The sequence below is a fragment of the Symphalangus syndactylus genome, chromosome 15 (genome assembly GCF_028878055.3).
Source record: "Symphalangus syndactylus isolate Jambi chromosome 15, NHGRI_mSymSyn1-v2.1_pri, whole genome shotgun sequence".
Lineage (NCBI taxonomy): Eukaryota > Metazoa > Chordata > Mammalia > Primates > Hylobatidae > Symphalangus > Symphalangus syndactylus.
In genome coordinates, this window is record NC_072437.2 from 40,846,868 (window position 1) to 40,991,046 (window position 144,179).

Consider the following 144,179-nt stretch of genomic DNA (forward strand, 5'->3'; position numbering starts at 1 on the left):
CTGTGGCCTTATAGTATAGTTTGAAATCAGGTTGTGTGATGCCCCCAGATTTGTTCTTTTTGCTTAGTCTTGCTTTGGTTATGTGGGCTCTTTTTTGGTTTCATATGAATTTTAGAATTGCTTTTTCTAATTCTGTGAAGAATGATGGTGGTATTTTGATGGAAATTGCATGGAATTTGTTGATCACTTTTAGCAGTATGGTTGATTCTACCCATCCATGAGCATGGGATGTGTTTCCATTTGTTCGTGTTGTCTATTATCTCTTTCAACAATGTTTTGTAGTTTCCTTGTAGAGGTCTTTCAACTCCTTAGTTAGGTATATTCCTAAGTATTTTATTTTATTTGCAATTATTGTATTGATTTGAGTCTGCTTGGTTGCTGTTGGTGTATAGAAGAGCTACTGATTTGTGTACATTAATCTTGTATCTAGAGACTTTGCTGAATTATTTTATCAGTTTTAGGAGCTTTCTGGAGCAGTCTTTAGGGTTTTCAAAGTAAATGATCATATCATCAGCATACAGTGACAGTTTGACTTCCTCTTTACCAATTTGGATGCCCTTTCTTTCTCTTGTCTGATTGCTCTGGCTAGGAATTCCAGTACTATCTTCAAGAGGAGTGATGAGCATGGGCATCTTTGTCTTGTTCCAGTTCTCAGAGGTAATGCTTTCAACTCTTCCCCATTCAGTATTACGTTGGCTGTGGGTTTGTCATAGTTGGCTTTTATTACATTGAAGTATGTCCCTTGCATGCCGCTTTTGCTGAGAGTTTTAATCTTAAAGCAATGCTGGATTTTGTTAAATGCTTTTTCTGAATCTATTGAGATGATCATGTGATTGTTGTTTTTAATTCTGTTTATATGGTGTATCACATTTATTGACTTGCATATGTTAAACCATCTCTGCATCCCTGGTATGAAACCTACTTGATCATGGTGGATTATCTTTCTGATATGTTGTTGGATTCAATTAACTAGCATGTTGTTAAGAATTTTAGCATCTATGTTCATCAAGAATATTGGTCTGTAGTTTTCTTTTTAGGTTATATCCCTTCCTGGTTTTGGTGCTGACTTCATAAAATGAATTAAGGAGGGTTGCCTCTTTCTCTATCTTGCGGAATAGTGTCAATAGGATTGGTACCAATTCTTCTTTGAATGTCTGGTAGATTTCTGCTGTGAATCCATCTGGTGCTGGACCTTTTTTGTTGGTAATTTTTTAATTACCATTTCAATCTCGCTTCTTGTTATTGGTCTCCTCAGGGTATCTAATTCCTGATTTAAGCTAGGAGGGTTGTCTTTTTCCAGGAATTTATCTATCTCTTCTAGGTTTTCTAGTTTATATGCGTGAAGGTGTTCAAAGTAGCCCTGAATGATCTTTCATATTTCAGTGGTATCAGTTGTAATATCTCCTTTTTCTTAGTGAGGTTATCTGGATTTTCTCTCTTTTTTTGATTAATCTTGCCAATGGTCAATCAATTTTATTTATCTTTCAAAGAACCAGCTTTTTGTCTCATTTATCTTTTGTATCATTTCAATTTCACTTAGTTCTGCTCTGATCTTTGTTATTTCCTTTCTTCTGCTGAGTTTGGGTTTGGTTTGTTCTTGTTTCTCTAGTTCCTTGAAGTATGACGTTAGAATGTAAGGTGTCATTGCATTCATCATGCTATTTGTTACCTGTGTACTTTTGTTTTTTTGTTTTTTGTTTTTGCTTTTTAACTTGTATTTTTGTCTTATAGGTTCTGTGTGATTTATGCTTTAAAGAGGTTCTTTTTTGATGTGTTTCCAGGATTTATTTCAAGATTTAAAGCTCCTTTTAGCCGTTTTTTTAGTGCTGACTTGGTAGTAGCAAACTCTCTCAGTATTTGTCTGAAAAAGGCTGTATCTTTCCTTCATATGTGATGCTTAGTTTCATTTGATACAAAATTCTTGGCTGATAATTGTTTTGTTTAAGGACACTGAAGACAGGGCCTCAATCCCTTCTAGCTTATATGGTTTCTGCTGAGAAATCTGCTGTTAATGTGATAGGTTTTCCTTTATAGGTTACCTGGTGCTTCTGTCTCACAGCTCTTAAGATTTTTTCCTTCGTCTTAACTTAACATGAAAATGTGCCTAGGCGATGATGTTTTTGCAATGAATTCCCCAGGAGTTCTTTGTGCTTCTTTGATTTAGATGTCTAGGTCTTTAGCAAGGCCAGGGAAGTTTTCCTCTATTTTTCTTCCAAATATGTTTGCCAAACTTTTAGATTTCTTTTCTTCCTCTTTCTGCCGATTATTCTTAGGTTTGGTTGTTTAACATAATCTCAGACTTCTTGGAGGCTTTGTTCATATATTTTTATTCTTTCTTGTCTTTGTTGGATTGGGTTAATTCAAAGACCTTGTCTTTGAGCTCTGAATTTCTTTTTTCTACTAGTCCAATTCTATTGCTGAGACTTTCCAGAGCATTTTGCATTTCTGTAAGTGCATCCAATGTTTCCTGAATTTTTGATTGTTTTTCCTTTAAGCTATCTATTTTCTTGAATATTCTTCCCTTCACTTACTTATCGTTTTTTGGATTTCCTTGCATTGAGATTCACCTTTCTCTGGTGCCTCCCTGATTAGCTTAATAACAACCTCCTGAATTCTTTTCCAGGTAAATCAGAGATTTCTTCTTGGTTTGGATCTATTGCTGGTGAACTAGGGTGATTTTTTGGGGGGTGTTGAAGAGCTTCGTTTTGTCATCTTACCAGGGATGGTTTTCTGGTTCATTCTCATTTGGGTAGGCCCTGTCAGAGGGAAGGTCTAGTGCTGAAGGCTGTTGTTCAGATTCTTTTGTCCCACGAGGTGTTCCCTTGATGTAGTACTTTCCCCCTTTTCCTACAGATGTGGCTTCCTGTGTGCTGAACTGCAGTGACTGTTATCTCTCTTCTGGGTCTAGCCACCCAACAAGTATTCCCAGCTTTGGACTGATACTGGGGATTGTCTACACAGAGTCCTGGGATGTAAATTGTCTATGGGTCTCTCAGCCGTGGATGTCAGCGCCTGTTCTGGTGGAGGTGGAGGGGGGGTGCAATGGACTCCACCAGGGTGCTTAGCTTTGGCGGTTTAATGCTTTATTTTTGTGCTGGTTGGCCTTCTGCCAGGAGGTGGTACCTTTCAGAGAGCATCAGCTATAGTAGTATGGAGAGGGACTGGTGGTGGGCAGAGCCCTAGAACTCTCAAGATTATATGCCCTTTGAATTCTGCTACCAGGGTGAGTAGGGAAGGACCATCCGGTTGGGGGCAGGGGTAGGCGTATCTGAGCTCACTCTCTCCTTGGGCGTGTCTTGCTGCTGCTGCTGTGGGGGATGGAGTGGGATTCCCAGGTCACTGGACTTGTGTACCCAGGAGGATTATGGCTGCCTCTGCTGAGTCATGTAGGTTGTCAGGGAAATGTGGGAAAACCAGCAGTCACAAGCCTCACCCAGTTTCCACCAAAGGCCAGTCTCACTCCCACTGTGGCCCCCTCAACAGCCCTGAGTCTGTTTCCTGGAGGTGGGCAAGCCAGGCTTGAAAACTTACCCCCAGCTACCTGCCTTCCAGCTGTGAAAGAAAAGGGCTTGGTTCTTCCCCAGACTGTGGAGTCTGCACACTGGATTTGTGCCCTCCCCAAGTTCTGGGCAGGGGGCTTCTCATCCTGTTCAAATTGTTACACAGTTAAGCTAGAGATGTCCTTCTTCCTGTGGAGTTTTACCCCCTGCTCCTCTGGCCACCCTCCCAATCAATTCCTCTAGTGCCTGGCAGGAATGGGCTGCTTGGGGACCCAGCGAGCTCCTGGGGCCTTTCTGCTGCTTCTTCTACCCCTGTATTTCACTCGGTCTCTAAATTGACTCAGCTCCAGGTAAGGTCGCGGCTCCAGGTAAGGTTGGAAACTTCTCCTGCAAATAGAACTTCAGTTTCTCCAGTTGGGGATGTACTGGGGGAGAAGGCTCTCCCCTTCCCTTCTGCAGTTGGGGCACTCACAGTATTTAGGGTGTCTCCCAGGTCCTGCAGTAGCAGTCTGCTTCCTTCAGAAGGTCTGCAGCTCCTCTTAGGATTGCTGGTTGTTCCTGTATTTCTTTCTTTAGTAAATTTTCTGTATTGTTTCTCAAAGATTCCTGGTTTCCCAAATGTGAAGTTTAAAATGGATAGGTATTGTGACTTCTTGGTGTGACAATATTTCCTCCTCTGATATTTCAATGATCTAGTCATAGGGTATTGTGGTTCCTTTAGCAAGATAATAATATGTTTGGTAACTGTGAAGGCCAGCTGGGTAAATAAAGAACACTGGCACAAATTATGAGAAATCTGAATGCAAAACCACTTAAACTTCATTGGCCATGGTGCCCAAAAAAATGGTATTAAGATGATGAATTAAAAGTGATATTTTATGTGAAAAACATTTTTTCTCAGTTGGAAGACTGGAACAAAATGTTTATCCTTGTATGCTATAGTATGAAGCATGGGGTTTGAGAACAACAATTTAATCAATTTGGCTCAATTTCACTAAAATCCTCATATCCTGACCCTAATTATAAATTGACTGCAAATGTTCCCCACACTAGTCTGCACATTAGAATAATGATGATCGTAATGATTCATCTAACTTTTTGAAGCCTTGATAACAATCTTTATCTAGAAAGATTCTGTCAATGTTTAGTTTTCCTTGAACCTTGGAAAACAGACAGTGGTTGTTTTCAAGAGTTTCCCTATTCAAGAAGGTTAAACATCATTTTGTCAAAACCTATCTCTCCCATTCTATAACCTGAAGACAAATGCATAAGTACTAAGCTATTACATATAATGTATGGATTGTTTTTGTTTTAACATATACAGCACAGAGAAAATTCAAAAGCTTTCCACATCATTTATATAAATGACCAATCATCCCATTCAAAATTATATTAAACCAATTTTGTACATATACTTCAGGCAATCAGGGTAGTTACACAGAATTAAAAAGAAACCTCTAGGATTCATGTTAATGAAATATAATGAACATCTGCACTTGGGTATTTTGTTTGATAGTCACTATTAATGCACCATCATGTCCAGATGGTTGGCATCTCTAACCATGTAACTTACGACCAGTTCTTGATGATTTATTTGCCCTGCTTTATTGCACGATGATATATATGACCTTGAGTTTCACTCCCTGAAATGTGCCCCCTGTACTTCATATCCCCCACTTCACCTATTTCCATTTCAACATCTAGCACATTTCCCTGAGGCAATATGAAACTTAGCCATGATTCGTTGCTAAAACTAATATGTGGTGGCAGCAAAAAGTCATTAGCTGGTACAAATTTGGCTGGAGATCAGCAGTGTTGGTTATAATCCACACCTTGGTTATAACTTGGATTCTGTTAAGAATTAGAAGAGCCCAAAGTCAGCTGGAGTGGCTTGTCCCATAAACAAAAATCAGGGAGATTTGATTGGTGCCAAGTACCTTCCCATTCTAACCCTGCACCTATTTAGAAAGTGAATTGTTCAATCTTGTATTGCCCACGGCTACAGGTAGCAGGTCAAATTTAATAAGGCGCCCACTTCCAATTGGTAATGCCCTCTTTATGAAGCAAAATAGTGCCATGGAAAGAACACTAGGCAGGAGGTAATAAAATCTAGGAGCACTTCCAGGCATTTCAAGCCCACAATCGTTTACTGGGTGCAGACCACATGAAGATAAACTTGTGTAGAAAGGCAGGCTATACTAAGATATCACCTTTGACCTGAAGATGCCTACAACTTATTACTAAAAACTAATGTAGTTTTAGTTAACCTCTCAGTGCCTCAGTTTCCAACTTGAAATGGAACTAATTATATCCGCTCAATATATTTCACATACATACTGTGACATTCATCAAGCTAATCAATGAGGGGAAAAAATCTGGTCTAGAGACATTACATCCCACAACAATAAAATCCCAGATGATGCCAATATGTATTTCAGTCCACGTATTCTTTTGATCCTCAAATTTCAGAAAAATCACAACTAAAATAGTGAGCCATTGACTGATGCTTACTACACTTTTTTACAAATAATTTCTGTCACTTACATTTGTGTGCAATAAATTTATTTTTATAAAAACTCATTAGACAACTATTATGCAAAAGTCTAGTAAGCAGAAGTGAGAGGATAATATGAAAGACACAATGAAGAATACTGTAAAGCCAAGCTCACTTTGGAATAGGTAGATTATTTAGGAAATAAATATTATAAAATTAAAAAGGGGGGCAATTAGAGAGGAAATGAGATAAGTGAAGAAAGGAATTTATTAAAAGTAACTCTTGGGGATTAAAGTACTTTAAGAACTTTATTATAATACCTATTTTTTTTCCCTGAAGCACAGAGCATTAAGCCATTGTCACTGATGTAAGCCTGTATAAGATTAGCCAAACAGCCTCGTACAGAGGCTAACAGGAAGTGGACAGCAAACAGATTTGGCAGTGGAGAGAGATTTGGGGAGGTGGCATCTGAATGGGAAAAATCTTAGTGGAGTCACTCAATAAAGGAGCTATACCACCAAAGAGCACCGTGAGAAAACTGAGACCTGGGCTGTAAAATGCCAGATTTAAAGAGAAATTATGAAGAAATGGATGAGGAAACCTATCAAGATACTACCTCACAAAATTCCTTCAATGTTTAGCTTGAAAAAAGTAGTTCTGCTCTTTAAAGTCTCCTATGCAGGACTGCAAAACTTTCTGTAAGATTTCTTGAGAAAGTGACATTCTTATGCAGCAGTTTATTTTGCACAAAGACATACTCATTTGTTTATTTAGTCATTGATTTGGCACCTTTTATTGAGTGCCTAAGACAAAGGGCTTTTGTCATGTTCTGAAGATAAAACAATAAGTAAATAGTGAGTGAGTTCTCATGAGATCCGGTGGTTTTATCAGGGGCGATTCCCCTCCTTTGCTCTGCATTTCTCTTTGCTGCTGCCATGTGAAGAAGGATGTGTTTGCTTCCCCTTTTGCCATGATTTTAAGTTTCTTGAGGCCTCACTAGCCCTGTGAAAGTGTAAGCCAATTAAACTTCTTTCCTTTATAAATTACCCAGTCTCGAGTATGTGTTTATTAGCAGCATGAGAATGGACTAACACAGTCATAAAACTTAGTCTTGGGCCAAAGCCAGAGTATTCAAAATATTGGCTAATGAGTTTGAACATGACAACCCTTAGAGATGAGCTTAAAGCCAGAAGATGAAGCACGTAATAATAAACCGAGATGCCAAAATTGGAAGTGGGGCAAACACAGATGGAATGAGGAGGTAAAAAGTCAGAGCCTGAGCAGTGCAGGAAAAAGTAATGTCTGTGGGCAATGTAGCTTGGTTCAGAACACATTTTGCAAACCCAGCTATTTAGCTGCTACATTCGTTTTGCCTGTGGTTAGGTGAGTTCCAGCTAGGTCCAGACAGGACATTCACAAGGGCATGCATGGATATAGGATGGATGATTCTCTCTAGCAATCTCTGGAGATTAGCTAGAGAATAGCTAACAGCCCTGGAGCAAGAACAATGAAATCAGATAGATGGAATAACTCAAGGTTTGATATCAGCTGGAAAAGAATGTTGGAAAATCAACTAACACAATGATTCAAGCAGATAGAAAAAGTAGTATTGGTAGAAGTCCACTGATAAACCAGAGAATAGGGGACTGGATAGCTTATGGAAGAGCTAAGTGGAAGAGAAGGAGTGGAAAAGATGGTTATATCTACTGAAAAGGCAATCTCATATCTAAATATAGTTGTTCAAATCAATTCCGGAAATGGCTGACTGACATGTGACCCACAATTGAAGGCTCTGTTATATGAGTAGCTAAAATGATGAAGAGGATGGAAAAAGAGAGAATATGATGCTAGTTCTTATGTTTTCCAGTTCATTAAAAAGGAAAAGAATGTCAGGCTATAAGGAAGATGAAATTATGTGTATTTTCAATGAGTATCAGGAAGAGTAGATATAAAGTAGAGAGTGAAAGAGTTTCATAAATAAAACAGAGACTTTTCCCATTTAGGTGCTTTTACATGAATGACTGCCTTTCATCATCAGCCCTTCAGGTACTACAAACCTGAGATAACAAATCAGAAATTAACTTCTTTTCATAGTACTGCACTGTTTGCAATACACTTTGCTTTTTACTGTGTCGCTTTCTAAGGGCAACCCTGTGAGAGAAAAATAATGACACATCTCCCATCCGCATTTTACAGAAGCAGAAACTAGCACTAAGCAGATCCCTCGAGCAGATGTATTTCTGCCTCTAAAGCCCGAGCTTCTTTCCATATGCCACACGGTGTGAATAAGACAAGCTTCACATCTCATCTCAAGACTGGGAAAAACAGAGTCTCTGCAAGGCAGAAATATCAGCTGCTAATGTCAGACCTATTATGAATAAGTGGTTAGAATAATGCTTTGGTTTCTTGGTGTCCTACGTGAAGAAACCTATGCTCTTGAATAAGTTATGAAACCATATTGCTATTATGAGAAATGTTGTCTTTTATCACTCAGTAATTTGTATAAACATAAATCTATATACTTGGCAGAATTCATAATGACTCCATATACCCACAACTAAGGCTCAATCGCTATTTATTACTTGTGAGAGATTCCTTGCTGGTTTTCTATTACATCATTTAAAATATTAATCTCAAATTATTACCCATATGATCATGAATCAAGTCCTGTGTGCTTACATACTACAACTGAAGACACTGATCCAACAGTATCATTATATGGAATTTAAAGTATCACAACTCCCTAAGGAAATTGGCTGAAACCAGTTGGATACACTCTGAATTACTTGTTTAGTTAATTATCAATGGCTCCAAGTGGGCCACTGTAAAAAGCTTTCTCGGTAAATTGCTTTCAAAGCCTCCATAGGCGTATGCTTCTTTTACACTCCACACAAGGTTCTCTTTGTTTATTTGCCTGTGTGTTACATGTATCTTTGCAGTTTTCACTAATGGTTTGTATGCAGCCCTGGTTCATTGTCAGGCTACCCTGACAACTTAAATAGTCTTCCAGTCCTCTTAGATGGGGGTTGAATTTGAACTTAATATCTTTACCATCATAATAATAAATATGCCCATCAGATCACTCTAGATAAGGAAGTTAAACATGTAAGTCTCCAAGTCCTTATTACCCAACATCTTTCATAAAGCTTCCGGGTCCCAGACTCACAATTACCACATCATATGGCTGCTGCTTCCCTTCTTATCTTATTATCTTCTCTTAATATTCTAGCAATTAAGATCATATCCAGTGTGTCTGGAGGAAGGGTGACCTGGATGAGACTTCCTAAGATGTTGTCTGATGCAGGCATTGAAGCTGTGATGAGAAGACTGATGAACACATAGTATTTGGAGAAAGATACTGTCTTTACTCCAGGGAGAAGAGGAGATTGTATCAATTTTTCTTTCATTTTTTATTTTGACATATGCAAGGTGATATGTACTGTGTAAGCTCATTTAAGTTACAAACATGATTCTCAGAATCCACTTTTTAGCATAATTCCAAATTCCTGTGGGCTACAAGAGATACTTTAGATGACATTTGAAACGTGGAAGAGAAGCAGCAACAGTCATATCCTTTTATACTGGGAAGGTCAATGCAATTACAACGCAAGACATCGGGTGCCATTGCAAATCAGACACATTGTTTCTGATGGGCTGGCTCACCTTGCCTACGTAGAGTGGGGCCAGCTGACAGTCACTCCAGCAACAGCTGGATCTCCTCCTTCAGCTTCTCCAAATCCTGGACCAGTGTGTGCAGCATCTGCAGCAGCAGTAGGACTTGCTGGTCCAACTCCTGTTGGGTCTTTTCCTTTATCTTCTGTGACTCTTGGGCCAGTGCTGTGTTTAGCTTCATAGGAAGGGGCACCAGTTTCACATCTAGCCAGAAATAGCACTGACGTTGGGAGTTGGAGCTGACAAGAGACCTACATGTGCTCCAGCTCACTCTTATGTGTTCCAATGTGTCCTGTTCCTTCCCCACTTCACCATCTTTCCTTCCCAATGGCCTGCCTTCCTGACTTTAGTCTCAGTGTCTAATGTAGAAAAAAGCAGGTTTATATAGTTTAACCAACTCCTACAAATGTGTAAGTTGGAATCCCTATAGTGAATCTCCCAGTCATTATCATTCCTAGGAGCTTTGTCTCTCTGATTCAAACTTGTCTAGTAAAATATGTATATCTATTATACTCAGAGGCATACTAATTAATAAATTTTTTCCAACAACTTATTTCATGTAATCCATTGAAATTTGGAGTGATAAAGGAGAAAAGTCTACATTTAATGCTTTAGGTTAATATTTTGTCAACTTCTATGTTTTTCAAATGATTTTATTTTAAATAGTGTTCTATGGGTAAAATGTAAATAATATTAAATTATTACAAACTTAAGATTCCCTCCACTAGATTATTCTGAAAGCTGCATTCATGGTGAAATTAATTCAGTCATAAGAGAACAATGTTCTTAATTAGGACATGGATGAGTTTTGTAATCCTAACCATTGGAACCATTTTATAATTTTGACATCATGAAGAATTAATTCTTCTCACACTTGGGAAAATAAGAGAATTCATGAAAATTATTTCAAGACACGGATATTGTCTTCACAGTGAAGACATTTAACTATAGGTATGTGCAATCAGAAAATGAGATACTAAAATTACTTATGAATATGAATGTATTCCCCTAATATATTTCTCCATACAAGCTATTGATCTAATTTATATCACATCTAATTCTCTTTCATTTTTTTCTACCTCACAGAGAAAAGAATGTGCTGATGTAAATTCATAGAGGGGTACGATCCTAACTGCTAGAATACATACAAGTATAAAACGCAGAGCTAAAAGTTTAATGTGCTCCATAGTTCTCTAGTTTTGTTTCTCTAGTTTTGTGTATTACATATATGTGTTGAAGCCATGATAGCTCCATGCCACTTGGCAATTTAAGTGTGGATGAAGTACAATTGCTGAAGCTGAAGAAGATACAAGGATGAGAAAGACCAAGCTCCTGCCTGCAATTCAGTAAAATATATAAGAAGGATGTCAGCCTGTGCCAAGGCTTCAGAAGAGAGAATTTACTCTAAAGAAGGCAATGGAAGGGGTAGGTGATGTTGCTGTTTTGTGCCTGTAAAAGAACAAAAGGAGCAGAAAAGAAATGATGTTGAAGTGAAGAGTCCACAAGATAGACAAAAGGTTCTATGGTAACATTACCACCTCTGGAGTCCACAAAAGCTGTGTGCATTTCCCATAAAACCCCCAACTAAAGCTGATATGTAATCTTTAATAAAGCCCCCGTTTGTGGCAAATATTGTTTGCTAGTGGATTCTACAGGACAAATTTTGAAAAACTATTTCCCATTGGATTACATAAAGCCTATGTAACTCACTGGGTGCTGGGTGCAGGGGCTCACACCTGTAATCCCAGCACTTTGGGAGTCGGGGGCGGGGGCGGGGGCGGGGGGATGCGGTGGAGACTGCTTGAGGCCGGTTAGCCAGGAGTGGTGGCACATGCCTGTAATCCCAGCTACTTGGGAGGCTGAGGCACGAGAATTGCTTGAACCTGTGAGGTGGAGGTTGCAGTGAGCTGTGACTGTGCCACTATGCTCCAGTCTGGGCAACAGAGTGAGACTGTCTCAAAAGAGAAAAGAAAAGAAAAAAAGGCTATGTAACTCTATGCCAAGTAAGTGTAATTTTTTAAGATAAAGAGGATTCTATGTAATGTCTGGTTAAAAAATTAGATTCATAGATGGGTTAGCATAAATACCCCAGTGATCACAATATGAGACAGACTATAAACCTTTGTACAAAGATGAAATTATTTCAATAGAGAGGTGAAGAAAAAACATTTGCAAAGACCTGGTTATTTATGAGTCTTGAAAGGTGAAGGAGATTTCAAATGTAAAAATGGAATTACAGATATTGGCAACAGAAGGAGAAAGGTACCAAACTAGGAAAACTCAGGGTCTGTTAAAGGAATAGATGGAAGCATCTAAAGTATAATATTCACATATGAGGGAAAAATAAGAGCTTGGGAAGTAGGTTGTAGCATATTTTGGACTAGAGAGCCCTAAATGCCAAGCAGATTTTTTTTTGCCTTACTTAATTGGAATAACAACCCCAAGAAGGTGTCTTCATAAGACAGTGCTATGGAGATAACTGTTAATTCAGAAGGTTAATCCAGCAGTAGGTTGTAGGTTGAACCAAGGACAATAAAGCTGAGAGTTGTAGACACCAGTTCAAAATGAATATGGCAGACTATAAATAATAAGGGCCTAGAAATTCAGCTTAGGAATTAAGTCCAACTATTTTATTACAAAAAAAAAATGGAGTGGAAAGAGAAATAATAAATGCAGCTGTAGACACATGTTCATTCATTTTCATGAAATAGATAAGGGCATTTTTTTGAGAAAAATGGACAGATGGTTAGATTATAATTTTAAGAAAGTAGAAAAGGGTAATGCCTCAATTATTTATGGTAGTATTATCCATCACTCTCATAATTCCACTAACTGTCCAGTCCGTGCCACTTGATACAACTTGTTTTGTCCAAATCATTCTGTTGGAACTGCCCAACTATTGTCCTAAACAGCCTGCTTGGCCACAGTTGATTAGCCCAGAACTGAGCACTGGACTCAAGTGTAACCAATGAGAGTGTTCACTAGAACTTCTGGACCTGTGCTGTAAAAGTCAGTCTCTCTCTAGTAACCCAGATTTCAGGATGGGAACCCAAATGCCAGGTCTTACTGTCCTTCCATTGTGTTTCCCATGTGCTCCTTCCCATATGGAAAACAGAGCAAACGTGATCTGCACAGAAAAAACTAAAGTTTGAAATAGATTCCTAAAGAAAATAATACAAAATGGAGGAAGGTGGAATTTAGTCTCCTGGTTCCAGTTGTTACTGAGGATCAGTCCTCTTCCCATCCTTCAATTCATGAGACATCCCAGAAAAATTTTAATATATTCCCTTTATATATTTTTGCTTAAGTGGATTCAAGTTGCTTTTCTGACACTTGCAATAAAAAGGTTATAATTAATAAAAACTGTGTGTCTCTGTGGAGAATTAACAACAGCACTCACTAGGGAGGTACCCAAGCATTCCCCAAAACCATTATGGCATCCAAGTGAAGTTTGGGGAAATAAATGGTAAAACTGCTCATCTGCCAGGTGTATGAATTTCTGAAAAAGCCTTTAGTAGCACAGAGATGGGTGAAGAGAAGGTTGGCTATTGAACTGATTAAAAATTATGGTTTTAATTGTAAAGAAATACAAACTATGGGCAATAGAATGTGAATGTTTGCAAAACTGACCAAAGTGTTCTTGAAGCTCAGGGTGAAGTGAGTCTTGAAGGCAATCATGTAATCCATTTGCAATATCTGCACTGACCAGAGGAATCAGAGGCACAACATAATTTCTATGTTCCCTTCCTCCTCTTTAGGATCTAAAGTTACACTCCATCATTCCTTTTGGAAAATTAGATTAATGTAACCGCCCAAATCAAGATGATGGTACATGAACTGATATAAAATCACCAAACAAAATGAAAAGACGTTTTGTTTGTTTTAATAGAAAACCAGATGCCCAGGAGACCAAATATAGTAGTATATATCACAAGGATAAGAAAGAAGAAGAAATCGACACACAGAAGAAATAAAAATTATGATCTCATGGTAGTAAAAATACTAAAATTAGGCTAAAAAAGACTTGTGTGCATATCATTGTAAAATAACATGGTGACTAAACCTCACCATTTTCGACTTTCCATTCATATACTTGCTGTTCTTGGAGTAAGATTTTGAAGTGGGATATTATCACTGTTGGTGCCCCACTCAAACCCCTCACACTTACTTTAATGCCTGTTCTCTGGATTTCCAACTGGCTACATCTGCATTTTGTTGCCTATCTGTTTTTCTCTGGCTACCAAAGCCACTGAATCCTAGAAATGTCTAAGAATTACCACCCCTTGAGAACATCCCTCAACAAATGACTAAAGGGAGTTTGCTGTGTGAATGTCCCAGCTTGCTCTCCCCACCTTGGGGGTATTTTTGAAGCACACTCAGATTTCCTCTGCGAGAACAAAATCTAGCTATTCTCAGTAGCAACCTGCTTACTAATGAATTTGTTATTGGCTGCCTTTCCTTTTCTACTACACTTTCCCATTCCCTACTGGCATTTTCTGAAATTAACTGTCAAATAAGTAACTTGAACTTGAATATTTGTCTCAGGGTTTGATTTTGAGGAAACACAAACCACCAAAAAGATTTGGAGGATAGTTAGGAGAATAGTGTTACATTATCATTCTGGGACCTCTTTTCTGAGAGTTCAAGATTTAGAGAGTTTTATTTCCTGGGCGAAGAGAAATGGCAGTTCTTTAATTTTGTGTAGTACAGAGGTGTGCAAGAGCTTTGAGATATCAATTAAGGATTTATAAAATTAAACAGAATGTGAAAAGGGCTAAAAGTTGATATTTTATTAAGAAATAATTTTTTTAAATCTATAAATACAGGTTTCTGATAATTGAAGTGAGACTACCTATATGTTAAATTAAAGGCTACTGTGGTATGTTAAGGCTAAAATATTGTATAACCACTACCAACAGTAAAATATTATATCTTTGGATTCTATTATTTGTAACAAGTCAAGACATAGCTGAGAAAATATACTAGAGTAATATAAGTTGCTGTAATAATTGCTACTATTGAAAGGTTTATCATAATTAGAATTTAATTTTACTCTTTTAATTTTGCTCTCCAATGCAGATGGTCCAAGTGCAGTTCAGCAGGAGAATCTCCCCCACATAATCAATCAGGAACCCAGCTTCTAAGCCTTCTAAGGTCCTCCCAGGGGTTTTCTCTAATCAACCATCCAGAAGAGGAAAAAGGCAAAAGAAGTGCCTCATGGAAGGGCCTTATGGGCAAGCCTGGAAGAGGAGCTCATTTTTCTCTCCTTTAATTGATTACAATATGGCTGTACTTAACTACAGGTGGGGCTGGGAAAGATTCCCATAGGATACTAGACAGGTATTTTTTTCAGTGACACCTCTCCACTTGAAAGACAGAATACTGATTTTTGGGAAATAAATAGCCATCACTTCCACAACAAATATTTCTGTGCCTTTTGCAAAATGAATATACCAAGCAAGTTAATAATATTAAGAAATTATAATTGAATGTTAAGTAAATTAAATCATATTCAAGAATTGGAGAAAGATGTATGCACATAGCAATTCATATACTTATTAAGAAATCATTGGCTGGGCGCAGTGGCTTATGCCTGTAATCCCAGCACTTCAGGAGGCTGAGGCAGGTGGATCACCTGAGGTCAGTAGTTAGAGACTAACCTGGCCAACATGGTGAAACCCCATCTCTACTAAAAATAAAAAAATTAGCCAGGCTTGGTGGCAGGTGCCTGTAATCCCAGCTACTCAGGAGGCTGAAGCAGGAGAATCACTTGAACCCAGGAGACAGAGGTTTCAGTGAGCCAAGATTGTGCCATCGCACTCCAGCCTGGGCAACAAGAGTGAAACTCCATCTAAAAAAAAAAAAAATTTTACCTATTTATTAAAATTTCTTTGTAACTTCTGCCAAAAGCGTATTTAAGAATTCAATTTTCTGTCCAGGCACAGTGGCTCATGCCTGTAATCCCGGCACTTTGGGAGGCTGAGGAGGGCAAATCATGACATTAGGAGATCAAGACCATCCTGGCTAACATGGTGAAACCCCATCTCTACTAAAAATACAACAACAACAACAAAAATTTAGCTGGGCATGGTGGCGGGCACCTGTAGTCCCAGCTACTTGGGAGGCTGAGGCAGCAGAATGTGTGAACCCAGGAGGCGGAGCTTGCAGTGAGCTGACATTGTGCTACTGCACTCCAGTCTCGGGACAGAGCGAGACTCTGTCTCAAAAAAAAAAAAAAAGTTCAATTTTCTGAAATAAAATTGAAATAAAAACTCTTATGCTTCAATCCTTTAAAAAAAAATATATAATTAAGATATATCAATTGTTCATATTAATTATCCCCCATGCCACTTAACTAAACTCAAATATTTTATGTACAATGACATCTGAATAATAACTGTTACCTCACCACTGTCACACATTTTAATATTCTTCAAGGGCAATATTAAAACCATTTCACAGATACTTTTTTCTACATAAAACTGTATCTATTTTCTCTGGCTTGAGTAGATAAATGCAAGGAGGCAGGGATCATAGAAATTTTAAAGATCAAAATTTAGATTCAAGATAGGACATAGTCATTCTAATGGGCAATGGAAGAAACGGTTTACAAAATCAAGATTTGTGCTATGAAGTTCACTGATCTTTCCAATACAAATTTCCTCTTTATTGATTTAGCAACAATCATTGGCATTAACATAATATCTTTATTACAAATATTCACATGCAGTGTGTAAAAACAGAAAATTAAATATAAAATATATGAATATTTCCACGTCTCTAAATAAAATCCAACATCTCTAATTTCAACTACTTTGGATAACATACCAACTTTATAAAGTCAGATTGGTTGCATGCATAAGTGATGTTAGAACATTATGGTGTACAAATATTTAAAGACAAGAAAACAGGTGCACCATTATATTCCTGACTGATATTATGAGGTTTTGTAACGGATATGTTGACTAGCAGCAGTCAGGTGATGGTTGTTTTCATGATCACTAAATATCATTGAGCGAATATTTAACAGATTATGTTTCATGATCACTAAATATTCATTGAGCGAATATTTAACAGATTATGTTCCAGTTGCTCTGCCAAGTGCTTCATTTAGTATCTCTTACCATTATTATTCCCAATTTACAGATGAGGAAGCTGAGACCTAAAGAAGTTTAGCATCTTACCACTAGGGAGCAGAAGAGCTGAGATACAAACACAGATCTGCCTGACTACAGATTCTACACTTTTGACAGCTACTCTGTATGACCTTCATCAAAGGAGAATTGCATCACTTGAAGTTCATCACTGCATCCTGCTCTGTGATAAGCACAGGTTTAAAAACAAAGAGCCAAAAATGAAAATGAGCACTGACTAACTAGTATAAGAATAGAAGACAGAAGATAATAAAAGGACAGAAGATAATAAAAGATAATAAAAATAACTGCTTTCAAATCAATAATCCCATTTGATTTTAACATGACACCTCTTTGAGAGGGATAACATTTTCCTATTTATGTGAGACAACTGAGACTTAAAAGTGTCCAGCAAATATCACACAAGTAAGGGGCAGAGCCAAGACTCACACCCAGGCCTCTTGAATTTATATCACTATTCCTTGTGCTGCACTATGGGAGCCTTTTGGATCACAAGTTCTTCTCATTACGTATTTTTGTTTTGTTTCTCAGTACCTAAATTTTACTAGCTCTCAACTATTGCAATATCTTAAATATTATTTGTTCATTTCCTTCTGAAGTGAGATAACCAATCAGATTTAGTGTTACTCTCCCAGCAAAGAATGAAGATGCTAGTCAAAATTCAAGTTTGTGTCTCGGGAGTGATGACTTTTATCAATATGATTTTTTAAGGCAGACAGGGGGAATGAGAGTTGGGAGAGGGAGAAAGAAGGTAAATGCAGCCATGGAAGTTCATCTCTCCACTCTGATTTATGCTAGAAATTGTCATCCTGTTTTCAAAGACAGTAATAAAAATATGAAAAATGAAACTTTGGACAGGAAATAGATACAATGACTGCAAAAACTGTTAACAAGGTGAGGGTTAGGCAACTAGGTCTAACAGTGATTCTACACACATGCTCTCCTAGAAGAACATGCACTCAAAGTGTGATTGGGGTAGACTGCAGGGAGACCAAATAATGCTGTGGTCTGAGGAACAAGTAGGGATGTTGTGCAGATTGTCCAAAAGTGGCAAGAAACATGTGAAGAAAAATATTTGGAATGAGAGAAGAGGGGGAGAAGAATCTGTAACTATAAGGAGAATTTTCAGAAGATGTAGAGCCCCAAGTGACTGAAAATAGTAGAAATGTAAAAAAGCATCTTTAACTAACTAGAAGAGAGCTTAAAAGGTGAGAGTAAGGGAACTGCTAAGTAAAAACTTAAATAGACTCCATTTTTAAAAGAATGATGAAAAATCACAACATAGGAAATAATATATAAAAGTGAATGAGATAAAACGGTGGTTTTAGAAAGTTTTGTGGTGATTCTAATTTTCCAATTTGAAATTAGGCATTTAAGAACAATTCTATATATAAATATTGTTTAAAAGATATAAAACTATATAATACAACCACATATTTATCTCCTCAGCTACATTGTTTAATATGATAATCAAATGTAAAGCTAATAATGGACTCACTCTACCACAAATTAGAGAAAAATTAGATAACGAAAGTGATCCTATAAAAGACTACATTTTTAAGGTTGTATGTAACATTTTCTAGCAACGTGCAAACATAAAACTTGTAAAAATGTATTTTTGGTCATACTTGCTTTGTTCTTTTTCCAGACAACTGGGCAACAGAAATGTCATTTGATCCATGCTTAGGTTCTTGAGAGAACAAGAAACATAATGGGCTCCAAAACACCTTAAATTGCTGGCATCATGAACGCTTCCTGCCTAATTCTGTTGGACAACAGAGACAAAGTAAGCCCTGTAATTACATCCCAGCCTGATCTATGCTTACAGTCATGTAATTAATACTTCCTCTGTAAAGCAATGGAATAATTTAAAGAGCAGATATTTTTCAACCATGGTCTGAAAAAAAGTCCCTGAAAGGGGAATACATGTACATTTTAGCTACATGCAGATACTTCTGGGATTCCATTTGCTAAGAGAAACTGTAACCAGATTCTCAGAGCTTTCATTGTAGTGAGAGATGAAAATGATACTTCCTTCCTGCTAAAGACTATAGTGGGTGGCAAAAGAAATGGTGACAAGAGCCTATATTTATTCCATGAGGATTTATGAAAATGGTAAACATAATCTCACTTCCTGGCTACCTGAGCCACTCAAGTATGGTGCCAACCACATTTACAGAGCCTCGACCAGGAAATCAGCGCAGAAATCTGGCACCAAAGGTTAGACTTTAACTTACACGATAGAAATAAAACACTGTACTGTAGCAAATCTATACTGACTTCCCAATTCCATTCATAGTTTCTAATGTCTACTTGTATAGAGGCATTTACTATAGTAAAATGGATCCTACAGAACTCAGAGACACATATCAAATTGTTTTGCAACATGAAGGTAGGGAACAGAGTCACAGTAAGAATAGAAACTAACAATATAGATTGTATTGCCGAGAAGCTACATTTTCAACAATTGTTTCAATTTAAAATACCTCACCATTATTTTCCTTTAAAGAATTTCCATACATGCCTAGTGAAATGCTGTATTTTCAGTCTCTCTCCATTCCCAGCCAAATTCCAAGCAAATGTCAATTTTGTCTATTCCTTTCCATTGTTTCTATTTAATATTTAGAATACACAAAGAGTAATTCTAGGATACACACAGGGCCAGTGAGATAGCTATTCCCTCTTCCTGAAACACTCCCTCCACTTACTTTTCACAACTTGATCCTTGACATATTCAACGTGAAGTTATCTCTGATCACTCTTCTATTTCTTACCATTACTCTGTTAATATCCCATGCGACACCTAACAGTGTTGAACATTTTGTTTATCGATTTATCTGCATTTGACATATGAAGGGTGCTATAAAATTGTGAAAATAAAGTGACAGTGAAAGAGGTAAGAGATTATCATAGTTGTCTTAGTCTGCTTGAACTAATAATTTTTTGTTTCCTCACAGGTCTGGAGGCTGCAAAGTCCAAGGCCTAGGTGCTGACCAGTTCAGTTTTGGGTGAGGGCTCTCTGCCTGGCTTTCATACTGCCTGCTGTCTTCTCACTATGTCCTCACATGGCAGCTTTCTCTTTACTTCTTATGAAACCACTAATCCCATCCTGAAGGTCTTATTCTCACCACCTAATACAACCTTATTACCTCCCCTAGACCCCCATCATCAAATACCATCATATTGGGGGTTAGGGCTTCAACATATGAATTTTGGGGGGACAGAAACATTCAGTTGATAACAACAGTATTCCAAATTTGGTTCCCTTCAACACAGTAGAAACAACAGTAAAAATAAAATTGCTTGATTATTTGATTGAATTACTTTATGACTTTCATAGGGGGAATCTATTTTGTTCTAGCATAAGGATACAGTTCTCAACTACTAGTAAATAACATTCATTTCCAGAAAAACTTGACTTATGCATCTTCACTCTAGTGACTTGACTGGTTCCACTTTATATTCATAAACTCAGTTGGTTTGCTTATAAATTATGGAAACACTGAATTCCAATCTCAGAATGATGCCAACAAAAACATGAACTGTTTAAGATAATATATGATTCTGCATGAATATTTAAAGGCAATAAGCCAGATTTATATTCCGTGAAACACAAAATAAAAATCTTAACAAAAGAACTCAATGATTAATAGGATACATCAAAACACACCATCTTTTTGGCACAATGATTCTGAGCTGACGTATAAATAGTCTCCTGTTCTGCAGGCAAGCCCACAGAAGAGGGAGTCCCTCTCTGTTGGAGATCACTCCATTTTTCCATTAGAAAAGAGTAAATAGGGGGTTTTAATAGACTTTTGGCTTATGAACTATGAAACTCAATATATGTTCCAATTTGCAAAAACTGGAAACACAAAATAGGCCAATGGCCCAAGTCCAAGTGGACTCAGTTTTCCAGAGTCAAAAACTAAAAAGCACAAAAAAACAGTAAGAAAACTCTCATTAAAATTACCAAAAGCAAGAGATATTAGAATTGAATGTTTTACTCATTGAATTCATCATTTTTCACTTCCTTTAATTGTCAATCTCACCTCAAAGACTGAATCCACTTTAAAATGATCAAAAATGATTTGTTGGAAATGTATAAGACTGAATAGTGATCTTGCCCACATGCATATTGTAAAAACATTCATTGCAATCAGCCTCATAAGAGCAATGTTAACAGACCAATAAACACAGAAGTCAATAGCTACATTTTTCATGCATTTGACATTTTCTAGGTGGATACAAGCTATGTGCAAAATATTGTGCTTACAAACTATGTTCAAATACTATTTACAAAACCAGTAACTATGAGTTAAAGTGGGAATGTTGGGTTAAATGTTTACCTAAATATATTATTTGAGGACTCAAAAGTTAAGTTATTCAACTTCAAGCAAAGACCGTCTTCTCAAATACAGAAAGCAAATTCTCTCTAGTTAGAGAAAGGGACATGTGAAAGTTTCACTGAGATCACAGCAGAAGACAGAAGCAAGCACTGTAAATGCACAGACAGAGGAAAGTTCTTAACACAGCATGCCCCGTGTCCTGCCTTCAGGACCTCTGCTGCCAACCGTATGCAGAGGTGGGTTTGCATCACAGGGCAGTACCAGTGTGGTGAAGATTCTCTACCCATGCACTATGTAAATCATCTTGTTCTGAATCTCTCATATGAATCAGTCAAATCACAGGGCTACTACATGAAGTCTACTTATACTATCTCCTATAGTATTTAATATATTTTCTTCTTTAAATTTCATTGGCACTATTCTTTTGTTTCCCTTTCTAGTTCTTTATTTTTTATTTTATTTTATTTTTTCTGAGATGGAGTCTCGCTCTGTCGCCCAGGCTGGAGTGCTGGAGTGCAGTGGCGCCATCTCGGCTCACTGCAACCTTAGCCTCCAGGGTTCACGCCATTCTCCTGCCTCAGCCTCCCGAGTAGCTGGGACTACAAGCGCCCGCCACCACGCCTGGCTAATTTTTTGTCTTTTTTTTTAGTAGAGATGGGGTTTCACCATGTTAGCCAGAATGGTCTCAATCTCCTGACCTCATGATCTGCCTGCCTCGGCCTCCCAAAGTGCTGGGATTACAAGTGTGAGCCACCACGCCTGGCCCACCTGTCTAGTTCTTGAATTACCACTTTTCCATCTCCCCTATAGCATATTCTTGTAGTTCACTCTTTAAATAAGAAGTCCTGCACCTCTAAGAATTCTATTATCTATGCCAGATCTCCAGGCTCAATCTCTGTCCCAAGTTCCAGATCCAAATATCTAACTCTTTACTATACAACACCTTTGGATGTCCTACAGGTACCAAAAATTAAATAGGACAAAAACCAAAGTCATCACCCACACCTTCAGAACCTGCTATCTCCTTGATGTCCCCTGCTTTGTTTATAATGCACCAACCGCTCAGAGTTGCTAATCTAAAGTCCGAGGGAGGATCTGAGCTTCTTCCTTTCCTCTGTCTTCCAAAGAGAAGTCAAATGATTATAACGCTTCCTTCATCACGCAGCAGCCTTGGCTAAAACTTTCACTCTTGGCTGGGCGCAGTGGCTCACACCTGTAATCTCAGCACTTTGGGAGGCCAAGATGGGTGGATCACGAAGTCAGGAGATCGAGACCATCCCGGCTAACACGGTGAAACCCTGTCTCTACTAAAAATACAAAAAAATTAGCCAGGCGTTGTGGTGGGCGCCTGTAGTCCCAGCTACTCGGGAGGCTGAGGCAAGAGAATGGCGTGAACCCGGGAGGCGGAGCGTGCAGTGAACCGAGATCACGCCACTGCACTCCAGCCTGGGTGATAGAGCAAGATGCCATCTCAAAAAAAAAAAAACTTTCACTGTTTTGTTTCTTTTTTATTTATTGAAATAATTTTTGCCATCAGTTATTTGTCAGATATTTGCTAACTGAACAGTTACAAACTCTTTAAAAACTGTCTATATTGGGAAAAACAGACAGGCAAATGTGAAACACTATAACCTTACTTTCAAGTGGTTTCTCTCTCAAACTTTCCCTAGCCTTCTATTCTATCCTTGACATTGTCAACATTCTTACCATGACCCTCCCCAATCTATTGAAAACTCTCAAATTATTCCTTATAATCTGTAAACCAGCTATAGATTCCGGAAAGGAATGTTAACAAATTTAAATAAAATACATTTAAATTTCTAAAAATGAATTTACATTTTTTTAAACAGACAAGTGAATTGCAAATTTCAATTTGAGACTCAAGCCCTGAAAAGAGAAGAACAGAGATGCCAAAGCTGCGTGTAAATCAATGTTAGAAACAGGGGAATGGAGTGTGTCATCCCCCAGAAGCCATGACCAAAGGTCAACAGAAAAAAAGCCAAGTCAGAGCAAAAGTGAGCAAGCAAAGTAGCGAAGCAGAGCTCCAGTGTCCATCAGAGACAGAGCTGTGGCATTTAATAGAGAAATAAGGCAACTGGGGCATGATTTTGAGTGCCTGGAGAGGCATCATCAACATCCAGTAGGTACTAATGAGGGTTCCTTTGGAAGACTGGCCATTTTGCCAATATTTGTGGTCCTCAGCCTGTCTTAAAGAGGCCCTGATTTGCAAACTTCACAAAACATTCTGCATAGCCACTATCTTTAAAAACAAAAACAAAGCCGGGTGTGGTGACTTATGGCTGTAATCCTAGCACTTTGGGAGGCCGAGGCGGGCAGATCATCTGAGGTCATGCGTTCAAGACTAGCCTGGCCAACATGGTGAATCCCCGACTCTACAAGAAATACAAAAATTAGCCAGGCATGGTGGTGTGTGCCTGTAGTCCCAGCTACTTGAGAGGCTGAGGCATCAGAATCACCTGAACCCGGGAGGTTAAGGTTACAGTGAACTAAGATATACCACTGCACTCCAGCCTGGGCGACAGAGTGAGATTCTGTCTCAAAACAAAATCAAAAACAAGGAAGCAAACAAAAACCTTGAACTGTAGAATTACAAGCATGGCTTGCTAGGGCCAATAGATTTTATTTCCCAGTTTTCTGGCTGGTAGTTAAAGCCAAGAAAATGGTGATAACCTCCAAGAAGGCAAGCTCAGTTCATTTGTATTCTTAGCATCCTTAAACCCTTATAGTAAGTAACTGTACCTTCTATATGTCATGCAGTATTATACTGACATATTTTACTTACCTCTTGCATTAAATATAAGTTGCAGTATGTCAAGGACTTTATATCTATATATATATAGATATATACTATATATATAGTAGATATATAGAGATATATACTATATATATAGTAGATATATAGAGATATATACTATATATAGTAGATATATAGAGATATATACTATATATAGTAGATATATAGAGATATATACTATATATAGTAGATATATAGAGATATATACTATATATAGTAGATATATAGAGATATATACTATATATAGTAGATATATAGAGATATATATCTACTATATATAGTAGATATATAGAGATATATACTATATATAGTAGATATATAGAGATATATATCTACTATATATAGTAGATATATAGAGATACATACTATATATAGTAGATATATAGAGATACATACTATATATAGTAGATATATAGAGATACATACTATATATAGTAGATATATAGAGATACATACTATATATAGTATATATATAACCTCTTGCATTAAATATATAGTATATATACACTATATGGTATATATATAAATATATAGTATATATATAAATATATATAGCATATATATAAATATATAGTATATATATAAATATATATAGCATATATATAAATATATAGTATATATATATAAATATATATAGCATATATATAAATATATAGTATATATAAATATATATAAGTATATATATAGTATATATAAATATATATAAGTATATATAAATATATAGTATATATATAGAAAACCTCTTGCATTAAATATAAGTTGCAGTATGTCAAGGACTTTATATCTATATATAAAGTCCTTGACATACTGCAACTTATATTTATATAAGTATATATATACTATATATATAGTATATATATAGTATATATATTTCTTTATATCAACACAGAATTGAAGAATTGAGAACACTGCCTTTTACAATGAAGGTCCTTATGAAAGTATTAAAATGAGAATAAGCTTAGAGTTAGATAATAAGAGTTTTTATTATAGATAATACTAAACTGAATTTATGTAGATAAAAGGGAAAATTTCATTTTTGACAACTTGGTGATTCTATAAATCACTGAGATTTATTTAGGACACTAAAAATCACTGAGATTATTTAGGTCTATACAAGGTACACCAAATAAGCACACCTCATAGGCAAACTTATTTTATTGACTGTTTTTCTAACTCATTAAAGAAAGTCTGAGTCTCAAAGTCTAAAAATCTTCTAAGTATCTCTCAATAGATTCAACAATTTTTATTTTGCTATTTGCTTTATTTAAAAGTTAGTCATAATAGGTATTAAATAGTTTTATGAGGTTCTCTGCATTTGGACATAGATCATATGTGGAAACTTGCCTTTATTCAAATGGACCTCTCTCTAAATAAGAGCTATAAAAATGAAGATATTATTTACATTCACTAAAAATATTTTGATGGCAGTGAGAGATACTCAATACAAACAAACTTTAAGATGGCCCTTTTACTGGAAGGATATTAAGTATCTTGCAGAGCACCCAAGCTATAGGCAAATCAGGCAACCAATAATTCCAATAATTCCAGTATCATCAGGATAATCATCTCTCTTCTCATCTCCATCTATGGGTCACCTTAACACCTCTCTCTCTCTCTCTTTCTCCTCACATCCACCTTTTCATTCTTTACCTGGCATTCTCTCTCTCTCTCTTATTCTTTCTGTCTCCCTACTCCCACCTCCAGCAAGCCTAGGATCTGCTCACAAATGTTCAACTCTAAATATTAAAACTTTAGCCAGAATAAATACATACGATAAGAAGAAAATACTAGAGAAAGAATACATCAACCAATCTGGGCCACGTGCCAATAACTAAACCAATTGATCTGAGGCCAAAAGAGTGGGATATTGTAATTTGTCCAGTTATAAACTAATCAACTATTGTGTAGTAAAATGGCATCTCTAGGGCAAAGGAGTGGGATAAGGTACAGGGCCCAGAAGTTAGGGCCACTGAGCAGACAAACGAAAGTTCTGTATTTCCAGAAGAAATTAGCGTGTAACTTAATGGGTTTTTTAAAGCAGATTTTTTAAGCATTAAATGTGACATCCACATGTGCAGATCTTTTATAAATTGGTATTCAGTTACTTGAGCATAAATGTCAATAGTACAGGCTGAATAAAGTCCAGGCTGCTTAAGAGGCCTTCTGTCCTGTTCTATTTCCACTGTTATTTATTTAATATTCCCAGAATGGTAATAAAGCAAACAGTGGTATTTAACTTCTTTGTGTGAAATGAATTTTTGTCTGTTTTAAATATGTAGTGGTTTTCTTTAAAGTGGGATGTTCACACCATCACATTTAAATTGACCTTTATGAGTATGAATGATTGTTTCCTTTTATTATTTAAAGCTATGCTTCAAATGGCAATATAGCAGCTACACGTTTAATATGATAATGACCTCATTTAGAATAATTTTTAGTGTGTAGTCATGTTAAAATTCCATCCAAATTCTGTAATATTTGTAGAAACCATTTTATGAAAATTTTAATAAGATAGTATATATTTTAAAAACTTTAAAAATCTATACAAAGGAAAATCACATTTCTCTACTATACTAACATGGGTTTTAGTATGATCACTATAGTCCCAAAATATTCAAAAATAAATGATCACCACAAAAACAAGGGTTAAAAAAAAATTAAATATGGAGTTAAAAATAATATTTTCTATTGTTCCCATAGAGCTCACACTTAAGATATTATAGTGCTTTCAGCCTTTCCCTTTAATTATCCTGGAGAAGAGAGAAGCCACTGTTTGATTTGGTTCCATGGACCCCTACATGGACTTTTTGATAAAAAAAAAAAAAAGTTATGAAACTATTTGATTTGATTTTAGGAGAAAACCCCAGCCTCCATCCTCAGCTTGTCTACCCAAGAAGGAAAAAGGGGGCTCAGAATGGGGCAGGAATTTCCTGTCCAGGTCCATCTTTCACTACTTTTGAAACAGAGTTCAGCTCCAGGACTGTTGGTTGATGACCCCTTATATAATACCCTGAGGCAAGATGTCCTTGTCGGCTGCGCCCCTCACCTTCTGTAGGCTATGAGGCACCTTTGCTTAATAAGCTTGTAAAACACTGACAAACCAAAGGCTTTTTCCAGAAACTAAAATATTAGTTCAAAGAGTTTTAACCTCTCAATCTTCTTTATCAAACTGTGTGAGCCATAGGAGGCAGGGGGAAGTGGAAAGAAGTGTGCAGAAGAAAATCTCATTGCACCATCAAAACTGTCGGAAGCTATCATTGACATCCTTGAGACAAGAGGCAGAAAACAAGATAAGTAAGTTGTTGAAACAGACAAACAAAAGGAAATGTGAAAGGGAAGACAAAGGGCAAAGAAGAAAGGAGTGAAAACAAAAAAGCAAAAAAGCTTATCAATCATAAGAAAGCTCATCCCTCTCAACAATGAGAGGAGGCATGATGCAAGTTAAGGAAAACTAATATTAATCATACTAAGCCAGTGCATGGCATACTTATTATCCATGTCATTTATGCCATGGGGAAAGAATAAGAGTAAACAGTATACAAGTTAACTCATTATTGATAAAGCATGAAAAGTATTGGCTTTTTAAAATAAATTATATTGCCCATCTCTTGTGGGCTTTTAAAAATACTCCTCTATTTAAAAAATGGTTTCAGTTCAGTTTTTAGTATCCAGTGAGCCCTCTCTAGCTAGCTCGACTTATAAAGTTTAAACTATTATCTTGTCAGTTATAGTTTCTGTCATTGTCATGCACATATGACTGTGGAATAAAAAGAAAAACTAAAATGAGTTAAGTTTAAATGTGAATGTGAACTATCATTTTCTTTTTTCAAGTAGAATCTTGATGAGTAACTCACTGTCAAAACAATGCACAGAAACATGAGGAAACTGTCAAATTAAAAGAAAATTAGTATAATAAATGCATAAAAATAGACTACAAAGTGAATAATTCTGTGGAGAATAAAAAGCAATAAAGATAAGTTTTAATACAGTATCCAGTTAGTTTTTAAGAGCAGAAGGAAAAACAGGTTAGAAAACACACATGGGAATAAGGACATTCTTTTTAAGCCTTCCATAATAGCTCTCCTGAGAAACAGTTTTTAATTATCATATATGATACAAATGAGCATTGACCATCCACTGGAGAGCAGAATCCTCATCCATAAATATAAATTAGTTTTAACAGGCAACTACATTTTACTACTATCACAAAAGACTATTTTCTAATTATGTATTTGTGCTAGTCAATCTGTCATAGATGACTGTGGACTTGAACCTAAGAGAGTATTTTTTTTATTAATAGATTATCTTAAGCATTAGCTGAAGTGTTTGTTAGTTTTCCATTTTAAAATATTTCTCCCTGTTGATATCTTTTTTGCCCCCTTTGACAGAAAAAGTGGTTATACTTAAGGCATGGAATAATTATAAGGGAATGGAAAGAAATTGGACACCTCATATTTTTCTAAAAAATTTTTGTTTAATAATTTAATACATGTGTTTTTGAGATTTCTAAATTGCTATGGTTAAGAAAGTAATAAAAATAACTTAATTACATAATGGTCCTCCACTATGGTAGGTCTTTGGATATGCATGACTGTAAACGTCTGCAGTAAAGAGACAATTAATTGGAGAATTAATAATTCTCCACAGAATTATTCACACATGGTGGTGAGTTACCATGATGAATCTGGACTGAGAACGCAGTAAAAATTCCCAGATAAGCCCAATTGCCTAAATAAGCCTTTAAAAAGTATTGATTGTTTTAAAGCATCAGCCTGAGCAATGTCAAATTCTTACAGATAACAGAACGTATACTTTAAGTGAACGAACATATAACCATACACAAAAATGAGATAAGAAACCCTTCATATATCAGAAACCACGGAGAATTCCTGAGATGGTACAACGATGGGAACAAGAAAGAAGGAGAATGTAACAAAGGAAATACCAGGGATAATGCCACCCAAAAGACTGAGGGCTCCACCATGACCCTCCAGGCCTGACAGCAAGGGAGCCTGTGCACCGGGGACATCCCAGGAACAACCGAGAAGTCCACCACCCTGCAGCTGCCCCCTTCCGGGGAGCAAGGTAGGACGTGGAAGGAGAGTATGGGAGTTTATGTTAGAGAGATCACACAGCTGCAGGGGGCTGTCCACCTCTGGAGACAACAAGAAAAACAATCTCTAAGCAAACACATGTTTCCTTAAATTTAACTAAAGACACAGTAGAGTACAAAATAAGCCTTAGTAAAAGTTCCCAACATTTCTGCCAAGCAGGTTGTGCAAATGAATGCAGCAGAAATTCTAACAAGTAATCTTAGATACAAATATACACACTCATGAATCACATCGCCAAAGAAATAAAGCAATACAGTGAAAGAGAAATAAATTCAACCAACAAAACAATTTACATGTGAGGTAATAGTGTTGATAACAACAATCTAAAAGAGACTTTTAAGTAAGTATAATATTCCCAGAAAAATAAGGGAAATAAGTTTACTTATAAAATGAAAATAGGCTGTCATTAAAAAAAATTATCAATCAGCCTTACTTCCCAAGGGGAACAAATCCAAGCACTAACTCTAAATCAGTTCATAACTGATTCCTTTAAACTTACATGTTAGTTTTAGTCCAGAAAGTTTCCTAAATTTTCACGGGCTTAATGTCTCCCTCCTTCCTCCCTTTCTCCCTTCCTTCTTCCCTCCCTCATTCCTTCCTTTCTTTCTCTTTCTTTTTCTTTCTTTCCTTCCTTCTTTCCTTCTTTTCTTCTTTCCTTCTTTTTCTTTTTTTCTCTCCCTCTCTTTTCCCTCCATCCCTCTCTTCCTTCCCTCCTTCCTTCCCTCCTTCTTTCCTTTCTTTCAGTAGTCTCCCTCTTTAAAATGTCATATAGCTTCCCACTATCATCTTCAATAATATCATAGCATTACATCCCTGGTGTCGTACCTACTTTTTTATTACCAGCAGCCAAATGCTTAACACTTCACCTACACAGATGGTCAAATGAGTCACTCTATTTGTAAAAGTCTAAAAGCATATACATAAAATACTAAGTCTTGATTGCTTATCTTAGGCTGAAATTCTATTTCATTTTTTTGTAGATGAGAGACATACAAAATCTTTTTCAATAACTATTTTCTGAGAAAACAGCCATACCCAGCCCTTAGCCAAATCATTTCCTCTATTATGAAGAAATGCTAAAGGCAATGCAGTCCAGCTCAGCAATTCTACTTCTCATAGGAGTCAACATTCTGAATGTATTTGTTACATTAAGAAAGGAAACAGAGACTATCAATCAGACTTTCAGATCCTGTTTTAATCAGAATCCATTCAGGAAACAGTCTGAAAAGCCAGAACTTTCAATGCCCCTGTTCAAGAAGGTTTTTTTCTAACTGATTTGCAGCCCACAGAGGAAGAACAAATACTGGCGATTCTTTCTATTTAATTTGGTATAAGTTCATAAAACAAATTGCCCAGATAATTGGACATGTCTTCAATTCTACACTACATTTTCCATAGATGTAAACCAGATTTATAACTTAGAAGTGCAGCAATAAAAAAGCATAGCTTGTAACAGACTTGTGCCAAGTCTTATGTCAAAGTGAAATAAAAAATGAGACAGACCACTTTGAGTAATCAAATCTGTCAGCTCAGTTAACTCCTTTTAAAGTACTGATGATAAACTCTAAAGTCTGCAAAACAAAACAAGTTTAATTATTTCTATTAGTACAAATATAGGTATGCAGGAAATAGCTATTTTAAATAGATTTCCCAAAAACAAACTTATCACCCTAAATCCTGCAAATAATTTTTTCTTGCAGTTTTTTCTATTATTCCTTTTTTTTTTCCTTTGGAGAATTTAAAACCCACTCACACATGGAAACTACTATCTTGAGGCTAAATTCCCATTTTCCTCGGAGTTTTTCCACCCTTGCTGAAGTCAGAGTTGGCAATTATGCTTTTCTAGACTGGACCGTCTGGTCACCATTTGTCTGGTCCCTGGTCCAAAAAGGAAAAAAAAAAAAAGATCAACAATATTATGTTGGAAAACATAAGGTAGCTTTTAGGCACATCTGTTAGTCCTGTGATAACTAAATAAATCCAGTTATTATAAGCAAAGCTTAAACCTAAAGATGTCTTCTAATTGAATTCTTCCTTTTTGTGGTTAAGAAAAGGGAAGAACATTAATGGTAATAAAATAGGGAAAGCAGAATTTCCATCTGCAAAGACTTTCCTAAATCTATGTACTTCTTCAGGCTATTTGCCAAAGGCAACATTCCAGAGAAAGTGAATTTAAATAATGCCCCATTCCAGGAATGAGGAAAGCAGATACATGAATATGTGGAGATCAGTTGGTATTAGTAACACATTTCCAGAATTTGAATTTTAAAAAGCCTTATTTATTTTAGAGAAATAAACCACTTTCCCCCCAAAAAATCTCTCCTTGTATTAAAGTAAATTATTTTACTATTTATTGCTAAAGTATCTAATATTTCCCTCTGCTTCTTTTCTTCCTTCCTTATTTTAGTAATAGAAACAACATCCACCATTTGGCCAAACTAGAAACCAAGGTTATCATTCTTGAATCAAATTAAAGATAAATACTTCATAGCTCTAACTTTTAAATGTTTCTCAAAATAATTATTTTCTCTCTTATTACAATTACTGCTTACTTCCCTGTCTGCCTAAATGCTCAATTTCTTTTACCACAACACTTAACATCTCATCTCTATAAAAACATCGCATGGCAGTTCTATTGTTATATGTTCTTGAATATGCCTTCTCCAAGTTTGAGTTCATGAAGAAGGAGGATCATGTGTTTTTCCTCCGCAATGTCCTAACACCCAGCTGATAAAAAAAAAAAACACTAAGTAATTATTTGTAAAGTGGATGAACAAATCAATGAATGAATGATAGACACATTACTGACTTAAGTAGTGAAATCTCTGTTTCAACTGTGGTCAACATTATGTAATTTTTACCTTATTAGGTCAAATGGAATTGAACAATTGGACCAATTTTGACAAATTTACTAAAATGCATTCAGTGTCTCTTGAAGTTGAGTTCAAGTGTAGGCACAGTGAAAGAGTCCCATTGATTTTTTTGATTGGCATAGATTTTTTTTTTTCTTATACTTCGTTCTGCATTGCACTGTTTTCTTAGATTTTTGTGTAAACCTTTTTTAATATTTTTAATTGTTTTGTCTTGTTTTTTCTCTTGGTTTTAAAATTCAGAATTGAATGTAACTGTAAATGTATCTTTCATTTTCTTTAAAATTTATCTAGTGGATTTACATGCCATTAAGCACTTAATAAATTTCTATGCTAATTTTAGAGCATATATTTGGAAATAGAACCAAAGACAAGTTGCATAAAATGCCACTTTCTACAAAGACAAGTGGCATAAAAAATATATGGACTTTTTTTGGGGGGAAGTATTCATGTAAATTTTTTAAGGAAATTAATGCAATCTGCTCATTAGGGGAAAGCCTATTTGAAAAAAATGGTTTTATTTTTTCTAACCTCATATGTAGGTTTTTTTTTTTTTTTTTTTTTTTTTTTTTTTTTTTTTTATGTTTCAGTGAGCCCTCATTTGGGCACATATCCCATTAACTGAAATAAGGGTGGTTAGCCCTCAGGGGAACTCTGTTGCCTTCTTCAATTTCTTCTGCCATATAGAAGTCTTCTATAAAAACCACTCCATGACGTGGACTATTTTAACTCTTACATACAAGTTATGCAAACCTCAAACTGCATCTTACAAGAATGGCGGCAGTTCTTCAATCCTAATTTACATGTTGTTTACTCTTTTCTACTAGCATATTGGTTTGGAACCATATTTATATCACTAGATACAGATTTTCTCATCTTCTTTGCCTGGGTTTTAACATTTACTATTATGTTCACTTCTTTAACTCAGCGTTTATTTTTTGAAATTATGAAATATTTAAACAAACTCCGGAAAATGAGCAGCAGTCATGTTTCAGAAGCTTGCTCTTTTCTCTTTTTTGTTAGTATTTCCACTATAGAATGAGCAACTCACTCCAACTAACTCTCCTCACAACTAGTGCTCTGTTTCTAATCTGAATTCACATTAGAACTCCAAATCCACTCTTATTGGTGGCAAGACTGATTCCTTTACTCTCTCACCTCACATATGAAGGTTGTTACAAAGTTGATGAGGATAATCAAGTCATACTGGAAAGAATGTTTTGGACTGTGAATATGCAGCTGCAATGAGGATATATTTTGGCACTTCCAGCATTATAAAAGCTAGAATGATTAATAAGAAGTATGGAATTGATCTACTGAGAATACTGTAATCCCTTCATGGTTATTAAGAGATGTGTGAAGCACATAAAAACAAATGTAGATTGTTACTAAAAGGATTCATGATTTAATTTTATCCCCTTTAAAAATACATTTTTTGAAATTTTACAAAAAATTCTAAAGTTGTGACTTCCATGCTTAGATCAGTGTTTTTAAATAATGCCATATCTTAATAGGTTGCAACAAAAATTATATATTCCGAGTAAATTGTACAGTAGAATCAACACACACAGTTACTTCTGTTTCCTCCTGACACCTCCCTAAAATAATAAAGTGGATTTTTAAAGCATTAAACCACAAATACAAGCGTCATGTTAGAAAAGACAACAGCAATGCACATTTGGAAGCTAGAAAGCAAGCAAACAGACAAATAGCAACTTAGCCTTGAAAAAGGTGAATCCCAAGATAACCATGGAGACAGTAAGAAGCAGAAGAAAAATGATTTACACTGCAAAACTCAGAAATCCCCCAGAACTGACAGCACCAGATATTCATAAACCTGAAAATAAATTATGGTTAAAATTTATCAGGATTATTGAACATCTGCAAACAGAGAATAAGATGCCTAACTATACCACAGCTAGGCAACTTCTTCACAGAAGGCTGAAGTTTACCTTCCATAGAGGATGAGTTAGAGGGATGCTGAACTAGAGAACAAAGGGCATATGGAAGGGCACGTTAATTTTAATCAGCTACATGCGGAACCATGAGAGCTCTCTGATCCTTCCTCTTACATAACGTGAAGAATACTAGCAGCCAGCATCAGACCCTCCTGGTAGGAGGTTAGGTAATTCTTCAATGGGAAGTCTAACCAGACTAAGAGAAAACATATGAAAAACACTAACAGTCAGGAGTTCACAGCAAACAGCAGGACCAGATCACCTAACAGAGAGGCATACCAGTTGACCACCCTAGAGCTTCTAATCAGATATTTAATGACTCCCTCTTAAGCGTTTATCGGTGGCCAAGGATCTTAGTACATTTCAGGAAAGCCTCTAACATGAAGGACACAGACCAAACAGAAATAACAAATTTGGATAAAATACAGTAATGAAAGCTGAAGGCTTTACACATGTGTATATGCTGTGTGTTTAGCTTCCGGCCATCTAGAGATAAGAAATTTTACTTCAATGAAAAAGAACACCATGATATTAAAAAATCAAGACCCAGATCAGTAAAGCTTCTGGAAATCAGAAATATAATGGCAGAAATGAAAAAAAAAAAACTAGAAAATTTTGAATGCTTGAGATATCTAAGAAATTAGAATAAAAAGTCTAAATGTAGAAAATTCAACATGAAGAAAAAAATAGAGCATCAATCCAAAAGGTTCATTCTCTGAAAAATAGGAAAACAGAAAGAACAGAGGAAATTATGTTAAGGAAATTACCAAGCAAATGATTCAACAAATGTTCCAACTGGAACAAGTTCAGAGTGAAAAGCCCATGAAATGCCCAACACGGTAAGAAAAAAAAATCTTTTCAGGCCTACAACAAAGCATATCACTTTAAAATTTAGAGCACAGGGACAAAACTCGCAAAATGAAAATATCAGAATGGGCTCAAACTTGTAAGCAGCAACACTAGATGCAAAATTTTTTTATTTATTTATTTATTTATTTATTTATTTATTTTTTATTATACTTTAGGGTTTTAGGGTACATGCGCACAATGTGCAGGTTTGTTACATATGTATCCATGTGCCATGTTGATTTCCTGCACCCATTAACTCGTCAATTAGCATTAGGTGTATCTCCTAATGCTGTCCCTCCCCCCTCCCCCGACCCCACAACAGTCCCCAGAGCGTTATGTTCCCCTTCCTGTGTCCATGAGTTCTCATTGTTCAATTCCCACCTATGAGTGAGAACATGCGGTGTTTGGTTTTTTGTCCTTGCGATAGTTTACTGAGAATGATGGTTTCCAGTTTCATCCATGTCCCTAGAAAGGACACGAACTCATCATTTTTTATGGCTGCATAGTATTCCATGGTGTATATGTGCCACATTTTCTTAATCCAGTCTATCGTTGTTGGACATTTGGGTTGGTTCCAACTCTTTGCTATTGTGAATAGTGCCGCAATAAACATACGTGTGCATGTGTCTTTATAGCAGCATGATTTATAGTCCTTTGGGTATATACCCAGTAATGGGATGGCTGGGTCAAATGGTATTTCTAGTTCTAGATCCCTGAGGAATCGCCACACTGACTTCCACAATGGTTGAACTAGTTTACAGTCCCACCAACAGTGTAAAAGTGTTCCTATTTCTCCACATCCTCTCCAGCACCTGTTGTTTCCTGATTTTTTAATGATGGCCATTCTAACTGGTGTGAGATGGTATCTCACTGTGGTTTTGATTTGCATTTCTCTGATGGCCAGTGATGAGGAGCATTTCTTCATGTGTTTTTTGGCTGCATAAATGTCTTCTTTTGAGAAGTGTCTGTTCATGTCCTCTGCCCACTTTTTGATGGGGTTGTTTGTTTTTTTCTTGTAAATTTGTTTGAGTTCATTGTAGATTCTGGATATTAGCCCTTTGTCAGATGAGTAGGTTGCAAAAATTTTCTCCCATTGTGTAGGTTGCCTGTTCACTCTGATGATAGTCTCTTTTGCTGTGCAGAAGCTCTTTAGTTTAATGAGATCCCATTTGTCGATTTTGGCTTTTGTTGCCATTGCTTTTGGTGTTTTAGACATGAAGTCCTTGCCCACGCCTATGTCCTGAATGGTATTGCCTAGGTTTTCTTGTAGGATTTTAATGGTTTTAGGTCTAACATATAAGTCTTTAATCCATCTTGAATTCATTTTTGTATAAGGTGTAAGGAAGGGATCCAGTTGCAGCTTTCTACATATGGCTAGCCAGTTTTCCCAGCACCATTTATTAAATAGGGAATCCTTTCCCCATTTCTTGTTTTTGTCAGGTTTGTCAAAGATCAGATAGTTGTAGCTATGCGGCATCATTTCTGAGGGCTCTGTTCTGTTCCATTGATCTATGTCTCTGTTGTGGTACCAGTACCATGCTGTTTTGGTTACTGTAGCCTTGTAGTATAGTTTAAAGTCAGGTAGCGTGATGCCTCCAGCTTTGTTCTTTTGGCTTAGGATTGACTTGGCGATGCGGGCTCTTTTTTGGTTCCATATGAACTTTAAAGTAGTTCTTTCCAATTCTGTGAAGAAAGTCATTGGTAGCTTGATGGGGATGGCATTGAATCTATAAATTACCTTGGGCAGTATGGCCATTTTCACGATATTGATTCTTCCAACCCATGAGCATGGAATGTTCTTCCATTTGTTTGTATCCTCTTTTATTTCATTGAGCAGTGGTTTGTAGTTCTCCTTGAAGAGGTCCTTCACATCCCTTGTAAGTTGGATTCCTAGGTATTTTATTCTCTTTGAAGCAATTGTGAATGGGAGTTCACTCATGATTTGGCTCTCTGTTTGTCTGTGATTGGTGTACAAGAATGCTTGTGATTTTTGTACATTGATTTTGTATCCTGAGACGTTGCTGAAGTTGCTAATCAGCTTAAGGAGATTTTGGGCTGAGACAATGGGGTTTTCTAGATATACAATCATGTCATCTGCAAACAGGGACAATTTGACTTCCTCTTTTCCTAATTGAATACCCTTTATTTCCTTCTCCTGCCTGATTGCTCTGGCCAGAACTTCCAGCACTATGTTGAATAGTAGCGGTGAGAGAGGGCATCCCTGTCTTGTGCCAGTTTTCAGAGGGAATGCTTCCAGTTTTTGCACATTCAGTATGATATTGGCTGTGGGTTTGCTGTAGATAGCTCTTATTATTTTGAGATACGTCCCATCAATACCTAATTTATTGAGAGTTTTTAGCATGAAGGGTTGTTGAATTTTGTCAAAGGCCTTTTCTGCATCTATTGAGATAATCATGTGGTTTTTGTCTTTGGTTCTGTTTATATGCTGGATTACATTTATTGATTTGCGTATGTTGAACCAGCCTTGCATCCCAGGGATGAAGCCCACTTGATCATGGTGGATAAGCTTTTTGATGTGCTGCTGGATTCGGTTTGCCAGTATTTTATTGAGGATTTTTGCATCAATGTTCATCAAGGATATTGGTCTGAAATTCTCTTTTTTGGTTATGTCTCTGCCAGGTTTTGGTATCAGGACGATGCTGGCTTCATAAAATGTGTTAGGGAGGATTCCCTCTTTTTCTATCGATTGGAATAGTTTCAGAAGGAATGGTACCAGTTCCTCCTTGTACCTCTGGTAGAATTCAGCTGTGAATCCATCAGGTCCTGGACTCTTTTTGGTTGGTAAGCTATTGATTATTGCCACAATTTCAGAACCTGTTATTGGTCTATTCAGAGATTCAACTTCTTCCTGGTTTAGTCTTGGGAGGGTGTATTTGTCGAGGAATTTATCCATTTCTTCTAGATTTTCTAGTTTATTTGCATAGAGGTGTTTGTAGTATTCTCTGATGGTAGATTGTATTTCTGTGGGATCGGTGGTGATATCCCCTTTTTCATTTTTTATTGCATCTATTTGATTCTTCTCTCTTTTCTTCTTTATTAGTCTTGCTAGCGGTCCATCAATTTTGTTGATCTTTTCAAAAAACCAGCTCCTGGATTCATTAATTTTTTGAAGGGTTTTTTGTGTCTCTATTTCCTTCAGTTCTGCTCTGATTTTAGTTATTTCTAGCCTTCTGCTAGCTTTTGAATGTGTTTGCTCTTGCTTTTCTAGTTCTTTTAATTGTGATGTTAGGGTGTCAATTTTGGATCTTTCCTGCTTTCTCTTGTGGGCATTTAGTGCTATAAATTTCCCTCTACACACTGCTTTGAACGTGTCCCAGAGATTCTGGTATGTTGTGTCTTTGTTCTCGTTGGTTTCAAAGAACATCTTTATTTCTGCCTTCATTTCATTATGTACCCAATAGTCATTCAGGAGCAGGTTGTTCAGTTTCCATGTAGTTGAGCGGTTTTGACTGAGTTTCTTAATCCTGAGTTCTAGTTTGATTGCACTGTGGTCTGAGAGACAGTTTGTTATAATCTCTGTTCTTTTACATTTGCTGAGAAGAGCTTTACTTCCAACTATGTGGTCAATTTTGGAATAGGTGTGGTGTGGTGCTGAAAAAAATGTATATTCTGTTGATTTGGGGTGGAGAGTTCTGTAGATGTCTATTAGGTCCACTTTATGTAGAGCTGAGTTCAATTCCTGGATATCCTTGTTAACTTTCTGTCTCGTTGATCTGTCTAATGCTGACAGTGGGGTGTTAAAATCTCCCATTATTATTGTGTGGGAGTTTAAGTCCCTTTGTAGGTCTCTAAGGACTTGCTTTATGAATCTGGGTGCTCCTGTGTTGGGTGCATATATATTTAGGATAGTTAGCTCTTCTTGTTGAATTGATCCCTTTACCATTATGTAATGGCCTTCGTCTCTTTTGATCTTTGTTGGTTTAAAGTCTATTTTATCAGAGACTAGGATTGCAACCCCTGCCTTTTTTTGTTTTCCAGTTGCTTGATAGATCTTCCTCCATCCCTTTATTTTGAGTCTATGTGTGTCTCTGCATGTGAGATGGGTTTCCTGAATACAGCACACTGATGGGTCCTGACTCCTTATCCAGTTTGCCAGTCTGTGTCTTTTGATTGGACATTTACATTTAACGTGAATATTGTTATGTGTGAATCTGATCCTGTCATTATGATGTTAGTTGGTTATTTTGCTCGTTAGTTGCTATAGTTTCTTCCTAGCCTCGATGGTCTTTACAATTTGGCATGTTTTTGCAGGGGCTGGTACCGGTTGTTCCTTTCCATGTTTAGTGCTTCCTTCAGGAGCTCTTTTAGGGCAGGCCTGGTGGTGACAAAATCACTCAGCGTTTGCTTGTCTGTAAAGTATTTTATTTCTCCTTCACTTATGAAGCTTAGTTTGGCGGGATAGGAAATTCTGGGTTGAAAATTCTTTTCTTTAAGAGTGTTGAATATCGGCCCCCACTCTCTTCTGGCTTGTAGAGTTTCTGCTGAGAGATCAGCTGTTAGTCTGATGGGCTTCCCTTTGTGGGTAACCCGACCTTTCTCTCTGGCTGCCCTTAACATTTTTTCCTTCATTTCAACTTTGGTGAATCTGACAATTATGTGTCTTGGAGTTGCCCTTCTCGAGGAGTATCTTTGTGGCGTTCTCTGTATTTCCTGAATCTGAATGCTGGCCTGCCTTGCTAGATTGGGGAAGTTCTCCTGAATAATATCTTGCAGAGTGTTTTCCAACTTGGTTCCATTCTCCCCATCATTTTCAGGTACACCAATCAGACGTAGGTTTGGTCTTTTCACATAGTCCCAAATTTCTTGGAGGCTTTGTTCATTTCTTTTTATTCTTTTTTCTCTAAACTTCCCTTCTCTCTTCATTTCATTCATTTCATCTTCTATCAGCGATACCCTTTCTTCCAGTTGATTGCATCTGCTACTGAGGCTTCTGCATTCTTCGCGTAGTTCTCGAAACTTGGCTTTCAGCTCCATCATCTCCTTTAAGCCCTTCTCTCCATTGGTTATTCTAGTTATCCATTCTTCTAATTTTTTTTCAAAGTTTTTAACTTCTTTGCTATTGTTTTGAATTTCCTCTCGTAGCTCAGAGTAGTTTGATCGTCTGAAGCCTTCTTCTCTCAACTCATCAAAGTCATCCTCCATCCAGCTTTGTTCCGTTGCTGGTGAGGAACTGCGTTTCTTTGGAGGAGGAGAGGTGCTCTGTTTTTTAGAGTTTCCAGTTTTTTTGCTCTGTTTTTTCCCCATCTTTGTGGTTTTGTCTCCTTTTTGTCTTCGATGATGGTGATGTACAGATGGGTTTTTGGTGTGGATGTCCTTTCTGTTTGTTAATTTTCCTTCTACCAGACAAGACCCTCAGCTGCAGGTCTGTTGGAGTTTACTAGAGGTCCACTCCAGACCCTGTTTGGCTGGGTGTCAGCACCGGTGGCTGCAGAACAGCGGATTTTTGTGAGACCACAAATTCAGCTGTCTGATAGTTCCTCTGAAAGTTTTGTCTCAGAGGGGTACCCGGTTGAATGAGGTGTCAGTCTGTCCCTACTGGGGGGGTGCCTCCCAGTTAGGCTGCTCAGGGGTGAGGGACCCACTTTAGGAGGCAGTCTGTCCGTTCTCAGATCTCCAGCTGCGTGCTGGGAGAACCACTACTCTCTTCAACGCTGTCAGTCAGACAGGGACATTTAAGGCTGTGGAGGTTCTCGCTGAGTTTTTGGTTGTCTGTGCCCTGCCCCCAGAGGTGGAGCCTACAGAGGCAGGCAGGCCTCCTTGAGCTGTGGTGGGCTCCACCCAGTTCGAGCTTCCTGGCTGCTTTGTTTACCTAAGCAAGCCTGGGCAATGGCGGGCGCCCCTCCCCCAGCCTCGTTGCCGTCTTGCAGGGTGATCTCAGACTGCTGTGCTAGCCATCAGCAAGACTCTGTGGGCATAGGACCCTCCGAGCCAGGTGCAGGACACAATCTCCTAGTGTGCTGTTTTCCAGGCCCGTTGGAAAAGCGCAGTATTAGGACGGGACTGACCCGATATTCCAGGTGCCGTCTGTTTCCCCTTTCTTTGACTAGGAAAGGGAACTCCCTGACCCCTTGCGCTTCCCGAGTGAGGCAATGCCTCGCCCTGCTTCGGCTCGCGCACAGTGCGCTTCACCGACTGTCCTGAACCCACTGTTAGGCACTCCCTAGTGAGATGAAACCGGTACCTCAAGCAGAAATGCAGAAATCACCCGTCTTCTGTGTCGCTGGGGCTGGGAGCTGGAGACCAGAGCTGTTCCTATTCGGCCATCTTGGCTCCACCCCCGCAAAATTTTTTTTAAAAAAGTAAATAAAACGATGACTTCAAAATTAGGAGTGAATATTACTGCCATTCTATACGTTTATAGCAGCCAAACTGGGAATCAAATGTGAGAGTAAAATAAAGATATTTTCACATTTACAAATTAACATAAAATTGATCTCCCGAATACTCTTTCTCAGGAAAATAACAGAAGGCTTGCCACCAAAATGAGGGTGTAAACCAAGAAAATGAAAGACATGGAATTTTTTGGATGCCAGTTTAGAGAGATTACGAAACAACAATAGCTCTGCAGAGGACCAAGCAGTAAGTCCAGAAGAAAACAGGAAGAAAAACTTTCCCAGAAGGATATCGTCAAGAAGATGGAATTAATAAGAATGTAAATAAGTTTAAAATATTGAGAAAACATGTACACTTTAGCAGAGAGTTTGGGGATTAGTTATTGCTAGGTAAATAGAAAACAGAGCAACCAAAACACACACACACACACACACACACACATACACAATTTTTTAACTCAAAAGCAAAACTAAAGAAAATATCTAAGAAAGGAAATATAAACATAACTTATGTGAGTTATCTGTGAACAAAATATTTATATTCTCATTATATAATAACATAAAAACAAATTATAAATCAAACAAAAAAATAAACATATTTGGAAAACGAGAGGACAAAGTGAAGGAAATTGGCCAGGTGTGATGGCTCATGCCTGTAATCTCAGCACTCTGGGAGGCCGAGGTGGGCAGATCACTTTAGGTCAGGTGTTCCAGACCAGCCTGGGCAACATGGTGAATCCCCATATCCACCATAAAATACAAAAAAAAATTTAGCTGAACACGGTGGTGTATGCCTGTAGTTCCAGCTACCTGGGAGGCTGAGGCAAGAGAATCGCTCGAAGCCAGGAGGGAGAGGTTGCAGTGAGCCAAAATTGTGCCACTGCACCCTGGGCGACAAGAGCAAAACTCAGTAAAAAAAAAAAAAATGAAGAAAATAGAGATATAAAAGAGTTATATATTCATTTTTCATTGTAGCAGGTCAAGACATAATATCTTCAACTAGAAAAGTACAACTATATCACTAAAATACACAGGGAAAATATCAAAACAATGGATGAAAGCTTTTAAATTTTTGAGGAATGGGAAAATAAAAGGAGAGGAAAATAGACATTATTTTTATAAAAAGACTTGTAGAAATATTGGAATATAAATTTCTATAAAAAATTATACATTTACTTAATTCTATATTTCTTTATTTTAAAAGCAACTTTAAGCAATAATTGTATTAAACTTATAATCACAGAGTTTTTTTTGAGAAATGATATGCTATATTGAAACAAGCTTGGACAAAGTTCTGTGCTTCAAGAAAGAATCTCCATCTTAATATTAACTAGGTTTGCGGCTGTTGAGTGTTGAGGTTGATGAAATAATTGGCAATGGTAGTAACTGAAACCAGAATCAATACTGATGATTTTTTCAGAGGGATATTTTCTGGTGCCAAAAAAAATTTTGGAAAAAAATTGCAGATTCAAGTACTAAGAAAATTTTAAGGTTTGCAGGAAATAGATAAATTAGCAATTAGCATTAATGATGTTATGTGTGGTGAACAGCTCTGCACGTATCTTCTCAAGTAATGTTCTCAGAAATTGCTATGGTAAAGATGTTCAGATTTTAAGTAAGAGAGTTTGTATCCACTCATATCATGTCTCCTTAATACTACAGGAAGCTGTCTTTTTTTTTCCCCCTGAAAGTTAACTTTTACTTTGATCCGACAGTTACATCCTCCTTCTGTATAATTTATCCCTCCTGCTTTTGGCTCCGAATTTATAGGCCATAAACATGCTCAGAATGGCTCTCCCATTTTAAAAATTAATGAATTAATCTAGAAAATCAGACCCTATCTCATCTCCATCGATTCCTACTGCATACATTAGACTAGCTCTCCCCTTCACAATTGAGCCTTCAAAAGAATGGCGGAAATTGCTATCTCCATTTTCTCACATTTACTTCTTCAAATGCCATAAGTTTCTATCCTTCCCATGGTCCTGTAAATGCTCCAGTAAATGTCACTATTTTCTAATGGATTGTTTTCAGTCCTTATCTCATTTGACCTATGTGCACTCCTCTTCATTGTTAACATCTTTGCTTCTCTCTCTCAGTTCTCTTCCTACCTCTCAAACTATCCCTCAGTCTTTTCTGCTTGGCTATCTCTTAAAGCTTCAAGCAGAATTTTAGAACTTTGTTTTTGGTTTTCTGCTCTTTTCTCCAGACATTCTCTGACAGTTTCTTCCATACCTTTAGCTGCATTAGATGCCCAACATGTACTGTATTTCCTTGATTGGGAGCTCTTAAAATGACTAAAATTGTACACAGAATTTCTCCCAAATTAGTTTGTTCTTCTGAGTTCCCTTTTTTTCTTGAAAAGTATCATGATTCACATACAAACAGATGACCAAACAGGGGATTAATCCTAGTCTCCTCCTTCATCCTTATTTCCACACCAGTCATCTACACTTGTATATTGTTAATCCTTCTCTTTTTGCTTGCCTGATCTAGTCTCTCTATCCATTGCTGTCTTTTCAAAGCATTATCTCAACAGCACCTTCACAGACAATGGGAACACTCCCATTCCCAGTACCATTCCTCAGGCCTCCTGCATCTCCAATACCTCTTATATACTGCAATCATGGTGATCTGTTTTAAAATGAAAATATTGTTTTGTGTTTTAATTGAAACACAATATTTGTATATATTTAGGAGACATTTTAATTAATGGCTTCAATCCTTTCAATAGCTTCTCCTTACAGGCAAAGTCCAGACCCATTAGCACATGGTTTTCCATGATCTGGACACTATTATCTATTGCTGTATCACATTTACATTCCACGCTCTAACCATAATACACTTCTTCCAGCTCCCAGATTATACATCTGTACATCTATTCATATTGCATTATCATTCTGGAATTGAATTCTCCTCTCCTTCCCCATTTCTACACCCAGCTGGGAATATCTCCAATTAAGTCTCTTCTTCAAGATCAACTTTTCTATGAAGCTTTCCTGGACTTTCCAAAAAGATTTATCTACTTCTTCATTGTGCCTCCACTTATCTCTCTGTATGGCTATATTTTGAAAGAAGAAGAATTTTTGCGTTTCTATGTTGGACTGTGAGCTCTTTTAGGAAACAGCCTATGTCCTATTTGTTTTATAATACTAGTGTTTTAAAGAGTCCCTGAATAGTAGTCAGTGTTGGCCTTAGGAAACATATAAAGTTCTAAATGTACTAAACATAACCAAAAATTTACTAAAGAAAGCAATTCTAGATATCACTTTGCATGGAAGTTTCTATGCTTTGGGTTATGTGACCATTAATTCTGCATCACAGTCAAATGGACCAATGATCAGCCATCTCTAGATTAGACACAAAGGACGCTGTCTACTTAAGTGGCAGTCTGGAGAACGCCAACTAGAAAAGCTGTTCTGTATTGGATATGGGCTAAATCATCTAGTTATCTCTTGATGTTAAGCATAAGACAAAAGCAACAGAAGCAGATGTAGTTATTTTAGTAACAGTGGAAGCAGTAGAGAGCACGTCATGAGTGTAGCAGAATGGCTAGAAGAGAAGAACCTTCTGAGGAATGGTTCTAATGGGATGCTGTTGAATAAGTAATGTTATTGTGCTTAAAAGAGCTGCCGTGCACAATATACTAAACAGGGTGAATGTTGTTCCACATCACCATGGGGCCTCACTATGCTGCAGTTGAGATGGCACCACATGGCATATTTTGAAAATATTCTATGATCACTGATAGCTATATAAATTTCACAGACTGGACTTATGTAATAGATTATACAATTCAACTTTGTAGCATTTAAACTACTTCGTTATCAGAGAGTTAATTTGTATATTAGTAGTACAAAATCTATTTGATGGAAAAATATATATATATTAAATTCCCAGCTCTTATGTTTTTACATTAGCTCCAGCTTAAGTTTTCCAAATGAGGACAACATTTACTTCTCACTTTTAGATTGATTTTATACTTCAGTATTGAACTTGGAGCCTTGCTTCTCCAGGGTCTAGTTTATATTCCCTACAAATACAAACTTAGGCTTCTCCTGTTTCTCTACATCCATAAGTAAGTGGTCAGAGATACAACTGATCACAAATCGAACAAATATAAGAGACACATAACATGAAAAATGGAATAACACCTACAAAAATTCTAGAGAGATGATTGGAGTCTAGATATAAGTGATACCTGATGAAGGAAGAATTTGGTGGGATCCATTAGATAAAAGAGTGTCTACTCAGGATATGCAGCATATATAGAAATACTCCAGAGTAAAGGGAAGACTGTATATACAGTATGGCAACCACTTGCACAATGTTGAGTCTGAGTTTTTAATACAAAAACTAGAGTTAAAGAGTAGTCGATGAATAGAAGACCTCTGAGGTCATCTGGTTAACATTTCCTGTAAAAAGGCATTTTACAAAATTCCATTGTTTTACAAATTTCAAAACCAAGCCTCAGAGAGTTTCAGTTGCAAAATGTCAGACAGCTCCCTTGATAAATAAATTGGGATATACATTAGAAGTATATGGAATTTCTCCCAGCACAATGCTTGAGCTCTGCTAAGGGACAGACTGCCTTCTCAAGTGGGACACTGACACCTGTGCCTCCTGACTGGGAGACACTTCCCAGCAGGGGTCAACAGACACCTCATAGAGGAGAGCTCCAGCTGGCATCTGGCGGGTGTCCCCTAAGACCAAGCTAGAGAAAAAAGAATGGAAAAAAAAAAAAAAAAACCAAAGTCTCCAAGAAATATGGGACTATGTAAAAAGACCAAACCTACGTTTGAGAGGTGTACCTGAAAGTGATGGGGAGAACAGAACCAAGTTGGAAAACACTCTTAAGGATATTATCTAGGAGAACTTCCCCAACCTATCAAGACAGGCCAACATTCAAATTCAAGAAACACAAAGAACACCACAAAAATACTCCTAAAGAAAAGCAACCCCAAGACACATAATTGTCAGATTCGCCAAGGTTGAAATGAAGGAAAAAATGTTAAGGGCAGCCAGACAGAAAGGTTGCGTGACCCACAAAGGGAAGCCCATCAGACTAACAGCAGATCTCTCTGGCAGAAGCCAGATGAGAGTGGGGGCCAATATTCAATGTTCTCAAAGAAAAGAATTTTCAACCCAGCATTTCATGTCCAGACAAATTAAGCTTCATAAGCAAAGAATAAAATCCTTTACAGACAAGCAAATGCTGAGGGATTTTGTCACCACCAGGCCTGCCTTACAAGAGCTCCTGAAGAAAGCACTAAATGTGGAAAGTAACAACCATTACAAGCCACTGCAAAAACATACCAAATTGTAAAGAACATCGACATTATGAAGAAACTGCATTAACTAACAGGCAAAACAACCAGCTAGTATTATAATGACAGGAACAAATTCACATATAACAATATTAACCTTAAATGTAAATGGGCTAAATGCCCCAATTAAAAGACACAGACTGGCAAATTGGATAAAGAGTCAAGACCCATCAGTGTGCTGTATTCAGGAGACCCATCTGACATGCAAAGACACACATTGGCTCAAAATAAAAGGATGGAGGAAGATCTACCAAGCAAATGGAAAGCAAAACAAAGCAGGAGTTGTAATCCTAGTCTCTGATAAAACAGACTTTAAACCAACAAAGATCAAAAGAGACAAAGAAGGCCATTACATAATGGTAAAGGGATCAATGCAGCAAGAAGAGCTAACTATCCTAAACACATATGCACCCAATACAGGAGCACCCAGATTCATAAAACAAGTTCTTAGAGACCTACAAAAAGACTTAGACTCCCACACAATAATAGTGGGAGACTTTAACACCCCATTGTCAATATTAGACAGATCAATAAGACAGAAAATTAACAAGGATATTTAGGACTTGATCTTGGCTCTGGACCAAGCAGACCTAATAGACATCTACAGAACTCTCCACCTCAAATCAACAGAATATACATTCTTCTCAGCATCACATGGTAGTTATTCTAAAATTGACCACATAATTGGAAGTAAAACATTCCTCAGCAAATGCAAAAAAATGGAAATCATAACAGTCTTTCAGACCACAGTGCAATCAAATTACAACTCAGGATCAAGAAACTCAAAACCGCCCAAGTACATGAAAACTGAACAACCTGCTCCTGAATGACTACTGGGTAAATAACAAAATTAAGGTAGAAATAAATAAGTTCTTTGAAACCAATAAGAAAAAAGATACAACGTACAAGAATCTCTGGAGATTCTCTTCAGGAGATAGAGACATAAAAAACCCTTTAAAAAAACCAGTGAATCCAGGAGGTAGTTTTTTGAAAAGATTAACGAAATAGACTGCTAGCTAGCAAGATTAAGAAGAATAAAAGAGAGAAGAATCAAATAGACACAACAGAAAAATGATATAGGGGTTATCACCACTGATCCAACAGAAATACACACTACCATCAGAGAACACTATAAACACCTCTACGCAAATAAACTAGAAATTCTAGAAGAAATGGACAAATTCCTGAACACAAACACACTCCCAAGGCTAAGCCAGGACGAAGTCGAATCCCTGAATAGACCAATAACAAGTTCTGAAATTGAGGCAGTAATTAATAGCCTACAACCAAAAAAAGCCCAGGACCAGACATATTCATAGCCAAATTCTATCAGTGGTAGTAAGAGGAGCTAGTACCATTCCTTCTGAAACTATTCCAACAATAGAAAAAGAGGGACTCTTCCCTAACTCATTTTATGAGGCCAGCATCATCCCGATACCAAAACCTGGCAAAGAAACAACAAAAAAAGAAAATTTCAGGCCAATATCCCTAACAAACATTGATGCAAAAATCCTCAATAAAATACTGGCAAACTGAACCAGCAGCACATCAAAAAGCTTATCCACCGTGATCAAGTTGTCTTCATTCCTGTGATGCAAGGCTGTTTCAGCATATGCAAATCAATAAACATAATGCATCACATAAACAGAACCATTTACAAAAACAACATGATTATCTCAATAGATGCAGAAAAGGCCTTTGATAAAATTCAACACCCTTGATGATAAAAAAAAACTCTCAATAAACTAGGTATTGATGGAATGTGTCTCAAAATAATAAGAGCTATTTATGACAAACACACAGCCAATATCATACTGAATAGGCAAAAGCTGGAAGCATTCCCTTAGAAAACCAGCACTAGACAAGGATGCCCTCTCTCACCACTCCTATTCAACATAGCATTGGAAGTTCTGGCCAGGGCAATCAAGCAAGAGAAAGAAATAAAAGGTATTCAAATAGTAGGAGAGGAAATCAAACTGTCTCTGTTTGCAGATGACATGATTGTATATTTAGAAAACCCCATCGTCTCAGCCCAAAATCTCCTTAAGCTGATAAGCAACTTCACTAAAGTCTCAGGATACAAAATCAATGTGCAAAAATCACAAGCATTCCTATACAACAATAGTAGACAAACAGAGAGACAAATCATGAGTGAACTCCCATTCACAATTGCTACAAAGAGAATAAAATACCTAGGAACACAATTTACAAGGGATATGAAGGACCTCTTCAAGGAGAACTATAAACCAATGCTCAAGGAAATAAAAGAGGATACAAACAAATGGAAAATCAGTCCATGCTCATGGATAGGAAGAATCAATATCATGAAAATGGCCATAATGCCCAAAGTAATTTATAGATTCAATGCTATTCCCATCAAGCTACCATTGACTTTCTTCACAGAATTAGAAAAAGCTACTTCAAATTTCATATGGAACCAAAAAAGAGACTGTACATTCAAGACAATCTTAAGCAAAAACAACAAAGCTGGAGGCATCACGCTAACTGAATTCAAACTAAACTGCAAGGTTACAGTAACCAAAACAGATATATAGACCAGTGGAACAAAACAGAGGCCTCAGAAATAATGCCACACATCTACAACCATCTGATCTTCGACAAACCTGACAAAAACAAGCAATGGGGAAAGGATTCCCTATTTAATTAATGGTGTTGGGAAAACTGGCTAGCCATATGCACAAAACTGAAACTAGACCCCTTCCTTACACCTTATACAAAAATTAACTCAAAATGGATTAAAGACTTAAATGTTAAGACCTAAAATCATAAAATCCCTAGAAGAAAATCTAGGCAATACCATTCCGAGCATAGGCCTGGGCAAAGACTTTATGACTAAAACACCAAAAGCAATTGCAATAATAGCCAAAATTGACAAATGAGATCTAATTAAACTAAAGAGCTTCTGCACAGCCAGAGAAACTATCATCGGAGTGAACAGGCAACCTACAGAATGGGAGAAAATTTTTGCAATCTATCCACCTGACAAAGGGCTAATATCCAGAATCTACAAGGACCTTAAACAAATTTACATGAGAAAAACAACCCCATCACAAAGTGGGTGAAGGATATGAACAGGCACTTCTCAGAAGAAGACATTTATGCAGCCAACAAACATTTGAAAAAACTCTCATCATCACTGGTCATTAGAGAAATGCAAATCAAACCCACAATGAGATATCCTTTCATACCAGTTAGAATGGTGATCATTAAAAAGTCAGGAAACAACAGATGCTGGAGAGGATGTGGAGAAATAGGAATGCTTTTACACTGTTGGTGGGAGTGTAAATTAGTTCAACCATTGTGGAAAACAGTGTGGCGATTCCTTAAGGATCTAGAACCAAAAATACCATTTGACCCAGCAAATCCATTACTGGATATATACCTAAAGGATTATAAATTATTCTACCCTAAAGACACATGCACACATATGTTTATTCCAGCACTATTCACAATAGCAAAGACTTAGAACCAACCCAAATGCCCACCAATGATAGACTGGATAAAGAAAATGTGGCACATATACACCATGGAATACTATGCAGCCATAAAAAAGAATGAGTTCATGTCCTTTGCAGGGACGTGGATGAAGCTGGAAACCATCATTCTCAGCAGACTAACACAGGAACAGAAACCCAAACACCACATGTTCTTACTTATAAGTGGGAGTTGAACAACGAGAACACATGGACACAGGGAGGGCAACATCACACACCGTGGCCTTTCAGGGGTGGGGAGCTAGGGGAGGGATAGCATTAGGAGAAATATCTAATGTAGATGACGGGTTGATGGGTGTAGCAAACCATCACGGCACGTGTATACCTATATAACAAACCTGCACGTTCTGCATATGTATCCCATAACTTGAAGTATAATAATAATAAAAAAAGATATTCATGAGGAAGATTCATGAAAACTTCCATATGCAGAGGGAGGGGGCTTTATGTGCTTCTCCCAAAGTAGACATGGGAAAATGTTTTAGAAGGACAAAAAGTTGAAGGCATGGTCTTAGAAACAAACTTCAGTGAAAACAATACAGGGAATCAAATAAAGAAAACACAGGATTGTTGTCTGGTATGGTAGTCATTGGACCCATTTGGTTATAGAGGCATTAAAAAGGTGACTAGTCCAAATTGAAGTATGCTGCATGTAAAATCTGTACATAACGAATCTAGACTCAGTATAAAAACACGTATAAAATATCTCATTCATAATATAAAGATATGTTGAAATATCATTTGGTATATTGGGTTAAATAAAATACATTATTCAAAATGATATCACCAGTTTCTTTTGATTTTCAAACTATGGCTACCAGAAAATTTAAAATTACATCATAAGTGGATCATATTTGTGGTTCACATTATATTTCTATAGGACAGAACTGCTATACAGGATATGTGGAAAAGGGTATACAATAAATATTATTTGAATATCCTATAAAGTTTGGACATATTTCATGTATGTTCTTTTATCTTATATTCACAACAATTAAAGGTAATTTCACTAGCTATTATTCTCATGTCTGCTAGTTCTAGAAGCCTTGATGTTCTCTATTAAACAAAATTCTAAAGTATGGGGTAAAATAAGTTAAATATAAGTTATCTTCATATTGTAAATCCTATTATAAACATTTAATATTTGTCTGAGATAGGGAAATAAAATTTAAGACCTTCTAAGTGACAAATAATGTACTATTAGTTGTTTTAGTATAGAAAATGTTAAAAATAAAACTATCTTAAAAGCTGAACTAAGTGGTAAAAGAGAAAACTGGTATTGTTACCCTACTCTGCTAATTTACATTGAGATAACCTGTGGACAGACTATGTCCCACCCTTCCTGGCTATTTTTAATTGCTGTGCCCTCTGTCTTTCAGTAACATATCTTATTTCTTTCATTATCTATAAAAGAAGCAAGTGTTCTTTCACCTTGAAAACTAACATACCTCTTCCTGATATAATCAGATGCTTTCCAACCCCTTATTAAAGGAAAGGAAATTGCTTCTCTGGCTGCCAGCCACCATGCAGCTCAGAATATGTCTTTTTGGAAAGGTAAGGCACCCTAATGAATGACTTACTTTTGAAAGAGAGACAATCCCTACAGTCATTCAATACAAGCTGCTGTTATTTAGGCACTTAGGGCATAAATAAAAGTAGATAAATAACAACTTCCCATTCGTAGCTATCAGAGGTGACAGGAAGATAGAAAGTCATTTCCAACCAATCGAAATGTTGAATTTTGTTACTTAAAGTGGACAAAAACTTGTTTTTTCAGTCATTCCATTCTATACTTTTACATGTGATTAGCCCATCCACTAGAAGGAAGAAGAGGAATGAATCAATCAAATCGAATTAAAAGTTTAATCATGGACACACCTGTTTGAAATATTATATTTCACTGAGAAGTGAGTTTTCATTTTGTCCTCATGATAGAAGACCATGGGTTTTGTATAGTATATTGTCACATTTTGCATTAGCTGTAATTTAATAGTTGTTTCCTCAGTTTGTGTTTTTCTTAGTTACAATAAATATGGAGTTCTGTAGGAGCCACATTATCACTCCTATACTCTTTGTTTTGCTTTATTTGGTATTATTTATTTTACTCTAAAATAGAAGACCGATACGCCATTCAGAACATATAAATTGAACTGCCTTTAAATTTGGCATGGCTAAATTTACATTTCTTCCTGCCACTGCTTTATACCAACCTACTATTACTCTGTTTTACTAGTGGTTCTAGCTGGAGCTAGTAGCAGGTGGTTTCACCAAATTTCTAGGGGAGAGACAGAGTCTCAGAGACCTTGAGTAACAGCACCAAGGCCTCAAGCAATCCACTGACTTGCATAAGGCCATACGTTAAAATATCAAATTAGAACAGAGCTACTTTTCAAAAACACACTAAGAGTGACTAAACTTTATCTGCCTAATATTGAAAAATTTTCTCCAGACATATGACATAGAATTAATTCAGTCAGTGACAGCCATTATGTAACCAATACACTGCACTGTGGAGATAACCACATATGCACACACACACACACACGCACACACACACACACACACACACACACACACATTGCATTGGACATGATTCCTCCCTTAAAAGACAATGTGATGTCAAGGGGAAGAAAAGCCAGTTCTAGTCATCTATTGCTGCATAAAAATCCACTCCAAAACTCAGTGGCTTAAAACAACGGCCATTTCATTACTCACAATTCTGCAGGCCAGGAATCTAAACAAGGCTCATAGAAGACAGCTCAGCTCTTGCTTTATATATGGTTGGCTAGGGTGGCTTGACTAGAGCTGGAGGGTTCAAGATGGCAGGTCCCATATGTGGGACTCCGATACTGTCAGTGTCTCTCCATTTGAACGTCTTAATCTGCTCTTATCATTTGATGGTCTAGGCTGAGCATCTTTCTAAAGGTGAAAATGGAAGCCTCAAGACCACCTAAGACTTAGGGCCAGAAGCATTATCAGTTGCATTCCATGACACACAGCAGATCACAGGATCAGCGCGAGTCAAAGGGAATGGAAAGAGATTTCATCCCTTGACGAACAGAAAGAGGGGAACAGTAGCCACTGGGGCCTACTTGAGGGTGGAGCGTGAGAAGAGGGAGAGGTTCAGAGAAAAAGAAAGACTGTTGGGTACTATGCTTTACCTCAGTGATGAAATAATCTGTACATCAACCCCCCTACCACCGTCATGAGTTTACCTATATAACAAACTTGCATATGTACCCCTGAACCTGAAAATTAAAATATTTTTTCAAAAAAGACTGATAAAGCCACATTACTAAGAGGTGGTAGAATAGGAGGATTTTTTTATAGAGCTCTTTGGAAATAATCTGCAAAACACTTCTGAAACAAAAAATAAAGGAATGGATATGAAAGTTTCCAAAATGTATAGAAAATTATGCCATAGAAGAATTTAAGAGCCACTTAGAATGATCTAAGATGAGCTGTTCAATTTTTTTTTGAAAAAGGACTAATATCTATTTTCTTAAAGACTTGAAATCACCAGGACACAAGACTGCTAATAACAATGCCCCCCAAAAGTAAGGTGGAGGCGAAATAAGTAGGTATGTGTGTGCTATGAGCAAAAAGCCAAGACAAGGAGGCACATTGACAGCTTTCTCCACTGTTGTACCACTGTTGCCAAAAAAAAAAAAAAAAAAAAAAAAAACTTAAGATAACTAAATTCAGTAAAATAAGAGCTTATTGGCCAAAGTTTAAATTGTTAAAAAAGAATGCTTTTCCGTTTTTGTCTCCCTATCTCTTTCTCAGACACACACACAAACACAATCACACATACAAACAGTCACACACACATACATACCCCTACACCTCATCATAATTCTGGGTCACAGAAAAAATCAATATTACAATACAGCAATTAAAACTACTTTAAAAATAACCAAGTGCAAATGCTATCTACCTATGAGGATTATTTTTCAAGTACTACTCAGAATAAAATGCATAATCATGAATTGCTTCCTTTTTAAGTAAGAAATAATAAAAAGTATAGTCAGGATTAAACTAAAATTAGGAACATAAGAACAAAATACCTTAAAAGCAGGAGAAAATAATAATACAAAAATTAACAAGCTATAGAACAGAGAAACAGTAGAATTAAAAGTAAAATCAGGAGCTGGTTATTGGAACCTGGTACAGTGGCTCACAACTGTAATCCTAGCACTTTGGGAGACTGAGGCATGAGAACCACTTGAGCCCAGGAGTTCAAGACCAGCCTGGACAACATAGTAGGACCCTATCTTTTTTAAAAAATGTTTTAAATTAGCCAGGCATGGTGCCATGTGCCTGCAGTCCCAGCTACTTGGGAGGCTAAGGTGAGAGGATCACTTGGTGGAGTTTAAGGCTGCAGTGAGCTGTGACGGTGCCACTGCACTCCAGCCTGGGTGACAGACTGAAACATTGTTTCAAGAAAAAGAAGAAAGAGGTTGTTTTTTAAAAAGGCTAATAAAATACACAAACTTCTAAAAAGTTTAAGAAAATATAAGTAACAAATATTATATTAGGCCTTGAAAAGAGGATATAACTGCAAGAGCTTTTTCTTAATTATAAAATAATAGAGTTCTCTGTTGATAAATTTGATAACATTAATGATATTATTTTCAAAGAAAGTTACTGAAGATCAGAATTTATTCAGAAAGTATTAGAAAATTAAAATAACACTATAACCAATGAAGTATCTGCAATGTTTTCAAAGTGCCTTCGGCAAATACCTTTGTCCTTCTCACACATGTTTAGCAGCAAGTTAAGTAAATTAAATGTATGAACAATTTACAGTGCTATTTCAATTGTGCAGGCACATAAAAATAAATGAAATAACCTAATTTCTTTTTCATGAAGAACTTGGTACAATTAAAGTTATTCCCCACAAGGAAAAGAGCACACTAGTGTTTCCCAAGTGTGTTGTACAGAGTTCTAGCTATCTAGGATTATACTAAATATTCCTTGAGAAAATTGAGGTTTCTAGTTAAATTTAACAAAGAAAACCAGAGCAAATGTACAGACTCTCAGTTACATGTAAATTCCTTTCCAAAAGTTTGTGCATTGTTTCTTTGGTAGGAAAATAAAAGTTTTCTAAATAAACCATCCACACAGAATGATATGTTAAATTTTGTGAGATTTAAATCATTTGCAAATAACTACATTGACTGATTTAAACCTCACAACAACCTTGTGAGGCACTGCAACAGGAAACTAAATGACCCTACTGGCCATTCTTACCTTCCCCAGTCTCGAAGCTGGACACATGGTTGCTCAGCTAAAGAATGTATTTCTTAGCCCCTCTTAAAGCAAGTGGGGACCTTTTGTAAAATGAGGAAGATGTAATGTGTGTACAATTCCCAGGTATTTCCTGGAAAACAACTGTCATAGGATTTCCCCATCTTTTTCTCCTTTCTCCCACCTGCACATGATGAAAACTGAAGTTGCCATTTTGAATACACAAGTTGCAGCAATATATAAGGACCATAGAGCCACTTTTCTCCTCTAAATACTTCCCTAGTTTTGGACTATTACGTGAGTGAGAAATAATTCCTGTAATTTTTAATTCACTGTAGTTGAAAATTGTGTTATATAGAAGATTACCCTATACCCTAACTTGTAGACATAGGCATTGTCACTATCACCATTTTAAATACATTTATATGGGAAATTAAACAACTTAGCCAAAGCAACAACTATTAGGCTGTAAAAACTAAAGTCAAACCAAATATGACTCCAGACCCCATAATACTGAACACCATGCAATTGCTGCCTTAGTAGCTAGAGTTTATAAAAGCCATTCTACAATTATAACAGTGTGATTCTAAGAAACTTCCAAAAGATTTTGACAATGTTTATCAAAGGGAATTGGCATTTACAAAAGGAGTAAGGGTAGAGGTAGTTACATCTGAATGAAACAACTGTTCCAATTTTATTGAAAATTAGAGTTGATTTTTTATTTTAAAGGGAAAAACTGAAGAGCTTGAAACATCACATTGATCCATGACACTCTTGAATGAATCAGAGTTGGTGAACTGCACTGACTATAGGTATCAATGTCTAATAGTATGGTGGGTCTTGGTATAAATCACTAATGGCTTGACAGATAGGATCCATTCAAACACAGTCTCTGACCCCTTATTACAGGGCAACATTATACTCTTTGACTTTCAATTAGAAGTTCTGAGAAACTAAGATTTTTGTTTTCTTCTTTTATAAGATAATGTCTATCTGCCTCACATAGCAGTATGTGTAGAACACATACATTGACGATTTTTAAGTTAACAGAAAAGAAAGGATAAGAAAAACAAAGGTTCAAAAAGAAATTTTACTAATTTTATTTTCCACTTACAAGGCATGAACACCAGGATAAAAAGACAAATCAGAAGTTCTTAGTATCCATAGCAATTTACAGATTAAATGCCATGCTTATCAAAATGCCAATGGCATTTTTCACAGAAATAGAAAAAACACTTCTGAAATTCTGATGGAATCACAAAAGACCCCAAACACCCAAAGTGAGCTTGAGAAAGAATAACAAAGCATCAAACTTCCTTATTTCAAACTACCTAACAAAGCTATAGTAGTCAAGACAGTGTGGCACTAGCATAAAAATAAACATTTAAACCAATGGAACAGAAGAGAGAGTCCAGAAATAAACCCATGCATCCATGGTCAACTAATCTCTGACAAGAGCACCAAGAATATACAGTGGTGAAAGGAAAGTGTCTTCAATGATGTTGGGAAAACTGGTTATTCAACTGCAAAGCAATGAAATTTGACCACTTTCTTATATCCTAAACAAAAATTAACTTGAAATGGATAAAAAAATGTAAGATCAGAAACTGCAAAATTGTTAGAAGAAAATATAGACAGAAATCTCCTTGACATTGATCTTGGCAATGATTTTTTGATATAACACCAAAAGCAGAGGCAACAAAAGACAAAAATCAACTAGCAGGACTACATAAAATTAACCCTTTTTCTGTTTAGAAAAAAAGGTATAGCTCACTTCCAGCACTCACTTAATTTTAAATAAACACGCTCTTTGAGGTTGAAGCAAATCTGACTAATTTTCAATGTGAAAATAAAATATAAAAACTGTTCTTGGAGTTATTTTTAAACAGAGCTAACATTGGAATTGTCTGAATCATCAGAATCATCTATTTTGGAAAAATTGGATTCATCAAATAAATCTTCTGCCAACAACTGTTAGAGAACAATGTTAACAACAGGTGTAGGAATGTTGCATTTTCTAGGATATGATATTTTCAGCAATCCAGATTCACTATATTTTGTAAATGGAAATACCACTACTAAAACCAGAATGCTATAAATAGAACGATGTATTTTGTTTCCAAAGTCGATATACTAGAGAGATGTTAAATAGTAATAAAAGCCAGATATTTCATGGCAACGTTATCTCGGGGTAAATGATGCAGCCATAAGTGCTGCTGGCAAGTATTCTCAGGGAAAAACAGGAAAAGCGTTAAAAAGCTTTTGCACAGCAAAAGAAACAATCAACAAAATGAAAAGGAAACCTATGGAATGGGAGAAACTATTTGCAAACCATATATCAGATAAGGGATTAATATCCAAAGTATATAAGGAATGCACCGAACTCAACAACAAATAGATAAATAACCCAATTTTAAAATGAGCAAAACCTGAATAAACATTTATCCAAAGAAGATATACAAATGTCCAATAAATATGTGAAAAAATGTTCAACAAAGTGAATCATCAAAGAAAAACAAATCAAAACCACAATGAGACATCATTGCACACCTGTTCGAATGGCTATTATCAAAAAGGCAAGTGATAAGTGTTGGCAAGGATGTGAAGAAAAGGGAACCTTTTAACAAAGTTGATAGGAATGTAAATTAGTACAGCCATTATGAAAAACAGTATGCACTGTCCTCAAAAAATTAAAAATAGAACTACAATATGACCCAACCATTCCACTTTGGGGAATATAACAAAAGGAAATGAGATCAGGATGTTGAGGAGATATCTGTATTGCCATGCTTCATAGCAGCACTATTTATAATAGCTAAGATATGGAATCAACCTAAGTGTCTATCAACAAATAAATAGATTAAATAAGTGTGATACATATATACAATGGAATATCATTTAGCCTTTAAAAAGAAAGAAGTCCTGCGATTTGAAACAGCATTAACGAACCTGGAGGACATTATGTTAAGTTAAATAAGCCAGGCACAGAAAGACAAGTATCTCATGATCTCATTCACATGTAGAATTTTAAAAAGCTGAACTCGTGGAAGCAGAAATAAGAGTGGTGGTTACCAGGCTCTGGGGGTGGAATAAATATGGAGATGTTGGCCAAACAGTAAGAGCTTTCAGTTATAAGATGAACAAATTCTGGGCATCTAAGGTACAGAATAAATGGTGACTGATGTTTTAATTAATTTGATTATTGTAATCATTATACAATGTGTTTGTATATCAAGTCATCACATTGTACACCTTGAATATTTACAATCTTTACTTTTTTATTAAAAAATTTTAGAAGTTAGTAGTATCAGTTGTCCCAATTTCATAAACTTTTTACAATCCTCACTGAATGAAATTCATAAGATGTCTGAATGAAGAATATTAGTATAGACAAGTTGTAGTAATCACACAATGGGAGGGAGTGGATAACTTTTACAAATGATCTAGGGTGACTTCATGGAACACATGGGGAGGAAATATGGTTTAAAGAATGTGTAAGAATTTGACAATCAGATGATGATGCAATCTAAGAAGAAGGGGCAGCATATGCAAAACCAATAATTTAATAAAAAATACAAATTTCCCATGCTATTGTAGTTCGGGCACAATGACTAGAGTGGTTTAGCAGAAATAATTCTGGCCTCCTACTGAAGAGGAATAGACTCGTTGATGTTACACAGGAAGTAGTATAATGTCTATTTGAATCAAGAAACATTTGGCTTCAGAAATCATAGAAAAAAAGGTGGTAGGATATATTTAAAGATATATAAAGATCCCCCAAATTTGAGAGCAGTAATATTTTATAGCCAGGTGTTTACCGGTGGAAGAGATTCGAGTTACCCCAAGTTACAGGCGATCTATCCTTACAAGTCCATAGCAACTTACAGTCCTTGCCTTCTCAGAAGAAAGAATTCTACTGAGGTGCATAAAGCAGAAAAAGAGACCAAGGCAAGTTCCAGAGCAGGAATGGAAGTTTATTTTAAAAGGTCTTAAAACAGCAAAAAAAGGAAGGTGCACTTGGAAGAGACCCAAGCGGGCATGTGAAGGTTAAAGAGAGAAGGTCAAGTGCCCCATTTAACTTGATCCTAGGGGTTTTATAGGCTTACCTCTTTTCCATGATTTTTCCCTTAGGGTGGGCTGCCAACATGCGCAGAGCCCTCCTTATCCTTGGGAAGTGAGCATGTGCAGTATGTTTAGGGAGTTATACACATGCCCATCTGAGGCTTTCTTCCTTTTTCCAGCGGAGTGTACCCAGAAGATCATACTTCGCCATTTTTGTCTCTTAATATGCATGCCCAGAAAGTTTCTTTTCCCGGGGGTCTGCATTCAGTTAGCATTTTGGTGTTAAAGATGTGGACCATCAGGAAATGGCCACTCCCTGGCTCTGCCAGATTATCACTCTCAGATAGGCAATGTGATAATTGCCGAACCATCACCGGATATTTCTAGTGGGTGAGGGGAGAACCCTTTCCCGCCACGCTTATGCCTAACTACTTGTAACAAGGCCTCACAAGAATTAGACCAAGAAAGCCATCAGAAACCAAAGTCTCCCTATCTCTTCTACAGAAATCACAGCTTCATAAATTTCTGGGATTTTTTTCTGCTAGACTATTTCATTTGCCTGCCTCTCCTTTAGGGATCCTTTCCAGCTTCAGTTTGTGAATGTCTCTGAGTGACTATTTCAACCCCCTCTACACAATAACAACTCTTTACACATCGTACTGATACATGTCCCTAAGGTTAACTGCTTTAGACAGGACTGTTTCCCAATTCTAAATTCCTAACAGGTGGATCTGATTGGCTTTCTTCCCATTTTTTTGAGCCAGGCTATGCAAGCCATAGGTTTCTGCCTTGCTGGAACTAGACTTGCTGCCTTGGGGTAGATGCACATCTTGGTCCAGTAAGTATCAGCCAGATGGTGTGGTCATGTGGTACATCCCCATAACAAACCTACTCATTAGTGAGCAAGGGCCTCAGCCGCTTCCCTTAGAAGGGGCTGCGGAAATAGCAGGCCATTATAAACAAGCCTAGTACAGCTTTGATAATTTTGCTCAACTGAGAAATCATTTTCAACTCAGATACTCATCAAGAAACTATTCTTTATGCGAAATGCAGTAGAATGAAATACATTTGCAAGTCCTGCAGTAGGAAACACAAAGGCAGCTCGCCACAGCACATAGAATACAACAGGGCAAAACACTTGAGTGGGCACAGAATTTGTAGATTGGAGAGGAGCATCACTAACAAACAGAGAAAAGATCTCTACCAGACAGGATTCATCCATTTTGAGTAAGAGAAATTTACTCTGGCCAGCTTGAGTAAAAAGAATTCATTGGATGGATATGGGGGGGCACCCAGACCTAAGAGGAAAGCTCACAGGCAGGTAGCTTTCAGAGAGTCTAAATTGGAAGGAGCTACTCGAGAAGTTTATCCAGGTGCTATGGCTGGAATGAAGAGGTCCAACCATTTTCAATTTATTTGTCATTCTATCAAATTCTCAGAATTCCATGAGTGCCCAATTGGGCTTGAGGGAGAGAAGAAACCACTTACTTGAAAAATTCTGCCAAAAGGTGGTGAAAGAACTCCCCAAAAGGAAACTTTAAGTACTATTTAAAAGATAAACTGGAATGGTTATAGGTCAGAAAAAAATTCCAATGTCCATCATAGAAACGGTTTCTTGAGCAATAAGCGATTAGTAGAGGCCGTTGGAAAGATATAATGAGGAGAACAACCTCTTCAAGAATACTGTTGAAAACACTGGTTAATAAAAGTAAAATCTGAGTAAATGCAGATGAAACTAAATCAAATCTTCTACTGGAAATGATAATAGCCAGAATGTTCATGGTACTTCCTATGTGCTAGTAACTCTACTAAACAGCTTCCTTTTTTAATCCAGTTAATATTCACTTTTACCCCCATGAACTTTTCAGATAAATCCCATTTAGAGGGAGAAAGGTAAAAATCTACAAAGGAAGTGGCCGAGTTCGGATCCAATTCCTGGCATGTGACTCCACTCTCCACTTAGCCTAAGAACCCACTGAAACATTCTTAGCAAAGGAAAGAAAGGAAATGTGGTACAGAAAGACCAAGGAACAGAAAGAAGAGAACCAGAATGTTGACAAAGCAAGAAGTGAAATCTAACCTTAGATAAAACTAAATCTCCTGACTACATTTCAAGCTAAGGATTTAACTGATGTTTTGGTTAAGAGACAAATAGGAATTAATAGAAAAGTCTACTGCATATTGTTTATAGTTTCTGAAATCTGGAAGTGCTGAGGTTAACTATATAGTAGATTTATTTTTCCAAATCATGAGGTCAGACATTTCCACCTAATCTTGTCCTACTGTCTATTCCAATGAAAGCCCTTTCACCTCACTCCCAACAATGGCCCAGCTAGGGTTGTAATAGATAGTTGAAGCAGTGACTGAAACTTGGATATTTTCAGTTTATGTGATTACATGAAGAAAACATTTTTGTATAGTTTTCCATCTTAGTTTGAAATAATCTTAAAGCAATAGAAATTCCTGCTAGCCTGATTCATGTTATTCAGGTTTATGTCCAGGAAAAGAAAAGTAAAAGAACAAGAGGCCAGGGATAACCTGACTATCAGAGTCTGCATCCTCTCATGGGTCAACTGTTTAGGTTTGTTTTCCCATCAGTGGGGCTCCAAATTGCAATTGTTTGTAAATAACAGAAGATTATTTGGTTGGGGGAAAGAAAGAAGGCTTGTCTACAATTTTAGATAAATCCTGTGTATTAGAAATAGCCAAACATTAATCTGGAACTAACAAATGTACCATCTATTAGTTTTCAGCTCAAGTTTACTGCTTATAATTTTGCTAACTGCTTATTGCGGGTAGACTAAACTGTATAAAGCTGGAGAATTCTACTAACAGTACATAGTTAGCCATATGGTAAATAAAATGTGGAATTTTAATGTGTGCTGCTTCCTGATCCTCCTTCTATCTTCATACCTGAATTGCTTCAAAAAAGTGAAACAGAGGAGGTAGATCAAACCAAGGGCAACAAGGGCAAAGAGATTGGTTTTCAATGCAATTTCTCTTTGTCTTTCTACTCTCTCACATTTGTTTTCCAAATCCCTTTTTCCTAAGAAGAAATACTGAGCTAGTACAGTAAAGAAAAAAATAAGAGGCCTCAGAAATCAGTTTTATGAGTTGACATCAAATTTTAAACTTAGTTTTATTTCTTTGCTTTTTTTTTTTTTTAGCTGTCATTGAGCACTTACTATGTGCCTGGCACAAGGCCAAGCACTTTGCACGCATTATCCTACTTGATATTCTGACAGTAATTTGATAAGCTATTATTGTCATTATTATTACTGTAAAAATGAGGAAATTTAAATATCTTACTTGTTACACACAGCTACATTGACCTTAAAGGCCTCGGTGTGAATCATTGTGTGAACAGAGCATTCTTCACCTTCCAGTCTTTATTGCTCAACAGTTAACTATGTGCCAGGCACTATTCTAGGCACTGGAGATATAATTAAGTGAACAAGTTAGACAAAGACCATGCCCTCCTGAATTGTGCATTCTCGTACAGAAAGCAGATAATAATCATGTCATTTTAAAATATGTAATTCTGGATAGCAGCAAAAGCTGTGAATATTCAAACAAGATAATTTGCTAGAAAGTATCTAGGGGGAAATTGTGATCAGAAAAGGCTCCCTTCAGAGGGCTGTCTGAGGAAATGTCATCTGAGGTGAGACCTGAATGATAAGTACTCACCAGCCACGTGAAGGTCTGGGTGTAAACTATTTCAGGCAGAGAAAAGGACTCATGAACGTGGATGGAGACAGGAAGATGGCAGGTATATTAGAGAGATGGAATGATTCAGTGTGCCTGGATCATAGTAAACAAAAGTGACAGAGTGTAGGCAATGAGTTAGAGACATAGACAAGAACCGAATCATGAAGGGCTTTGGAAGTCAGGGAGAAGTGCATGGATTATACCCTAGGGGAAATGGGAAGCCACTGGAGAGTATTAAGCAAGGGACTGATTTGATCGGATTTAAGCTATATTAAACATACACACACACAAAAACATTGTTTATATATATATATACGTATATATACACATATATATATATACACGTGTATACATACACGTATATATATACACGTGTATATATACACACATATATATACGTATATATACACACATATATATACGTATATATACACACATATATGTATATATACACACATATATACGTATATATATACACACATATATGTGTATATATATACACATATATACATATATATATATAGAGAGAGAGAGAGAGAAGATATAGAATAGATACAGAATTAGAAATAGAGATATATTTCAGAACCCTGACTGCTAGGTGGCAAATGCAATAGAAGGAGCAAGAGGAGATCCAAAAAAGACCAATGATAAGGCTCTTGCAGTAGCCCAAGAAAGAGACAATGGTGACTTTTACTGAGTAAATGGCAAAAGGTAAGGAGATTTTGAATTTATATTGAATAGACAACTGACTGGATTATCTGAAGGATTAGATGTAGATCACTAGAACAAGAGAGGAATCAAAGGTGACTCTTATATTTTGGGCCCAAGCAGTTTATTTCTTAGCAACCTCCTTAACTAAGATGTGGAGAAGCAGTTCCTGGCGCCTGTAATTAACAATATAGATCAGGTTCTTATTTTATTGGATATATGACCTAATGGGAATGTGGAAAAGAAAATAAAAAGGGAAGTCCGTTGCTCCAGCTTTACCACTAATGGTATGACCTGAAAACAGTCACTTAACCTTTCTGAGCCTTAAGTATGAAACAAGGTTGACAGACTGATAACCTCTAGCATCCTTTCGTATGGTAAAATTCTTCTATCACAACTCACTTCCCACCCCTGCTACTATGGTATCTTTTGAAAAGTAGACTGATAGCAATTGCTTTTTTAACTGAAAGAAAAAAGGTCCAGGAAGGCAGACAGATGACATGGAAATTTTCCCCTGAGCAATTTTGGTTAATCATGACAACTCCATCTGTACTGTACTAGCATGAAAAGACTCCATTGTCAAATATATCCTACTCCTATTCCTTTCATGAACTATCACCACCAACTCTTCCCTTGAATCCATTAGTGGCCATTTCACTAACTCACTGGGCTTTGCCTCCAGCATGCTTGTTCTTCAGATGCTGGACACTTAAAGCCTCAAGGGCTGATAGACTGTTCCACAATCTTCAATGCCAACCTTGTTTTGTTCACAGGGCTATATTTTAGACTATTAAAATATCTGTAAAATAAAAATTGTCATTATCTCCATTTATATTCCAAGTATGTGCCTATGGATAATAAAATAAATATTTGGGGTCATATAAATGTGTGCTATTGAAAGATATTTAAATCAAGTTGACAAGGTCTAAAAAGCTTTGTTTACATGCAATGTAAGTTGATAACTTTTTTTATTTTTATTCTTTGAGACAAGGTCTGAGTTTGTCACCCAGACTGGAGTGCAGGGGCGCAAACACAGTTTGCTGAAGCCTCTACTTACCAAGCTCAAGCTGTCCTCTTTCTTCAGCTCCCAAGTAGCTGAGATTACAGGCTCATGCCACCGCACCCAGCTGATTTTGTATTTTTTTGTAGAGACAGGGTTTTGCTATGTTGCCCAGACTGGTCTTGAACTCCTTGGCTCAAGCAATCCATCTGCCTCATCCTCCCAAAATGCTGGGATTATAGGCATGAGCTACTGCATCTGCCTGCAAATTAATAACTTTTAAAATCATATTTATTCTGTAAATAACTGATGTTGTCATACAACCTCCTTTCCTTTTTTTATTCATATAATTTTCCAAGTTTATTTTTCCTCTCAGAAACTTTTCTTTACAATGTTATTACTTCCTTATAAGGGAACCCTATTTGATAACAAAAATGATTCACATTTAGTAAAGGCATGTTAATAATAACAAAACTTATGTTTAGTTTAATATGTAGTTATTTGGATTAACTCATGTTTTTACCACTTTGATTTAATTTTTATTTTTTTATTTGTTTTTTAATTTGCTATTCCACAAGTCTTTTTTTTTCTTTTTTTTTTTTTTTTTTGACACAGAGTCTCACTCTGTCACCCATGCTGGAGTGCAATGGCATGATCTCGGCTCACTGCAACCTCCATCTCCTGGGTTCAAGTAATTCTCCTGTCTCAGCCTCCCAAGTAGCTGGGATTACAGGTGTGTGCCACCAGGCTTGGCTAATTTTTGTGTTTTTAGTAGAGATGGGGTTTTGCCATGTTTGGCTTGGTTGGTCTCGAACTCCTGACCTCAGATGATCTGCCCGTCTCGGCCTCCCAAAGTGCTAGGATTACAGGTGTGAGCCACCACGCCTGGCCCCCACAAGTCTTAAATATTGGAGGATGACAATTTAAAAAACAAATTTTAAAAATTATAGAATGTATTCTGTTTAAAGATATATATTAGGGTTGTACCTCACATTATTTATTAAAATATATTCCAGATAAGTTAAAGAGGAAAATATAAAAAATAATATTGTAATATGAAAAGATGATATAGGATAACATATATACACAATTATATATACACAATTATAATTACATATAATATATATTTGTAATTATATATACATATATAACTATATATGGTAGTATATATATACCTATACATACTATTATATATCGTTATATATAATAGTATATATAACTATATATATACACAAGTGTATATATATATAACTATATACACAAGTGTATATAGTTATATATAACTGTAGTTATATTTATAGTTGTGTGTGTGTGTGTATATATATATATATGTATTGCCACTTTTATTTTGGATTCAGGGGATACATGTGCAGTTTTGTAGCCTCAGTTTACTGAGTGATGCTGAGGTAGGGTTGAAACCTTGGTGATCCCATCACCCTGGTAGTAAGCATAGTATAGATAGGTAGTTTTTCTGCCCTGCTGCCCTCTCTCTCTCCCCCTCTAGAAGTCCCCAGTGTCTATTGTTGTAATCTTTATGTGTATGTGTACCCAATGCCTAGATCCCACTTCTAAGTAAGAATATCTAGTATTTGGTTTTCTGTTTTTGCATTAGTTCACTTAGGATAATGGTTTCCAGCTGCATCCATATTGCTGCAAAGAACATGATTTTGTTCCTTTTTATGACTGTGTAGTATTCTATGGTGTATATGTACCACATTATCTTTATCCAGTCCACTGTTGTTGGGCATCTAGGTTGATTTTGGTTTTGCTATTGTGAATAGTTTTGTGACTAATACACAAAAGCATGTGTCTTTTTGGTAGAATTATTTATATTCCTTTGGATATATACCTGGTAATGGGATTGCTAGGTCAAATAGAAGTTCTGTTTTAAGTTCTTTGAAAAATCTCCAAACTGCTTTCCACAATAGCTGAACTAACTTACATGCCCTCCAAGAGTGTATAACTGTTCTCTTTTCTCCACAGCCTTGCCAAGGTCTATTAATTTTTTAGTTCTTGATAATAGTAATTCTGACTAATGTGAGATATCTCATTGTGTTTTTTATTTGCCTTTCTCTGATAAGTGATGTTGAGCATTTTTTACTGTTTATTGGCCACTTGTATATCTTCTTTTGAGAAGTTCTATTCATGTTTTTGTCCACTTTTTAATGATGTTATTTGGGTTTTGCTTGTTGAATTTTTTAAGTTCCTTATACATGCTGGATATTAGACTTTTATTGAATGCATAGTTTTTGAATATAGTTTGCAAACACTATCTCCTACCACAAAAACACCCTTAAGTACATAGCCCACAGACCTTATAAAGCAACTACATAATCAAATCTACAAAATAACCAGCTAACAACACAACGACAGAATCAAAACCTCACCTATCAAGCTAACCTTGAATGTAAATGGTCTAAATGCCCCACTTTAAAGGCACAGAGTGGTACGCTGAATTAAAAAAAAACAAGACCTATCTGTCTGCAGTCGTCAAAAGACCCATCTCACATGAAATGACACCAATAGGCTCGAAGTAAAGGGTTAGGGAAAGATCTATCATACAAATAGAAAATTAAAAACAGCAGGGGTCATTATTCCTATATTAGGTAAAACAGACTTTAAAGCAACAATGGTTAAAGAAAAAAGGACAAAGAAGGGCATTACATAATGATAAAAAGTTCCATTCAACGAAAGGTCTTAACTATCTTAAATATATATGCAACTAATGTTGGAGCACCCAGATTCATAAAGTACTTCTAGACCTATGAAAAGACTTAGAGTCACAGAATAATAGTGGATGACTCCAATACCCCCCTGACAGTGTTAAATAGATCAATGAGGCAAAAAACTGACAAATAAATTTTGAACTTAAATTCAACACTTGACCAATTGGACCTAATAGGCATTTACAGGATACTCCATCCATCAACCACAGAATATATAGTGCTCTCATTTGCACATGGGATATACTCTAAGATTTCACTCTAAGAATCAGTGAAATCAAAAGCTGGTTTTTTGAAAGAATAAACAAGATAGAATGACCACTAGCTAGATTTAAAAAGAAAACAAGGGAGAAGATCCAAAAAGCACAATCAGAAACAACAAAGGTGACATTACAACCAATCCCACAGAAATCCTCAGAGACTATTAGGAACATCCCTGTGTGCACAAAATAGAAAATCTAGAGAAAATGTTTTACAGGCATCATATGAGATTTTTTCAAAAGACATAATTTTTCAGGGACATGTTATTAACATGAGAAGTTTTGTTCCTATTAAATGAGAGAAAAAATTAAAATTTTTTATGTGGTCTAAAATATTAATTTTATAATCAGGAACTCACTGGAGGCATTGTTCAAATTTACCTTATTGAACTAAGGGCTATGCATGCACTTCCAGAGACACTAGCAAATGAAAGATAAATATTTACTGTTCATCTACTGGATGCTAAGCATAGAGAATGCACTGGTATAAAGTAAAAAGAACAGGATGTGGCTCATGCTCATTTGGAGTTTAAAGTCTAAAGAAGAAGATAGGTATACACAACTGATGACAATGATGATTCCTTAATGAATTATATTGTGCTGAGAGTATATAATTGATCGTATCTATTCATAAGGTGATAAATGGAGTCAAGGAATTATCCCCCAAAGAATATATATGTTAAAATGTAAAGAATTAATATGGGTTAGCTGGATGAAGAAGTGGATGGAGGAGTGTCAAAAACTATTTCCACAAATAGGAAAGAGAACGTAGAAGGTTCCTGAGGCAGACAGGAGAAAAATACTGGAAGATGGCCAGAGATCATAGCTCAAAGGAGAACATTACAAGAGATGAGGTTCCTGAGGTAGGCAGGTCCCAATCTCTATAGAACCTTATGGATCACATTGAAGATTTTGGACCTACCTTAAGAACAATTAGGAGTCATTGGAAGAGGTTTAACTGGAAAAAGAATATAATGATCTCTCTACTATTATAGTTACTTTGACTATTGTATGAAGAATGATCAGAGGAAATCAGTGGTAGATGTAGGGAAACCAAAGAGGATTTTACAACATCCACATGAGAAACGGTGGCTCTGTTAGGGTGATGGTGCTTGGGATGGAGAGAAGATTCAAGAGATTGCCAAGAAGGTATAATGAACAGGACTAGATATGCAGACATAAAAGAGAAAGAAAGTGATGTCCAGAATGCACAGATATATGGCACAGACATATGAAAAGTCTGTCAGAACTTTTACTAAGTATCATGGGCACCTGATGCATAATATTTTATTAATCCTAAATTTCTCAAAATTGTGTCATGTATGACAAGTTGTCATTTACAACAACTTAGCCCACAGTGAAACTGTTGACCCCTCAAAGTGATAAGCATACGTACAGTGGACTGACATGATAACACCTACTGTGGCCGGGCACCCCTGAGACCTGAAAAGAAAGTGAAGACAAAAGGCAGAGTATATAATGACCATGGATATTTCTGCAGAGGGACATAAACACAGCAAAGAAACTAACCACAACCAAGACACCTGCAGAAGCTCTGCCATGGGAACTCTGAGACCTCTGCTCCATTGGCAGTGGCCCAAGGAAGCTCTGCTTGGGGAAGAGCAGTGACTTCCACCCCCATCACTGGTTGATGTTTGGAGGGAAATCCAGATTGCTCAGGTTCTAAGCTATTCGTTATCATTAGTTTTCTCTCTCTTATTACTGCCTGTGTGTGTCAAATATATTTGCATGTTTGTTGGTTGGTGAAAAACCTTGCAATAAACCTTGAATTCAAATGAATTTAATTGACCATTGAATCATTGTGAAACCTCCTGGCTCCCAGGTTGGAGTTAGCACAACTAGATTGAGCTGACATAATAGTAACTGAGTTTGGACACTACCAGTTAGGAAAACTTGTCAATATAATATGTGTGAATATATTTTGGGGTGTATAAAAACTCAGCCAGGCACAGTGGCTCACAGCTTTAATCTCAGCACTTTTGGTAGCTGAGGCAGGTGGATTGCTTGAGGCCAGGAGTTCAAGACCAGCCGGGGCAACATGGCAAAACCCCGTCTCTACTTAAAAAAAAAAAAAAAAAAAAAAAATACAAAAACTAGCTAGGCATGGTGGTGCATGCCTGTAATCCCAGCTTCTTGGGAGGATGAGGCACGAGAATCACTTGAACCTGGGAGGCAGAGGTTGTAGTAGCTGAGATCAAGCCACTGCCCTCCAGCCTGGACAGCAGAGCAAGACTCTGTCTCAAAAGAACAAACAAACAGACCAAAAACAAAACAAACAAACAAAAACTTAATAGGAGTGGGTATAAGGAGCATGATTATTTCCTTCAAAATAAATCCTAAGGGATCACTCAGATAATACTTTTCAGTCATCAAGAAAATGAAGGAGGTGGTCAAGAAGCCAGTCAAAATCCATCAAAACCAAGACGACAACAAAAATGACCTCTGGTCATCCTCATTGATCATTATTCGCTGATTATAAGACATTAGCAATCTAAAAGACACTCCCACCAGTGCCCTGGCAGTTTACAAATGCCATGGCAACATTGGGAAGTTACTCTATGTGGTCGAAAAAGGAGAGGAATCCTCAGTTCCAGAAATTGCTTACCCCTTTCCCAGAAAACTCATGAATAATCCAATCCTTGTTTAGCACATAATCAAGAAATAACGATAAGTATATTCAGTCGAGCAGCACATGCCACTGCTCTGCCTATAGAGCAGCCATTCTTTTACTCCTTTACTTTCTTAATTAACTTGCTTTCACTTAAATATATATATATATATATATATATATATATCCTGTAGATGATCTCCAATCTCCAATCTCCAAGTATTCTGAGAAGCTTTACAGCAAAATTTGTCCTTGAGAGAAGCTCGTGATTTTTACTTAAAAGCACTAGTATTAGTTGCTCTCTAGAAATGCTAAAAAAAAAAAAAAAAAAAAAAAAAAAAAAAAAAAAAAAAAGAGCTATAAGCCACAGTGGGAAGGGAAGAATCCTAAAAATGCCAGAAAGCTCAGGCCAAGGGTATTTGTTTTACAGCCTCTTGCTAACTATTTCTAGAGAAGAAGCTGCTGTCCATAAAAGCTCCCCAAAGGATGCTGTCCATTATCTGCCTATAGAGTTGGAATTCCAGAAATTCTAAGCCAATGTTCAAAGCAGTGAAAAACAATTTGATCTAATTTCCTGAGGTTTAGTGACAGAACATCCAAAGAAATAGAGCGAAAGTGGAATATGGTGCAAGCATCTATTTGATTTAGCCCATGTAAAAAATGTCTCTTTCAAACATATGTACATATATATGTCTCAGTCACACACACACACCCCCACATGTACACACACACACACACACAGAGAAATGTTGCTAGAATACATGTCTGTAGTACCTCTGAGCTTCTTTCCCTTGTTATATAATCTCCTCATGCCTTGCCTCCCCCACACGACCAAATATGTTTTTAGTTGGATGACGTTTTTTTCTAAGTTCCTCCAAAGAGATACATTTTTTAAAAGAGTTCTTAAGCCTCTAGGAGTTATCCTTTGTCCTATAGTTAATCTCTTAATAAGACCAATTTAAGTGTAATATAAATGGTAATTCATAGCATTCTACTTACTGCACAGTTCTGAACTTGCTCAGAGATTGCCTATGAGCAGACTGGTCTTACCCATGGGCAGAGTTGGTTAGGAGACACTTGGTGTGGTTTTGGAACTATAGAGAAGACTCAGGTTTTTGACCTTGTTAAATGTTCCGGAAGAGGTGTTTAAGACCTTGTCAGCCCATTAAAGAGGCTACTGTATATGAGAACTACATTAGGCATAGTCCCTGTTCTTAAAATCCATCAAGGGGTGCAGGACCCAAAAGTGGGTAAAATGCATAGCAATAACAGGACTATATTTGCAAAATCAGTGTAGAACAGGACAAACAGTATGACTGACACTTGCCAGGGTAACTTAGAATGTCACCTGTGAGCAAGGTGTATTACAAGGTAAAAAGCACAGTATTATTCCATTTTAATTTCTTGGATTGTATGGCTATTTTCCTTTTTCTCAGATTCTCACCACCATTATTGTTTTAATTTCATTTGCCACTGTTGAGGGGCAAATGAGCTTACCTTTGGAATGAGCTTACATTCCATTTGTTGTAAATGAAGGATTTGCAAGTGGCCTTATTCCATATTTTCTTAAGGATTTAAGGTGTCACTAGCTTTCAACTTGCTCTACTAAAGAACTACTTGCCAGGATCCTACCTGATGCCAATTTTCATTCAATCTCCATAAATGTTTATTAATAAAATAGTGCACAAATCCCTCTTTAAGTATCAAACATGCCAAAGGATGTATTTGTTTTTCGGCTTCTTTATGCCCATATTTAAACATATTACGTAAATATGTCCACACCTAAATGTGTCCCATCTTGTTGATCCATTTTAAAAATTCACACCCTGTCTTGTATTAATGCAATCCAACCATGAAAGTAGATTTGTTCATGAGTCATAACCTTACGAACATTAAAGTAATTGTAAAACCATCTCTTGTTAGTTTGCAATTAGGGTATTAAGTTCGGTATCATGCTGTATTAGATTTTAGGAAAAAATGCCATAAAGGGTTTTATTGCTTAATACTCTATAACATTCCATCATAAACACATATAAAGACAAAGCTAAATGTATATCCATTTCAACACCTACAAAAATAATCAGTTTTCTGGGCGTATCATGGTAGATGGTGCTGGGTTTTTTTGTAAAGAATACTTATGGAACATGTAAACTAAACAGGTAACTATAGGCATGCTACAATATGCTGAGATGGCCTGTTGATTTAATTAAAGTAATACTTTTAATGCTTCATCTTTAGTATCAGAAAAAAATTACCTGTTGTGTAACTGTGATTTTCCACCAAATATGCTTTAGAGTTCATCAACACTCTTCATATATGGAGACATAAACACTGATTCAGAGAATATGCAATTCAAGTGCAAAAAGATTGCAAAGACAAATAACACCATGATTCACTAAGATATGAGGATATCCCTCTACTTCACAGATTAGGAAGGCCATGAATTGGATTTTTCCCAGAAATATATATATTAAGGAAAGTTCTAACAAGGTGTATGTCATCTGCCAGAACTCTCCTGATAAAGCAGGTCACAAGCCAACTGGCAAGAATCTCTTGGTAGCAGAAGCTATTTCTTCTCCTGTGCCTATTATCTCACTTAAGGACCCCTCCTTCTCACTCCCTCTGCATTAAATATCCTTAATGTCTATTGAAGCTCTTCCTCCTCTGCAACATCACTAAAACCTCCTAAATTGACCTTATTTACATTTTTAATCATGTATTGAAATATATCCTAACTGATCTACTAGCCTCCAGTTTAATTTCTTTTCAATTCATTCACAACATATTCAAACACAAATCTAATCATGTCACTTCTTAAAATATTCTAATGATCTCTTTAAAAACTCCATGACTTCAAGTAACATTCATATTTTATTAGAGACTTCAAATTGCACTCTTTTGAAGCTCACTGTTCACTATCATACCCACTTTGTGCCTACAAGCAGTCACCCTCTCCTCCAACTTCTCTAACCATCCTGTGCTCCCTTATTTGTGGCCTTTTGCTGAGCATGCCATTCAAGTTAGCTCAAACATCTCCTGTTTCCTGAAGAGTTGTCATAAAGCATGCATTTCAGAAATCTGGGATGTGTTGAAATGCTTGCTCTGTAGAGTTAACTGGTGTTTAGAAGTTCTGAGATCAAATTTAATTATCTTGCTAGCTGTGTGAGCCAGAAAAATCTGGTCATTTCCCACATGTAACAAGCAACCATATCCATCCTTACTAAGTGGCTGCTGCTACCAAGTCAGAGAACAAATAACCTATGTCTGAGTGCCCATAGTTCCTCATATTCTGGCTGAAGCTTGCTAGCTTGTTATATTTTAGGGCTTGTCCCATGACTTGACACCTTCTTGCCATCAATGGACTGTGCTTCACCCTGCTCCCTTGTAGCTATTTGCATACATACAAACTATCTCTAGTACTTTTTGCCTTCTGCCTTTGTTTGGCCAGAAAGTCCAATCTCTGAACTTGGTTTGATCTTTAGATAGATAGTTAGACAGATGATAGATAAATAGGTAGTTAGATATACATAGGCATTCCCCTATTTATTCCTGGCTTACACTCTCCTTCTGTCTCTTCACCATAGAATGCATAACCTATTCTATCTGAGTCACATAATAGTGATAATTACCATTTGTAGTACACTGATGTGTACCAGGCAGAACACAAGACACTTCATACACACAGCGTTATTTAATTTTCTGCATAGCTCCAGAAGTAGGTGTTATTAGCACCACTTTAAAGTGGAGGAAGTGTGGCAGAGACACAATAAAGAAGGAAAACTTCAGACCAATAACTCTGATGAATATAGACATAAAAATCCTCAACAAGACAGAGCAAACTGAATTCAGCAGCATATCAAAAAACTAATTTGCCATGGTCAAGTAGGTTTTATTCCTGGGATGAGAGGTTGATTCCACATATGCAAATCAATAAATGTGATTCACATAAATAGAATTAAAAACAAAAACCACATGATTACCTCAACAGATATGGAAAAGCTTCTGATAAAATTCACCATGTCTTCATGTTAAAAATCCTCAACAAAAATAGTCATGGAAAGAACATACCTCAAAATAATAAGAGTCATCTACAGCAAACCCACAGCCAACATCATACTGAATGGGGAAAAGCTAGAAACATTTTCCTTGAGAACTGGAATAAGACAAGGATGTCCACTCTCACCACTCCTATTCAACATAGTACTGGAAGTCCCAGCAAGAGCAATCAGGCAAGAGAAAGAAATAAAAGGCATCCAAATAGGAAAACAAGAAGTTAAACTATCCCTCTGCACAGATAATGTAATTCTATACCTATAAAACCCTGAAGACTTCACCAAAAGTCTTCTGGAACTGATAAATGACTTCAGCACAGTTTCAGGATACAAAATCGATGTACAAAAAATAGTAGCATTTCTATACATGAATAATGTTCAAACTGAGAATCAAATCAAGAATACAATCCCATTGATAATAGCCACAAAAAGAATAAAATACCCAGGTATACAGTTAACCTAGGAAGTAGAATTATATAACACTGCTGAAAGAAATCATAGATGACACAAACAAGTGGAGAAACGTTCCATGCTCATGGATAGGAAGAGTCAATATTGTTAGAATGGCCATATTGCCCAAATAAATTTACAGATTTAATGCTATTCTCATCAAATTCCAATGCCATTTTCTACAGATTTACAAAATTTATAAAATTTAAGCAGAACTAAATAAGAACCCAAATAGCCAAAGCAAATATTAATCAAAAAGAAAACAAGGCCAGAGGCATAATGTTACCTGACTTCAAACTATACTACAAGCCTATCATAACCAAAACAGCATGGTACTAGTACAAAAACAGACATATAGACCAATGGAACAGAATGGAGAATGCATAAATAAAGCCATGCACCTATAACCAACTGATCTTTGACAAATGAAAATATGCGATAGGAAAAAGACTCCCTATTCCATGAATGATGCTAGGATAACTGGCTATCCATATATAGAAGAATAAAACTGGACCCTTACCTATCATCATATACCAAAATTATCTCAAGATGAATTAAAGACTTAAATGTTAGACCTCAAACTATAAAAATCCTAAAAGAAAACCTAGGAAATACCCTTCTTAATATTGGCCTTGGCAAATAATTTATGGCTAACTCCTCAAAAGCAATTGCAACTAAAACAAAAATGGACAAGTGGGATCTAATTAAACTAAAGAGGTTTTGCACAGCAAGAGACACTACCAAAGGAGTAAACAGACAACCTATAGAATGGGGGATAATATTCACAAACAATGCATCTGACAAAGTTCTAATATTCAGAACCTATAAAAAACAATTCAACAAGTAAAAAACAGATAACCCTATTAAAACATGGGCAAAGGACATGAACAGACACTTCTTAAAAGAAGACACACAAGCAGCCAACAAACATATGAAAAAATGCTCATCATCTCTAATTATCAGAGAAATGCAAATCAAACCTCAGTGAGAGACCATCTCATATTGGTCAGTATGGCCTTTGTTAAAAAGTCAAAAAACAGATGCTCCAGCAACACTTACACACTGCTAGTGGGAGTACAGATTAGTCCAGATACTGTTGAGAACAGTTTGAATATTTCTCAAAGAACTAAGAGTTGAGCTACTATTTAAGACTGCTCTTCTACTACTGGGTATATACCCAAAGGAAAATAAGTCATTCTACCATAAGGACATGCACACATATATTCATTGCAACAGTATTCACAATAGCAAAGACATGGAATCAACCCAGGTACTCATCAGCTCTGTATTAGACAAAGAAAACGTGGTACACATATACCATAGAATACTACGCAGGCATAAAAAAAGAACAAGGTCTTATCCTTTGCAGCAACATAGATGCAGCTGGAAGACATTATCCCAAGAGAGTTAATGCAGAACAGAAAACCAAATACCACATGTTCTCACTTATAAGTAGAAGGTAAACATCAAGGACACATGGACACAAAGATGAAAACAACAGACACTAGGGAATACAAGAAGAGGGTAAGGGCTGAAAAACTACCATTGGGTAACTATGCTCACTACCCTGGAGACTGATTCATTCATTCTTCAAATCTCAGCATTATGCAATATATTTTTGTAACAAATGTGCACATGCGCTCCCTAAATCAATTTTTTTAAATGAAAATAATCATTGAATGCTGTGTCAAAAAAAAGTTGATGAAATGGAAGCAGAGAGGTTGAGAACTTGTCAAAAGATGACTCATAGCACAACATTGCTGCACATATACACATAACATGACAAGTTAGCAAAAAAAAAATGGAAGAACAGAAAATTGTGTGTGTCCTTGTCGTGGTAAGGGAGGAGTGGTCAAGAAAGATAAAGAAAAAATTTGACTGCAAAAGAGTGCAACTCAGAGGAATTAATAGTTCATAGCCCTCCACACAGTATTTGACATAACCCATCTGACCCAAAAATAGCTCACCTACTTACAACTTCCAACCATACCTCTGAATCCTGACTTCAAGCCTAAAAGACCCAAATTCTCATGACTACCTGTCCTGCTGTCGAAGGCTAAAAATGCGTGTTACATAGAGGAAAGGCCAGGTTCAGCAATTCTAAGTGGTAGAGTTGAAAGAAGTTGGAGCCTGGGGAGACAGGAAATGGAAATCAAGAGTATTCCCAATGGGCATTAGAATGAAAGAATGTTGTAAGAAATAATTTTGACCAGAAATTTTTAAAGGGACAACGTCAAAATATAAACAGTACTCTGAGAAATGAAAAGGAAGTTAACTGCAGGAAGCTCTATCAAAGTTTGAAATGAAAACAATAATTGGACTAACTAGAACTATCTCCTTCAAGATTAGGGCGTTAAGTTTCCATTCTTCTTCCAGCCTACCTGTGAATTTTTTACATGACAGAGAAACTGTTTTTTATTTCGTGGTCTTTTGAAGTTTTGTCATTTATGTTTATTGGTTTAAGGGGCCATTTGTGTGGACCAATCCAATCGGGGAGTTCCAGCCCCCACAGAATACCTGCCAATGGCCACCTCTAGATGGCAAGGGAGGAGGTGCTCTTGAAGACAGGCAGAGACTCCCACTCTTAATAAACATCGTTTGATTGCTCTCTGTCCTGTTACCTTCTGCCAAAGAATCAAAGGCTTCTGAAATTTTATTCTTTGGTGTCTCAAAGCTGTATTTCTAAGACATGGATACAAAGTGACTATACCATGGTTCTTGACGGCAGATTCCATCTTCCCTCCCACCCTACTGCCATGACCTTCTTCACATCTCCGTCAGTTCCATGTTTGTAAGACACAAAGAAATGTTCTTAAAATGTGTTCATGGCTGGAACAAACCATACAACTTTAGCTTGTGAGGCAGATTGGGCTGGTGCCTCCATCTCAGTTAGATTGCTTTCTTGCCTCAAGCAGATTTGGAGGTATTTCTGCTGCCTTGGAAAAGATAAGAAGCAGTGACACCCCCTGGCTCAGTTTAATTCTCCTTACAAATTCAACAAGCTGTGTGTGTAGAAGGCAAAGTTAGCACTGTCTCCTCTCTTTTCTGAAATATGTGGGAAATAATAGTTGCACCTTATACACTGCCTCTCGTGAAACATAGAAGACGACTCAAAGGAGTCAACACTTATTTCTAGAACAGGCAAGTTGTGCCTTGGGCCTAGAATACCCTGATGAGAAAAGAGAAAGAAAAGGGAGACCATATCTATAACGCAGTTTCTTGTCACTGCCGCTCCCTGCTCTTACTTGTCTTGCATTTGCCTGTATTTGTCACAGTTTCTGTTGAACAGCTTTTTTAAGTATTGGGGGAGCTTATCTTGCCATCTTCCCCTAGTTCTCTGTACCCATCTGTCCCACTGAGTTCCCTTCATGTTCTAGGACTTTAAGAGAAGGGAAGAGGGGTCTTGGATTTTGTTTGTTTGTTCTCCTTAGCAGCAGAAGTTGATATTTTTATTTTAGAAAAAGTAAAAAGTAAATAAATAAAACAAAAAAAAAGCCTAAAGAAAGCTCTGTGTTCTGCAAGATTATCTCTATAATAACAGCTACAATTTAATGAATATCTACCTTAGGCAAGATGCTCTATACTCGTGATTCCATAAACCTTACAACAATCTTACAAATGAATATTATCTGTTTCACATGTAATGAAATCAAGGTTGCAAAAAATGGAATAATCAGCTTTATTAGTCAAGACTTCCCAGAGAAACGGAACCAATGGGATATACACAGAGAGAGATTATAGGAAATCTGTTTATGTAATTATGTAATTATGGAAGTTGGAAGTGATATGTTGGAAGTCATGATTATGTGTTTATGGAAGTATTACAAGTCCCAAGATCTGCAGTTGACATGCTGGAGACCCAGAAGAGCTGACGGTGTCCTTCTCATCTGAGTTAGAAGGTCTGAGAACCAGGAAACCCAATAGTATACTTCCAGTCCAGAGTCTAGCAGGCTGAAGATATTAGAAGAACCAATGTTTCCATTTAAATCTACAGGCAGGAAAAACTGATGTGCCAACTCTACATCAATCAAACAGAAGGAAATCCCACTTAATTAAGGAGGTTCAGCCTTGTTGTTCTATTCAAACCTTCAGATAAGCCCCACCCACACTATGGAAGACAAGCTGCTTTACTAAATCTACCAATTTAAATGTTAAGCTCATCTCAAAACACCTTCACAGAAACCCCAGAATAAAGTGTGAGCTAATATCCGGACCCCAAAAGGCCAAGTCAAGTTGTCACATAGATTAACTATCACACTTGCTTAAAGCTATCTAATTTATGAGTACCAGAGAAGAGATTTAAACCCAGGTCTGTCCTCAAATGACCATGCTTACTCCTCTCTGCCACAAACATGGGGCCACAAGACTTGCCTAGAATGTGTGATTTTACTTGAAGCTTGTGCCAAGATTGCAGAAAAATTCATTGATAATTGATTATATATATATATCTATTATATATAACATACGTGTATCCCACATACCTACACATATACAGGTACACACACAATTTCAAAACATTAGGTAGAAAGGTAAACCCATTTAATTTTTGTTATTGAACCAAATTAGGTATGCTGGAGCTGGAACACTGCAGAAAGGAAGAAAGTAGTTGCCACTGAAGATACTGTGGAAATAGGGATAAGCCAGCCACCTGGATTTCTTTTTTCAGTAATGTAGAAGTCTTTTCAATGATGACCAAGCCCACAACGTCAAATACATCACTTGTCAATTTGATTATATTCAAATATAGAACAAAAACTAGTTCAAAGACGGGTTCTCCCCTGTACTTGCAAAAGTATCTTTTTACAATAACTCAAGAGAAGAGGGAGAATTAGATTTGTGTTGCTGTTGTTAAAATGAGGAATTCAGTCCCTAAAATAGGGATGATCAGTAATTGTATTCTATCCAGACAGTTTAACGATGTTTTAGGAATCAAACATCAGGAATATATTAAGGAATTATAGCTGACTAAAATTATAAATTGATTCTGTTTTGTTCCCATGGTTTCATGTGACATCATGCTCCTTTTTTTTTTTTCACAACTTTTATTTTAGGTTGGGCGTACATGTGCTGGTTTGTTACAAGAGTAAACTGCATGTTGCAGGGTTCTGGTGTACAAATGATTTTGTCACTCAGGTTGTGAGCATAGTACCCAACACATTTTCAATCCTCACGCTCTCCTCTCACCCTCCACCCTCAAGTAGGTCCTGGTGTCAATTGTTCCCCTCTTTGTGTCCATGTGTACTCAATGACATTATGTGCTTACGAAAGTGGAAGCATATTGCCCAAAATGTGCAGGATATGTCTGCATACGTAGAAATTATAATTCCTTGTTAAGGAAAGATAGTTACACATAAGTGCTGTTCCTAGAACCCACTACTATACCCATATGCTCTTTTATCAGTGCAGTTTTATTAACCAAGTATGTACTATTTTAAAACTTGTCTGAGACATAGTGAACAAAACAGAGGTCTTCTAATTCCATCTGAGTCCAAAGATAACCCTTCAAAATTTCTTTGGCATAAGATGATTCGAGGGGAAAAAGAGAATATTGTGATCACTGAAAGAATAAAAGTCCATCAAATTGGGAGCAATTTGATTCCTAAGATGATTGAGTGTCTGAACATTTATAATCAGTTGTGGTATGCTATTATTAAAGAAAGAATCTTGGAGGGTTTGCACATCATCATCTTCATGCTAATTTGGAAAAATTTACTAAGTCAAACAGGCTCGACCCAATGCACTTAGGCTTCTTTCATCTTCTTCAGTATCATGTGGGAAATAATACTTAAAATGGGGAAAACTGAAGACAAAATTTTATATCTTATTAAATATAAGCCTCCTTATTAAATATGGAGGCTACTGTTATGAACTGACATAAAGGTAAAATAAAGCTAGGGCTCAAGATCTCACAGCTCACCCTTTCATAGAATGGGAACCTACACTGTGGATGAGACAACCTTGGACTAAGAGTTGGATCTGGATTCTAATGTCTAGACCTGGCTCTGGCATTATCTATAACATTATCCAGGCCATTGTCCTCCAGTTTCTTTACAAATAAACCTAATTGATAATAAGTTACTTATAATTTCAAGTGCATACTATGATGATTCCATAGAAAATTACCAAGGAAGAGAATGGGCAAGAAAATCCCTGTAGGAATGACAGAACAAAACTGGGCACAAGTAAGCAAATTAGAATAAAATGTTGGTACTAAAGGTATGGATATAAGGAAGATAAGAGGAATGAAATACGGAATGGAGTTTAAGGGAGCAAAACTCAGGACATCTAAATTATTATAATTTAGATAGGAAAGAAGGAAGAACTAGAAACTCCTGAGAGGAGAAAAAATAATATATAAAAGGGGAAAGAGGAAAATGCAGTAATAAAAAATCAAGAAAAAGAAAAATTTCCATTGGACACTATCTGGTATCCACTGACTCCTCCAAAAGGCCTGGAAAAGAAAAATCCTTTGAAAGACAATAATCAAAGTATTCTATACTTTAACATGTTAGAGCATCTTTACTTCTTTCTCTCATTTGATATTGAAGAACAGATTACAGAACCTTAAAAAAACTGTAGATTTATAAACAAGGAAAGATGCAAAGAAGTCAGCGACTGCCCATATAGGGACTAGGTTATGAAACTTTGACTGAAAAGACACTGGAAATATTTCCAAGACACATTTTTTCAATCATTCAAATGTCAGGGTTGTATGATGTAAGCTTTGGAAATAGCATACTGATTTATTTTCAAAGATTTATTTGGGGAAAAGAATCAGAAATGCAAGCTGCAATTTGTAATAACACTGTTAAATAAGTTAAAAATAAATATTGTGTAGATATTAGAAATAAAATATCTGGCAGAGACAACAGCTTTTTGTGTTGAAAATGTACTACAGTATTAGAGTTCACCCAATAGCTTAATGAGTTGATATGACGTCAACACAAAATACCTAAACTAAGGAAGAGCTCAATAATGGGATGGCTAAAATAAGCCGTCCGCAGATGTGTGCTTGATCCTTTAAACACACAATTCTATTAAGAAAATAGATGAGTCAGTGAAAGGAATAGCAACTAGCAAGATCAGCTGAATAAACAGCTGGTTGATGGACTTCTTTTCCAGGTTGTCTTCTTTGCTATAAAGATTTCCTTAATTGGAATCAAAAGAGATTGAAGATGGCGTTTCTGGAAGAGGACTCTTTGGAATTTATAATTATATTAGTTGGTCATGGTTTATGATTATCACCCTGGTCAGAAATGCCTTGTGCCCTCCATTGTATCAGTAAAAATGACCAGTAACAATAATCTTCTAAAATGTTTATGGGAGTTTTGTTAAGTGATTTGGTTTAAAATGGGAAGAAGTATGCATTACCATGCTTTAATGCTCTGATTTAGATAAAGATCCTGCAAAAAGATAGAAATAATCCATTTGAAAAAGATGTAATATTCAGGCATGTTAACAACACAAAATGTAAAGAAATAGTTATAGAAAACTTGTAGGTAGGAATCTCCAAAACTAGGTAAATAAAAAAGAATTTAAAGTCTCTTATAAAGGCAGTTCCCTTCTTAGGGACTCATTTTATGCAAAAGTATCCAAAGGCGCTTTGAGTAAATGTGGATATATCCCAACATCACCACTTTCTAGACTTTTGATGGTTTATGGAGACCTGCTAAACTCTCTAAAAGGTCAATTTCCACATTTATGAAATAAGAATAAGATTTTTATAGTGATATTTTGAAGATTAAGTGTTACATTTATCACATTGCAGTATAATTATGTGTCCTTGTGGCTTTGTCATTCTTTCCTTCCATCAACAAACATTTCTTGAGAGTCTGTTTAAGTGAAAATTAGCTTTACCTCTCTCAATAGTCATGTGGCTTCAGTGAGTTATGCAACTTCTATGTCAATTACATCTTCTGTAAATGTGGAATAAAAATAGCACACATCTCTTGGGGTGCTGTAAGGTTAAAAGAGCTAATACAAGTAATATGTAACATATTATGAAAAACAATGCTTGGTATAAATTAGAAGATCAGTATACATTAGCTAGATTATTGTTGATGTTTTTCTCCTACTACTCTTCTCCTGTTTCTTTTTATCATCATCATCATCATCATCATCATCATCATGTGTCAGGTATTCTGCCAGACCTTATCCAATCAGAAGGTGATATTTTTCTGTTCAAACTATTATAATTATTGTAAACACATTTACTGGATGCTATTAATAGTTTCCATGATTAGTCAGGACCTTTGGTTTGCAAGTGAAAGAAAGTCAATTCAAACTATCTTCATTCAAAAAGAAAGATTTGTTTGGCAGTTGCAACCAAATAATAAAGTAAGAAGTGAGACTGATCTCAAAATATTGTGGATTCACAGACTCAAAGTTTGTCAGGACATTCCTTACTACCACTTTCATCTCTGCTTCATGTAGAGCATAGGTGCCATTATTTTCTTCTGCAGACAGCTTTCTCTGTGAGGCAGAAATCATGTATTGACAGTTCTGAGACTGAATCCTATGAGATCCAACCAAGATAACAAGGGATCTTACCATCCAGCTGCTTCTGGAAAAGCATATGGAAAAGGCATTAATTGATGTCCTGTGTCACATATCCATCCTTGAGCCAATTACTGTAGCTGGGAGAGAACACATGCTAATGGGACAGAGTATGTGATAACAAAACTAAAGAGAAATGGAAAGCAGGGCTGATCCCTGGATATATCCAGCACCTAGTTAATTTGGGTCACTGACAATTCTCTCCCCTACCCCTTCATTTGACTTTATATCTTTAGTGTCAAGCACTGCTTGATAATATAAAGAGGCACTCAATAAACATTTTTTGAAAAATGAATCTCTCAAGTGTAACAGCATTAAAAGAATACAAAGAAGAATAACACAATTTTTAATTTTTCTTTTTAACAAGCTTCTTTAAAAATATCAACATATTTTCATGATGCTCAACTTTAAATTTTAATAAATGTCATACTACTCATGTCCATCATGACAGCACACTCATAAATCTCAGGTTCTCTCTGGTTATTATCTATCACCATTGTAAATCTAAAAATTGTACCTGCTTATCTCCTCTGGACTGAGAATAACCAGCAATCAATTCTCATGTCCTTAGGCAAGTCTGGCCTGGATTATCTTAGTTCAGAATCGCCTGGACAGACTTGGAGCCACATGGAAGCTTGGGAATAAAATATTCAGACCTTGGAGTTAAAGGCTTGGTGGTAGATTTACTGCATGAATGATCTCAGTTTAGAACTTTTTTGCAAGCTCTCCAAGCAAGAGAAATGTAATCATTCCGTGAATATGGACTAGCTTTTTGACTTGTTGTAGTAAGTTAAATATTTTAGAAGTCAATATTGTGCTAGTTTCTGAATCTAGATTTCAAGAGGCCATGTGTATCTTCCTATGCTCACGCTCCCTTCTCTACATTCACTGTGAGAACATGTCCAGACTATTAGGTTACAGGATAAGAGATCTGTGGCAGCCCTGTGGCCTAATCACTCCTGCTGATACCCAGACATGTGAGCAAGCCTAGTCATAATACAGAGAACTGCCCAGCTGACCCAATACTAACCATTGATCCACACTCTTGGAAGCTAAGTAAATACTTTTTATTTTTATACTGCCTTATAGCAGCCATAGAAATCTGATAAAGGATTTCATTTAGGCCCAACTTAGATTATACCTGTATCAGTTTAGCTATCTCATCATTGATCACACTATAGCCAGTTAAGTTTTTATCCTTGTTTTTCACACATAACTTACAAAGCTGCCTAAAATATCTGCCACAAGTATCTTGTGTTCTCCAGCTGGTCCCTCTGGTCCATTTGAGAATATGATGCTAAATATTGAAGCAAATGCTTTGCCACGAGCAGCCTTGTGTGCTCAGTGACTTGGCAGGCCCCTAACAAGCATTAAGCCTAGAATGTCAAAGAATTCTTAGAAACTTGTCAACTTGACCAAACATGGGCAAAATCAAATTCATAACAACCAGAAACTAACAAAATAAGACCATGTGTAATTTTTAATAGTTGTATAAATCATCCCAGGCTTTGACTAAGAGCTGTATTTTTGAATAGATAATAATGGAAACTCTTGTACTACAACATCTCACTGCCCATTTTATGTTTCCAGATAGCACTGATATTTTTTAAATTAATGTTTCAAAATACATTTGGTCAATAAGTTTCAGAACTCATACATAATTCTCTGTCTGCTTATCTATCATATCCAAGAAAAACACATTTAAAACAAGATGCCAGGTTTTCTAATGAAAAGCAAGGTGAATCTTGAAGGTTCAAGGCTATATTTAGAATAAATAACAGAGTTTCCAAGATTACTCTCTGAAAGTGACTTTTAAACCCAGGGTACTAGAAAGAGAATATTGGCAGCCCTTCTCATTAAAGATGAATAAATGAAAAAGACAATCTGGCAATACAATGAAAACTTCTCTTCATCTTTCTGGCAATTCTTCAAGATCTTCATTTCAGGGAGCAGATATCTGATTAGTTTAATCCTGAAATCACTCAACTGATTATCCCATGATACATTTGCTACAAGAAGAGCTGTCCAGCAAGTTAATTTCAGGAGAGTGGTGCTTGGCCAGATCCAGATGAAACTGAGATAGTATGATTAGGATCAGAATAATCCTTTATATTTCATTCCCCAACATGAACATTTCTTTTTATGTCTTTACCCACATGCAATTAGCAGAAGAATTAGTTGATACTAATAGGCTGTAACCACCTAACCCTCTTTGCCCCATGCCTTCTCTTTCATACCATCTAATCTTATTCTTTAGGAAAAGTTTTTCTAAAAAGAATTCACACTAAGGTGCAAGTAACAGATATTCCTGAATTGATCACCTTCTCAAATGCATTTGTATTTTCATTTTATACTAAAGGAATCTTTGATTTTTTTATGGCATTTCAGATAGCCATGAATCATCTTGGTAGAGATAATTCACACATTTGTCAATTGGGCAATTCATATATTATGTTCACCTCTATATACAACTGGCCTTGGATGATTATATTAGAATGATAGGCCTCTAGCTGGGGTGGAAGTTCCACAGAAAGATGCCCCATGACAGCTGATGGACACATGTCAGGAAACTGAGAGACATTATTATTCTTTATTATCTCATCTTTTTATTTTTCTTCAATGTTATCTGTTTCTTCCAAAACTTGATCCATAAACGTTCACTCTTATGCCTCAAATTAGTCTGAATATGTGAGGTCTTTCATCTTTGACCTCAAAAAACATTTCAAGTTTCTGGCCTCATTGCCAACTATTTCCTTATATGATGCCTCTGTTTCCACAGACTTATTTGCTCCCAAGGTCATAAGTAACCCCAGAACTTTTTGTTACACATGCCCAGAATATGCAGTAGTTAGAGATCTTCCACCCTATAGAGTCAAATCTTCACTCTCTTTCTAAACACCTCAGATTTTACCTCTTTATTTAAATTAATGGCAACTAAAACCATAGTACTTTAATGTCTATTTTACATTTACATTGATATTTAAAAATCGAAGTTTCCAATGTATGTATATTTTTAAACAAAAAATGTTAAAATTCAGCCATAATAGATGCCTGTTTCCCTATTCTAGCTAAAGAAAGCACATTCAGAATCAAATACTTAGACTGCCCAGTAAAAAGCGTACCATTCCAGACCAGTCTTGTCTGAAGTGATCTGTCTCTCTAAATTCCTATACCAATTATTCTGTACACTTAATTTGAATTACAGTGAAATCTTTTGATATCTTTCTATACTCTCTTTAACACCTAACTGTTGTTTAGCTGCATATATACATTTTCCTATACATAACCAAAGGAGTGTTTATGTATTCTATCTTTAAAGAGAAATTTACTTCTTTCCTTTTTGTTTATAATGTATGTACAAGTTAGAAAGTTGTTAAAGAATATAATAATTATAATTCATTATGGCTTTATTGATATGAAAATATTTTTCCTAAATTTATTTTTTATGTCTACCATAGTTGGTTTAGTGTTGCTATAAAGGAATATCTGAGGCTGGGTAGCTTACAAAGATAAGAGGTTTATTGGGTTTACAATTCTGCAGAGTGTACAAGATGCATGGCACCAGCATTTGCTTCTGGTGAGGGTGTTGGGCTATTTCCACTCATGGTAGAAGGTACAGAGGAGCCAACGTGTGCAGAGATCACATGATGAGATAGGAAGGAAGAGAGAGGGGAGGTTTCAGGCTCTTTTTAACAACCAGCTGTAGTTAAAACTAACAGTGTGAGTACATCCTCATTCTCACGAGGACAGTACCAAGCCATTCATGAGAGTTCCAACCTCATGACTAACACATCTCCCATGAAGCATCCACCTCCTACACTGGGGACAAAATTTCAATGTGAGGTTTTTGGGGGACAAACATCCAAACTATAGCAATGCCTTTCTCATTAAGTGTTTTTTTTTAATTTCTCTTCAATTTAATTTTTTTAACATTGGTGAATGTTAATAACAAATCATTTTAAACTATGTAAATTATTTTTGAAGTTTAATTTCTTTGAGCTCTTGGTGTTGGTTAAATTAAAATGTAGCTTAGAAAATGGTTTGACATGTATTTTCAACAACTAAAGAGCTTGCAGTTTTCCTCCAATTTAGAATGGGCATAACAGATTTTGCAAGGAAATACGCTAGTCTAAATCTTATCATCAGTAATAAGAGACATTAAAGTTATGGATCACTTTTGAAAAACTACAATTTTGACTGAGAAAGCTAAAGAAAATGATGACATTAATAAATGGACTTCATGTTCAGTGATAATATCAAATTAATCAAAATTAAAACCAATTTGAATGTAATTAAGCATAAAATGGTCACAAGATTTCAAGCCAATATCATTGTTCTCCCCTTCTGATAATACAAGCTACAATTTAATATCTCTAAATTTAGATCACTTTTACTTCTAATTAGTCTCATATTACTGTTAACAGTATTTTTCACACCATGAAGTTTTTTGAAACTCTTAGAAAAAATAAGAACTGTATCTAGTGAAGAAAAAATTAATGTAATTATGGAATCTCTATTAATTCAAAACTAAGCTTTGAATTCCATTTGAGGTTTATATTTTCCCAAATTAACTTTCCAGAAATATATTTTAGAATAGGCCTTAAAACAGTTGATTCTCAGCTGGGTGCAGTGGCTCACGCCTATAATCCCAGCACTTTGGGAGGCTGAAGCGGGCAGATCACCTGAGGTTAGGAGTTCAAGACCACCCTGGTCAACATGGTGAAACCCTGTCTCTACTAAAACTACAAAAATTAACCAGGTTTGGTGGTGGGTGCCACCACCCAGCTACTTGGGAGGCTGAGGCAGGAGAATTTGTTGAACCCGGGAGACGAAGGTTGCAGTGAGCTGAGATGGCATCACTGCACTCCAGCCTGGGTGACCAAACGAGACTCCGTATAAAAAAAAAAAGTTGATCCTCATATTTCAAAATAAGAAAGCAATAGTGACAAATCTACTGTACTTTTCTTGGAGAAGCAAAATAATTAATAAAATTATATTTTCTTTGTCTATATAATAAAATGATACACGAAATTATCCAAAACATAATGGATAACCCACCATATTAAATCTTAATTTCAATAAGTAGAATTCTAATGTAGTTTATTTTAAAATATAATTTTTCTCCCTTTTTAGTGATATATTAATCTAACTTTCAGAAATCAAACTGAATCTTGATTTTGAGTTGTGTTAAAGTTGGGAAAGTGGGGAATTCAGTGTGGGTTGAACTTACTAATTCATTTCCAAAGAATAGAGTATAATCAAAGAAAAAGTAGTCACTTTACATTGGGGATACCTGGCAGACACCTTAACCTTAATTAAGTGATCAAGGTTAACAACACCAGTGATGTCATCTTCATATCATGTGCCCCTAAATATCATGTGATAAGGGCATCTTATCATAGTGATATTCTCACACACAAAAAAAACCACAACCCAGTCTAACCATGAGAAATACACCAGACAAAACAGAGGAGCATTCTACAAAACACCTGACGAGTACCCCTCCAAACTTTCAAGGCCATGAAAAACAAGGAAAGATTGGGAAATTGTTACTGGCCAGGAAAAACTGAACCATGATAATTAAACATAATATGGTATACTGAATTAGATCCTAGGGCAGCAAAATAGCATTGATATAAAAACTGGTGAAGTATAAATAAAGTCAAGTTTAATTAATGAGAATGGATTAATATTGCTTTTCAAGTTTTAACAAATATGGTAAATTAAGGATGTTAACATTAGGGAAGACTGCATGAGAAATATGTAGACAAGCTGTGTGTTAACTTTGTAGTTCTTTTCTGTAAATCTAAAATTATTTCAAAATAGAATGGTTATTAAAAGAAGGATGTAAAGAGAGAGGGGTATAAACAGACACACTTCAAAAAGAAATTATTCATGATCCAACAATGCCACTTCTGGGTATTTACCCCCAGAGATTTGAAATCAGTTTACTGAAGGGATGTCTGCACTCCCATGTCATTGCAGCACTATTTACAATAGCCAAATTATGGAATCAGACTAAGGGCCCAGCAACAGGTAAACGGATAAAGAAAATGTGCAATATGTAAACAATGGAATACCATCCAGCCTTTGAAAAGAAGGAAACTGTCATTTGTGACAACATGGATGGAATTGGAAAAACATTAGGGTAAGCAAAATAAGCCAGGCACATAAAGACAAATACCACATATTCTTATTTATATGTGGAATCTAAAATAATCAAACTCCTAAAAGCAGAGAATAGAATGGTGGCGGTTACAAAGGTTGAGGGGCAGGGAAAAAGGGGAGATGATGATTGAAGGGTACAAAATTTTGGACAGGAGGGATTTTTTGTTTTAATTTCATTGCACAGAGTGGTGAAAATAGTTAATAATAAAGGATTATGAATTTCAAAATTGCTAAGAGAGTAAATTTTACATGTTCTCACTACAAAAAATCTTAACTCTTTGAGGTGATGAGTATAGTAACTAACTTGATATAACTATTCCACATTGTATTCATAAATCATAACATCATTTTGTACACCATATATTTATATAATTATAAATTATCAATTTACAATTTTTAAAAAATAGCGATGTGTTTAGCTAATTGGAATAGACATAGGCAATCAAATATTATATGTGAAAAATGATCCTCTAATAAATAAAATTATGTAAGTAAGCTAAAAATGGAGATAATTCTTTTAATTCTCCTTAGTACCCAGCAGGGGAGCTTTGTACAAGTCCTAGCTGCTATCAATAAGCTCCTGATTTTGTGAAATTTGGACAAGATCCATCTTTGGACACAGAGGAGCTTTATCAGTACTTCTCAATCCATTAACTAACACACTTTAAACCATCTCTTCAGGCTCTCTTTCTAGTGGCTGAGGCTTCCAGTGTTTCAGTGATTGTTTCTGTCACTTCTGTGGGACTAGCCAGCAAATGGCCAGACTGCCCATCTCTTATTCCTCCTACCATCCAGAGCTCTTTTCCAGATTTCAGGGCTTCTCAATTTCGGGGGATATAATCAGATGTTCTGCACCCTTGTCGCCTGCTGGAGCCTCAGATTGCAATCTTCCCAACCTGGTCTCCCAGGACATGGCTTGATGTGCAACTGATGTTCAGATTTCACACTGTATGTCTTTGATCTTTCTGACTGTCTGGTCTGATCAGGACACTGTTTAACTTGTTACTTTTAAGTTAATTCTTAGGATTGCTGATTTCATTCCCGGGCCTGCCACATACTCATGCTATTTTCGTTTTGCAATAGTAATCTAGCATCCTAGCTCAGTTAGGTCTCCATTACTTCCAACCTACTCAAGAAGAAATTTATGTTAATTCCTTTCTGTGATCAAATGATGTCATCTTACATACAGTAGATATCCAACAAATATTTATTGAATAAATTAGTGGAGATTTCAGAAATAGATTTCTTACAGGTAAACATATTTTGATCAGAGTTCTTTGTTGCAAATGATAGAATGCACTATAGTTAATTTAAGCAAGAAAAGAATTTAGGAAAGAATACTAGATAGCTCAATAAATTTTGGCATAAATGGAAAAAGAGTATTAAGGTCAAATTTCAAGGAAAATGCCTAAAACTGTTATCATAGAACTGGGCTGATAAGATAAATGTTGTTGCTACCACTGTTGCTGCTGCCATTGCTACCACCAAATACTAAATATGAATTGAATTTTATGGCAACCGTATCTACTGCCAGCACCTTCATGAAACCCATCTTTCAACCAATGCCACCCTCAAAGCCAGATATTTCCACCAATATTTGCAACAGCAAAATAAAAGCTCCTCTTCACGGCCTCACCCCCGGAATGAAATCTTATATATATGTGCCTCATCATCAGAGCCATGGTCACACTTTTAGCTATGCGTAGGACTGATATTTGAGAGTAAAATTTGCATTCAGACATCTATGTGGAAGAGTTTGGATGCATAATGTAGTGTTTAAGCAAATAAAGGCAAATGATGATAGACATCCACCACCTTCTAGACAGCCCTATATCATCACATAAGTGTTTTAGATGCAACAAGAATAGCAATACGATATCCTCATGTAACATAGTGCAGTTATTCTTCAAGCATTAAGAATCTTATTTTCAAGGAGTGGAAAGTCCAATGTATAAATATTACTGAATCTAGCTCTAAATCCAGAATCTTTAAGTAATGTTCATGTTTTTCTCCTAGTTCCCTCATATTGTGTCTTCACATGCTAACCTATGGACAAAATCATAATTTAACCACCATGACATGTTATATAAAATAGAAAGGGAACAGTAGAAAAGACAAAAAAAAATTTCTGTAATTAGTTACCAGGCTATAGCTGGTATTGATGATCTCTTTGTGGAATATTGTTTCCACTACCGTCCTTTGCCATCTATCAGTACTTTGACTATTCAAAGGTCTTCAAGTGTTAGAAGTTCTGGCCAGGGCAATCAGGCAGGAGAAGGAAATAAAGGGCATTCAATTCGGAAAAGAGGAAGTCAAATTGTCCCTGTTTGCAGATGACATGATTGTATATCTAGAAAACCCCATTGTCTCAGCCCAAAATCTCCTTAAGCTAATAAGCAACTTCAGCAAAGTCTCAGGATACAAAATTAATGTACAAAAATCACAAGCATTCTTGTACACCAATCACAGACAAACAGAGAGCCAAATCATGAGTGAATTCCCATTCACAATTGCTTCAAAGAGAATAAAATACCTAGGAATCCAACTTACAAGGGATGTGAAGGACCTCTTCAAGGAGAACTACAAACCACTGCTCAATGAAATAAAAGAGGATACAAACAAATGGAAGAACATTCCATGCTCATGGGTTGGAAGAATCAATATTGTGAAAATGGCCATACTGCCCAAGGTAATTTATAGATTCAATGCCATCCCCATCAAGCTACCAATGACTTTCTTCACAGAATTGGAATAAAACTACTTTAAAGTTCATACGGAACCAAAAAAGAGCCTGCATCGCCAAGTCAATCCTAAGCCAAAAGAACAAAGCTGGAGGCATCACACTACCTGACTTCAAACTATACTACAAGGCTACAGTAACCAAAACAGCATGGTACTGGTACCAAAACAGAGACATAGATCAGTGGAACAGAACAGAGCCCTCGGAAATACTGCCACATATCTACAACTATCTGATCTTTGACAAACGTGACAAAAACAAGAGATGAAGAAAGGATTCCCTATTTAATAAATGGTGCTGGGAAAACTGGCTAGCCATATGTAGAAAGCTGAAACTGGATCCCTTCCTTACACCTTATACAAAAATTAATTCAAGATGGATTAAAGACTTAAATGGTAGACCTAAAACCATTAAAATCCTACAAGAAAACCTAGGCAATACCATTCAGGACATAGGCGTGGGCAAGGACTTCATGTCTAAAACACCAAAAGCAATGGCAACAAAAGCCAAAATTGACAAATGGGATCTCATTAAACTAAAGAGCTTCTGCACAGCAGAAGAAACTACCATCAGAGTGAACAGGCAACCTACAGAATGGGAGAAAATTTTTGCAACCTACTCATCTGACAAAGGGCTAATATCCAGAATCTACAATGAACTCAAACAAATTTACAAGAAAAAAACAAACAACCCCATCAAAAAGTGGGCAGAGGACATGAACAGACACTTCTCAAAAGAAGACATTTATGCAGCCAAAAAACACATGAAGAAATGCTCATCATCACTGGCCATCAGAGAAATGCAAATCAAAACCACAGTGAGATGCCATCTCACACCAGTTAGAATGGTGATCATTAAAAAGTCAGGAAACAACAGGTGCTGGAGAGGATGTGGAGAAATAGGAACACTTTTACACTGTTGATGGGACTGTAAACTAGTCCAACCATTGTGGAAGTCAGTGTGGCAATTCCTCAGGGATCTAGAACTAGAAATACCATTTGATCCAGTCATCCCCTTACTGGGTATATACCCAAAGGATTATAAATCATGCTGCTATAAAGACACATGCACACGTATGTTTATTGCGGCACTATTCACAATAGCAAAGACTTGGAACCAACCCAAATGTCCAACAACGATAGACTGGATTAAGAAAATGTGGCACATATACACCATGGAATACTATGCAGCCATAAAAAATGATGAGTTCATGTCCTTTGTAGGGACATGGATGAAACTGGAAATCATCATTCTCAGTAAACTATCGCAAGGACAAAAAACCAAACACCACATGTTCTCACTCATAGGTGGGAATTGAACAATGAGAACACATGCACACAGGAAGGGGAACATCACACTCCGGGGACTGTTGTGGGGTGGGGGGAGTGGGGAGGGACAGCATTAGGAGATATACCTAATGCTAAATGACGAGTTAATGGGTGCAGCACATCAACATGGCACATGGATACATATGTAACAAACCTGCACATTGTGCACATGTACCCTAAAACTTAAAGTATAATAATAAAAAAAAAAGATGGGGATGACCCAAGTCATTTTAAATAAGAAGTCCGAGTCCTTGAAAGTCCTGCCAGTATTAGATTTTTATATATCTAATACACTGAAAACAACATTAGTAGCAACTCATTGTTCCTCACTCCTTCCTTCCTCCACTCTGTAGCAACAACCTTATGTCTTTATGACACTCAGGATACATCTCCCTGGCCAACATGATTGCTTCTTTTGTTGCCCATTTGTTCAGAGATATGAGAGCTCAAAATGGAAAGGTGGCAGGCACACTGGATTATGTGGCGCCATATTTATGTCTCCTATTGAAATGGTCCTCTTTGCTATGAAAATGTTTTAACCAACCAAACCCAAAGTTTTGGAGATACAAAGTGAACTATTAGGTGTAAAGGTAAGAAGTACCAACTCCATTTATGCTCCTTGGTTTCCAGATCCACATGTTCAGTCTAAAGAGACACAGTTCTATTTATGGAAGGTTTCAGAACATTCTTAGTTATCTCTCAATTGTTCAGTCACTACAGGCTATTCCATAAAGTACACTACTTCTGGGAGATGGAATACTTCATAATACTAGGGAATTCTTTGAATGTTGGCTCATTATTTCTTTTGCTATAAAAATGGGTTCCTTGGTCAGAAATAGTATTATGTTTGAAATCACAATACGTAAGACTTTCAATAAGATCATAAAAGTTGTGCTCGAAGTATAACGCATGAGGAAAGTCAGGGTATCTAACAAAAGTCTATCCTGGTGAAGACAAATCACTGCACATCCTGTGATGGAAGAGGTTTAATGTAATCAATTTCCAAAGACAACCTAGCCTTTTTGGGAAATAAAATAACAGGGGCTCATCTTGTTGCTGATTCTAACAAGCTGGGCTAGCATTTGTAGTAGGAATCAGAGCAGCTGCAGTTAGGGGAATTCCATGTTGTTGAGTCCATACATGATGTTCATATCTGTTATTCTGACCACTTCATTTGTGAGCCCATTAAACAAGTACTGGATTGGGTGAGAAAAAAATATGATTGACATTCATGGGGTAATCTTATCTAAATTATTATTTAAAAACTTCTCCACAGAGGGGTCTTTCTGGTGAGTTTTTGCCAAAACACAATTGTTCTCATACTTTGGACTCATTCTAAGAGACCCATCCACATTTATCTTCTCCAGACCAATTTGTTACCAGTCCTCCTGTCTTACTCCATCCAAATCCCTTACTATTTAAACTAGTAATCACTGTCTATGAATTGGTGTAAATTAGTTGTTTTTTTTCACTAAGAGACTTTCCCTTTCCCTCTAATGCTACCCCTCAGTTGGGTTTATAGGGTTTATAGTAAAGCAGTTGTCTTTCATCTGATAGTAGAAACTTATCTATTATCTTTAAAATAGATTCAAATTTTCCCCCCTTTAGGTCATCTGCTTATGGGAACTTGATCTTAAGGCCATTCTATAGGGTCAGATGTACAATCATAAGAGCAGGTATATTGACATCAGTTACCTGCTCATGCATCTTTCTTGTGCCTTCAGAACCTGATAAATCTGGATTTTATATTACCATTTCAATTTGTTAATGAAAGACTGCTGAGTCTACCTGCCTTTATGCTTAGAGGATAACAACAGTTCATTTTAGGAGCTCAGGCTGCAGTCAACTGCTCATAGTCTCTACCCCAAACAAGTAACAAGCTTAGATCAGTTGAGAAGACATGACTTTGCAATAAAACTTTAGTGGCCTCTACTGTAGCTCTCCTATTTGGGCTTCCACATGTTCCATACAACACACCAATCTGCCAAAGATATCATAAGCTCCATTGGATCTGTTGATTCACAGGGACCAAAGGAAGAACTGCTTGTACTCCAGCTGGAATGCTTTCCTAGCTCTAGTCTCACAATTTGTAAACAGTTGTGTAAGCAGTTTACTTAGTAAACATGTCAGAGCCACATGTCCACATGTGGCTTAATCCAAGTAAGTTCACGAACCATTGTGTTTCTTCATAATTATTAGAGGATAAAAAGGACTAATTAGTAGGCTATTATTTTGAAGGAAACATCTCAACAAGCCCAGGACCACTGGACTCTCAGAAATGTTATGAAAATAGATCTTTACATTTTATGTGATATATCTTACAGTACCTCTGACATGCAGATATTACCAACATATTTATTTTACTATTAATGTTACATTCAGCTTACATGGTCTTAGCAACACAATTGATATATTAATAATATACAGGCATTATTTCCTAATGGATAAGATGATAAAAATAGACCAGCATGATATCCTAAATGATTATGGGATGCTCAAAATCTCTGAACACTAAATTATGGCATAGAGCTAGAGGGCTAACAAAGATAAAGGCTTACATTTATCATTTATTCTACTAAGTGATAACAAACAGTAATCTCTACTTATTGGAATAGAGACCAAAAAGTACTACACTGACAGTTTACTACATAGTAAACCACCTTCCCGGTATGTGTTGATTTGCTCACTTAAAGAAAACCGTATGAAGGCCGGGTGCGGTGGCTCACGCCTGTAATCCCAGCACTTTGGGAGGCCAAGGCGGGCGGATCACGAGGTCAGGAGATCGAGACCATCCTGGTTAACACAGTGAAACGCTGTCTCTACTAAAAATACAAAAAATTAGCCAGGCACGGTGGTGGGTGCCTGTAGTCCCAGCTACTCGGGAGGCTGAGGCAGGAGAATGGCGTGAACCCGGGAGGTGGCGCTTGCAGTGCACCGAGATAGCACCACTGCACTCCCGCCTGGGCAAAAGAGCAAGACTCCATCTCAAAAAAAAAAAAAAAAGAAAAAAAAAAAGAGAACCATATGAAACAATAGCTGAAATGGAGTCTGATATGCTTATAATTACTACAATTCATTACATTTCGTAAGACCTGCCCATCTGCCTTCTGCACAAACCAAACAAGTAAGTTGAGTCAGTTGAATTGGGAGATCCAAGAAACTATCACAATTCTAGGTTCTTGATGGTGGTTCCACCTTCTGAAAGAATCCCAGAAATGTGGCATCGCTTTTGATGTATCATTTTATGAAGGAGCATGGTCCGCACATTGCTTTTCCCACTATAGTAGTCTTAACAGCGTGTGTCAGGGAAAGATTAGGAAATCTACCACTTTCTAAATATATTTAATCAAATTGTCCACACAGGAATGATTATGGTATGGAAAATAATCATAGTATGGGATTAGTGACTTCTTGGACTCAACATGAAAGGGTCTTTCAATAGAATTTCATTTATTCTCTGACATCCACCCGACCAGTGAATCGCAGTGACCTTTTGGTTCCTAGGGATTGGTCTTGGGCTCAATCAATGTGTAACAACCCTCAAAAGGCCAGGATATTTCATATTCCTCAAATCCTTTTGTGGAAGACTACAAAATAAATGTATGTGATATTGATACAAGATGTTTTTTCAAGGGTACCCATCTCCTTATTTATTTACAGAGTTCTGGCTCTGTGAGATGACTCAAGGCTGAAAATCATACTACCATTCAGCACACCTAGAGTTGTATATGATTTTATAGATATTGGAGGGATTTTGGTGGCCTCACCACCTCTTTTGATCCAAGGACTCTACATTCACTTAGTTATCACTAAAGATCACTGTGGACCTGACTAGCTAACAGAGTAACTGTATTCACCCTGCCCCTGGCATCTAAGAAATGCTGTTTGGTCTCTACCTCTACAGAATCTCAACATTCCCACTGAAATCAGGGAGCCTAATCCGATGATAATGTCAGGCATGCACATCCCAGCTGCATCCTAAGAGAATGCCTTCTACAGTACTTTTCAAATATTCTTGTTCTTTTCTCATCATTTTATATCTAATAGCTGAATGAAGGTAATGTCTTCTGCCCCTCTTGAGACAAATGAACAACTGTTCTTATCTCTTAATAATTTTAGAATATTTCTTCTACATTATACAAAGTAATTTCTGTCATCTTGGCTTTAGTTATCATAGATTAGCAATAAATCAATTTCCTAAAGGTAAATTATTCCTAACATAAAGTTCTTGATGCAGCAGAACTATTAATTGATGTGAGAATAAAATAGAAAACTCATCAAACATGTAAATATCAACAAGGTTATTACACGCATGAGCCCATACCCACAAACTTACTGGAAAGTATGCTCTACCATAATATGTGCTGGTATAGAAAGAGAGGATTGACATGGGAAAATGGTAAAGAAAATATTCAGATTGATCGTGGTGTGAAGATCAGAGGAGAATAGTTGTGTACCATGCAGGGGCCAATTTGCCTAGATTCAAGCAGGTCAGAAAGCTCCAAGAGAGATTTCTTCTATAATATGATGTTAACAAGTCACTTAAACATTTGTTGGAGATTTGGGGCTTCAACTAGCAACAAGTATACATAATATACATAAAAATAAACCCCCAAAAGTAAACAAGATATTCGATAACTCCAGAGAAAATAATAACTCACTCTTGGAAAAGCAATTACAGTATATAGGAAATTTTATCACCTGTGGTTAGTGTTTACATGGTCATAATAATGTGAATCCTAAATATTGATTTAACTAAAGTTATGATATGACTATAATAAGAGAAAGGCAGCCTGGGAAAAGAGAGAGAGCATTAGGGTGTGTGTATGTGTTGAAAATAATGAGGCACTATTAAGGCAAGTTTCATTCTCATCTTCCATATCAACATATAATACCTACAACCAAAAGAGCAACAAGTTGCAAAATAAGATATATTTAAGGCATCTGGAAATAGACACAAAAAGAAATAGCTAAAAGAGTTGAAAGTGTTTACCCACAGTGGGAGAACAGGCAGAGGTGGTGAATGACTAGTGTATGTAACAAGCAAACCTCGTATAATAATGTGGATATTTCAATTATGGGCATGAATAAACTCGATACAAATTATTTTGCTTAAGGGAATATTGTCACAAATAGGCATAAGTATCTGAAATTTGGGTGCCAGGTAAATTTCATCTCATCTAATTTTTACGAAAACTCTATGAGATAGACATTACTTCCATATTACGGACAAGAAAACTGGCGTTCAGAAAGATTAAGTAACTTGTTCAATGGCTCTCATTTAGTCAGTAGTGAATCCAGGAATCAAACTTGGAACCACCTAGCTCCAAAGTCTTTGCTCTTTCTACTCTAAATGTACTGCTCTCAGTAAAATTTCTTTATAGAATGACTAAAGAAGTCTTGTATTAGGCCTGTAATTAATGGATTTTAAATACATTAAAAGGGAAAAAAGTATAGCCCTCACAGAGGGAACAATGGCAAGTGTTCAGAGAAAGACTAAAGACAACTGGTCTGATCATAACAAGACCATGTTACGTAACAGGGAAGACTGATGCTGGTTAGCTTTAATGGAGACATGGCCAAAGGATTTTTCTCATTAATATCAGGGTGTAGAGGGAAATAAAGAACACTTTGGCCATTATGCTACTTCCTTTATAAAATTAGATTTTTCTGACACAGCAACAAACACACATCCATCTGGAAAATTCCTGTGTCATAAGAACAGATGTTTAAATGACCCACAACAAGAAGAAAAGCAAAAACAGAGTAAGATCTCTTGCTAAAGTAAATTATTATAACAAGAGCATCCATTTCTGCTTGTAGCCAGGAAGCTATTTGCTTAACTGAGATACAGCGATGAACATAGGCCTCCTGTGCCATACCCAGCCCTCTTCCATGACTTAGATCCATCTTTAAAAACAAAAACGCAAATAAAAGCAAACACTTCTATCTTCTTCTATGGAAGTTCTAATCTAACAGTAATCTAAATTATTCAGAGAAGCAATTGAATTTTGATCAAAACATTCTTATCAGGTTTATCTTGAGGTTTACAGAATAACAAAACTATCTGAGTTCCTTCTAACATACATGGTCTAAAGAACTCTTTAAAATTGACCTTTCTTGAATCTCTTTGACCTTCTTTGGACTCTGTGACATCATCTTTATGAAAAGAAATGTTACATAAATGTGGGCTTGGGCTATATAATTTTGGACAATATTTTCTGTGGATATATAATTATGAAAACAATACTCATATTTGGTCATATATTAATAATTGTAACCTAAAAGATTCAGCTGTACTTTAACACAGAAGTGTCAAAGGAAATTGCATGGGTGGGAAACAGCTGAAGATGTCCCAACAATTATTCTAAGTACCATTATAATAAAAATCTAATGACTTGGATAGTTAGGTTAATAACACACTAAGAAACAACGTTTGTTTCAAGAAGAGTTAACTGGAAGTTATATTACACCTCCATGCAATACCATGGTGATCTAGCAAAGACTCTGCCTTGTGGTCTGCGATTCTGATTTGGCATGCTGAATGAGAATGTATCTAACAAAGATTTTGCCTATGGCCAAATTTTAAAGAAGATAATTATGATTCCAAGTATTTGAGCAAAGGAGAGGTGAAACTGTTTACACACTAGGCATAATAGGTGAGCTGTTACCTGGATTTGAACTAGAAATCCCCCAATACAAAAGAAAATGATATATGCTAGCTAAAAAAATCACACATCTGCCTCTACCTAAGTATATGAAGAATCATCATTCAGAGTCAAATAACTACATGATAGAAACATATGTGTAAATTATGTTTCTAACAAAGTCTGCTAAGGTATGAAATTCTTCTTCTGTCATTCTGGTGATTCTAACAATTGCTCAAATGTGCTGTGGAGAACTAGATGCTGAATGTTAGGGTCACTCAAGGCTTCAGCAGAAGAAGTGAAAAATAAATGTACCCTAAGAGATCTTTGCAGCCCAATAGCAGAACTGTGTCAAGAACTCAGATCTTCCTTTTCCCTATCTCAGGTATCAATACATGTAATTAGAAGATAGTGGGTGGAGCCATATTCATGTCTCCAGACTGACAAAATAGTCTCTGACTCATATAGAAGTTCAAGGCTCAATTTTTAAGTTTCCACACCCATACATACATAACTCTTTGGATTCTTCTGAGATTAGTCAGGCTCTTTGAGATGACACTAAACAAAGACACAGCAAGTTTTCCCTAAGTGATGGGAGTTTTTCTAAGAAAACACCCAGAAGTAGGTAAACAACAACCAAACACACACACACACACACACACGCACACACAGAAAAAACACCTCTCTGCAGCAGTCAGATGGATTTCTGCTTCTTCACGTCTCTTCAAGTTGCTAAGCAATGTACTATCTGATTAATATATTTCAAAATTCTTTGAAAGAAAATACTCAATTAGGCAGAACTCATTAGAGAAACTTCCTAAAAGGCAGAGTTCTAGATCCAGGCCACCTCCAAGATCACCAAATTCCCAGGTGTCCAGCTAGCTGCTGCGAGCAGTAAATAAGAACCATCGGCCGGGCGCGGTGGCTCACGCTTGTAATCCCAGCACTTTGGGAGGCCGAGGCGGGCGGATCACGAGGTCAGGAGATCGAGACCACGGTGAAACCCCGTCTCTACTAAAAAAATACAAAAAATTAGCCGGGCGTGGTGGCGGGCGCCTGTAGTCCCAGCTACTTGGAGAGGCTGAGGCAGGAGAATGGCGTGAACCCAGGAGGCGGAGCTTGCAGTGAGCCGAGATCGCGCCACTGCACTTCCAGCCTGGGTGACAGAGCAAGACTCCGTCTCAAAAAAAAAAAAAAAAAAAAAAAAGAACCATCAGTGGCTACTTTACTAAGAAGGGACTATGAAACACAGACACTTAGAGTGAGATGGAGTTCAAAACAGTTTAAAGATGGGCTCTGTTTTCAGTTGGTCTGAATTAAATCCTGAATTGACTACATCCAAGCTTATACAGCTAATGAAAGCTATTTGATCTTCCTAAGCCTCTGTAAAAGTAGTATTACGTATCTCATATCTGGTTGTACAGATTAAATGATATAATCCATGCAGAGCATTTAGCAGAGAGATCAGATATCATTGCTTAGAAGAGCCATTAAATCATGTTTAACTATAAATCATTTGAATATCATTTGCATACCAATAAAAATCTCAAGGGCATACAAAACTAAACCTACACTTACCATACAATTCACCCATTGAAGTCCTTACTGTTTACCCAAAGGAGTTGAAAACTTATGTCCATGTACACAAAAACTTGCACACAGATATTTACAGCAGCTCGATTCATGATTGCTAAAACTTGGGAGCAACAAAGATGTCCTTCAGCAGGTAAGTGGATAAACTGTGGTACATCCAGACAATGGAACATTATTCAGCACTAAAAAGAAATTAGCTATCAAGCCATAAGAAGACATGGAGAAAACTTAAACGCATATTACTAAGTGAAAGAAGCCAGTCTGAAAAGGCTACCTACTGTATGATTCCAAATGTATGACAGTCTGGAAAAGGCTAGGCTATGCAGATGATAAAAAGATGATCAGAGGAGGGATGAATAGTTGGAGCACAGAAGATTTTTAGGGCAGTATAACTATTCTCTATGATACTCTAATGGTAGAAACATGTCATTATACATTTGTCAAAACTCATAGGATGTACAGCACCTATAAGTGAGCCCTTAATGTAAACTATGGACTGTGGGTGGTGACGATGTGTCAATGCAGGTTCATCAATTGTGCCAAGTGTACCACTCTGGTGGGGATGCCGATAATAGGGGAGGCTGTGCACGTGTGGGTGCAGAGAGGATATGGGATATCTCTGTACCTTTTGCTTAATTTTGCTGTGAACCTAAAACTTCTCTAACACATAAAGTCTACTATAAAAAGTTCAAGGGCCACCAGTAGCCCTTACCCACATAATAGTTGGGTATACACTGAACTTGAGGGCCTGGAAACCCATGTGAATGCTTTTGTAAAGTAAAAATATTGTTCTGCTTGAGGGCAATTTTATGTTTGGTTCTAAGTAAAATTTCTGTATATCAGATTTACTGAAAGGGGGGGTATATTGTAGTTAGTCTAGAGAGTTTATAGGTTTGCAAACAAATTCGCTAGCATTTTTTAAAAGTAACATAACACAAATATAGCTAAGGTATATTTATACCTTGTTCTCAACTTAAAAAGCCACATCTTCAAGTACGATTACTGTTTAAAGACTCTTTTTTATTATTGTTATTTTTTTAATTGAGACAGAGTCTCCCTCTGTCACCCAGGCTACAGTGCAATGACACAATCTTGGCTCACTGCAACCTCTGCCTCCCGATTTCAAGTGATTCTCCTGCCTCAGCCTCCCGAGTAGCTGGGACAGGCGTGAGCCACTATGACCAACTAATTTTTGTATTTTTAGTAGAGCTAGGGTTTCACCATGTTGGCCAGGCTGGTCTCGAACTCCTGACCTCAGGTGATCCCCAACCTCGGCCTCCCAAAATGCTGGGATTACAGGCGTGAGCCACGGCGCCGCCCAGCACAAAGACTCTATTCTTTGAGAGAACAGAAATAAACAATGAAAGGCCTTTTATAATGAGCCCAGGCGTCCACGGGAAAGGCTGTTCTATCTCTGCCCTCACACAGATTGAGAGGTCTTGCAACAAAATGAACAAATCGGGGCTTTGGTGACAGGCCCAGGCATTAATTCCTACCTATTAACTATGTGACCTTAGAGAAATTACTCTCTTCTCAGAATCTGTTTCCTCAGACCAATTGAATCAGATCCTCTGAGATGGGGTACGGGCATCATATTTTTAAACTCCCAGGTGATTCTGACCTGAAGTCAAGTTTGAGAGCCCACGCCCTAAAGCTAGTGGTTTCCAAACTGTAGCATACACCACAATCACCTGGAGGGTGTATAAACCCCTGGCTGCTGGGCCCCACCTCCAGAGTTTCTGATTTTGCAGGTCTGGGGTGGAGCAGGTTTGCATTTCTAACTAGCTTTAGGCAATGCTGGTGCTGCTAGTCTAGGAACTGCACTTTGAGAACCATTGCTAAAAAATACACAAATTACTTGTTGTTCCCCTTGCATGGTATCTATGAATCCTCGTCAACATTCTGCTCCAAATTATTCAAAATCCCTTCTCTCTTAATCTTTCTTTTTCACTCTCAATTCCCACCAATCCTTGGCAGTACGGATGTTCCTCTATGCCCATTAGATACTAATTAGAATAATTTCTACTACAGCACTAAAATCAGGATGTTACATGATATTTATTTATAACCCTGTTGTTCAACCAGGTTTCAAAGTTCCCCTCAAGCAAAAGTCCTGCTCTTTTTATCCCTGACTTTGAGCAAAATGCCTGGCACATAATGGGAGGATAATAAATGGTTGTGTTAAATGTAAATAACTCATTAGCCTATATATTTGTGTGTGTATATATATATATATATGTATATATGTATATGTATATACGTATAGATGTGTGTTTGTGTATATGACACCTAGTTTCAGGCTCATTTCCCTGTGAAAGAGCATCTTGAATTAATAATGGTGCAAACCTCATCCTCATGTATCAGGACCTTTCAGTTCTTTGAAGAAACACATGCAGTGTTTTGCTTTGTAAGAAGAGACGTGTATTTTTATAGCCTTATTCTTGTTAACACCTTTTCACACCTCTGGACCTCAATCTGAACATGTTTGTTCCTGTCAGCCTCCACATACTAAACCTGATAACCACAAACACCTAACACTCATTGAACTATAACTAAAAATACCTAATTTTCCAAACAAGTGTTTCTCACTTTTTACACAAGATGAAAATAGAGAACAACAAAGTGAAGGCTGGCTGTTTTTTGGATCTGCAGTCTAGGCTAGTAAACAGTATGAAAAGCACAATGAGAATGTTTGAATGAGCCCCTATGGGTGCCCTGATATCTCTGGCCCAACATCTGTGGAAAAAATGTCTGCTATACACGGTGGGGGCCAAGACCATGCTGCTATCCTTTAACCTCAGGGTCTGTTTAGAACTTGTTATTCATTATACTGCTAATCTTTACCAGGAGGCCAAAAGCTGGTTATCTTTCCATGATATGGTGTCATAAGTCCTGTTGCAGCTTGTTCTGCCCTTCCTTTCAGCAAACATTACCAGTGAGCTAAAGGAACAAAAGCATGCAAAAAAATAAAAGGGGGAGATGATGACACTATGTGTCAAAGATGAGTGCAAGCTCTGGAAAACAGTCTTTGATGAAACAGGGTCTTGGTCATAGAGCCCCAAAGGGCTATAAGGGGAGAACTGTTTTGTTTTGTTTGTTTGTTGTTGTTGGTTTTATGATAGCGGTGGTTGGGAAGAACGAGGTCAGAATTGGCTGGTAGAAAACTGTGGGATCTTTGACTCCAGAGTGTAAGGAACTCAGAAAAATGTCAGAAGGAGGGAAGTGCCTGAAATAAAGTGCTAGGAAAACAGGGAGGAAAACAAAAACAAAAACAAAAAAACCTGTTAATATAATGGCCTGATGTTAAGAAAGAGAATGATTCAAGGAAAGAATGTGAGTTTTCCTACTTAATGCAACTGTTTGAAACTCTGCCTATTAAAATGTCTCCTAAAGAGTTTTACCTTCATAATTTTCTTAATATTTTTCCATCTTCTTAATGAATTGTATCTCTGAATCCCAAAGCATGTTTCCCTAATCTAAATGATGCCCTATGCCCCACCTGTAGTTTCTGTTACATGGCAAATAGCTTCTGCATGCTTACTGTGTTTAAAACTCTGTAGTAAATAAGAAGCACGTGCATGTGCATGCACGCACGTGCATGCACACACACACACACACACACACTGGATTCAGTCTCTCTCCTCACACAGCTTTTAGGCTGCAAAAGACCTAATAAAATTTTGCTTTAAAGATATATCATTTTTATCATAAAGACATTCAAAACGAAGGTAGACCACATAAGCTAAGCAACTCTCTATGACCTTTGGATATTGAGGGAATAGTGGAGATGCAGAAAGACAGTCTCTGTGTGGTGAGTAAATACAGGTTTAGCATCTCACATCTGAAAATCTGAAATCCAAAATGCTCCCACATCTGACGTTTTTTGAGCACTGATGTAACACTTAAAGAATATGCTCATATAACCTGTAATGCTTCAAAGAAGCATCCAGGATTCATCATTCTCAGTGAGAATCTAAATCAGTGGAGCTAGAAAGAACAAGAATTTAAATTATTAGAGTCGTGTAAGGAGATAAATTTACAAGGAGTATTTCTATGCATGTTCTTTATTTTCGTAATTTGGATCAGGGTAAAAAAATTAGAGAAAGAATTGCTAAAAACTTTTTTAAAGAAGACATAATCCCTATGTCATTGCTTTGTAGAAAATAGAAATAATATTTCTGCTCTCAAAACAATCACTATATTTTTCTTAAGTTTGAATATCACAAATTATGGTATCAACAGATTCAAATCTGTAACACCAAAATATGTTGTAAAAGCCATTTTCTGCTCATCAGAAATTATCTGCCCATGTAGCTCTTTGTAGAATTGTGCTCTTCTCTTAAACCATCTAATTTACCTTCCATTCACCTCTGAAAATGGGTTTTACACATTTCTGTTTTACTTTTAGGGAATACCTGCCTAACTTTGATTATCATGCCGCACCTTAAGTCTAGTAATTCTTTTAAAATTCAACCAAGACTTAGTATAGCGTGCCCTGTTATACTCTATGTTGAAGTATATCATACCATATATAGCAAGTAGTCAAGAGTGGGTTTATCAAAACAGAACAAAAAATTTCTCCTTGTTATTTTAGGATATCTCAAAAATGTGCCTCTAAGCATTAACCCATGGCTTAATTAATGCATGATTTCCTCTTTAAAATTAGAAACAGGAATAAACAGTGCAGCTTAATAATTTTCATTTGCTCTTCTTTTCCAAGCATTCTAATTAAGGCCTGGTTCTGAGACCTGATTAAGCAGCTTCTACATCTGACTGCAGTTTGCAGTTATCCCCACAAGGCAGGATCTCAAGCTTATTTTGAGTGAATGAGAACAGTCTAGGAAGGAGCAAGACGACGGGATGTACTGTGAAAGGAGTTACTCGGTTTGGGTTTTGCTCTTGTATTTAAAGTTTGCCATGTGCATTGAAGAATGCAACAACTCCATTTAATAACAAATGTTGAAAACATCAGTCTCAGTCAAAAAACATTAGTTTATTGGAGCACTTTGTCAGGAGTATCTTGTTTTCATTGCTTTTTTATTTGGCTTCTTTGAACCAAATGGTGTAAGAATATATGCTTTATTTTTCATTTTATATTAAGAAAATGTAAATGAGGTCTGTGGTTTCACTATCCAGTGTTCTTAATCTCTCGGATTCACTGTAATCATGAAATTGATTTGAGGTATATTTTTGATGGCTTTCATGGAAAAATGTGAAGAAAAAAACTAATTATCAAACATGAAAAATTTCAAAATTATATTGTAATTTGAAGATAACAGCCCTAAAGTATTTAAATATTCCAGAATATTTTTAAATATTGAAAGAGTTGCACTGTAATATAGACAGTATTCATTAAATGTTTCTAATATTCAGAAAATAGATATCTAAGTTGTCCTTTGTAACATAGGAGTAAAAGTCAAAACTCCTGTTAGGCAGGGTAAAGTCAATGTTTTAGAAGCTACATAGATGTCCACCACCACCACCACCTTCATTTTAAAAAATATATTTTAGCTATGAAGGTGTCAGGCAAAGGGACTACCATAAATTTAATTGAGTAGAGTGCAAACCTGAGAAATTGAGAGCTGGGCTTCATTCCTTCTCTATAATTTACCACTGCTCTTATATTCTCTACATTAAACTTTGTGCCTCCTAACTCCCTAGCCGTTTCATTTTCCTGGGGTCATGTTAACTCATCCCAAGAAAGTCACTTAACTAACTCATTAAATAAATTAATTCAGAATGTTTCACAGTCTCTCCCTTACCATCCCTATTGCCAACAGTCCACACCAGACCAATAATGCCTTCGCTTCAGTATTGTCCCCTCATGTGTTCTTAGTGCTTCCGCCTTCTCTCTCCACACCCACCTAAATGGTGGAATCACATTGCTCTTCTTTCTCAACACTTGGTTTACATTATTCCCCAGTTTAAAAACTTCAGCCACATCCAGATCAATCATTGGGGACCTTTAAATTCTATATCTCTTGCTGCCTCTGAGCCTCCCTTCTATTTTTTTTTTTTTTTTTGAGATGGAGTCTCACTCTGTCACCCAAGCTGGCATGTAATGGCACGATCTCAGCTCATTGCAACCTCTGCCTCCTGGGTTCAAGCAATTCTCCTGTCTCAGACTCCCGAGTAGAGACGGGGTTTCACTGTGTTACCCAGGCTGGTCTCAAACTCCTGAGCTCAGGCAATCCACCCGCCTCGGCCTCCCAAAGTGCTGGGATTACAGGCGTGAACCCCCGTGCCCGGCAAGCCTCCCTTCTAAAATGACCTTCTCCATTACTGTTTGCTTACACAAATCCTACAGACACTTGGAATCACCGGTAGGTCTTGTCAAACGCCAGTTTCAATTCAGTGGGTTTGTGATGGAGCCTGAGATTCTGCTGTGATGTTGTTGCTGGTGGTACATGGACAAAACTTGGAGGAAAAAAGATTTAGATAACACTTTTTGTCAGAGAAATACTGGTCTCTGGCAAGGGCTCATGTGAAGGGCCAGTAAAGAGAACTATATACAGATTTTATTGTATATAGATACCATAAAATATCTATGTCTAATTGAATGAGGTTAATGAATCAGGTTAAAGACTAGGCAAATTTTATTTTCAGGAGTTCCACATTTATACAGTAGTGCATGGTTAATAACTTTGTACATATATACCATAGAATTGTCAATACATAAATAAATAAATGGAATTCAAAAGGATAATTGAAGCTTCTGAAGCAGCTATCCTAAGTGTTTTTAAGTATATACAACTCAAATACTAGCCCAAGTTCCATGACAAAACTTTGTGTAAATACTGTAGTTCTGTCCTCCAGGGCTGTGCACCATGGGTTTATTTGTTTTTGCTCAGTCACTCACTCGGGCCTGCAGTGATCCATGAGCTGGATTCTCTCCATCTGTTCCACTACCTGGAGCCCAGTACCCTGTAGCAACTGCTAATTTGGGCCTGTCTTTAATCTGCACAATTTGGAGAGCTGAAATAATACCTTTCAAAAAATTCCTGGTCTTTGTGGTGTTATAGGGTTTATATGCTTTTATTTAAAGCATGCTTTTATTTTAAGAAGATCATAATTTCTACTTGGTTTCCCATGCGGAGTATTGATGGAGATTAATAATCCAACTGAACAATCTTTAAAGTGGGCACAATAACAACTCTTAATTACACTGTCTAGAAAATACAGGGAAAGTAAAAACAATCCAATGTGCCCCTTGTTTCGAATACAACATTATTAAATCTATAGATTCAGTGCTTTTATTGAGTTCATTTTCATGATAAAAGCTTAAACCTTCTCAACTCTGGGGGTCCAAAGAAGGCTTTTATCTTGTAGAAGATAAATTCAGCACTTCTGTAAGTCTTCCACACATGTAATTCAATTTTTATATAATAGAAAAGTTTGTCAATTTTATAAAACCTGATAAAATAAGCATTGTCAAATAATGAGTGCTGTTTATTCCACGTGTAATATTTTATCTTTTAATAAACTATAAGCTTATTATAAGCAGTGTCTATTAGTCTTGTAATAAGTCCTGAAAGTCCAACTAACTTGAATTCCATTTTGCTTAGTCCAGGGTTGGACATGTCACTCAATCAAGCCAATAAAAGACCTTACCTGAAATGGTTATATTACATTTGGAAGAAAAGTTCTGTTTCTAGTAGGTTTGCTAATTTAGGAGAATGTGAGAAGTCCCTGCCATGGGGGGAAAGTATATAAATTCGAACAAGTAGCAGAAAGAGAGAGGTTGGAAGGAGAGGAGAGGAAAAGGCAAGGATGAGGAGAGAAGAAATTTGACAGTATTGAATTTTAGAAGCAGCTGGTAAGGTCCTAAGACCTGAAACTTTTCTTTAAATCATATGAACTACTCCCAGCACCTCTTCCAAACTAAAAGACGATCTCCCTTATTTTGGTTAATCTAGTTTGAATAAAAAAATATATGACTACTATACTACATCCACATAGAATGTGTTTAATCTACTGGAATTGGTGGCGGGGGGGCGGCTCTTGTTTGTTTACTGAATTGCTGTTTTTTTATCTGCTCGATTCCATTTGGGAATGCAACACTTGTATATTTCTGTAGCCATTCTCAATGCTCTTGTTTCATAAGGTAACAAGTATTCAATTTTATGACTGCATTATCTTCCAGTTTGGAAGAATAAACTAGGAGTATCTTTAAAGCATATGACAAATAAAAAAAAAATTTTTTTTTTTTTTTTTGAGACGGAGTCTCACTCTGTCACCCAGGCTGGAGTGCAGTGGCGCGATCTTGGCTCACTGCAAGCTCCGCCTCCCAGGTTCAAGAGATTCTCCTGCCTCAGCCTCCCAAGTAGCTGGCACTAAGGTCCGTGCCACCACACCCAGCTAATTTTTGTATTTTTAGTAGAGACAGGGTTTCACCATGTTGGCCAGGATGGTCTTGATCTTCTGACCTTGTGATCCACCTGCCTCCTCCTCTCAAAGTGCTGGGATTACAGGTGTGAGCCACTGTGCCCGGCCAAGAAATAATATCTTGTCTGATTTTTTTCTGTCTATATTGGATCTGAAGCCAAGAGAAGAAAAGATTATCTTTCTTTTCCTCTCCCAGATACTCCAAATGCCAACAAGGTTTTGCCTGTATGGAACCCACAGTGGTTGGCAAGTCAATACATTTGTGTGCCAAAAAACTCTGAAGGTTAAAATCCTACCCAAAATTGTGTAAAGCTCAACAAATTTACCCTAATGACAATTTGAAGAGCATACTTGTCAATTTTTCTGAGTCTTCTTATAACCTCAGAGTGAATGAGGATTCCCAAAACTGCTGCTCCTGTGGTGGCTGCAAAATTTAATATTATTTCCTGTTTAATGAAAGTGATATACATGGAGTCTGGAACCAAAATTAGATTTTATGAATAAATAGGAAAGAAGGAATGGAGAGCAGTGGGATCCTAAATCCAAGAAATTAACTCCATCACTGAGCCCTATTTAAGTACTGAAGCCCTTGTTAGGAAGAGGAAGCCTACTGTAATAAGAGTTGTTTTTTTTTTTTTTAAGTTGGAGAAAAGCAGAACAGTAGACCCTAAAAACATGTCTCTAAAATATGAATCAATTTATTTCTATCTCTGCCTTCTCTAAGATTATTAATTTCAACTCTCGTCTTCCTGTGGCACCTCTCTAGCAGCTTCACAAAGTTGAGCCATCCTCAACAGAGGGAGCCTTTTCTTCCCATCCTAATCTCCATTCTTTCTGTGAGAGTAAATCATCATCTAATCAGTCATGGAAAGAGAAGAGTTGAAGTGGTGACATATTTCCAGAACAGACATCACAGCATTGCTCCTCATGGGCAGAGTCCACCATCAATACTGCCCCAGTAATTACATCTCATACTCCAGACATTCTGAGCTCTCTCTTGGCTTCTCTTTGCCATATTCCCTTAAGCTACACAGCCACCTTCTCCGGTAGACCACAGTCTTGCTATTGGTGAAAGATTTCCAAAACCCTTTGGCTTTTCTCCCCTCAAAGAGACAATAAATCTGGTGCTAATGTTTCACAAAAGATTCTCTCTTTCATTATGCTACAAATTAATGCTTGAGTCGTAGTTGAGAGAAAACAGCATAATATAATGCTTAGGATGTGAACCATTTACCTCTGTCACTTAATGGCTGTGTGACCTTAACTTTTGTATGATTTAACCTTCACATTTCTCATATGTAGAATGGAGAAAGCAACAATACCTTCAATGTGTGGCTATGTTGAGAATTAAATTAATACATGTAGAGTTCATACAATGCCTGACACATAGAAAATGCTATATAAGAACATGCTGTTATTGCTTCCTGAATTCTCCTCTTTCACTGTTTCCTCTACCTTGCATCCTCCTTTACTACTTTTACAGACACACAGGCACACACCTCCCTATCTCCACACACAAAACCACATACACATTCCCCCCTCAATTAAGTTAAATCCTTAGCTTGTCACTTTAATGGGAATTTACTGCTTAACAGCTTTATGCCACTTTGGGAATTTGTGCTTGTTATAAACAGATTAAAAATTAACATATTTAAGAACTTTGTCTTATCGCAAATTTCAAACCAGGTTTAGAGGCAAATCTACAGGAGTTATTTTAAAGTTGGTCTGATCAATGTACTGTTAAAGCTAGTTCTACTTTCTTTAGTAAAATGAAAGGGAGGATGGAAAGAAGGAAGGAAGGGAGGAAGGAAAGACGGATGGACGGACAGAAGGAAGGAAGGAAAGAAGGAAAGAAGGAAAGAAAGAAAGCAGGCAGACAGGCTCTAAGGAAAATCATAAAACTGCATCAAAATTCACTAGAAAACAATCCCATTTCATATTCTGCTAAACGCCATAGGAAATGACATTTGCTATAGTAAGAAAAACAGATGGTGGAGAGAGAGTGGAAAACACAACTCCTTGAACACTGAGAATGAAAATGCCACTGTGAACATTTTGGGTCTCTCTGACGTGTTCCTTTATCAAGTTGTAGCCTCCAAGACAACCACTTTCTTTATTATACGCATGCCTTCCAGCCTGAAATAGTTTTGTGGGGCTTCCAAAGTAAGACGCAAGTGGTGTTTTGGATGTGTGTTTCTGTGAGGTTGCATGTGAGTTCATGAGTGGGGCCAGGACAGAGAACACTGAGGGTCATTCAAACCCATGAGACAGACAACTCTGACCCAGGATCCTTCGCCAGCAGCACAGTGATTCATCCTCTCAGGCACAAGTACATCAAGTCCTCTGTTTTCTCTTAGTTCACATTTGTCCTCTTCAAACCAATGAGTCATAAGTTGGAAAAATGTATGAAATAAGCTAGCATAATATGTCACTGAGTTATTTCTGGTGATTTAATATACACATCCTAGGACACCAGGCATCTGAAAGGCAAATTTTTAAATTCAAGAGATTTATACAAAGCAGATACAGTTGATTGTGTAAGAAGAAAATCAGGTGCAAGAAGAAACGGATCCTGGTAAAACGATTAACTTTCAGTGAGGGGGTTAAAATATTTCTTCCTGCTCTCAAAAGGATAATTTTCTTCAGAGGAAATTGCATAAATTCTTGGTCACTTGAATTAGCAGAGAACTATTCTTGCCAAACTTTAGTGCCGGGAAACAAATGATATTTTGGCCTCTTGCAAAGCGATTCTACCTCTCCACAGCAAATATGAGCTTCATTCCTTAATGCAAACAGAATTCATACCTTCCCATGCATACCTTCAAACCTCAATTACCTGAGAAATCAGCAGATGATTTCCTCTTATGAATAAGTTTTATCATGAGAAAATAGAAACCTGAAAACATAATGCCCGGCCTGATAATGACCAAGGTAGAACCTTTTCCCATACTCATTTGTTCAGCAATTACTTGTTGGGTGCCTCCCTTGTGTCAGGTCATAGGTATCCCAGGCACTGAGGAGGAGGCAGTAGTGTACAGGCTGGCACTGACTATTTCCTTTTGGAGCAATGGAGCAAGACAGGCGCTTAGCAAATATTAGGTTGTTGTAAAAGTGATTGCAGTTTTTGCCGTTACTTTCAATGGCAAAAACCGCGATTGTTTTCGCGCCAACCTAATAGTAATAGAAGTCATGCCCATGACAATAAGTGGTATAAAGAGCAGCAGACATGGCCACCTTGCTTGTTTGGGCTTAGAAGAGGCATGTATGATGAAGACCTGAAGATCTGAAATTCAGCTGAGACTCCAGAAATTGGAGAATGAGAAGGCATTGGCAAGAATATTTCAAAGTAAAGGAAAGGTCACGGCAAGGCCCTGAGGCTGGAAAGAGAATGGAGTTTCTGAGAAACTGACATAGGAATGTAACTGGAGCACAAAGAAACAGAGATATGGAAGATGAGGCTGGGGAAGGCAGGGGTCAAACCGGGAAGATATTCTAAGCCATGCTGAGAGCACTCGACTTTCTCAAAAGGGTAATTACAAATCACTGGAAGCTGAGAGAGAGAGAGATAGTCACATGTGCATTTTTAAAGATAACTAGCTTTTATAAAAAGAATTTATGGAGGAGAAAGGAAAAAGAAAAAGAAAATGTCTGGGCAATATAGAGGTTCTTCAATATCTGGATCCAAGATAATGGCTATGGGGGAAAGGAAATGTAAAAAAGGCTATGATAAACTGAGAAAGCCTTATCAATAAGACTTGTTTTCATGCATGTATAAGATGGAGCTGGATGAAAGGAAAAAAATCAAATGGGAGTGAAAGGGGGTCTCTGTGAACCTCCCTTGGTGAATTTTTTTTTTTAATCTTCCTCTCAGTATCACACATATGCTTATAGCTTAACTAACTTAACTTTAACTAGTCTTCCAACTCTCGGTTCCCTCTTCCTCACTATTTTATACAATTAACTTCACAATGAAATCCATAGTTGAAAGACTCTCTGGTAAGGGTCATAGCAGAACAAGGGGCGGAATTGCTATTACTCAGAGACGGTGGCCTGGGCCAATCGACAACTGATAGGATTGGTGTTATCTCCCTTTTGGTAAGCTGGGAGTACAGCCTCAGACTTAACGTGGAATTTTTTTGTATTTTTTTTCTTTTTTAAAAACTATTTTTCTGTATTTAAGGGGCACAAGTGCAGGTTTCTTTTTTTATATATACTTTAAATTCTAGGGTACATGTGCACAATGTGCAGGTTTGTTACATATGTATACATGTGCCACGTTGGTGTGCTGCACATATCAACTCGTCATTTACATTAGGTATTTCTCCTAATGCTATCCCTCCCCCAGCCTCCCACCCCCTGACAGGCCCTGGTGTGTGATGTTCCCCACCCTGTGTCCATGTGTTCTCATTGTTCAGCTCCCACCTATGAGTGAGAACATGTGGTGTTTGATTTTCAGTCCTTGTGATAGTTTGCTGAGAACGATGGTTTCCAGCTTCATCCATGTCCCTGCAAAGGTCATGAGCTCATCCTTTTTTATGATTGCATAGTATCCTATGGTGTATATGCCACATTTTCTTAATCCAGTCTATCATTGATGGACATTTGGGTTGGTTCCAAGTCTTTGCTATTGTGAATAGTGCTGCAATAAACATATGTGTGCATGCACCTTTATAGTAGCATGATTTATAATCCTTTGGGTACATACCCGGTAATGGGATGGCTGGGTCAAATGGTATTTCTAGTTCTAGATCCTTGAGGAATCGCCACACTGTCTTCCACAATGGTTGAACTAATTTATACTCCCACTAACAGTGTAAAAGTGTTCTATTTCTCCACATTCTCTCCAGCATCTGTTGTTTCCTGGCTTTTTAATGATCGCCATTCTAACCGGTGTGAGATAGTATCTCATTGTGGTTTTGATTTGCAGTTCTCTAATGACCAGTGATGATGAGCATTTTTCCATATGTCTGTTGGCTGCATAAATGTCTTCTTTTGAGAAGTGTCTGTCCATATCCTTTGCATACTTTTTGATGGGGTTGTTTTTCTCTTATAAATTTGTTTAAGTTCTTTGTAGGTGATGGATATTAGCCCTTTGTCAGATGAGTAGATTGCAAAAATTTTCTCCCATTCTGTAGGTTGCCTGTTCACTCTGATGGTAGTTTCTTTTGCTGTGCAGAAGCTCTTTAGTTTAATTAGATCCCATTTGTCTACTTTGGCTTTTGTTGCCATTGCTTTTGATGTGTTAGTCATGAAGTCTTTGCCCATGCCTATGTCCTGAATGGTATTGCCTAGGTTTTCTTATAGGGTTTTTATGGTTTTTAGGTCTTACATTTAAGTCTTTAATCCATCTTGAATTAATTTTTGTATAAGGTGTAAGGAAGGGATCCAGTTTTTGCTTTCTACATATGGCTAGCCAGTTTTCCCAGCACCATTTGTTAAATAGGGAATCCTTTCCCCATGGCTTGTTTTTGTCAGGTTTGTCAAAGATCAGATGGTTGTAGATGTGTGGTGTTATTTCTGAGGCTTCTGTTCTGTTCCATTGGTCTATATCTCTGTTTTGGTACCAGTACCATGCTGTTTTGGTTACTGTAGCCTTGCCGTATAGTTTGGTGTCAGGTAGCATGATGCCTCCAGCTTTGTTCTTTTTGCTTAGGATTTTGTTGGCTATGCAGGCTCTTTTGTGGTTCCATATGAACTTTAAAGTAGTTTTTTCCAATTCTGTGAATAGTCAGTGGTAGCTTGATGGGGACAGCATTGAATCTATAAATTACCTTGGGCAGTATGGCCATTTTCATGATATTGATTCTTCCTATCCATGAGCATGGAATGTTCTTCCATTTGTTTGTGTCCTCTTTTATTTCCTTAGGCAGTGGTTTGTAGTTCTCCTTGAACAGGTCCTTCGCATCCACAAGTTCAGGTTTCTTACATACATATATTATGTAGTGGTGAAGTCTGGGCGTTCAGTGTACCCATCACCCAAATAGTGAACATTGTGCCGATTAGGTAGTTTTTCAATTTTCACCCCCCTTCCCATGCTCTCACCGTTCATAGTCTCCAATGTCTATTATGAGATCATTTTACTATGACATCTGAAAAAATAGAGGTATACATGTAGAAAGAAATATGTTACAATTTTAGGCAGCCAAAGAGTGGTATCCTATCATAGACATTTGTCATTTTTGGGGGGTGTCTAGCATCTGATCTTCCTCCTTAAATTTAGAGACATTCACAACTTACAGATCTTGATGGGAGGCATATCCTACTGCAGAAGCAAAAGGTGGTATATACTAGCTATCCCAGACTTTCTTGCAGCTAGGGGACAGGCACATTTCCACAGCATCTCTCAGATGTACCCAGCCTGTATTATAAATAAAGAACTAATGACAAAAAGAAAAAATAGTTGAAAATGTGCTCTGCTGATGGTGGTGGTGGCATAGTATCTGCTTTTCAGGGACAGTAGGCTGAAATTCAGGAGCCAAATTCAGGAATTACCAGCAATAGTGTAGGTAAGACACACCTGAAGGTGTAGTTCTCAGCAGTGTACCAAGTGTTATTTTCTCCAGACCAGTTACATGATGTGTTTTGTTGTTGTTGTTGTTGTGACTCTTGCTGCATTAAATCTAAACCTCTTTATTCTGCCTTCCCAGTAATTCTGGGAGTTGCAATATCATTTCAATTAATTTCTTTCTTCCATTTGTATGTGGCCTTTAAACTAAAACCCTTTACTCATATAATAACCACTCTTTAGCAACAGAGGATAAACAAATGTGAGAATTTTTAGAGTTTGTGTGTTAAAGTGTGTGTGAGCATGACCGTGACCTAGGCAGAGCTGGAAGACAGCCAGTGTATCACTGCAGACAGAGATAAAGTCTGTAGAACAGCAACAGAATCAACAGCAACTGAATTGTTCAGATTCTATAGTTCTTTTTCTCTGTTTCAGAGAAAAACATTCCTCTTGTGCATTTCAGAGGTAGGTGAAGCAAGTTTTGCTCAAGAAGTGATACTGAATTTCTTGGTATAATTTAGGAATAGGTATAATTATATGCAATTAGTTAAGGGGTATATGTGTACCTGAGCAAATCAAGCCAGTAATACTGCCAAGAACCTATCCATAACTGAGCCCTTAAAAAGAAAACACAGACGATTAATGTTTTCGGAGTGTCAAAACCATGGAAGACATCTAATTCTAAGATCTCTGCATGTGAGTTATGAGCACTGAGGAGTTCATAAAAATTCACTTTGAATAAATTCTTGATTATTCTCTAAAGGTAATAACTCAAATTTTCAATTAGAATAATGACAAGGAAATGAAGAATGGCAGCCATTCTCTTCCTGAATGACCAAATTTCTTTTAGCTGAAAAGGTCTGTGAGGGAAAATAATGATGTTCAACTATATTGCTTCCATTGTTTATTCTCATTATCCTGAAACGACAACACTGACAGGCTTCACAACAGCCTTTCAGAATGTAGGCTCCACATTACCCATCTTTATGCAGCTTTGAGTCTTTAAATTATGAACAAGATTAAAATGTTGAAAAATTCTTTTCTCTGCCAATCCCTAACAATTGTATTCACCAAAAAGCAAATTGATAGTTGACACTCAAGTTATTAGTGGATAATATTACTGCTTGAGCTTTCCCTATTACTTATGCAACTTTCTGAATGGCCCTTGTGAAGCACATACTCCAAAACTGGTATCACTGGCTTCCTCTAGAACCTTGGTACTACCTAAAATTAACATTATTGGCCCCAAAATCACTCTTTTACATAAATCATTGTTATGACTGCATCTTTTTATAGGTACAAATCACCACATAAAATGTAACACCCCACTCACCAAACAGTTCAACAAACTGAAGAATATTCCCCAAATGTGGTTGGTTGATTTGGAAGTCCATAATTGTGTATTTCAGATCATTGGTTTCTTTATGTGACATATCTTCCTTCAAAAATCACAGTTTTTACTGTTTGTTGTGTTTTATCACTTCTTAAAATTTATAAAAACATATTCTTTTCCCAAAATGCACATGTACTATTATAATCTTTGAGAAGATGATGAGCAGGGATTTGACTCCAAGCCTCAAAATAACAAGTATGATTCTTCCAGCTGACATCTCCATAATATTCACGCCAACAGGCATGATCCTACTCACACTGCAGACATAGAAACCGGCCCCTTGCACGAACTGTCAGAATCCAGAAGACACACGACCTCAGAAAGGATGCTAGCCAAAGGCAACACAGGAACAGCAATGAAAGGAGAAGACTTAATGTTTCCACAAGACAAAGTGGAGAAAACCAAAAGTACATAATTCCAGGCTCCAATTCCCACATATTCCTCACATGATTCTCTTTTCTTATAATAAAAAGATCCACCAATGAGCAGGATATGCTCATTTACCATGAGTCCAGCCTAGCCTGATAATCCTGCAAGCATTACCACAGAGGTGGACATTCCAGGAAGACTCAAACATGACCCTGCATTGTTGATAGTTTTTGTCCTCCCACTCCCTTCTTGGCAGGGCACCCTCTAAAAAAATTTGGCAATATGCCACGACAAAGTTCTGGCTTGTTAAAGGTAGCCTCTTACTCTTGGCAACTAACTGCATTTTATTTTCCCCTGAACTAGAATGTTTCCGATATTCCATTAGTCTTAGCTCCAATGCCTACTCAGTGTCAGGGGCTCCACACTGACCGCGCTGTATTATCAATGACAGTAACATGACTGACATTACTGGAGCTCAAGACAAAACAGAAGTGAATTGAGAGTGAAGAGTGCTGAATTAAGTGGGGTCACCCCTGCCAGAAAATGTTGTATATGATAGATTTTCCTTATTAATTCTGTACCAAACACTCTCTCATCCTGGGTTATTCTCATCTAGTTGCATGACTTCAAATATCATCTGATAATAGCCAAATATCTATTTCTAGACATTTGTATTTCTCCCCTAAACCCCAGAAACACATACCCGCTTACTTATTTGACATATACACTTGAATGACTAAAGGTAAATGAAACTTTAAGTGAGCAAACCCAAATATTTGATTACTTCAACACCTTCCCACTACCTGCTCAACCCCCAGTCATCTTCATCTCAGTTAATGGTAGCTCCATTCTATCAGTTGCTCAGCCCCAAAACTTAGTTATCCTTGACTTCCTTCTTATTTTTAGACTTCACATCCCAACCATTCAGAAATCCTATAAGCTCTATTATTAAAGTATATCCAGAATTTTCCCAGTTCCCAACATCTTCCCACCACCACCCTAGTGCAGACTATCATCTCTTCTCTCAGGACCAGTATCAATAACCCTTTAATTGGCCTCTGTTTCCATCCTCTCCTTCCCAACTTTCACTGAAGCCATTCAGTCTCCACTTAACAAAGTTAAACCTTTAAGGCATAGATCCTTGCTGATTAAAACTCTTACAGTTTTACATCTCACTCGGAATAGAATCTTAAGTTTCTACTATAAATCACAAGGCTTTCCTTGATCCAGTCCTGTTTCCTTGCTCACCTCTAATCCTACTGCCCTCTCTCTCCTTCCACTTCAGATACACTGGCTTACTTGGTTTTTCTTATACATACCAGGCATCCTCCTACTTGAGGCTTTTTGCACATTGCTGTTTTCACTTCCTGAAATGCTCATTTTCAAATTACACCTACAACTTTTCCTAACTTCTTTCAAAAACTGCCCAGATTCCTACCTAAAATTGCCTCTCTATTGAGTCATTTTGTACCCTCTCATCATGCTTTATTTTTCTTCTTCCCATTTACCTCTATATTTTTTGCTTATGTGTATATTTTTTGTTTACTCCCACTGGATTGTACTTCATGCAAACAAATTCTCCTTATTTGGTTCACTGCTACATTTCAGCTCATGATAGTCCATCCATAATAAACCCTCGCTGTATATTTGTTAAATGAATAAATTAAAGAATAAAAAATAGATCCAAGCAGGAATCCCTGAAGAAATCATGATATTTGGGGACTGAGGAAATAAAATTAAGAGAACCTTGTATGAAGTACTGAGTAGTCTCCAAAGAGGGGGCAAGTAAACCAGAAGGGCCAGTGTCACAGTAGCCAACGGAAGCTCTATTTTAAGTTAAATAATGTGGTTAACACAGTAAAATGCTAGAGAGGAGTGGCCAGTGAAGTATGAGAAGAACGAAGGGTGATAAAGGGTCAGGGTTAAGTGAGGAAAAAGTTTTAAAAAGAAGATGATGATCAACACTATCAAACATTGTTGAAGAATCAAGTATGATCAAATGGCATTGAGTGTGTAAAACAGAGGTTAATAAGAGCAGTTTTGGTGAAATGTTGGAAATGAGAATCTGCAATGGGTACAAGAAGCTACAAGGAAAGAGAGAAATGAAATAATGAGTACAGAAAATTCCTTAAGGAAAATTTTCTGTAAATAGAAACTGTAGAGGCTCTCTAAAGATTCAATGAAAAATTAACTTGCAAAAGTCAGATTAATAGGAGAAAAGGCACACAAACTTATTTGACGTGTATATGTGAGAGCCTGTAGAATGAAGACCCAAAGATACATGGGAAATTGTTTATTTTATGCTTAGGTTTGGCAAAGTATGGACAGCCATGTAGAAACAGGATTTGACAGAGAGGGTGTGATCTAATGCTAATAGACCAAGTGGGGAAACTCAGCAAGGCCTGTGTGTCTAGATCCTTCTTGGCCTCTCTGAGCATGTATTCCGTCCTTCAGAGTATGGGGCAGGATTATCTCCAGAATGGGGGTCTTATGATGTACGCTCCAAACAAGGTAGGTCAGATAATTATTTATGGCAAGTTTTTACACAGAAAGGCAGAGGGAAAATTAGAGTAATATTTTTATGTTTTATAACTAACTTTGGGGAGAAAGAGTTTTGATTTATATGCCCTGCTTTGGGGAAGAGGGATTCTAGTTTCTATAGCTAGCCTCCAGGGAGAATGGTACTGAGAGACAGGAAGGCAGAAGAAGGTCTGAGAAAAATCTGCTTCTGAGGCTGTTGCTGAGGCCTTCATTTTGAAATGCTGTTTTCTGAGCCCCAGAAGGAAAAAAAAAAAAAAGAAAGAAATGAAGCAAATTGAAACAGGATGTGGAGTAACTTGGGCATTTCCTTTTTCAGACAGATGATATTATACCATCTTGTATGTAGATGAGAATAATCTTGTAGATAAGAAAAACTAGGCCAGGTGCAGTGGCTCACGCCTGTAATCCCAATACTTTGGGAGGCCGAGGCAGATCACCTGATGTCAGGAGTTCAAGACCAGCCTGACCAACATAGAGAAACTCCATCTCTGCTAAAAATACAAAATTAGCCAGGCGTGGTGGCACATGCCTGTAATCTCAGCTACTCAGGAGGCTGAGGCAGGAGAATTGCTTGAACCCAGGTGATGGAGGTGGAGGTGCAGGTTGCGGTGAGTCAAGATCATGCCATTGCACTCCAGCCTGGGCAACAAGAGTGAAACTCCATCTCAAAAAAAAAAAACAAAAAAAAAAAACTAATCATGCAGGAAGGAGAGAGAGCAGTAGAAATAATATCTGAGAACTGAACTTCATTCCCCTTTGCCCAAAGCCATCATTTCTGTCCTTGTCTCATTTCTGAAGATTGTTTTTTTAATTCACTAAGAAATTCAAAATAATACCACCCAAACTTGCCATCTTGCTTTCAATTGGCCTTTTCCAAATGTGAACAGTTATAAATCTTGTGTACAATCAGATATGATCAATACATAACCCAGTTTATGTCTAAGCGTATGCTAAGCATGATGATATTTTCTATTACATTTCATTGAGAAGAAATGCTGTTTGTGACAACTTCATTGATTCATGATCTACTAAAATGTGATTAAAAAACAGTAGTCTCGGGTCTGGCCATGGAAAGTGGGTGGCTGAGCCGGAGTGAAGAATAAGATCTTTGGAAATGAGGAGGTTCAGAATTTGAGTGACCAGAGTAACAGAAATACACTCAACAGAAGCATATTGAAAATATCAAGAGTTTGGTAAGATTCACGTTCACGTTCACATGAGAGGAGCAATAAACCAAGTGCTAATCCTTTAAGAATTGGCGTCTGACATGGTCCAAATGTCTCTGAATGTCTGCCACAAGGAGGCATGAGAGGGGACTGAAACTTTATGTTTGAGCTTCATTAGAGTTGGGTATTCTTACTTTGTGTACCTTCCCTGAGTGATCTCAACATCTACCACTTTAATGATCAACTGTATGTTAGTGTCTCACATAGACACATCTCCAGTAATGCTCTGTCCCCTAAGCACCAGATCATATAGGCACCTACTTACCTAACACCTTCACAAGCCCAGAAATCACATACATGTAAAACTAAGAGTCTCTCATTTCTTCTTAATTGCTTGAGAAAGAAAAGTTAACCCCAATCTTCATATCCCTATACCTGTCAGGCCACACATCTATAGATTGAATCACTATTAATTCTAGTTCCTAGATCTCTCTCAGATCTGCCTATTTCTCCAGACTCTTCTGTCACAACTCTACTTCAGGAGACCATCATTTCTTGCCTGGGTCTCTGCAGCAGCTTCCTGATAATTACTTCTGCCTTATTTCTTCTTGGTTTCTATGCAGAAAAATGATTAGAGGGAAAACGACTGAAAGAAAAACCACCTATTGGACATTTTGTTTTATTATTATTAATTGCCCAATTTTTTGGTATTTACAACTTAAAAGACAATGGCCTGTTGTGCAGAGCTTGGAGAAGGCAGACTGTACTTTCCATCACAGTAATTGAAAGAGAACGGATTTTTTTCCTTCCCCATCCTCTAGTACCTAAGGCATGAGCATACAATTTAGGTTCAGACAATTTGATACAAGCACTCAGGACTTTGAATCTGGAATAGTAAATAAGGTGAAAGAACATTTAGCTGTTTCACTCACCAATAACACCGTCCAGAGGGTGAAGTGTCAGCAGAGCCACAGGTGGGAATGAGATATCTTTCAGCAGTGCCAGTGCTAGTGGTTGTGTCCTAAACAGATGGTTCTGATGAATCACAATGGCTGTGGCCCCAGCTAACCAGACTTCATTGGTTCTCTCACAGCTTCTGAGTCTCGCTGTTCAACTATCTTGTTGATTCTATAAGTATTCCCAAACCTGGTGAAACATTCTCATCTGCTTGAGCTAACCAAAATCATGTTCTATTGCTTACAATGCAAATTCTGATTGACACGACCAGTTAAGAAGTTATAATAATTTAGGATAAAGAGAATAGTGACCTGAGGCCGGGCGCGGTGGCTCACGCCTGTAATCCCAGCACCTTGGGAGGCCGAGGCGGGTGGATCACGAGGTCAGGAGATCAAGACCATCTTGGCTAACACAGTGAAACCCCGTCTCTACTAAAAATACAAAAAATTAGCCGGGCGTCATGGTGGGCGCCTGTAGTCCCAGCTACTCAGGAGGCTGAGGCAGGAGAATGGCGTGAACCCGGGAGGCGGAGCTTGCAGTGAGCCGAGATGGCGCCACCGCAGTCCGGCCTGGGCGAAAGAGGGAGACTCCGTCGCAAAAAAAAAAAAAAAAAAAAAAAGGCCGGGCGCAGTGGCTCACGCTTGTAATCCCAGCACTTTGGAAGGCCGAGGCGGGCGGATCACGAGGTCAGGAGATCGAGACCACGGTGAAACCCCGTCTCTACCAAAAATACAAAAAAATTAGCTGGGCGTGGTGGCGGGCGCCTATAGTCCCAGCTACTCGGAGAGGCTGAGGCAGGAGAATGGCATAAACCCCGGAGGCGGAGCTTGCAGTGAGCCAAGATCGCGCCACTGCACTCCAGCCTGGGTGACAGAGCAAGACTCCGTCTCGAAACAAACAAACAAACAAAAAAAAGAATAGTGACCTGAATTAAAACAAGGGCAGCATGATAGAAAAAGGAAGGCAGGATTGAAAAATAGGAGTTAAAATTCACAAAAATGTATTGGATATTGGGATAAACAGAAGAAAGTCTCAGTTGATGGTTTTTGCCTTGGTAAATAAAGTGGTTGTCAGTAGTTCTAAACACAATAAAGATAGGAAAATAATAATAATGGAGTTGGGCAGATGGCAAGGGTGAAGGAGATATGGTGGTGGGACTAATTACTATTTTATAAAAGCTGAGTCTGAGATTTTAAGATAATGCTATGGGAGACAGATGGATGAATCTGTGGGAAATGTCAAGGATAAAGATAGAGAATTTAAGTCATCAGGAACTGAAATCATGAAAGGAAATGAGATCACTCTGGAAGAGTTCACAGCATGAGAACAGTGGGTCGAGGATACACATCTGAAAAATACCATAATTTAAGAGATGAGCTTAGGAAGAGAGGCCTAGAAAATAAATCACATCATTCTGGACCATAGATTTTTCTTGAGGAGATGGTTTGAATTCAATTGCTCCACATAATTTCCTTGGACATGTAGTACTACTTAAAAATCATTTCTTGTCTTTGGAAGCTTTTTTTGTGAGCAACAATTTCAAATAATTATTATCTGCTCACGTTTCTAAACAAAGATCTAAGCCCCACATTCTTTTCAGGAGACCTCCGTCTTCCAGGTTTGAAGAATAGCAAATCCCTCTGCATTTTAAGCAATATCTAAAATATGAAGAGACTTGCCTATCACTAATACTTCCATATAGATCTCTAAGTACAGAGTTTCTCTACTTTCTCCCTGGGACAACCCTGAGTTTATGGGTTCCAAAGAAGCAGAGCCCTGCTTTAGCCATTCAGTTAGGATCTGCTTGACCCACAAGATTTACCAGTTACTCCTTAGGTTTTTTTTTTTCTTAATTTTATTTGTAATTGACATGCAATAATTGTACATATTTGTGGGGTACGAAGTAAACCTTTGACAAAAGTATACGATGTGTTATGATCCAATTTTATCATAATTAGCATATCATTTCACATTCTTTGTGTATGTTGGGAAAATTAAAAATCCTGTTCCAGATATTTAAAACTACACACTAAATTATTCTAGCTTTATTCACCTGACAGTGCTATATAACACTACAACTTATTTCTCCTATGAATTGTGATTTTCTATCTGCTAATCAACCTCTCCGTATCCTCTCTCCCTCCCTTCCCAGCCTCAAATAGCCACAATTCCACTCTCTACTTCTAACCGTTCAGCTTTGTTAACATCTACCTATGAATGAGAACATGCCTAAGAGTATTTCTCTCTCTTGCCTGACTTATATCACTTAACATAATGTCCTCCAGGCTCATCCATGTTGTCACAAATGATAGAATTCCTTTCTTTTTTATGGATGAATAATATTCCAATGTGTGTGTTGTGTTTGTGTGTACATGTGTGTATGCATACATATATATATATATATATCACACTTTCTTCATCTATTCATCTGTTGATAGGCACTTAGTTTGACTCCATATCTTGGCTACTATGAAAGTGCAGCAGTAACATGGGGGTGCAGATAGCTCTTCAATAAGCTGATTTTCTATCTTTTGGATAAATACCCAGTGGTGGGGTTGCTGGATCATATTATACTTCTATTTTCAGTTTGAGGAAACAACATACTGTTTTCCATAATGGCTGTACTAATTTACATTCCAACCAACAATGTATGAGAGTCCTTTTTCTACATCTTCAACAGCATTTTTCATGTTTTTGTCTTTTTGATAATAGCCACTCTAACGGGGGTGAGATGATATCTCATTGTGGTTTGATTTTCATTTCTCTGGTGATTAGTAATGTTGAGCATTTCTTCATATACCTGCTGGCCATTTGTATCTCTTATTTTGAAAAATGTCTATTCAGATCCTTTGCCTGTTTTTAAATAGGATTATTCTTATTATTGTTGAAGAGCTGTTTGAGTTCCTTGTATATTCTGGATGTTAGTCTCTTATCAGATATATAGTTTGCAAATATTTCCTCCCATTTTATGCATTGTATCTTCACTGTTTTTTCCTTTGTTAAGAAGCTTTTTAGTTTAAAACAGTCCTATTTGTCTTTGGCTACTTTTGTTTTTGTTGCCTGTGGTTTGGTATATATATATATATATATATATATATATAAATTTTTTTTTTTTTTGTGACGAAGTCTCACTCTTGTCCCCCAGGCTGAAGTGCAATGGCATAATCTCGGCTCACTGAAACCTCCGCCTCCCGGGTTCAAGTAATTCTCCTGCCTCAGCCTCCTGAGTAGCTGGGATTACAGGCGCCTGCCACCACGCCCAGCTAATTTTTGTATTTTTAATAGAGATGGGGTTTCACCATGTTGGCCAGGCTGGTCTCAAACTCCTGACCTCAGGTGATCTGCCCACCTAGGCCTCCCAAAGTGCTGGTATTATAGGCGTGAGTCACCATGCCCACCTAAATCTTTACTCAGAATAAGGTAGTGAAGCATTTCTATGTTTTCTTCCAATAGTTTTCTTTGCAGGGGGTGGGGAAGGGGGTTGAGATGGGATCTCACTCTGTCACCCAGGCTGAAGTACAGTGGTATAAACATAGCTCACTGTAGTCTTGAATTCCTAGACTCAAGCAATCCTCCCACCTCAGCCTCCTGAATAGCTATGACTACAAATGTGCACCACCACACCCAGCTAATTAAAAAAAAAAAAAAATTGTAGAGATGGGGTCTTGCTATGTTGACCAGGTTGGTCTCAATCTCTTGGCCTCAAACACTCTTCCCACCTTGGCCGTTCAAAGTGCTGGAATGACAAGCATGAGCCACTGTGCTCAGCTCTTCTAGTAGTTTTATAGTTTCAGGTCTTACATTTAAGTCTTTTATCCATATTGAGTTCATTTTTGTATATGGTGACAGAGAGAGGTCAAGTTTCATTCTTATGCGTATGAATATCCAGTTTTCCTAGAAGCATTTATTGAAGAGGCTATGCTTTCCCCCATGAATGTTCTTGGTTCTTTTGTCAAAGATCAGTTGGCTGTAAATACCAGACTTGTTTCTGGGCCCTCTATTCTGTTTCATTGGTCTATGTGTCTGTTCTTATACTAGTACCATGCTATTTTGATTTCTATAGCTTTGTAGTATATTTTGAAGTCAGGTAGTGTGATACCTCTAGCTTTGTTCTTTCTGCTTAGGATTGCTTTAGCTATCCAGGGTATTTTCTGGTTTCATATGAATTTTAGGACTTTCTCTATTTCTGTGAAAAATGTCTTTGATATATTGATAGAAATTGCACTGAATCTGTAGATCCTTTAAATAGAATGGTTATTTTAACAATATTAATCCTTATAATCCATAAACATAAAATGTCTTTCCAATTTTTGTGTTCTCTTAGATTTCTTGTATCAGTATTTAGTAGTATTTTTTGTAGAAGTCTTCTACTTCCTTGGTTAAATTTATTCCAACTTATCTCTATTTTTCTGGTAACTATTGTAAATGAGATTGATTTTTTAAATCTAGCTCATTGTTACTGTATAGAAACACTACTGATTTTTTTTTTTTTTTTTTTTTTTTTTTGAGATGGAATCTGGCTCTGTCACCCAGGCTGGAGTGCAGTGGCACCATCTCAGCTCACTGCAGTCTCTGCCTCCCGGGTTCAAGTGATTCTCCTGCGTCAGCCTCCCAAGTAGCTGGGATTACAGGCACCTGCTGCTGTGCTGGGCTAATTTTTGTATTTTTAGTAGAGACGAGGTTTCGCCATGTTGGCCAGGCTGGTCTCAAACTCCTGACTTCAGGTGATCCACCCGCCTCAGCCTCCCAAAGTGCTGGGATTACAAGTGTGAGCCACCATGCCTAGCCAAAACACTACTGATTTTTGTATGTTGATTTTGTGGCCTGCAACTTTGCTGAATTTGTTTGCCATTTCTAAGAGGTTTTTTTTTTCCAGTTTTATGTGTTATTCTTTTTAAGTTCAGGGGTACATGTGCAGATGTGCAGTTTTGTTACATAGGTAAACGTGTGTCATGGGGGTTTGTTGTAATTTCATTACCCAGGTATTAAACCTAGTATCCATTAGTTATTTTTCCTGACCCTCCCTCTCCTCCCACCCTCCACCCTTCAATAGGCCCCAGTGTGTGCTGTTCCCCTCTATGTGTTGGTGTGTTCTCAATATTTAGCTCCCACTTATAAGTGAGAACATGCAGTATTTGGCTTTCTGTTCCTACATTAATTTTCTAAGGATAATGGCCTCCAGGCTCCACTCATGTCCCTGCAAAGGACATAATCTTTTTCTGGCTGCATAGTAATCTATGTTGCATATGTACCACATTTTCTTTATCCAGTCTATCATTGATGGGTATTTAGGTTGATTCCATGTCTTTGCTATTGTAAATTGTGCTGCAGTAAACATACGTGTTCATGTGTCTTTATAATAGAACAATTTACATTCCTTCAGTTACATACCTACTAACAGGATTGCTGGGTCAAATGGTCTGTCTTTAGGTCTTTGAAGGATTGCCACACTGTCTTCCACAATGGGTGACATAATTTACACTCCCACCAACAGTGTATAAAAGTGTTCATTTTGTTCCACAGCCTCGCCAGCACCTGTTATCTTTTGACTTTTTAAAAATAGCCATCCTGACTAGTGTGAGATGGTATGTCATTGTAGTTTGGATTTCTATTTCTCTAACAGTATTTTGATGAAGTTTTTAGGCTTTTCTATATATAACATTACATCATCTGAAAAAAGGAACAATTTGACTTCCTCTTTTTTCAGTTTGAATGTCCTTTATTTCTTTCTCTTGCCTAATTGCTCTGGCTAGGATTTCCAGTACTATGTGAAATAAGAGTGGTGAAAGTGGCCATCTTTGTCTCATTCCAGTTCTTGGAAGAAAAGTTTTCAGCTTTTCCTTGTTCGATATGATGTGGTCTTGCTATATTTTGCCTTTTTGTGTTAAGGTATGTTCTTTCTGTATAATTTTTAAGAGTTTTCATCATGAAGGGATGTTGAATTTTATGAAATGCTTTTCTGAAATGTTTTTCCACATCTATTGAGGTGATCATATGGTTTTTGTCCTTTATTCTGTTGATGTGATGCATCTTATTTATTGATTTGCATATGTCAAAACATCCTTGCATTCCTAGTAAAACTTCCACTTGATTGTGATATATAATCTTTTTGATGTGCTATTGGATTTGGTGTGGGAGTATTTTGTTGAGGATTTTTGCATCCGTGTTTATCAGTGATACTGGCTTGACTTTACAGTTTTTGTTGTTGCTGGTTTTTATTGTTTTATGCTTTTGGTATCAGAGTAATGCTGGCCTGACAGAATGAGCTAGGAAGAATTTCTTCCTCTTCAATGTTTTGGAATAGTTTAAGAAGAATTATTGTTAATACTGTTTAATAAGTTTGGTAGTATTCATCAAGGAAGCTATCCAGTGCTGAGATTTTCTTTGTTGAAAGAACTTCTATTACTGATTCAAACATATTACTTGTTATTGGTTGTTCAGGTTTTCTATTTCTTTGTGATTCAATCTTGGTAGGTTGTATGTGTCCAGAAATTTATTCATTTACTCTAGGTTTTCCAATTTTTCAGTGTATAGTTGTTCATAATAGACTCTCATGATCCTTTGTATTTCTGTGGTATCAGCTGTAATACCTCCTTTATTATTTCTGATTTTATTTGGGTATTCTTTTTTATTCTTAGTTTAGCTAATGGTTTGATATTTTTTCTTTTCATTTTGCTCATCTTTTTATGTTTTTAGTTTGTTTTGGTTAGTTCTGCTCTGATCTTTATTTCTTTCCTTCCACTAATCAGGGTTTGGTTTGTTCTTACTTTTCTTCTAGAGGTACATCATTAGATTGGCTATTTGAAATCTTTCTACATTTATGATGTAGGTGTTTATTGCTATACACTTCCCTCTTAACACTACTTTTGCCATATTCCCTAGGTTTGGGGATGTTGTGTTGCTATTTTCCTTTGTTTCAAGACTTTTTATTTTCTTATTTTCATTGTCTTGTCATTCGGAAGCATGTTGTTTAATTTCCATAGATTTACACAGTTTTCAATGTTCCTCTTGTCATTGATTTCTAGTTTTATTCCACTGTGGTCTGAATACATAGAATAGATACTTGATAGAATTTTGATTTTTTAAAAGTTGTTGAGACTAGTTTTGTGAGCTAACATGTGGTCTATCCTGGAGAATGTTTATGGTGATAAGAAGAATGTGTATTCTGGAAGGAGCAGAGTCACTGGCAGTGACAGAGGCAGGCCCCAGGTAACCCAATCCTCAGGCCACTGCGGTGGTATATTTGTGTGCCAGGTGACTCCACTACTGGAGAAAGATTGTTGGTAGCAGTAATGGATCCTGGGCAGGCTGGTCCTCAAGTCCCGGGGGAACATGCAGAGGTACACAGCTGCTCTGCCACTAGAGAAGGCGGGGCCACCAGTGACAATGGTAGGCCCTGGGCAGGCCAGTTCCATGACCCAAGGGGAACACATGTGGGTGTGTGGCTGCTCCACTGCTGAAAATGATGAGGTTGCTGGCAGCAGCAATCCCCAAAAATAGGTTGGTCCTCATACCCCTGAGGGGCACATGTGGGTATATAGCTGCTCTACCACTGAAGGGAGTAGGGTGACCTGTGGTGATAGTGGTGGCAAGCCACAGGCTAGCTGGTCATCAGGCCTCTGAGGTGCATGTGAGCACAGAGGTGCTCTGCCACTGAAGAGGGCAGGGCTGCTGAGGAGGCAGCAAGTCTCAAGCAAGCTGGTTTTTAGGCCCCAGAAGGATGCCAGCTCCACTGTGGGTAGGGGTAGTGTCACTTTTGGTGGTGGTGGGCCCCAGGCAAATTGCTCTCAGGTTCTAGACAGCATGCATGTCAGTTCCCTCAGTCCTGGGGGCAGCCTCCCCACATTACTGGACCATCTGTTCCCCAGGGTACAGGATACCACATGGGTTCAGATACCAAGATGATGGCTGCAGTTGGGTCCAGCTGGTGTTGCAATGTTGCAGCCTCTAGATGAATGTGACAGGATGTTGGTAGGGTCCCAGGGATGTGGCAATTAGGAGCTATTGGGCCCCAGAGCAGGATGCACTCTCTTGATCACCCAACTCTCAAAAAGACAACATGCTCTGGTGACCTGGGTCCCAGAGGGTGGAGGGTAACACAGTGTAAATTCCCTCTCTTGACCAGTGCAGTCATGTGGACTCCAGGCAACTCCTATGCTTGGCTCATGGCCTGCAAGGTCTGTGGGGCTCCCCTATTGCTAGGGCTGAAGGTATCTGTGGTGGGAATGTGGAATGTCCTTTGCTTACCTTTCCCCTGTAGTGGGGAGGTCCATCTTAGCTCCAAGTTGATCTTGGCTGGGTACTTTGCTTTTTTTTCTATGCTGCTATCTCAAGTCTCTGTGCCTCTGGGTGTCTTTTTCACTACTTTGCTTAATTCCAGTGTGTTCCTCTAGACACTATTTGACATGTGGTTATCTGTTATTTTGGTATTTCTTTGTGGAGGAGTAAACTGCTGAGTGTCTCCAGTCAGCCATCTTGATCTATAACCTAGTTACTCCCTGGTCTTTTGATATTTTTTATCTTCATTACCTTGTATCAATGAAATATTGCTGGTTAAACATGGAGGGACAGTGTTGACATTAAAAATTGCCTTCGAGTTATGAAGCCACCTTCTGTTTTTCTTTTGCTTTCCAAAGGCCTCCTCAGACTTCACTTTTGCTTCAAAAAAAAAACACTTCTAGTTGGTGAAGAACAGGTGGTAAGAAGGAAAATAAATGTACATTCAACTATTTCCCTTGTCTTCAGGTTGAGAAAAAATAAAGAAGTGGTTGTGTTCTGTAGTCCTGAGATAGGACAGAGAATTCCTAGCCAATGCAATAGAAAAAAAATTGAGAAAGGAAGTGATAAGCCAAGCTTAAATTAATAGGACTATACTGAGATTCAAATGTAAGAATACCAAGTTCTTACAGTAAAGAAATACATGTAAGACACCAAGTGCAGAGTATCAGAGATTTTAAAAGTTTCAAGTCACAGAGCCAAGGGTTCAGGTTAGAAACAATCAGACTGGAAAATTGGAGGATTCCTGGGGCTTTCCATAAGCCTAGGAAATGTTTATAATTTATGTAAGGATGTGTAGTAAGATTTGGCTCACTTAAAGTCAAGGGTAAAAAGATGTAGCATCATTGAACCTCTGGAAAACACAATGTAGTTGATAGGCAGAAGAAAAGAAAACAGAGATTGAGCAGAAGCTGTTTGAAGTTATGACTATGGTTTGAATGTTCCCTCCAAAACTCACAGTAAAACTTAATCCCCTGATATGGCAATATTGAGAGGTGGGGCCTTTAAGAAGTGACTGGATCATGAAGGCTCTGCCTTCAGAAATTGACTAATCTATTTATAGATTAATGGTTTAATAGTTAATGGATTAATGTGGAAAGGAACTGGTGGTTATACAAGAGGAAGAAAAGAGACATGACCTACCATATTAGCCCACTCAGCTTCCTCACCCTGTGGTTTTATGTACCACCTCAGGACCACAGAGTTCCCCACCAGCAAGAAGGCTCTCATCAGATGTGGCCCCTGAACCTTAGACCTCTCAGCCTCTATAACTGTAATAAATATATTTATTTTCTTTATAAATTACCTAGTTTCAGATATTCTGTTATAAACAGAAAAAGAACCAAGGCAGTTACTTAAAAAGCAATGAGACAGGGTCTTTAAGACGACCAAGAAAGAAAAGACAGGAAGTTTATGTAAACTGAAACCAATGGAGACTGGATAAGTTAAGAATAGAAATACATCCACTGATTTGACTATTATCAAGCCATTCATATCCTTGTCAATAGCTGTTTCTGTACTGTGACAAGGATAGAAAGCAGAAAGCAGTGTGTTATCAAGCAAATGGGAGAAGAGAAATTACAGAGATAAGCAAACACTACATTTCAACAACTGTAGTTATGAAGAGAAAAACAATAAAATGCTAGGTAGGAGACAGACACAAGTTGAGGGAGGTTTTCTTTTTTCAGAAAAAGTTGAGCAGTATATATGTTTATCTTTTATGTGACAAATATAAAATCCAACTTGAATTGCTTAAAAAACAAGAATGTACTGACTTTTTAAAACAAAATGATCCACAAGCAGAGTAAGCTTTAGGAATGGTCTGATAAAATTTTCTGCTTCTCTGATAAAAACTATTCCCTAGAGTCAGCAGTGGGGCAGGTTTCCTTGGGGTCTCATGATTACTCCTGCTGGAGATTGTTGGTGAGATGACGGGGGAAGATGTAATAGATGTTGAGGAGACCACCAAAAGGTGATCCCACTTCAGTCCACATCTTTGTCACAACATCCAACATCCAAACATACTTTTCACTGTATATGCACAATTTCAAAAATGCCCATGCCTATACGAAGTACACTCCCTCCCTCACCAAATGAAGTGAACTCCAAATCCTTTCCAGTTACTGTATCTAGGACAACCTCAGTGTTTCTGTGCCAAATCCAGTCTTACCCAAAAAGAATGGTTCAGGTATCCATAGCTAACCGAAAAGCTGTCCACCCACTGTTGTATAACATTCAGTATTTATTAGTGGAAGGAAAACAGAATAACCAAAACAGAACACTTACATCTGAGAACAAGGAAAATTGATGTTAGAAGTTCTCTTAGTTGGGCCCGACGTGGTGGCTCACGCCTGTAATCCCAGCTCTTTAGGAGGCCGAGGCAGGTGAATCACGAGGTCAGGAGATCAAGACCAGCCTAGCCAACATGGTGAAACCCCGTCTGTACTAAAAATACAAAAATTAGCTGGGTGTGGAGGTGCGCACCTGTAATCCCAGCTACTTGGGAGGCTGAGGCAGGAAAATCGTTTAACGCAGGAGGTGGAGGTTGCAGTGAGCCAAGATCACACCATTGCACTCCAGCCTGGGTGACAGGGCAAGACTCCATCTCAAAAAAAAAAAAAAATTCTTAGTTATTCCCAAATGGAACAGTTCCTAGGACAGCTTTTGGGGAGCATGTTCATTGTTCATTCTCCACCATTGCAACATCAGAGATGGAAAATGGTATGGCTACCTTATGCTGACTTCTTTAGCAGCCAACTTTCTTATAGTGTAAAGGTGGGGCCTAGAGATAGATTGAAGAGTTGAACAGATATAAGCTATTTTTAGCCAGGCTTGGTTGGGTTTTGTTGGCAATACTGCTCCCTTAGGGAATTAAGAAAGATTATCTATTTCCTTCCAGCCAGTGTCAAGGACCAATAGTAAAAGCCAGAGATGTTGTTCTGTGAGAATTGACAAACCCAGCCTTGGACCCCCAAATTTTTGTTTCCTAGAAGCCCAGCTTTGGTACTCAATGCATACTCCTCGCCCAAGGCAGAATGACTTCCACCAAAAATCCTGTGACGGACAGAGCAAAGATGATGTGTTCCTTGCTCCCAGGCTGCATCCCAGGGGCTTCACCAGGACAGAAATAATTTTACCTTCTAAGAGGCAGAGAACACTCTAGAGAGGAACTGGGGAAAATTGGGGAAATCAGGCTCTTCCTCTACACTAATTTTATCTCTTTTTCAGTCCCCTCTATAATTTTGCTTATATTAACTTCAGCTCGGGGTTAGGAAATTGTCATTTTCAACCTACAGGAAACCAGATAACCAAATTTCAAATCATTTTTTGTAACAGTCTGCAGTCAGAAGGCATTGCTTAACAAAGCATATTTTTTCTCCTCTCAACTTCCAGAAGGTATAATTTCAAATGAAGCCTATCTCTTCATCAGGGAACAAGAGTGAACATTAAAAGAAGGCTTCAACGTACTTTAGCATTATGACATTTCTTACATGATGCTTATTTCAGAGTTCAAGGGGCCACAGTTTAGTAAACTCCCCTGTAACTATGAATGGGGAAGGCCAACTCTCCAGCACAAGACAGAGCAATTCTCTTCACTACCTACTCTCTACTTGGTTTCACATTTTTACTTACAACACCCTCTTTTCCATTACTGAATTCAGTATCAGTGTAGTTCAGAGAGATTCATAAGTTGCAATAAGAAAAGTGGAAGTCTTTTTTGTTGTTTATCTCATGCATTTGAAAAAAGTCCAAAGACAATATAATATAGGCTTTAGTTAATTTTCAATGGGGGGCTCCTTTTCTCTGGCTCTCTTTTAGGTTTGCTCATCTCTGTGCATGAACTTTAAGCCCCGCTGACTCCTCTTCTAGTAGCAAAAAATAGGCAGGCTTCATTGTCTGCAAACCACAATATTTTCTGGAATTCTACTGGATCTGTGATTCTCATACATCTACTACTGAACCAGTTACTAGGTCATGCCGATAATTTGAGCTGAATGGCCAAGCCTCAAGCATGTCTTCAGAACTGAATTCACATATTCAAAAGCCACATGGATTCTCAAAATCAGAAATCAGAAGCTGTGGGAAGTTATAACGAAGAAATAAATTTGCGTAAAAATTAAGTAAAGCCACCGTAATATTCAAAAAGGAGAAATTGAAGACATAGTAAAGCAGGAATTATTTTTAAAAAGGAAGACCCAGTAATTGAAAAGAAATAAATTAGTAGTAAAGAAAGATTATCTTTATGTAGCAGAAGGATACACTATATTACAATATATTAATTTACTCATTCATTAACAATCTAGATGATATTTTACATTAATCTTCACCTGCCTGTGTCTCCAAAGTCAATCTGCCCTGCTTAGAAATAGACTTCTCTCAGATTTTGTTTTAATGAAAATTTTACTAATATAGTTGTAAGTTCACACACAGTTGTTTAAAAAAAAGATAATACAGAGAGCTGCATGTAAGCTTTACCCAGTTTCCCCTAATCATAACACTTTTTTTGGTAACCCTATAGAAGAATATAGCAACCAGGATACTGACATAGATACAATCACCATGTTTTTCAGATTTTGCAACTAGCTAAAAGACAATGAAATTGATAAATTCTAAACACAACTTAGAAAGGGAAAGCACAACGTTAAATGGAGAAATTTTTGTCTGATAGCATCTATGGCTTTTGAAGAAAAATGGCCATCTTCAGATAGTGAAATATAAGAGGAAAACATTTGGAGAAAGGGGATTGTGGTAAATAAGACTGAGAAATATGAGGATTATTCAAAACAATACGTACATATGTAGTATCCCACATCCAGACACTAATGACCTTTTATTTGCAGTTTGTACATCTGTTGTGCTTTTCTAGGAACTAACTTGAGAGAAAGTGATCATATAAAAGCAACGTGACAGCATTTCGGAGTAGCTGGCTTTAAATCAAGGTGATCAGAACAGAAATTATTTCCAAATTTCCATTATTTGTTAGTTACTTATAGTTACTTTGCCTTAGTTAAAATATGTTTAACAATCTATAACAATTTTATTAAAATTAACTTTTATTTTAGCATCAAAACAAGAACAAAGAACAAAAAACAAAAATTCTACTATGAATGAAGTTTGGCAAAAAGATTCTTTAGAAAAAAAAAAAAAGTGACAACTGCAGGGTGCAGTGGCTCATGCTTGTAACCCCAGCGCTTTGGGAGGCTGAGGTGGGAAGTTTACCTGAAGTCAGGAGTTTGAGACCAGCCTGGCCAACATGGTGAAACCTCATCTTTATTAAAAATACAAAAATTAGCTGGCTGTGGGGGCGCGTTCCTGTAGTCACAGCTACTTGGGAGGCTGAGGCAGGAGAATCGCTTGAACCCAGGAAGCGGAGATTGCAGTGAGCCGAAATCGTGCCACTGCACTCCAGCCTGAGCAACAGAGTGAGACTCCATATCAAAAAAAAAAAAAAAGTGACAACCGACAAATACCATTTTTTCATCCATTGTAGTAGTAAATACTGCAGAAAGTTTCATGTTGTTTCCTCAAAGCACCTGTAATGTACTACATATTCTAGGCCTTCAATAGAATATATAGAATATATATATATATATATATATATAATAGAATATATAGAATGATTTAGATAGAAATTATAGAAGACTTTCATCTTTGGTTTAACACTATACCAAATAGATATTGTAAATGCAGAATGACTCCATGAATTCAACTGAAATCACTGCTTACAGTGAATCATTCAGGTACTTTGAAGAAGTAATGTAAAATTTTTTCTATAAAACATGAAACTAATTTTTAACAAAATATTATCTCTACATGGAAGGTGGAACAAAAGAAGTTATAACTTCTTATCAAGTTGTACACTCTCCAAATTTCATATTTTTATATTTCTAAATTAATTTTATTCACTTAAATACTTTTATTATTTTTAACTTTTACAGAAAAAGTCTTGCTCTCTCATCCAAGCAAGAGTGCAGTGGCCCGATCATGGCTTACTGCAGCCTAGAACTCCTAGGCTCAAACAATCCTCCCACCTCAGTCTCATGAGTAGCTGGGACTACAGTCATGCACCATTACACCCAGGTAGTTGTTCAAAAATTTTTTTGTAGAGACAATCTCTGTTTCCCAGGCTGGTCTCGAACTCCTGGCCTCAAGCAATCCTCCTGCCTCAGCCTCCCAAAGTGTTGGGATTATAGGTGTGAGCCTGACAAAAAAAGTTTTATTGAGACCTATTAGGTGACTTGCACTGACCTAAATTCTGGGAATCTATTGACAAAAAAAAAAGATATAGTCCCCTTCACCTCATAAGCTTTCATTATGTATAGAGGAAAAAAGCAAAAACGGGGGGGGAAAAAACTTTCTTCCAAACATTCTTAAACTTAAAGCAATATTTGAGTAAAACTTCATATATCATGATTAGGATAGACTCTTCTATTAATATCATGTAATCATTTTTATCTTAGTCTCACTCAGATACCAACTGGGTTCACAAAGCTCTTTAAGGGACATGTCACTGTTTCAAACCTCATTCTGCAGGATTTCTGGGATTTTCAGGAAGACTTAGAACACTGTAAGCAGTGATTTCAGTTGAATTTGTGGAGTCATTCTGCATTTACAATATCTATTTGGTATAGTGTTAAACCAAAGATGAAAGTCTTCTCCTATAATTTCTATCCAAAAATCATTTAGGAATGTAGCAGATTTAACTGAAGATGGGGAAGACATACAGGAAACTTTACATTTAAGCAAAGCATCCATCCAAGCTGCATGCTGCATCCACTTATTTTAAAAGTCCTTTGGTGACCCTAATAGCTGTGATTTTTTTTTTCCCCGTGAACCATTTTATCCAATTTTAAACTCCACCTTACACCTCCTCTCTGGCCGTTCCTTCCTCATTCCATTCTCTTCTTTGTCCATCCCTTCTGTATAATCCACATGTTGTTTACTCTTTAGCCTGTTTTCCAAATTTGACCTACTTTTGCATAATCCAAACAAACCTAATCCAATATTATCCTTGCTCCCTAAACTATGACTATGGCATCAAATAGCCAATTTCCTCCTCCATTATTACATGAGGAGATACTTTTATTACAGTTCTGTAATAGGTATTAAAATAGTTATTTCAGCATACTTCTGGGTGAAACAAGTGAAACTACATGTTAATATTACTACAGAGAGACAAAGTGACAGAGGCAATGGCGAGAGGAAATTACCCTCTAGACAAGACATTTAAAAATAGACATGAAAGACATCAGATGACAATGAAATAAGGTCACATTTGCCCTATCATAACCCCTGTCACTCCACTGTTTTTTATTGTGTCCATTAAGTGAGATGTGAGGATAGGAAGGCATCAGTCATACAGGCTAGCAACTCCTCAGATGTAGGAGGTGAAGAAATTACAGCAGAATCTCAGAGAGAACAGGAAGAGATGAGAGTAAGTCTACTAAGTTAGGGTTCGGTGTGGTTGCAAACAACAGAAAACACAACAAACAATGACTAAAGGAGGGGTGAATATCCTTCAAATAAGAATCATCCTGCTGCTCTAGAAAAGCATGCTTTTACGTTACTTTACCATTTTCTAGCACATGAGGCATCCTCAGGTTCACAAGAAGGCTACTAAAATTCTGTACATCCCAAACAAGAAAAAAGTTTGCAAAGTGATGGTAAAATCTTCTTTTTTACCTGGCTTTGCCTTTTCACCTGGCAAGGGAAGGAGGGCAGTACTCCCTGATAATTTTTTTTATCAAAATCTCAGCCCAGAAATTTGTCAGATGTTCAGTCTGACTTACAAGAGATGTCATCTCCAGTGGTTTTTTTTTTTTTCCCCTCATTAAAATTTGCAAAAGAAGTCAAGGGAGAAGGAGTTTGGAATGGAAATTGAGAGTCAACCTACAATATCAGTTACAACTAGGGTGAAGATGAGTAAGAATTCTTCACTGCTTCTAAGATCCTATAAAAAGAAGCACAGAGAAATGTTAAGAGGCTCATAAGAAAGGTAAATCCACCTCAAAGATTCACATGATTATTCAGGATATCACTGATAATATTAAAATATCAGTAATATCAACTGAAATGAGAGATTTTTCCCACTGAAATTATTTGAAAAGCTCCCAATATTTATATGTTATCTACCCAATTATTGATAAATATGTAAGTGTGTGTATTGGTGTTTGTATGCGTGTGTGTATGAAAAGAGAAAGAGAAGGAGGAGGAAAAGAAGAAAGGAGGAGGAGGACAAGGGAGAGTAAGAGAAGGGGGAGGAAGAAGTTATCACTCCAAGGTAGAATTTTTTTTTTTTAACTTAGTGACAAGAGAAACCTGGACTGTATTTTAAATATTTTCAAAAGTATTAGGAAATAAGAACATGAAACTGGGCTATATTCCATATAAAAAGTTAATCTGGGTAACATGAAATAATTAATGGATAATGATTTTACATAAATAAGCACATTGGCTCTCACCTACAGCAGACTTGATCACACATTTTTTGGTTAAGTAACTTCATTTAAAAAAATAAAAGAGACAAAAGCAAGCATAAGCCAACTAAAATTAGTAGATGGAAAGAAATAGTAAAGATCAGAGCAGAAATAGATGAAATAGAGACACAAAGGCAATATAAAAGATTGATAAAATGAAAATTTTGAAAAGAAATAAAATTGATAAATCATTAGCTAGACTAATAAAAAAGGGATGAGAGAGATAAAGAAGACCCAAATAAACAAAATTGGAAAAGAAAAAGAAAATGTTATAACTGATACCACAAAAATACAAAAGATCAGAGACAAAAACAACTATATACTTGAAAAACTGGAAAATCTAAAGGAAATGTGTAAATTTTTGGACACATACAACCTACCAAGATTGATTCAGAAAGAAATAGAAAGCACGAACAGACCGATAATGAGCAATGAGATTGAATCAGCAATAGAAATTTCCTAACAAAGCATAGCCCAGTCCAGTTTACACACTGCCAAATTCTACTAAACTTACAAAGAAGAACTAACTCCAATTATCTTCAAACTATTTCAAAAGATTGAAGCAGAAGGAATTCTTTCTAATTCATTCTATGATGACAGCATTACTTCAAAACCAAAACCAGACAAGGATGCAAAAGAAGAAAGCTACAGGTCAGTGTCACTGAGGAACATAGATCCAAAAATCCTTACAATACCAGCAAATCCAATCCAATGGTGCATCAAAAAGATAACACACCATGGTCAAGTGGGATTTATCTCAGGGATGTAGAGATGGTTCAATATACACAAATCAATAAATGTAATACATCACATCAACAGAATGAAGAACAAAAAAAATCATATGATCATCTGAATACACACAGAAAAAGCATTTGATAAAATTCAACAACCCTTCATAATAAAAATTCTCAACAGGCTAGGCGTAGAAGGAAAACATGTCCACATAATAAAGGCTATATATGACTAACGTAATGTTATCATCATACCGAACAGAGAAATGTTGAAAGCCTTTCTTCTAAGAGCTGGAACACAACAAAGCTGCCCAATTTTACCAGATCTGTTCAACATAGTACTGAAAGTCCTAGCCAGAGCAATAGGCAAGACAAATACATAAAAAGCATACAAATTGGAAAAGAGGAAGTAAAATTGTCCCCCTTTGCAGATGATGTAATCTTCTATCTAGAGAAACCTAGAGACTCCACCAAAAGACTCTAAGATCTAAAAGCTAAACGCAGTAAAGTTGTAGGATACAAAATCAACATACAAAATGCAGTAGCATTTTCTATACACCAATAATGAACTAAGAAAGAAACCAAGAAGGCAATCTCATTTACAGTAGCTACAAATAAAGTAAAATACTAGGAATGAACTTAACTGAAGTGAAAGACCACTAAAAAGAAAATTACAAAACACTGATGAAAGAAATTGAAGAGGACACAAACAAATGGAAAGACATTCTATGCTTATGGATCAGAATACTGTTACAATTATCGTATTGCTCAAAGCAATCTACAGATTCAATTTAATCCTTATCAAAATATTAATGTCATTTTTCACAGAAATAGAAAAAAACTATCCTAAAATTCATATGGAACCAAAAAAGAACCCAAATACCCAAAGCAATCCTAAGCAAAAAGAACAAATCTGGAGGCATCATACTGCCTTACTTCAAGATATATTAGAAAGCTATAGTAATCAAAACACCAGGGCACCAGCATAAAAACAGACACACGGACCAATGGAACAGAATAGAGAGTCCAGAAATAAATCCACGTATTTACAGCCAATTGATTATGACAAAGGTCTCAAGAACATACATTGGAGAAAGGATATTCTTGTCCAGAAATGATGCTGGGATAATTGGATATTTGTAGGCAGAGGAATGAAATTGGATCCCTATCTCTTTCTACATACAAAAATCAGCTCAAAATAGGTTAAAGACTTAAATGTAAGACCTGAAACTATAAAACTACCAGAAGGAAACTTAGGGAAAACACTTTAAGAAATTAGTCTAGGCAAAGGTTTCATGTGTATGACTTCAAAAGGACAGGCAACAACAACAAAAATAGACAAATGGTACTAAATTAAACTAAAACCTCTGCACAGCAAAGAAAACACAGTGAAGAGACAACCTGTTGAATAGAGACAAATATTTGTAAACTATTTATCTGACAAGCCACTTGTGTCTAGAATATACAAGGAACTCAACTCAATAGGAAAAACAACAAATAATCCTAGTAGATAATTCTCAAAAGACATACAAATGGCCAACAAGTATATGAAAAAATGCTTAACAACACTAATGATCAGAGAACTTAAAATCAAAACCACAATGTGATATCACCTCAGCCCAGCTAGGATGGCTATTATCAAAAAAACAAAAAATAACAGATGCTGGTGAGGATGTGAAAAAAAGCGGGGAACTCAAACACTTTGGTGGGAATGTAAATTACTATCATTATGGAAAATGGTGTGGAGATTTCTCAAAAAACTAAAAATAGAACTACCACATTATCCAGCAATCCCACTAGTGGGTATTTATCCAAAGGGAAAAAAGTCAATATATCAAAAAGATACCTGTACCCCCACATTTGTTGCAGCACTATTCATAATAGCAAAGATATAGAATCTAATGTAATGATGATCACAATTTAGCCTTGGTACTTATACAGTGTGTATTTGGTCTTAAATTCAGTGTACTGAAATTAAGCATTCATGCTGGATCTTTTCAAGCTGTGTTTTGGAAGAGTCAGTGATATATGTATGAATAAATGGATGCTGCAGTGGTTATGCTTTTTTAGTTAACAAGTTGGATTTTATTTAATAAAAGCAGTTATGTGATTTTGATTATTATTGTTGTCACTGCAAGTATAGGAAATAAAGTTGGCATTTATTAATATTTAAATATATGTATATATTGCTTTATATCATTGCATCAAATACATAATTGATTATAGGAAGCCCCATTTTCCTATATACCACTAAGAAGAAAAATGCTTCCAATTCAACTATGATAGAATGCTTTGTCACTTACAGTGATTATACTTGTTAGAAGAGTTATTGTAGACTTCTTTAGATATAGATTTTTATTGTATATTACTTTTGTGTATACGTAAAATGAATATAGTAGCAAAATAAATGAGTAAAGGCATTTCCAAACTTCTTTGCATTTAAAGCCTGCTCTTCTAAATCAAAGTTTGATTGAGCATCACCAGTGTCTATGACTTTCCACACACAACTCTCCTCTGCAAAATCAATGTTGGTGTTATGCACATTCCTTAAAAGAATACTCCCCCATGGTCTGGAGAATTTTCCTCCATGACCCGGTTCCTCATACCATAAATATTCGTGTTGACTTTCTGAATCTTACACTAAAGTTCCAAAGGAGGGTTTTCAGGCTAATTTCATGCAGGTAATTACAACTGTTTCATTACTGCAACCTAGCAGACAGCAGTTTGTAAGTTGTTTTCCATCATTAGAAGAATCCTGACTTCAAAGAGCTTAAAATGTAAAAAAAAAAAAAAGTGCATCTTAGAGTGAATGAAATATGAAAAATATATTTTCTTATTTGGTACAATTATATTTAAGAAGTACATCAAAATTGGCCCCAAAGTGATTTTTATAGCTACCTAATAAATGCCTAAAAATAAAGAGATATAATGGAAATATTGAATGTTATATTGTAAAAATAATCCTCTGCTTGAAGGAGTTCCAAGTTTTTCAGTTCATGAAAAGATTTCATGTTTCAATTGAGACATATTTCAAATGTAAAATAATAACGGTACACCCACATGACTGCAAGCATTACAAATAAAAGAACAAATTTGCTCACCATATATGTTGCCAGTAACTATTTGTCCCAGAAGTAAAAAGGTATGCCCACATACTGTAAAAAGCACATTTATTTCCAAATATTTATATTGGATTTTAATTTCAATCAATGCTACGTTCATTCTTGAAAAATATTTTAACACAAAATAAGCAGTACATCTACAAGCACTTCCCAATAATGGAAATAGTTTAATTGTGATTATGTTTTCACCCAAGAATTAGCATTTTTAAACTTCTATTTACTACATTTAACAGACAATCTTCTGATCAAGCTTTTTTTTTTTGAGACAAAGTCTCACTTGGTCGCCCAGGCTGGAGTACAGTGGCGCCATCTCGGCTCACTGCAAGCTCCACCTCCTGGGTTCAGGCCATTCCCCTGTCTCAGCGTCCTGAGTAGCTGGGACCACAGGCACCCGCTACCACACCCAGCTAATTTT